At 41.9% G+C, this 144,179-nt stretch overlaps 4 protein-coding genes and 1 pseudogene across 5 annotated transcripts in view; 1 reads left to right on the plus strand and 4 right to left on the minus strand.

Annotated features, from left to right (window-relative positions):
* Positions 1 to 35,915: 35,915 nt before the first annotated feature.
* Positions 35,916 to 79,169, minus strand: foxo6b (forkhead box O6 b). Of its 2 annotated transcripts, XR_011603243.1 has the most exons (3): positions 77,871 to 79,169; positions 36,278 to 40,182; positions 36,224 to 36,241 (listed from the first exon to the last, which is right to left on the minus strand). XR_011603243.1 is itself a non-coding variant. In XM_070985318.1 (2 exons), the coding sequence occupies exons 1-2, from the start codon at positions 78,366 to 78,368 to the stop codon at positions 38,473 to 38,475; spliced, it is 2,208 nt and encodes a 735-aa protein (XP_070841419.1). In that variant the 5' UTR covers positions 78,369 to 79,169; the 3' UTR covers positions 35,916 to 38,472. The 2 variants fall into 2 exon arrangements, 1 of the variants encoding a protein (XP_070841419.1); XM_070985318.1 differs by having other exon boundaries at positions 35,916 to 40,182.
* Positions 79,170 to 95,033: 15,864 nt separating this feature from the next.
* On the minus strand, positions 95,034 to 101,957 carry LOC139346173 (replication protein A 32 kDa subunit-A-like; annotated as a pseudogene).
* A 3,926-nt stretch (positions 101,958 to 105,883) lies between these two features.
* Positions 105,884 to 117,966, minus strand: pdik1l (PDLIM1 interacting kinase 1 like). Its single transcript, XM_070985189.1, has 3 exons — positions 117,796 to 117,966; positions 114,504 to 114,799; positions 105,884 to 107,379 (listed from the first exon to the last, which is right to left on the minus strand). The coding sequence occupies exons 2-3, from the start codon at positions 114,786 to 114,788 to the stop codon at positions 106,639 to 106,641; spliced, it is 1,026 nt and encodes a 341-aa protein (XP_070841290.1). The 5' UTR covers positions 114,789 to 114,799; positions 117,796 to 117,966; the 3' UTR covers positions 105,884 to 106,638.
* Positions 117,967 to 123,279: 5,313 nt separating this feature from the next.
* On the minus strand, positions 123,280 to 134,293 carry LOC139346174 (protein lin-28 homolog A-like). The gene is made up of 4 exons (XM_070985120.1): positions 134,263 to 134,293; positions 133,163 to 133,317; positions 129,390 to 129,568; positions 123,280 to 123,490 (listed from the first exon to the last, which is right to left on the minus strand). The coding sequence occupies exons 1-4, from the start codon at positions 134,291 to 134,293 to the stop codon at positions 123,280 to 123,282; spliced, it is 576 nt and encodes a 191-aa protein (XP_070841221.1).
* A 7,566-nt stretch (positions 134,294 to 141,859) lies between these two features.
* maneal (mannosidase endo-alpha like) overlaps positions 141,860 to 144,179 on the plus strand; it is a 10,665-nt gene continuing 8,345 nt past the window's right edge. The window contains exons 1-2 of the mRNA XM_070984600.1: positions 141,860 to 142,701; positions 143,807 to 143,916. Coding sequence (XP_070840701.1) covers positions 142,197 to 142,701; positions 143,807 to 143,916 — 615 coding nt within the window. The 5' untranslated portion in view covers positions 141,860 to 142,196. The remainder of the gene's footprint in view (positions 142,702 to 143,806; positions 143,917 to 144,179) is intronic.

The raw sequence follows: 144,179 nt of genomic DNA on the forward strand, positions 1-144,179 counted from the left end.
GACAAGCTCACACTCTTCCTCATCATTCCTGCTGCTGCTCATGCTGCTTGTTCCCACCTGCTACATGCTGCTGTTACTAGTTTCCTGTCTTTTGTTTCTTATTACTTATACTCACAGTGACATCTAGCCTTGTGGATTACAGTGTAGTTTATGGGTTATGTTTGATGGGGTCTGTTCTTTGTACAACAAAGAAAACAAAGTTAGCATGATTGATTGTTTGGAAGTCTGGATTTTTACTTCTTCAAAGCTGTCTTGATATTTATCTGGAGTTACTGTAAGAGCACAAAGTCCTGAAGTATAATCCTGCAAAAATGCTGATTCCTGCATACATGACTGTGATGTGGCAGACAGCTCTGGAAAACGCTTTTTTAGTCAAATGTTAACTTAGGCTGTCTCAAGGGCACATTTATTTTTTTAATCATGTTGCATAGCAACACATTGCTTTATAACATAAAAAACAAGTATAATAAGGGATTGCAATTTGAAATTGCAATATTTGAAATATTTGTAAAGATTAATTAATAAATCATCCCACAAGTGTTTAAAGTATACCTCAGAGCATGCTGCTTTCATGGGGAGAGCCTTTTCTGCCAAATACTGCATAAAGCTGTTGTGCTTCATGTGTATCAGTCTTTATATGCTGACTTGCTCTGTTGCAGCTTTGCTTTCCTCACCCTTGCTGAGGAGACAGCAGGTGTGTTTTATTTATCATGTTATAGTCCTCTATATGTTGTCTCAAGACTCACACTGTCACCGCAGCTGTCTGATACTCCTCCAGAGGACTGAATTCCTCTCTGCACTTCTGTACTGTCATGGCTGTCCCACTGAGGGTGGGAACTCTCCATCATACAGCTGGAATGGTGTGTGGTGCATGTGGATGTGCTGCATGAAAACACGCATGTGGGTAGGAATGTTGGTACGCTGTGTTTATTGTGAGTGTACATAGAGACGAAGCGGCCTAACGAGCGATGAGCACACAGCCATCTCACACTATCGGAATCTTTAACCGCAGCCTTAAAATACTGTCCTGACAGTCACCGCTGAGGGGAAAAGGAAGTTGTTGCCCACAGAAACCTGCGATCTTATGTGATTCATCCAATGGTCATCCAACTCATCAAACCCCAGCCCATACCAGGGCTCTTGATAATGCAGCCTCCTTTCCAGGCGGCTACCGGTAAGCTGACCCGAGAAGCTGTGCGATGAGTCTCGAGTCTGGCCAAGCACATTCCTCCACAGCCACCAGACTCTCCACCCTGTGGGCTGAAGGCTCTTCCTCTTTCGTTCTGGTAACTGACTGTGCATGTGCTCAACGGGCAGCATTTGTATCATCAGACAACATTAACCTACGCTGGTACAGGTGTGGAAATTTGGATAGTGTGGCTGCAAAGAGTAATAGGATACAGCAATAGAGAAATATGATAACTCATAAAAGTTTGAGATGCATGAAAAACAACTTCGGCAAACCAACCTGATTGAGGGCCCTGGGCCAGGAATTGGTTGTTGGTTTCTGATTTATGGAAAATGGAAAAGTGATTGTTGAGGCTGCACAGTGGCACAGCAGGTAGTGCGCCTGCCTCACAGCAAGAAGGTCGCAGGTTCAATTCCCGGGTTGGGCCTTTCTGTGTGAAGTTTGCATGTTCTTCCTGTGCATGCGTGGGTTCTCTCCAAGCACTCCGGCTTCCTCCCACAGACCAAATTATTACTCATTAGATTGATTGGTGACTCTAAATTGCCCCTAGGTGTGAGTGTGAGTGTGAATGGTGTGTGTATGTGCCCTGCGATCGGCTGGCGACCGGTCCAGGGTGTACCCCGCCTCTCGCCCATTGACAGCCGAGATAGGCTCCGGCCCCCCGCGACCCGGAAAGGGATAAGCGGCATAGAAAATGGATGGATGGATGGATGGATGGAAAAGCGATTGTTACAAACATCTTTGATACCTTTAAGGTAAGTTAGGTTGTGTATTTAAGAGGCATTTTTTTGCCCTGGCACTCATGACTATAGCTAGTCGCAAAGCCAAAATTTCCAGCTACGTGTACCTACAACAGCTTGCACTGCTTAACAAAGCAAAACAAGAAAAACAACGTAGAAAAGGCCGCTACCCAAAGCAGGTTGGATAAAGCTGGAGGACAAAGTCAACACTGGCATGGCTTTTCAGCGATGGGGAGAACTGAGGGAGTTGAGGGGCCTGGAAAGTGACACCACGGTCGCTGGTGGACAAGTAGTCATCTGGTTTGTTTTGTTTTGGGGGAATTTGCAATGTTCATTGATTACTTTCTTGATGATGATGTTAGGCGTTAGGTTAGGTCTTACTTGTGAATAAGACGTGAGGTAGTTGGATCAGGTTAGGGTGACAACAACAGGCTGTGCTCCTCTCCCCAAAATACTATGTAACTATATAGTATCCTGCTTGGACCCAATGTTTCTGTCAGTCAGCTAGTTGGAGACAAGTTTAAATTCAAAATTATGTATTAAACATAATATGAACACAGTATTCAGGAAAACACAGTCTTAAAAGCAGACTTTGACACACAGCTCATCTGAAAGACACGATTAGAAGGTTAGGTCATAAAAGGTCACAGTTCATATTTTATTTCAATACAAATTCCTAAACAGATTTTCCGTTTCATACAAAGCAGTAATCACACAGTAAACCTGGGCCCTTCGGAGTCTGCAGTAGCGTCCTGATGCAGTAACCTTCTTTGCCTGGTTGGCGATCTAGCCTTGAACAGCAGGCATACAGAGTATTGCAAATTGAGCAGGTACAAAGAAGTGGTAGTCTCCACATCTAACTGCATGTTGTCTGTCTCTGATAACTTAAGTTAAGTTAAGAGAAAGGTTTTAAACAAACAGTGGAAAAATATGGAATGTTGAAATGAAATGCTTTATCTGATATTGCCGTGTTGGTGTTGTTCCCACAACATTATAATTAATGTTCCTGCAAGACCAATATCGACCAAAACGCGACAAAGTCCACGATTCAAGCCCAAGACTTTCACGTGGGAGACTGGGGTTCATGTCCTGTGTTGAACTGATTATTATATTACTATTTTCAGTTTCTTTTTTCATATTTTCAGTTTTCTGCTGCAGGTTGCATCGAAGCAACAAAATTACTTGGTTAGGTTTAGGAAAGGATCATGGTTTGGGTTAAAATAGACCCTTTCACAACATTAACCACGTGTTAAAAGGCTAGCTTCTCCCATGTGCATAGTTTCCCGGTCTTTTTCCCAGAGTCTCAAAGCCTTACCATTAAAACAGCGCGACTGGTCAGTTGCAATGATGGTCCTGGAGCCGCATAATTATGATGTTGTCAGAACAACACCAAGACAGCAATATCAGATTGTGCCTGCAGCCTCATCTTCTCTTCCACTGTCCGATTCCCTTTTCAACTGCACCCCTTTAATGTTCCCTACATTGGAGGAAAAAATAGTGTTTCTTTAATATCATTTAGTTTGGGGAAATGCACACTTACAATATGAATATACTGCATCTGTAAGTATGACATCCGAGCTATTGATTGAAATAAGTAAAAAGAAAAAGAAAAAACAATGAGCTAGAAGTAAGACACCATATTATGTTTTACCAGTTGTAATTAAGTTGAGATATCCCTAATCATGCAGATGGAGGGTCTTTCTCACTGAAGACACTTGAGTTGTGCAGGTTATGTATAAAAATGATAAAAGTTTGATTTAAGGCTGCTGAAATTGTTACTTCTGACAGAATCATCACTGTTGCACAGCTGCATTTTCCTCTTGCTATGAGTGTGAGGACATCGGTTTCTGCAGGAGCAGCATGTCTTCTCCTCTGCGCCGGTCAAAAATCATTTTTCTTGTCAAAACAATATTTCAACAAGCTTATTCTTAGTATTCCCAAAATATGCCTCCTCTCATGGAATCTCTCTGCCAGCACCATCTCCTGGTGACTCCCAGAGTCCAGAGGTCAGAGGTCAGGACTCCTCTGTAGCTCTGCCAAATATCAGCACAGAAAGTGGTGTCTAATTTAAGAAAGTTGATTAAATGCTTTTAATCCAAATTCTAAAGCCAGGACAAAAATAGCATCAGTCAGAGAATTTTTTGGCAATTTTTAATTAATACAGGCACAGATCTTTCCTGTTCCTGCTAAGAGAAACACAGAAAAAAAGCTTCTGTCCTTCTGTTTGAATTGTAAAATGCAGCTACTAATACTAACATGAACTCTAATGGCATTAAGTTTCTCTTATTAAATTGTAATTAAAATTTCATGGTCAACTGCTGCAAAAATCGTCATAGGAAAAGTAAAGCAAGTGAATAAGAGATAAGAACAGAAAGTGTTTGTATTTGCTGATGGTTTTCTGTCTGACAGCACAGGCCTCCTGACCCCACCCAGCTCAGCCATATTAAACATTTAGCTGACCAAAAGCTAAGTTTATGGATGAGTAGCCTGTGGAGAAGTATTTATTTCACTGTGATGCTAACTTTTTTGCTTGTCTTCCTGAAAACAGGTGCCATCAGCAAGGAAAGGTAGAATCTTCAGAGGGAAGAGAGACTGAGTGGAGATGAAGAGAATGAAGAGGCCTTTGAGTAACAGCTCATCTTTTATTTGGCAACACTTCAAATGTAGCCCGTTTACCACGTCTAGACAAGACAGTTTTCACAGCCAGGGTAGGGAACTGTTGTTCTTTTTTTTTTTTTTTTTTTTTTTTTGCCCAAGTATATAAAAGCTATTTACTGTAACAGCAGAAGACAGACATCTCTTTTAGTTTTCCTACCACAGACGCTCTACTTCTCCTCTACGTTGCAGATGAGTTTGTCAGATGCCTGCGTCCACCTCTCTTTCTCTCAGTCTAACATTCCTCCTCTCTCTTCTAGCAGTCTGTTTGAAGCTGTGAAAGAAGTGAGACAATCTGATCCTGTTTGATGGATAATTTGAAAAACTCAGCGTGCAGGATCAGGGCTGAGACGATGTTCGTTTCTCGTGGCTGGGCTTCAGAAAACCGGTCGAACAAAGGGACTTGTTCTTTTTCTGCGGCCCTTTAAATTTAACAGTCAGTCACTTATGTACTCTAACTAACGCCACAAGCTTTTCATGTGGCGCTTCATGCTGTTTTGCTGTTGGAAGCCCTGTATTAAGAGACACAGTGTGCAGAGAGGACTTTCTGCTCCAAATATTTGCAGTTTTACACCAGGTGTATCTAAACAGACCTGGAGACAATCCCAGCATCCCTCTATTTTCCTGCTGGATTACTGCAATTGAAATATAATTTGATCAAACACTCTTAAATTATTAATAACAGAAAGTCATTATCTGCCCTTGATATGATGATTATGATTGAGTTTTGTACAGTGCTGTACTGCAGTTTTCTCTTGTAATTTACCCAGATCTGATTCAAGTGAGGCATTTGATCAGACTCAGTGAATGCATGCATCAAGAAATGTTAGTATTTTAATGCTGGTTCTCAGTAGAGCGATGCAGTGTGCCATGATGGTGAAAATGCAGTTTTAAAGGCTTGCATCTTATAATTTCATCTGGAGTAAATATATATATATATATTTTCAGGATAATTAAAATAAAAATGCTGCATTAGTGTTATTATTCAAAAGCTTAAATATGGAAAAATGGAAACATTTGATGTCAGCTTCATTCCAACATAGTGACATACAGTTGGTCTCAGCAACAGTTCAGATGGAGACTCAGGTGTGTGGTGCTACTAGCAGCCTCGAGCCTCTTGCCTTGAGCAAAGATGAGGAGCAGTGACTGAGGCCTGGTAAGATCACTTCTTACTGACTCCCCACCTCCAGATGTTTTTGGGAAAGAATTTCTGCAACAAAAAAACACAATAAACTTTGATGCCCCCTAGTGGTAGTATGTAAAACACAGGTGGACAGATGTATGCACTGCTACCCACCACTCAATGATCTGACCACAGAGGGCTGAGAAGCATAGGCTGAAAGCAACACACAGCCTGGACCAACTTTGACCATTTTTGTCTAATTTCAACAAAAACATGAAGTCTGTAAAGTTTATTGGTGGAAATCGCCAGGTCTCTTTCAGCAGGCCATTCCAGAGTTTGAAAGCTCTTTTCAGTGAAGACATGATTGCTTTGAGTTTTCAGATTCAACCCCTAAACTGCTCAGTGTACTGCCCTAGAATCACAGTCAGCCTAGTCAAGTGCACACTTAAAGTCCACCGCCATTAAAGGGCATTTGAGAGATTTAGTATTCTACTTCCATGAAGTGAGTGATAGATGCTACCTCATGCAGCTTGATAGCATCTTTGGTTAGAGACCGTCCACATGTTTCAAACTCCACACTTGTTGTTTGTAATGCAGGCTTCCTCTGAAATACTCTGATGCCTTTTTGTTGCATTAATGCACCTGGCGGGACGGGACGTGCACAGAACTGCCTTTCTGTCTGATCATCAGGGTTATTTTCAGAGACTTTAGTAAGCTGCTCCAGAGCACAGAAAACATTATACATTATACCCTCAACATTTAACAACCTTATGTTCTTTAGCAACACACTGAGCAGATTGGCAGCAGTGTACAGCAGGTATGATGATCACCTGCTCACTCTCTCTGAAGATACGAGCGTGAGCTACAGTGCTCCAAGGCTAAATTGCAAATGGTAAAATATTGCCACACTGAGTGGTGGAGTGGAACTATGTTTCCAAGCCGCAGGGTGTCCTTCTCCTCCTTCTCCGCCTCGCCGGTGGGATCCTGGGCTTCTCTGATGACGGGGTGCGACTGTGGCTTCTGGGGAGTGTCTGGAATGGGTGCCATCTCCCTGCGGTGCTCCACAGTGGCCTGATGACGGGAAGAGAAGGGACATGTCACCCTCTTCAATCGGCCATTGGTTGACATGGGACGATGAGGAGGAGAAAGAAGGAGGAGGAGAATGGGAGGTGGGTGAAAACGGAGGGTGCATGGGAATGGCTTATTCTCTCCTCCACCACCCCGCAGCTCTGGCATATCACCAACGTTATGGCGGTAATTGATTCTCTCTGTGCCATTAGTCTCTGAGACAAAGATGCGCCAACAAGAGGGGGTGCTGTCACTTAGAGGCTGGCATGGCGCCCAGCCACACACTCTCACCAACACACAAATAGATACATGCAAAGATATACTCCTTTTACAGACACACACACATTTAGATTTCATGCAGAAGTAGCATTGGTATAATGTCAGCCATCAAGGTCTGTTGTGGCAAGAGGATTGCTCATTTGCAAATAAGACAAACACCAACAGTAGCGCAAATATGGTTGATGCAGAAGTCTAGACGCATAAAAATGAAAGGGAATACAAATGACCGGTGATCAGACTTGACATTCTCCTTTTATACATGACAGTATTCTGTTTGTGTTATATTTTTGAGGTTACTGTGGTCGCAACAGAACAGCATTCCTCCAAGAGACACACGCACATTTCCACACACTTGAATATAAAAAGAGAACTCCCCAGACAAAGAGCAGGGCATGTCTTTATCTCATTAAAGTTAACGAGAGGCTGCTGTCTTCTGCCTGCAGACCAGCTGTAATCTGATACAGAAGCGCTCGCTGTGGGCATCAGACCTCAGTGCAATCACTACGAGCACCGTGATGCTCATCATCGCCACAACACTCATCACCAACCTCAGCACTGCTGCCGTTACTGGCACCTTAACTCTCATTGTTGTCATCACCGTAACACTCATCGTAACAGCCATTACAGAAATCTTCACCGTTGCCACGTCACCATAACATCTTTACCGTCGACACATGAATGCCAAACATTGTACACCGTCACCATGGCAATTGTCTTTTGTCATCCTCTCTCCGATGCTGCTTCTCATCACCATGGCCACAGCAGCAGTACCTGCTTTACACTGAGGAGAAGAGGTGGAACAAAAGCAGGTAAAACCTCATACGCACACCCACACAAAAACACACACGTACCAAAAGGAGTGCATGCACTGAATGCCAATTAACCAAATGAAGGATAAGCCAGGCGAGACAATAGCTCCTCAAAGTCAGTTACGAGCTAATTAAAGAACATATAGCATACAATCTAAGATCACTCGGATCAGTTTGCCCTCAGGCAGTGCGAGCTGCTTGATAAGCGCTCTTCCGCTCTAAAGTGAGCTCTGCATGTAGGGACTGATGTAAAAGAAAGAGTGCTAACTGGTGGCAGCGCTCCATCACTCTGGTAGTAGTTTAACTGGCCTGCCTGACTTTATTCCTCTCGCCTCTCAAGGCCTGCTACTACTGTGATGCTCATTTGGAGTCTGTAATTAATTGGAGCTTCTATTTTTTCATCTATTTTTGTTTGGCTGTTGACCGACGTGTGGTCCTCTCACGCGCTCGTCTTCAGGTCGACGTGGCTCCCTAATTAAGACTCCAGAGGACGGCTAATTGCTGTTGCGTGCCTCTCGGCGGAGCAAGGGAGCCTTCTCCCGGCGCTGCCCGGAAAGAGCGCCCGAGTGCTGAATTAAAGGGGCTTATGTAAGCTTGCGGTGAAACTATTAAACACCAACCAACTTTTCCTTGTAAGGAACTGCCACTTGATTTAATGGGCCTCATTAAAAGTGCACATCACAGAGATCCAAACCGCTCTCTCCAGCTTCACACGACAATGGGATAATAGTTCCTCCTCCATGCTGTCAAAGCCTAATCCTAAATATTGAACAGTGCTATTGCTCCCACAGAACAATCCAAAATGGGCTGCAGCATTCTTAAAAGGAAGGACTCACATCATTTGTCTTTTTTGACAAGGGGCAGAGAGGAGCAAGTGACGGAATAGATGGCGCTGAGCAGCTCGGTGTTGTTTATTGGGAGAGGTAAATGGAGAAATCTGGAGCTTGAATGAAAATAGATCCTGTATCTGAAGCTGAAATATTGTTTTCACTGCACACATTTTTAAATAAGCTTCTTCTAACAGGGCAATATCAAATGTGGCATAGTTTATTAGGAGACTGGTGTGGTTGAGATCTGATTAAATGTCACAAAGTAAATCCTCACATCTATCAATAGATACACATCAGTCCATTTTAATACTGCTGCACTTTACACCTATTCTAAAAGCAGCAAATGTGAAGGTAAAGACAGTGAAAAAAAAACTTAATTTCCTTGTTCTTTCTTTCTTCTATCTCTTGGCATTTGTCAAACGTATAGAATTTTGCAATCTTATATATGTTTGTTGACTCATTCTGCACATGACTTGCATGACTTTAAAGCTGCCATGATCAATATTTGGATATTAACAATGGATCACATGTGTAATGTGAATGGTGTCACTCGTAAGATGAGATGCAAATTTCCTGTTTTGGTTCAGTCTCACTGCTTTTAACGCGCTTGTTTCTAACAGCAGGCAGCTGTTTTCAGTGAAGAAGCTCTGATAAACTCACTGAACACTATGTGCCCAGCACCAACCTGAACATGGTGGAGCACTTAGCAGCTGGCAAGCCCACAGAAGCTGGTGAGGGACTGTTCTGCTGGATGTGTGCATAGGCACCTGCTAACAAGTTTGCCACAACAACTACATGGTGTGGTAAAATGTCTGCTGCTCACTTTAACCTGGAACCTTGACCTTAATACAAAAGAACATAAGCTCCCACCACTTCTTTCATATATTCTCCTGTAAAAATCTGTGAACAGGGTCCAAAGAGAGACAAGACTGCTTGGAGGGAAAGAACAGATTCTATAGGAGAGGAGAGGAAATGAGGAAACATAGCAGCAACAATTACTTAAGAGACACAATTAAGGCTTGAGCACAGCAAAGACCACTACCACAATGGGCGCTTCGGCAGATACCCTTGAAACATTCCTTCACTTCAAACACATAACTTGTGCCTCTCATAGAAAAAAAGCTCTAAGAGAAGAAAGAGATGGTAAAAAAAACAAAAACAAATCAGGAAGAAGCTGGAAATGAGTCCAACTCATGCATAACTTCAAACACTCCATCTTCAAAGTTGCATAACATTAAAAACCAAGCCCACTCCGAGTTCTCAACATCAAAAACCAGTCAGCATCGAGGGGACACTGCCGAGCCTGCTGAGCCATGCCCTCACTCTGAGGCACAACATGCACCCACCCTCCTCTTCATCTTCATCCTTTATCGTCCCTTGCTGTTGTCCTTGGGGTATTTGTTACCACAGAGCAACACAGCATTATGGGTAAGAGGAGGGCCAGGTGGTAACACACATAATGACTTCCCGCCCCAAAAGCAAGCAGACAGAACACAGAAATCCTCTGAATTCTCTCCACCAGAGTGCCCTTTAGAACACTTGCATACAGTTTTCTGTTTGTGTGTGAAAGCCTGTGTAAAGCAGCCTCTACTGTCTGATGCAGTGACACCTTGCATCATGTGTTCATTTGAACTGATTTTTAACTAGATGTTATTTTACACTATCGATTTAGCCAGCAGTTTAGAGTCCTCTGCTCACTTACTGACGAGTCTTCTTGCACTGCAACATCCAGTGTTCAGGTGTTACAGCTGGCCCGATAGGTGTTTATTTTTTTTTCCATCAATAATTTAAAATTTGTTAAATTGTTTTAGCTTCTCTTCAATCTTTCCAACTACCCTGCAGTAGTACCTCTTAAGAAACACCAGCCACCATATCATAAGTATGGGTGCTGTCATTTCTAACAGATATGAGCCGAAAACTGCAATTCTGAGCAACAAAGTTTCACTGTGCAGCTCTGAACAGGAAAAAGAAGCTGCAGTCTACAGCACTGCGAAGCGGTAGGTGTGGGGTGACAACAAGCAGATTGCAATCAGCAGGTGCAAAGTGTGATCACGTTGTCATAGAGAAAAGACAAATGTATGGGAGGCATTGTGGATAAAGGTGTAAAAGCACACTGGTGACTTTAAGTCTTCACTTGGCTTTTCCCCTTCTTTGTCACTCTCAAATGCTCCTGACAAATTCTCCAATATACTGATAAACACATACAAAATCCCGCCCACACATTTAAACAGAAAAAGCTCTTCAGAAGCGCACCTTTCCACCCACATATGTTGACATACGCACATGAACAAACTGGTAATGTTCCATCAAAGCTTATAGCGCCCATTAAAACGCAGAGACAAACATGGAGCCACGCTCGTAGTTAACACCCACGCACTCTTGAATGGCGTGGCTTTCCATCACTGCAATTGCCAGTGACAGTGACAATCATGTACCCCACTCAATTACACCTGGCTAATTGTTGAGATGCCACATTACCATAGACAGACACACATGGACAAGTCACACACTTTATATAAAGTCTACATACACGCAATGTATATATGTGTGTATGTATGATATATATTTATATATATATATGGGGGGTATGTATAGTAGCTTTGCATAAGCATGCAACACCCTCACGCAATCAGATAATGGATTATTTAAGCATCTGCTCTCACTGTGCCATATAAACCGATGGAGATACAGTACATTTCCTCTCTCAGACAAACACAAACCACACATATTCTTTGCACAGTACACCGCACACACTTTGCCTGAAGGATTTTAATTTGAGATGCAGAATCCAGTGTCATAGTGAATGATATTAAAAGTCGTATCATGAATAAATCAGGAGACAGAGGACTCACCTCAGCAATGTGACAGATAAGCAAAGAGAAACAGCACACAGGAGGAGGCAGAGAGAGAGAGAGAGAGAGAGAGAGAGAGAGAGAGAGAGAGAGAGAGAGAGAGAGAGAGAGAGGCTCAGGACTAACAGAGGAGAGACCGATAAATAAAGCCACTCACAGTTTAACAATACAGACAGCAGCACTGGTTGATGTCGGCCATTAGTTTATGGCATGTCCTAACACGGCTGTAACTGCTTTACTGCTAAATTCACAACATACCTTCATCTTTCATCTGATCACTCAAGAATGCTTTTTTTATGACTGTTTCCAAACAGGAGACATGTTCATAATGAAACCCTTCATTTGTAACAAATCACTCAGCCGCAGCATCAATAGAAATTGACAATTTGTCCATTTGTCATGTAGTTTCTGAACAAGACGGGATGTCACAGCAGGGGAGTGGTGCATCCACAGTTTTTGAAAGGGCAAGATTTCATTCAAACCTGTCAACAATTCAAATCAGGAGGGAACACAGATAATGTTGTGATGTGTTGCTTTAGATGCTGCAAACATGTGAGACCTTGAAGGCTCTATCTCACACCAGACATTATTATATACATATATTTTAAATATATATATATATATTCTATACTATTGTTTCAAACTCTTACTTTCCATTTGCACTGTAAGACCTGTAATTGCTTACTTTTTTGTGCCATAAAACAATATTTTTGTGTTGTAAAGGAAGAGAACACACAGTGTAAATGCAATGCAGAGGTTGACAGATGCTATTAACATTCTTGGTGATTCTTGTCTTCTATGTTATAGTAATGCTTGACAGTTGCTGGGATTATAAATAAATCTGTCTCCTACAATGCGAGAGGTGTGTTGTGACTGAGCACATTTTTTTGCCTTGCATTATTCAGCAGAAATGTGACCACTGAACTGCTGCAGTCTGTGTTTAGTGGCCACATACAGGCAATGAACACACCATACACATTTTAGCTGTGGCTGGTTAGCAATGTATATATCAAATGTTTGTGGGTGGAGTGTGTCTGGTGAATTCCTGGTGGGTTTTCAGCTCAGAACTTACCAAAGAAACCAGTTCTTTCTGTACTTTCATTACGATCCCTCTCCATTTTCCCCTTATCCATACAGTCAAGCACTTCAGTCACAGTGCTAATTCAACTTGGGTGGTTACACCCTTACTTTAATTCTGGCCACCCAGGACAAAATCATGTCAACTTGTGTCTTTGCATTGACTTTAGATACAACTGTGCTACTTCTAAACTACTGGTGTCTGATCCAGTCCAGTAAACATAGGAATTACATCCCTATTGGATAATTGTGAACTTAAGCATTTATGTCCAATTCCAACATTCAGTGCCAATGCAGGAAGTGCATGTCCCTATGTGGTGAGAAGAGGTGAAAAGTAAGACTTGTCCAGACACAACATTGATGTCTGGGGATAGGGCTGGTCTGACGTTTTCTCTTGAAGGAGCTTAAGAGGGACACACAGTGTCACAGATGTGAAGCACCACTAATACATTAAATTCCTGAGGTCAGATGTTCTGTATAAATGATGCATGCACCACTTTCCACACAGACACTGATATTTATGAAAAAAGTACTGTGAAACTGGTCATACCCACACACAGGCATACAGTGTGAGAAATGAAACAAAAAGGAGGAGAACATCGAGGAGGAAAGCATATAATTTAACATTCATTTTTGATTTTATTTCAGGTAACTATATTTACATATTTTCCCCCAGATTGCATCAAATCTAAGTGCAACAGGGAGCAGTGCTAGCAGGGCTTTATTCAAAGACTGTGACGGCACATTCCTGCTTTTGGACACGTGCTGAACCTACTGATACCAGAAAAAAACAAAAGGGTTGATAGTTTGTTCAAATGCTGAAAACAACTCAGATTTTGAAAAACTTCATGGTCAAATCAAACTAAAATAGCTCAATATATTTGCCCAGCAACATTTTTCCATCTCAAGCATCCAGACCAGCTAAACTGAAGAAGAAAGAAATGAGTCTGGCTAGCCTGGCATCACTGATATACAGTATCAGCTCCTACTTTGAAGTGCCAAAAGTGACAAAAGAGAACTATTGGAGCTGCTGAAAATGCTGAATTTTGACATGTTTCTTAGAGTCAAAGGATTACTGTATAATAGTCATTTAACAAATATTTGTCAGCACATACGTAATATTGGATGCAGCCACTCACAAACGGGTTAAGAGGCGTCAGTGTGAGTGAGTTCATGAGGTGCTCCACATCAAAAAGCACAAGAAATTACAAAGATAAATCCTGTTTCTGTTCCCAACATTGAAACCATAACCAACAAAATCAAAAGCATGAGAGCATTCTTTTGATGAGAAAATCGACACCCTACTCACATCTGTGGGTTAAGAACAGAGCTGGGTGGTGATTAGCCTAGCTTAGCATAACAGCTGAATGCAGGGGGAATAGCTAGCTAGTTTTGTTCAAGTTTGGAGCTTTAATGCTGATCGAGGGCAAACACCTCCTGACCTCAGCTTTATGCTTAACAGGCAGACATGAGATCAATTTCAAGTAGAAAACAATATTTCCCAAATATTTCAACTATTTCTTTACAGCAGCATTACAGTGACATTTTTTCACCACTATGGGACACAGAAATGAAGTCACAACATTAGATTCAGAATCAGAACTGGCTTGAATGGCTAAGTATGTGTGCACACACATGGAATTTTACTGCAGTTTAAACATTGCACTCAGTGTACTTGCACAGGAAAAAACACATACAGCTCAACAAGGACAAAAAGGCAAACATACAGCAGATATATTTGGACATTCATGTTTCTGTCCACCTGATGAATTGATGTGAAAGTGCAGGCTTGAGTTTGTGCAACACTGTGTCTATCTACACCCAGGTGGAGGTTCCTTCCCGAATCAGAATCAGAATCAGAATCAGAATCAGAATCAGAAAAGCTTTATTGCCAAGTCTGATTTTACACATACAAGGAATTTGTTTTTGGTGATGTTGGTGCATGACAAATCTTCTAAAAAGAACAATATAAATATATATACAAAACAACGTGCACCAACACACCGAGGCAGCCATCCATGGCGCCATCTTGAAACCAGACCACACAGACCAGACTTCCTGACCACAGCTTCACAAAAAAAGTCTGTAAAAATGCTATTAGCTGAATGTCTTTACTATTCTTCTATAAAGTTTTATTCCAACTAAATTCTCCATTTGAAGAAAATTTGTAGAGCCTCTGAAAAGGTGAGCTGGCTCACACTGCCTTAGGGAGTTACAACCTCAGGAATAGTTTTATTCATATGCAGAGTTTTTGTCTCAAATGATGCTCTGAACATCCCCCACACATGAGACCCACCCACCCAGAGTCATTCATGGGGGTCAGGAGGACAAATGAACAGCTTGCTTATATCTGTAGAGGCTGCATCATGCAATCTGCAGCTCTGTCTAACTAGCCAAGAGTAGAGTCCGCCACGTCAACTAGTGTCTGGTGTGTGTATGTGCACATACGTGTCCATGAATATGCATGTGTATTTGTGTGTCTGTGCTGTGGTTACCTCTGAGGGGAGACGGCAGTGCTGTCGGCAGGTTAATCCAACCCTCAGGCTAAGCATCCAACTTTCAGATCAGAGAATCAATAATTCAGACAGCAGCTTGTCAGGATCCATCACAGAACACAGACTGAGCGGCAGGCAGCGGCACAACAAAGGCACAGAGGTGATTTACAGCCTCATACAATCCACACACATACAAATAAAGGTGGACGCAGACTCCCTGCGCAATTGCGCGCCAATACATTCGCTCAAATCACAACCATGGATACACAGACGTAATGCTCAAAAGAAAGGAAACATGCACATACATAAATTCTCTCACACACAGAGCCACACCTTGCCGTCAGTCCAGAGAGATATGACAATATGTGTTGGAAAAAAAAATGATTGATGGTTAGAATCACTTTCTGATTCCCAAACCTCAGAAACTAAATTCATCCCTGACTACAGTGCGTTACAGATCTACTGCTGTGCTTAAGATCCACCAGCTAGTCCTTGAAGTATATACCACCGTATTAATATGGCTGTGGCACTGTTGTAAATCCCCTGCAAATCAGAGAAACATAGCAACAAACCATGTCTGTTTAGTGTGCGTTGTGGGGGAGTGAGCTGGTAGGGGGTAAGAGAAATTGAGGGATATTTCAGCGCGTGGGTGTATAATGGCTATCAGAGGTGACTTTCAGTGGGATCAACTCAAAACACTCGTGCACAAACACACAAACAAGCTTTTTTTCCTTTTCCTCGTCACAGACACAGAACATTAGCTTATACAGATACCCATATCAAATGATCATGCAGCAGCAACTAGCAAGCTCTGTGTGTGTGTGTGTGTGTGTGTGTGTGTGTGTGTGTGTGTGTGTGTGTGTGTGTGTGTGTGTGTGTGTGTGTGTGTGTGTGTGTGCATGAGGCAGTCATAAAGTGAAAGTGCTGACGCTCAGAGACATTTTCTTGGAGCTGAGTGAGCCCCTGCAGGCCTGGTAACCTTGAGTTCCATGCCATGTGTGAACTAGAGTCAACATAGTGTGTGTGTTTGTGCATATAAGGTTGCAAACAATCACAGCTCCCCTTACACCCACAGGTTGCGTCTATATTGTAACCCTTCACTATAGGCGACCCACCTTGTGATGCTCATGCCAAATTAATTGTAATTCCCCTTTTTTCAATATCCTATTTATGTCTCATCTGGCTCACCCTCTGTTCCATGCACCCACAGAGAGTAGCAAGTGCTTTGAGGACTGCTTAGCCCAGAGTTCCACCACACAGGCTATATACAGGCTGCTCAAAACCTCTGTCTGGTTTGTTGGGTCCCATGCAGTGGGCCAGGAAAATGTAAAGATATACACATATCAGAGCTGAAAAAAGTGTTGTCACCTCGTGTGCACATATTTTCGGTGGAAAAAGATTTCATCTATATTTTGTATATGTACCAGTGTGTAATTTTAACATTAAACAGTTGTCTCCAACAAATACTGTTGTAAGAGAAAAAAGAAAAAGTAAATTCTGCTATAAAATTATTTTTATATTATTGTTCTATCTCTATTATATTCTTTCTTTTTGATACTTATAGCTTTACCTCTCTCAGGCACAAAATAAAGTACACAAATCACTCTCTGATTGAACTGCTCATAACTTACAGCCATGTAACATGCAACAAGGGGTCACAAGGAAAGCATTGGTTTGTACTGAAAGACAGCAAATATGAACATGAAGAAGAAGTTAACATAAAAAAAACCCATTAAAAACAATGTGGTTTTAATTTGATTTGGTGCATTAATAACATCAATTTGTTTTGATTCCTTATCTTTTTTTTAGATAAGTGTTTTAATGGGAAAAGACAAAACCCAATTTCATCATAATTGCAGATGATGTAAATAAATGCAGGAAATACATATGTTTGGGTAATTCTGGTCTGGGCTTTTGTCTATGGATTGGGCTTGGCCTTCAGGATCTTGGACCTTCACTAAATTGTTATATGAAACTGCCTAATGAAGATCACTGTCTAACCAAATCAAGTCGAGCAACATATGGACAGCCTCTCTCCTGCAACACTAGTTGCTTTTTTTTTTTTTTTTCACTTTTTTGTTACTGTTTAAACAATTCTTGTATACATTTTGTGTTGTGTCTGTATGTTTGCTATTGCAACAAAACAATTTCCCAAATTGGGATCAATAAAGAAGCAGTCTAAAGTCTAAAATCTTGCAGGGTCCCATCCTGTGCAGATGCAGCTCTATCAGAATGAACCAAATTGTAGAGTTTCTAGAACTGGCTGGAGGTTTTGTGAAGTGGTGCACTGTGTTGATCGACGACTTTGTTCTTAGTGCTGGAGTTTGACGCATCACTTGATGCATCACTAATGTTAGCATCACAGCTAACATTAGTCTCTGGCCGATGGTTTTCGACAGTTCTCCAAAATACTTCACCTTTGCCTTGCAATGTGTGTTATCAAGTCATTACATCTAGCAATGCTTCCAAACGTTTGCCTTTATTAAAGATGAACTCTGGATGACTCCAGTGTGTTCATGCAGTACATCGTCCAGGTGCTGCACTATGCCCTGGCAGTTGCACCTTTTCAGTCAACATTGCAATGAGAAGCCATAACATAACGAAAATCAACAGGGAAAAATGCATAAAAATAGCATTAAAAAAGTTTTTTGAATCTGTTATTTGATTCACAATTGTCAAAGGATAGAATTGCAAATATCATGTGAATCAAATTTTCCCCAATCTTAATAGGCTCCTCAGTTTTAACGGAGGGAATCATAATGCTACAGTACACAGTGACGGTTTAGACCACAGGTCTCAAATTCATTCCACAAAGGGCCGAGTGGCTGAAGGTTTTCTTTCCAACCAAGCAGCAGCACTCCAGACTTGATTCATTTCATTAGCTGATCTCAGTCTTCAGACAGCTGATTGGTCAGAGTGCATGCTCTTGATTGGTTGGAGGAAAAACCTGCAGCCATACAGCCCTTTGTGTTTGAGACGCCTGGTTTAGACAGTGGTGGTCTTTCAACCTGTCCTGTGTCACTGTGACAGGACATGGACAGGAGCTCCATACAGAAATGGTTTTCCCAGTCTGATGTGAAAAAACTTGTGTCGTCTGCATAGCGCCCTGACCTCAACCGCATCCAACACCTTTGGAATGAACTGGAACACCGACTGTAAGCCAGATCTCATTCCCAACATCCAACATCAGCGTTGAACCTCAATAATGCACTTGTGGCCAAATGGGATGCCACCAGTTCTGCTGGAAAGCCTGAAACAAGAAAAGTGAGGTTTGTTATAGCAGTAGATTAATGGCCATGATTTCAGAATGGGATATTCAACAATCACAAAAGATGTAAAATTTTAACATCTGAATAGTTTGTTTGGGTGTCCATATATATTAGGCATGTATAGTTTTCCCATATCTTTGTTTTGTAAGAATTTTGACTTCACTGTGTCCCCTCACTTTTTATACCTAACCTCATGATGAAAAGAGTTAGCAAGAGAGTGGCGAGAGAGAGAGAGAGAGAGAGAGAGAGAGAGAGAGAGAGAGAGAGAGAGAAAGAGAGAGAGAGAGAGATGGCAAGAGAGAGAAGAGATAGAGAGAGAGCAATCTGACCTCAAGAGGAGATGCAGATAAAGAGATAAAAGGATAAAGAGGGATGAGAGACGAGATGGAGGATGCAAGAGAGGAAAAGGAAGGAACAGCCTGCTTGCTTCCTGTGTTCATCTATATTTCACAGCACTTTCAATTAGTACCAGTATGGCTGCAGAGCAGCTGAGAAAGATAAAGAGAGAAGGAGAGAGAGGTTTGCTCCCGGTCACTGTGGCCTGGTAATGGCCTCTCTCTCTCGCTCTTTAAAGGTGTTTGCAAATACAAGTGTGTTTGCTTTGGCCTGAAGCAGGGCACGAGCCCTTGGTTTGTTACATCTACATATTTCTAAGGTTATTTTTAATGTTGTAAAACTTCAAGCAGGCTGTAATTTATCAAGAGAATCCACATGGAAGAAGCCTTTCCAGTCATTGGTTTGAAAGAATTTCGGAGGGGGGGGGCTCAATCTACAACTTTTTCAGCCTAGCCGGTGGAAGTTGAAAGTACAAACAAACACATTTCTCTGAATATGATATTGAGCCATGGTAGAAATTCATTTTGAATAAGTCTGAAAACTGTTTTGGGCTGATAGTAGAAAGACTTCATGCCCTGAGCTGACCTGATGCAGGTGAAGTTCTTGACAACTGAGGACTTCAACTTTAACTTTGATAGATTTTAAAAGATGTGCATGTTGTTGATATTCACTCAGTATTGAGCTGCGAATATAGCCTGCTGACAAGATCAATAACTTTCATGTCTGTGTATTAAGTATAGAGCTGGAGCCAGGAGGAGATTAGCCGAGCCTAGCTTAACATAAAAAAAAAAATGGAAGTCGGGAGAAAGCGCTATCTTAACTCTCTCCAAACTTCAGAAATACACATACCAATACCTTTAAAGCACACTAACATGATCTATCACATTTCTTTATTTCTTTCCACTTAGAATCATTTCTCTATGACCAGCAGTTAGATGTAGTATATAACATGTTGTGCATGGTTGAATTAAAAAGATACAGTGTGTTAATTTGTGAGCTTTAGAGGTAGGCAGACTTTGGACAGAACTAGTCTAGACAAGACTTCCCCTGCTTTGTAGGGCTAAGCCTCAGCTAGACTTATCACCTCCTGGCTCTAGCCTCATACTGTCACAGACATGCTAGTGGTATAAATCTGACTATCTACTCCTTGTCACGAAAGTGAATAAACATACTTTCTTAGAAGTCCAACCATGGATCATATGTGGGTTGAGATATTACACAGTGCTCCCTGTAGCTAGTCAGGTCACACACAAACAACACAAGAAAACCTCCACCTCACCAAGGCCTGTTGTGTGATCACTGTATGTTTATGGCCATTTGAACCCCTCTTGAGACCAAAACAACTGGTCTCAACCAACTAAATACAGAAGAGCCTGTCAGCAAATTGACTGGCTTGTTGTCAGAGCAGATCAGAGGTAGTGAGGCAGCACTGCCTCTAACCTGTCTGAGGTTGCAGCTACTGGATGTGAGTACTCAGCTGGGTACCACTAAGATCCAAGTATCAGAGTTTTGCTGTAATCAATCACTATAGTGACAGAATTCACAGTCAACCACAGATGAGAAAGTCATCACTGAAATGAACTCATGTTAGAATACAACTTGAATGTGACCTCAAAGCGAAGAATGTCAAATTGAAACACTCAACACTCTGCTGAGATGGCTCCCTTGAGGAGAACAAACTGGTAATAACCCTAAGACCAGGAGACATCTTTACAGTTTCAGATGGACTACATGCAAGATATTGCACAATCAATTGGAACATTTTTGAGCTGGTTGGATGCAAGACTTTAGTTTTACAATCAATCGGTCAGTACGTGCTTGTAGACCAAGCCTCTTCAGTTCAAATTCAACAGCTAATGTTTCATCCAACCTTCATCCTCTGCTTTCTTCTCCATTGGAGTTGGAATTAGAGCTCAATTCAGTGATAACTTTTCAAAATAAAATATATAAGACAAAAGTAGTATCTACTAGCACACTGACAGTGAAGTATTATTTATGTCTAGTGTACAAGTAGGGACACTCATGAGAACAATGTTGCTAGATGGCTGATGAAAAAAAAAGTCATATTGTTGTTCTTCTTCTTCTATTCTTTTTTTCTACCAGCGTCTACAACCATGCTAGCAGCAGAGTATTGTACAAATTGAGACTTTCACCTGATGGAGGTAGATGAAAGGCCAGTGGATCATCTGAGTCAATGCGATTCAACCTCTGGGGACCATGAATATATACACCACATTCCATGTCAGTCCGTTTAATAGCTGTCAAGACATTTCACTAAAAAACTTAAGGGTCGCTATAGGAAAACTTGAAAGGTCCAACAATCAATGGGATACGCCCTCTGTGGAGCATGATGGGCTGCTCAAAGTTTCATTATAGTCTATCCAGTAATAGCAGTTGAGATGTTTCAGTCTGAACCAAAATGTTGGACCCAGTGACTTACATTGCCTGCCACAGAACCACAGCTATGATTTTATGTTTTCAGCATTTTAATGCCACATGAAAAGTCAAGATGACAAAGACTGCACTGGGTTCTGCCACTTTAAAAACATCAGTGTGTGTCACAATACAAGAACTATCAGAACAAGGCCTGAACAGTGGGACATTCATATGAAACTATGACCGTGACCTCATTTGATGGCACCAGACGAACATCAAGCATGTGACTGAAGACATGTGAATGAACAAGATGCACATTGAGAAAGAACTTTGAGTACTTCTGGGCCTCCTTGGCACACTGTTGGAAACCACTGGATTGCTCAGTGTGCTAGTCGGACTGGGGAGAAGGGGAATTTAGGGCACATGTGTGGAAAGACCATTCCTGCTGGAACCAGCAGCTGTTATCTGGCGCCACCTGCTTCTCCAGGGAGTCGAGGCCTACAGAGAAGGGATGCCAGGCCCCAGGCATAACCCTGGGCGATGTATGTCAGCCATATGCCTGGCCTGCTGCAGGGACCAGTGCAGCAGGGAAAGAATGACTCCAGTGTTGGGGTTTAGACAGAGAGACACTGTCATATCAGGCTGCACTCTGGCTGACAGCTCAGCTGACGCCAGGCCAGGTCAAATCCTGGTCACAGAGGAGTAGGGGTTCAGGCTCACCCCTCTCAGCATCGCAACAGACCATTTTGATGTCAAACATCTCAACCGTTTGATAAAAGTAAAGCCACAGGACACAGAGCAGAAAATGTGACTGCAGGGAAAGACGAGGAGTGACACGTCAGGAAATTAATTAACGTGGGGAAAGTAGTGAAGCACCTGCCTCTGGGCGTGCAGAACAGAGCAGCCGTCTGAATCAATGAGGCTGTGTTCAGCTCTCTTTGACCAGCCGGCCAACCCGCGGCGGTTAGCAGCATATGAAAGTGTAATGAGATGTCTATCGCCTGGCTCAGCGTCACCCCCTCTGTTTCAAGCCAGCCAGAGCTGGATGGCAAGACTGTGATATGATAGTGCCGACTGACACCTTGGGAATTGCAGAGAATTGCCCCCCTTACAGAAAAATAAGAGAGCAGAGTCTGGAGGCGGACTGTGTTTTTTGGGGGAGATGATTCCTCTGATAGATGCAATCTACCTGCCATCCAATCTAACACTCCTCATGCTCTCTCCTCCTGCCTCTCAGGCTCAGTTTGATACTGCAGGTTTCCTCACACATCTAGTTTTAATCATGGTAGGACGGAAAGGAATCAGCATTCTTCACAGCATTTTTGTGGCATGTTCGACTTATGTCTTATGCAAACGCCAGTTTGCTTAACACATGCGCTGTCACACACATTGTAAATTATGTCTTGTTCTTTTTAGCTTGTCTTCATCTTTGGTGCTTGTTGATGGGTTTTTCCACTGTCATTTCCAGAGATTATCATTCAATTAAACAGTATGAGTGTTACTGCTAAAGTGTTGGAGGCACTCTTTGTTTTTTAAGCACATGCCGAATACTTCTACTTATTCTAAAGAAATGGACAAATGAATAGACTTCAAACTGCATTAATCCATAGTTTTATATGAACAATGGGTGAACTTTGTGCCATGTTAAAAGGGCCACTTGAAGTGAGGAAGCCACTGAGAATTATGACTGACCCTGCAGCTCTTCTCAGTTCTAAAGAGAGTTTTAGCATCTTTTAGCTCCTATGGTTGGTAAGGTAAAGTTTTACTGCTCCCATCAACCTAGATTCCAGCAGCAGCAGGCAGCTGTTTCCAGCAAAATCTCTAATAAACCCACTGTAGCCTACCTGCTCAGCACCAAACAGACACAGTTACAGACTAGCTGGTGAACATAGTGGAGCATTTAGCAGCTATAGAATATTTTTCTCAAGAGTTGGAAACCAAAACAGAGCTAAAAGAAGAGTAAATCTTGGACTAACATAAATGGCAAAGGGCTGCATTTGTATAATGCACGTTACCATTTGGCTCATTCATTAGCCCACACACACACACACACACACACACACACACACACACACACACACTGTTGCGGCAAGCTGTCATGCAAAGTGCTGGCCCAACCCTCAGGAGCAATTTTGATTGGGCTTTGGAATGGCAAGGAATTCACAGGAAACATTTCAAATCAAATCAAATCAAATCAAATCAACTTTATTTATATGGCACTTTTCATACATTATAGTAACACAAAGTGCCTCACAGAGGGTAAAAACAAAAACAAAACAATACAAAACACTGTGAGAACCCGAACCCCCCCCCCCCCCCCCCCCCCCCCAAATATACACACAGATACACAATTACATACACACTCACGCACATACATAGACATACGGACAGACATACATACCCACACACACAAACATACACACACCCACATACATCCACTATCTGTCGCTGAGGAGACATGGCTGGGCACCGAAATCCAAGGTGAGGAAGAAGCTACCTTTGGGGGCCATGCACACCGAGAGGAATCATGGTCCATGACTGCGGGGACGCTGACACAGGGACCACCCCAGCCCAGGCAGACAGGAGGCTCCACACCAAGGTGTAAAGCTCTCTAGCTACCCAGGCCAGGGCCATCCATGGAACAGCACCCCCATCGGTGAACCAGAATCAATTCCCGGTGTGGTAGGCCCCCAGGAGGAAACACTGGAAAATCGAGGGGCTAGAACAGTAAAATAAGATAAAAGGTATAGAAAATAAAAAATGAGGATAAAACAATAGAATGTATAAAATAGACCATAAATAATGACTAAAACAATTGAAATAAAACATTGAAATAACACAATAAAAAATAAAAATAAAAAATAAAAATTTATATAAAATAATAATAAAAAATGTAAGAATAGAAGTCAGCTTAAGAAATTATAAATAGTTAAAGGAGTCAGTTAAAAGCCTGATTAAAAAGATGGGTCTTGAGCCTCTTTTTAAAAACATCAACATTCTCTGCAGCCCTGAGGCTCTCTGGGAGACTGTTCCACAATCGGTGGCCATAATAACTGAATGCCGCCTCCCTGTGTGTTCGAGTTCTAACTTGTGGTATTGTTAAAAGGCCAGCACCGGAGGACCTCAGGGTCCGCGAGTGTTGATAGGGTAAGAGTAATGCAGATAAATAAGAAGGTCCAAGATCGTTAAGACACTTAAAAACTAGTAAAAGAACCTTAAAATCGATCCTGAAGCGCACGGGGAGCCAATGCAGCGATTTTAAAACAGGTGTATTATGCTCCCGCCCTCTGGTCCTCGTCAGCACTCGTCCGGCTGAGTTTTGTAATAATTGTAAGTTATGCATGCTCTTTTTGGGAAGACCAGAGAGCAGGGCATTACAGTAATCTAAACGACAAGAGATAAAAGCATGCATCAGCACCTCCGTACTGGCCTGAGAGAGGAACGGGCGGACTCTGGCTATATTCTTGAGATGGTAAAAACCTATCTTTGTTATGTTTTTTGTGTGGAATAAAAGTGAGCTCAGAGTCAAAAATCACGCCCAGATTTTTTACTGATTTTGAGGGTTTAAAATCCTATAACTTTGGTAAAAGTTTCTCTCTCTGGCCTTCAGGACCAATGACTAAAACCTCTGTTTTGTCCCAGTTGAGCTGTAGGAAGTTTGCTGCCATCCATGACTTGATGTCTAAAATACAGTTAAAATGGGCATCAATTGGCCCTGGGTCATCAGGAGACACGGCAATGTACAGTTGCGTATCATCAGCATAACTATGGAAGCTGATGCCGTGCCTCCTGATGACATCCCCAAGGAGCAGCATGTAAAGATTAAAAAGAGTTGGACCTAAAATTGACCCTTGGGGAACCCCACACTTTATCTTATTTTTATATTGCCAGTGCATGTGCACATTTAACAAAACACAACATTCAGTCACAAGGATGAGAGTGTGTTCAGAGAATGCTAAGTAAATTTCTGGTTTCACATTATTACCAACTGCACAGATGTTAGCTTTAGCTAGCTAGCAGTGGCACCAATGTGTCTTCAGAACTCAGCAGAAAATTTGGATCTTTCTGTTAGTTTCCTGCAGTCTCTTTCCTTCTTCCTTTTGTCTGTGTGTGTGTATAATGAAGCTTCATAATGGCTTTGGAGAAAGACAATTCACAGAAAGGTTATGAATTTTATAGTGCATACATGATTTTTTTGTTATTTAGTCTTCTATATGATGATGCAGTTAATCATCTTAACACAGTTTGCCTGGATGCGCTGTATACAGATACACAAGTTACTTTGATGTTCTTCTTAAGCTGCTCAGGATGCGATGATTTCAGTGTCATTTTGAACAAAACGCTGTACCTGTAAAAAATGCATCGTTGTTATACAACTTCAACTGGCTAAAAGTTAAATTTCAGTTCCATTATAAATTAGTGACAGAGAGTAGTGCTTTCAGAAGACATTCTATATGTGCCACAAAATGGACTTATACCAGCAAATATCAGGATCATCAATCACAAAGATCTGAGGCTTATAGTCACTTTAAAGTCAGATCATGAGCGAACAACCATCAAAATCTGTGCTGTGATGGTAGCTGCAAGAGGTGATGATGTCACTCTTGTTTGCCCAGTTTGATCTTCACTCCTCTCCACTAACACTCCTCTCTCGCAGCTTTTCCATCATCTGATATGGTGTTTCATTGATCTGTTTTCTCTCCTGCTTGTTTTGGCATCTCAACATGGAGTCAACAAGAAAAAGTCCCAGGGGCAGCAGCGAATGGCTAGAGGTAGGATTGCAGAGTTTAGTGTGTGTTACGGTCCAAGAAATTATATAGATGCAATGGCCCACACATTCACACCACTGCAGTGACTTCCAGCTGTCAGTGGTGAATGTCAGGAAAATTCTTGAATAGTTTCAGAAAAGTACTAATTTATGCTAACAGTTTTGCTTTCACTCATCAATTGCACTGATGTTAATGACAGATAGATAGGATGTAGGATTAAAATGTTTTTAAAGTAATTTCAAATTGCAGATTTAACTGAGTTTGGGCTGACCATTCAGATAATGATCTGAATGCAAAGTGATTTCACACACAGAATATTCTTTAACGTCACAGTGTTGAAATGATAATCATGTGCTATTTGCAGTCATGTGTTGAAATTGTTTTGGGTTAAAGACATCTTTTTCACAGACTTTTCACTTAAAGGTGTAGTTTAATGTTTTATAAAACCAGAAACCTAAAGCTGTGATGACAGGTGTATGCTTACTATTCACTTAAGTAAAAGTAAGAAAAAGTAAGAGCAGATACCACTAAGCATCAGAAACAATCTGGCAACAAGTCTTCAGCAGTCCACAGTCTTTATGCTGTACTGATTGTGATGAGTCCCAGCTGTGTAGGCACCAGCTCCCAGCCACCTGAACAACCACACCCAGCCTCTGCCAAAAAAGGAAACACAGGAAACCCAACCCACATCTCTCCACAGCATGTTAAGAAAGCCCAAGTTTTCCAAACCACCATATTAGTGCAAGTATTAATAACAGCAAAAAATGGAAATACTCAAGTTAAGTACAATATTTTACTTAATTATAGTACTTTTATGAATATTATTAAATTATTATTTTTCACCACTGACTTAGACTAACTTGGCATTATTATTAAACATGGTTATTTCTATTTGTTTCATGTTTTACTTACCATTTGTATAAGATATTCAGCAAGTCTGCTTATGTGGTCTGGTCTTCATGAATGCCAGTAAAAGCCCTCACGTCCTCTCCTGTCATATTCTAAATTGCTCTGACCTGCCAAGCTCTCCATCAAAATCCACATACTTTACAAAGATAGACGATCTCTACTAGTGTGCTAGGATTTTGACAATCATCACATGTAAGGCAACAAAGCCTGCATACCAATGAGCAGCTGCAGACAGCAGACAGGCCAGAAGTTAATAACTGGACAAATGGATTTTTTTCTTCCAGCAGACTACTGTCAATAGTGTTTAAATAAGGAAGAGCCTAATAAATTTCATTAAGCAAAATTGGGACACCAGTTGTTTAGCACACCCTTGGCTTTGTTTCTTCAGTGAATTAATAAAATGAATTTTAAAAAAATCCAAATTAGAAAAAATGAAAATATTTTTTTCAGAAACACACAAATTAAATACATTTTGAAATTTCAAATATCAACAGTGAGCTGTGAGGAAATTTGGGGATTTGGAGGCATTATGAGTCACTATAACAGATTCAGCAATTTTTAAACTGTATTCATAAATGAGGTCCTTATGAAGCTTAACAAAAGTTCAGTTGGAGAATTTCATGCTTAGTCTCACTTTATATCTTCCTTTGTCACTTCCAACTCAATCAGTTGACTGATGGAGTTCCCTCTGCAGTTCAACCAACCAGATTTTATCATGACCTTTGTGAGCTTATCATCTCGTCACTGTTCAAGTCTGTTCCTCTTGTGTATTGCCTAGTTTTCTCGAGTACACTGATTGAATGCACACACCATGCTTTATATTGCTTCTAAACCATTTCCTTTTCTATTCATGTGTGTGTGTGTGTGTGTGTGTGTGTGTGTGTGTGTGTGTTTTGTATGTCTCTACCTCAGTGTTGGTGTTTTGTTTTTTTTTTTAAATTCCTTTTCTCTGCAGCTGCCAGCTGTCATTTCAGTGTCTGATTGACACAAACCACCCACCTCCACTCCATTCACCTACATCAGAACCAGCTGTCCAGTGGGTCCTTCCAGTACACTTATCAGGAATAACACTCCAAGATGGATTTGGATCAGTTATTTGTGAAAAAATAAATAAATAAAAGTCAAAGATTTGTGTAAAATCTTCCATGAATTCTGAGTAACTGCAGGAAATCACTGTAACATCACCAGATATAGCATAACAAGTTTTACGAATACAACACTACAAAGAATAAATTAAATTCTTGTAAATCAGTCATAGTAAATGTAGGTATGACTTAAAATATATGACAATATCCTTATCTAAGAGTTCGTAGTGTTCATGCAGCTTAGAATGACTAATAACTGAATGTGCTAATCTAGCTTACACTGGCATCACGTTTTGCAATTTGAGGTATATTGTGTTGTGTTGGGAAGATCTTCCCAGTTTACATCATTATTCAACAGAAATTCAAGTGACAGGTCAGATATGTTCACTATATCTCTTTATCTCATTCAGTTTTCAGTAAAAGGGAGACTCAGTGGGCCACTTAAATCTGCAAGACAAAAGTCACATGACTTACTGGCACAGCTGGAGGCAGTGGCTACTTTCCATTATCCATAGCAATTTCAGTGTAGTAGCCACAAGGGTTATTTAACTTTGGATTCTACATTCTCTCATTATCATTTTTCTGAGTTTACCAAACCCTCCAAAATGACCGGTTATCTTCAAAATTTTATCCATTTGGAAAGTCTGGAAGAGTTGCACTATTAAATTATTTTATGCCATGCACGTGTGCAAGGAGCCAACAGGAACTCAGCTGGTTCAGTCAGCCAAAGTCTCAGACGTGTAGCACCAGCTTGACTGCACAAAGACCCTGGTGCACATGATGGGTGTTATATTATGGCCACATTGCACTGAGACAGATGATGTGCAAGCAGGGTAACAAGAATACGGAGAAAGGACCCAAAAGCACTCAACTGTAGCAGATCTGGAGCTTCACAAGCAAGTGGCCCGGGAGCTGAGGAATGGGCTGAAAAGGGGTGAAGCAGGAGACATCAGGCAGGTTGTGTACAGGAAGACAGGGCAGACAAGGAGAACTCAGGCAGTTAGCCAGGGGGCAGAACCAAAGAGTGGTGCAGGTTTGGAGGGCAACCAGAAGATAGGGCCAAGGGGCAGAGCCACTGCAAGAGGATGGACATGCAAGAGGGTGACCAAAAGGTCGGTGTCACTCTCGAGGATGGCCCAAAAGCTGAGTAGATAGGTGGTGGTAGACTGGTGGTGAAGGCAGTATCTCTAGCAAGGCGGCATGGAGACAGCAGTATTTGGGGCCAGTGATGAGGCAGCAGGACTTTTTCTGACTAAGGTGTCAGACAGGCCACTACCTGGAAACCAGGAGCACATATGGATCAGAGAGCCATCAGGAAACTAGGCACACGTGTCGGCCGAACTGCCAAATGAGGCCCAGGAGCATGTATCAGCTGCACCACCGATAGGAAACCAGGAACTGATGTGGCAGGGGCCAATTCAGGGGCTGAAGAGGCATCAGACTCAAGAATTGGGGAGATGTCAGCCAACTGAGACTCAGGAATGGGAGAGATGTCAGCCAATGCACTGGGGATAGGAATGTCCACAGCACTTGGTAGTGGTGAGAATAAGGAACTGGTCAGCGAGGAGGAGTAGCTGGGCAGTTGAGAGGCATAATGTTAGCAGAGCCATGCTTACTTCTGGAGGGCTTCCCAGTAGGTGGCTCCAGGGCAGGATCAGGCAGGGAACTGACTGACTTCATGCTAGCCAACTGGTTAACTGGCATGTGGCTAGCAGTCTGGGGCTTGTCTGGCTCCAGAGCAAAGTCCAACAGAAAACAGACTTTGGTGCTGGGCTACAGGGAGCCAGACAGCAGGAAGCCGCAATATCACTGGGAGCCTCGCTTTTATATGGGATCCTTCTTGATAACTAGTTGGGTCCTCCAGAAAAAAGACATTTGAGGATTGCAGGAGTTCAAATTTAACAGGAAACAAGCTGACTTATGAACAGGAATTTGCTGGAGGCCTGCAGGCCAGTGGCTTGCTGACTCAGGAGCTGGGTCGGCTGTCAGCAGTCAGGAGGTTGCTAAGTTGCTAAAAACACACTGCTAAGTTCACAGCCATGAATGTAAAGTCTGGGCCTGGACAAAACTGTTTTCTCCATTAGCTCATATACAAATAGCCTGCACCTGTACATGGAACCTTTGATGCACAAGCACAATCTCTCAAGAATGGAGAAAATTTCCTTCAACTGCTCCAAGAAAGATCTTGTGTCTGATGGGTGTTATATTATGGCCATGTTGCACTGAGACAGATGATGTGCAAGCAGGGTAACAAGAATACAGAGAAAGGACGCAAATGCAAATGACTGTAGCAGATCTGGAAAAGTTCAATGATTTGATCCTACAAACTGAGGAACATAGGCATATGAAGTAAGTGAGACAGATGAGGGTCAACACCAGAAAGCAGTCCAATACAAGCAAACAAATTCAATAAGGAACAGGCAAGAATCCATAGTCAATTAAATAGGCAAATGGTCGAACACTGAAGACAGGAAGGCAAAACAAATGCAAGTCACCAGGAGCACATGAAGCTGAGGAGGGAACAAAGGAAGTTGACCACTACATATGGTGAGTGGCTGATAATGTTGCAGGTGAGGAAGTGAGAACAGGTCTGTGGTTGGGTGGGCCAGTCAGGTCAAAGGGAAAGGAGAGAAAGTCTGAGGGCACCTAGTGGATAAGTGGAGAATAGCTCTGAAGGACCTGGGAAAACAGTAACGTGTCTGAAGAGGAACAGGGAGACAGACTGTTGTTAATCAAATTCCTGCGTTTCTGCATTTATTTCTACTCAGTTTTGACAAATTGTGATTTGAAATGCACAAATAATTTCAAAGTAAAAACTATGATCATGAAAGGAAAAGACTTGTGATATGGCATTGTATCAATTTTGCCAAATCAAAATCCAATTTAATCAGATTTTGAAAATCAATATTCTGATCTGTCGCCCAGCTTGAACCTTCAAGCAGCGCTGTTTACAATGTCTAGATAAATATCAGATAATGAAGGGGACACACCTTAATGACATTGTAATTATTAGACAGCAAAACATAAATTTCAATCATCAATTATAACTGGTGTGTACTCACAAAGAGCTCGGGCACCACAGCTGCTGATCACATCCAACCAGATCACAGACCATGTCATGAATAACCCCATAAAACGACAATGTTGCAATGGGGTCGAATTGCCAAAGACTTGTCACCCATCTCTTCAACTTTTCCTTGTTACATTTAATTCATCTTTGCTAGCTCTTTAAGCAGCAGTTAGTCTCTGCTCGTTTGAATTCTTGTATTTTACTATTACTGTATTTTTAATATTGAGATCAAGTTGAGTGCAGGAAGGAATAATGAGGCCAGTGCAATAAAAAAATGATATCCCTGTGCTGATAAAAGACACTTTAAGACCTCTTTACCTTCATGTATTTTATGCTACTTTCCTTTGTCTTTGGTTTCCCGTAGATAAGACCAATAATGTTAATAAAATATGATATATTCTCATACTGACTGAGCAAAGACACATTTCTATGCAAGAAAAATCTGTTTTCAAGTCTTCACCCTCCCCCACAAATGTAACAATCAACTTCCAGATCAATTAGCATTCAGTATCAAATCTTACACAGTATGTACTAAGCCCGAGCTGCGTATTATTGAGGGGATAATTGTTGCCTTGCGGTGGTTTGAAGTTGCTTGCTGACTGACTGACTGACACTGATACATACACATACATGAACAGTAATTACTAACAAGCACATAAAGACACATAAAGAGTGAGTGACACCGATAATTAACACTCATGCAACACATGCACTCCTCTTTCTTGTGCTTTTCAGAGGGGCCTGTGTACACCCCAGTCAGAATAATCCATCTCCATCATGTCGACACAGCGCTCTGTCTCTGAGATTGTCACACTCACTAATTACTCTTTAAGATAATCAGCCTGTGTGGCTGGAGATGCAGCTCCCCTCCATGGCTCTGTCTTCTCGGGGAATGAGAGGTTTAATCTGTGGCGAGATCAGAGCTACTGGGAGCAGGAGGAGGAGGGATGGGAGGCGGATGGAGGGAGGTGGGTGGAAATGAGAAGGAATTTGGGCATCTTAACAAACTCTTAATTACGTTCTCTATCCTCTGCTGGTGGCAGGCGTAAATGGCGGTCCCCAGGGAGCCTCTGATCCACTTTCTGATCTGCAGAATTCACAGCCGAGCTGCTGATCAAAAAGATTGAGCGGCCTAGATGCTTCAAACACATGGGACCTTTTTCCAGCATGGGACTCGTAGCTTGTCATTGAGCGGAAGTTTGAATTGTCGAAATTCATGCTCAGAAAAGAAAAAAAAAGCTCATCTCCCTTTAAAGACAAGAAAAAAAGAGAATTTGAAGAGAAACAGGGAGTGTTCATTGGCTGCATGAATTGATAATGAGCATTCCTGCAACGTGCTGAAGGCATTTGTCCCATATAGGAGGCAGAATTCATTGGAGATGACCTCCACCCACATTCTTGCTGTTCTAATATGCCAGGCACAGCTTTGATGTTGGCCATCAACTGAATCCCTGGGGAGCTTCTGCTGTAATAAACCACAGCAGTGAACGCACTGCAATGCACTCGCCAGCAGGAAGTCCCATTGGCCTGTCCCAGTGGCTCTCTGGGAGATGCATGAGGTCAGGAGGCCACTGAGACTGGATCACGACACATAACTGTACAGTATGTCTGCTAGGCACCAGTGTCACACTCTACTTCCTGTGGATAAGTATAAAATTTACGTACAGAAAGAATAATGTCACTCAAAACATTTTTAGCTCAGAATTGTATGTTTTTTTCAAGTTTTCCTGCTACATCATGGGTTGAGATGATTATCTGTGTATTTAGGCTTATAGAATCTTTCATGAAATGGTCATGACTGAAACTAGTTTCTGATTGGCTGGCAGGTGTTCATTAAGATTACAGAACGCAACACATTAAAGAAAACCCTGGAGCGCAGTTTGACCACCATTATAAATAAATGCACGAGATACATTAAACTGCAAGTAACCATAGTAACAATACTTCCTTTTGATGACTGTCTGAAAAGGACCTACAGTAACTGTCAGTTAAATTAACCACAGGCACACTTTGAAAATGATTTGAAGCCAGCTTATCTCGTTTTACTTTTCTTAGTGGTCAAGCCAGGTACTAGACCATTATTATTATTATTATTATTATTGTTATTATTATTAGGCTCCCCCCCCCCCCCCCCCCCCCCCCCGTGACCCCGAAAGGGATAAGCGGCGTAGAAAATGGATGGATGGATGGATTATTATTATTATTATTATTATTATTATTATTATTATTATTATTATTATTATTATTATTATTGGCTGACAGGGAAAAATTCCCAACTGTCTGATTTGTGGAGCTTGTTGGAGCCATACAGACCTAAAGGTAATACTGAGGGCCAAGAAATTGTCTCTTTCACTTTGTGTCTTCAGAGAAAAAAATGATCACTTGGAGATGTGTAATTACAATCTTCCCACTAGAACTTAGGATAGGTCAAAGATCAGGCAGTAAAGTTCAGCACTCTTTTATTGTTTAAGTAAAGGTGCAATTAAAACATTATCTTATCATTAGATATCAGGTCTTTCTTGATGAGACCAAATGGGATTTTAGTTCATTCATGATGCAATTTATGTTTTGGGTTTTTTTTTTGTTGCAAAGCTCAAACACATTTTATTAAAATGATTTGATATATATTTACAAAACTACACATTTGGATTAAATGATTAATCAGAAAAAATGTATTGATAAGATGTCAGAATAGTTTCCTGGGATTTGGTGATGAATTTGAGTGAGTCTCGCTAATGTTTACTGACAGACCATACACATTATAGCACTGTATAGTTTATGCAGATATCATACAACAGTGCAGAGCTCGCATATCAGCCGACAGCCTTTGTCAGATCACAAAATTCTGTATCCTGTGAAATGTGGGGATGTCTCTGAACTAGCTGCAGAAGAACATGGGAGATTAGGGAGGAAAAGTGCATTAAGATGCTTCGGTTGTAAATATATACGAGGAGGGAGAGAGTGAGAGGGAGAAGGAGTGTAGGTTTTTAAGTTGCTGTCACCAGGCTGTCACCGTGTCTGTCAGAACAGATCCATCACGGTTCTGACACATCAGGCTTCACATTTGCATGGAGTGCAGCAGGAGCCGGTCCTTATTATGCATTCTGTCTCACACTAACCTTCCTGTCTCTACCAGATGAACTAACTAGCATCCAAGAGGCATATTTTATTGAACGGCATGAGCTGGGGATGATGGAGAGCTGTTATTGGCTTCTGACAGTGTGTATGTGTGTTGTGTGTGTGTAGCACTGAGTGCCGCCATCTTCCCAGGTGTACAGGGATCAGCCATCTTGTCAGGTGAGCTGCTGCTAACTAACTATGTATTACTTTGACTTTATCCTGCAGGCTCACGCCACACACACACACACACACATACACAGCAACAGAGGTGAGGGGGCGATGAGGACACAGCCATGTGTGTTTCTGCGTGTGGCCATGTAATACAACAGTGTGTGCGTGTGTGTGTGTGAGTGCAGCACAGTATGGCAGTGCAGATGCAGTCAGTCCCTCAGTGAGGAAGCCTCCGCTGGGACAGACACAGCTGTGGCATGGCATCGGGTTGCTAACGAGCCTTATCACACAGGCGCTAGACAAGACACACACAACACAACACAACACAACACACACACACACACACACACACACACACACACACACACACACACACATGCAGGGAGTCGCTCACATATACACACTCAGATAGTCCCAAAACTGAGGTATGAGGTAACACACTTGTCTATGTTATACTCCCCAGCGTACACACTCTAATGCACACATGAAGACACACACAAACACATAGGCACATGTAAACACAAACAGACACACAGATACACATACATGCACATACACACATATGTACGTACATGTTCTCTAGACACATTCATGCAGCTATAGTATACATAGACACAAAGGCCTCACATACACTTTTATGTACACACACATACAGATGCAAACACCCCCACACACAAAGATAATGTTGTATCGTGTTGTATACTACCATACTGAGGTTAACTGTATGGCATATTAGCTCCCATGACTGCTGTTCATGTATGATTCCAAATATATACAGTAACACAGATAGTTGTCCTATGCCATGAGGAGTTATTTCAGTTTGCTTCAATTTCAGTTTCATCTCCAAATAAAGTGTTTTAATAATCTGACTCAACTGCTGGTTTGTTGAAAATCTCTTTCATTGAATGAGTGCTTGTTTTTCTTGCCACATCATTGTAATGGTGTTGCTGTATTTCCAGATTTTCACAATTACTTTTCTGAATATAATGTTATTACCTGCTAAAAAATATGAGAAAAAGCACAAAAATAGCACTAAAGTTGTATCAAACCAGTTTTCCACATTTTTTAATGTTCATTTCCAATGTTCATACTTAAACCTAGAGTACATAGTTTATTTTTGAAGCATTTTTGTTACATTTGCTGAATTTCTCTTTACATCCCGACAGCAATCAGTAAATCAAATGCTGAGACAAAAAAAGAAAAAAAAAAAAGAAAAAATCTGGTATCTGTCGCTGCCACAGGCCTGTCTGTCTACCTGGGTACCTGCTTACCTGCATGCATGACTGGAGACGTCTACAGTTTTAGGCATATATATTGCGAAAGCTGTAGTTGTATACTTTCAAAATCTAGTTTACTCTTGTCAGTGTCTCCAGTGCTACCAACTCCAGCTTTAATTTAGCTGACGCTGTAATTCGGATTCTTCATTTTGTGATTTTACTGTTGCTATATTCAGCATCTATGTCTGTCTGTCCTAACGTCTGTCTTGCCCTGAGAGGCAATTTTGTCATTTATGATATTGGACCATGTCAGTAAAACTGACTTGATTTGTGTAAGATTAAGAACTACATGCTTTTTATAGTTCTCTAAGAATTCATACGCAGGAGATGAAAGGTTTTCACCTGACAGCACCAGTGCACATGTGATTGAGTATGCAAATAACAGAGACACACAAAAAAACATCTATGTTCTTATTTGTTTTTATTTTACAGTCACCAGATGAGCAGATACATCATTTTAGAAAAGAAATTGATATTTGCAAAAAAAAAATTATAATACAATTTTCTCAATATAGATTATGTACAGAATGAAATGTAGTCAAACTGAAATAGCATTCTGCCTCTTTGTCATCAAGAAGACAAAGCTGTGAGGGGTCTGAGTGGTCCTCCATAGACCCATCTCCCGAACCAATAAATATAAACTGTATATATTATGTATGCTGCACTCATCCAGGCATGGACAATGCCAGGGAAAGTTAGTTCTCAACAATATTCCCTTAATCAGTTCTTGTACATCACTGTGCTACACAGACACACACACGCACACACACACACACACACACACACACACACACACACGCACACACACACACGCACACACAGACACACACACACGCACACACACACTCGCATACCCACGAGAAGCTTGACACACAAGTTCACACAGGCCAAAGAACAAATTACAGTTGGGTTACAACAATGGGCCATCTTAACTCATGAAAAGGAAAGAAGAAAGCAAGAGAAATGTGTATGGAAATACCCGTCATTGTCCTTGATCAGGAGGGAGAAGTGGCTTTCTGGTCAAAGCTCATCGGAGCTGGCTGAGAAGCACTTGACATTTGGCCTAATTCAAACAGCCAATTCTACAGAAAGCTACCGAGCTGGAAAATCTCTCCCAGTCTCACAGATCCTGCCTACTCATTTAGCTGCCCTTCCATTCAGTCGCTCACTGTATCTATCTACCTCTCTTCTCTCTCTTGTTTCTATTCTCTCTATCTTGAGTGGGACAGGTGCCAGGACAGGGGTTGGTGAATGCCCCCTTTTGCTGTTTTCCCTCTGGGAATGAAGGAAATAAAATGCACACCAAAGCTCCTATTCAAGCTGTGTTGAAACAGGACAGACAACTGCACAATCACAGAACGAGCACAAGAAAAGACAACAGCAAAGTAAAGCTATGGCCAGGATGGGGCGGGGAACGCTTGTAAAGGGGATGCTTGAAGGACTTGAAGGACACTATAAGTACACCACTTGCCAGCCGCTTTACCTTGTCGCTGGGCATCACCTCAAAAATTGCCCTCCTTGTGCTTGTGGGGGGAAGAATTATGACTTTGTACCGATGAGCGAATCCACACACTTGCATAAATCATCCATCTTGTTTGGCGATTAATTACTCTTGTTTACCCTCCGAGTAACCTCGGGATGGGGCGGCCCGATAGGAGGGAGCCTGGGAAGAAGAGATAGCACCAAATAGTAATCTGCTGACGCTGTTCATCAGTGTGCAATTCGCAGGAGTAAAAGCACATAGTGGGCTTGAACCTGGGTGTTAGTGAATTAGACAAGGTTGCCTGGGGTCTGAGGACGGCAGCTCCATCAACATCCTGGCCTGACCACAGCTGCTCACTAAGCTGTTCTGGGGTCAGCCAGTGAAGGAGCCATGCTGAGGCAGCCCAGCTCAGGCCAATCACAGAGCTTGTCAGGATGTACAGCAGGCTCTGATCGTTGCTTATTTCATTACAGGGAAAGCTACATAAATCCACAAAATGGAGAGGAAGAGGCACAGAGGGAATATTTGCATTTCTCCTCTCCTATCATCTCTCCTCAATACCCCCTCCCCAACACCACCCATTTCAATCCCTCCCCCATTTAGTGCAGAGTGACTTTAATCATCACTTTCGCCAAAACACATTAAGCCAGTGTGTCCGGAGTTGAGGAGAGAGGGGGGGGTTGAAAAAACACAGAGTGGCGCATTAGATTTGCAATAGTGATGCATCACTCTGGCATTACTTTGGAGATTAAAGAAGGGACGTTGCATTTCAATGGAGTGGTGCTGATGGTTGCCTGATGGATGACTGTCCTCCTGGACTCAAACGAACAGGAAACACCACTGACCCTGGAGTTCCCTTCCATCCTATCCTCAATACCTGCAGTTCTTATTCCCTATTCTTCTGAAAACTTCCTTTTTTATTCATCCTTAAACCTCAAAGACTTCCTGCCTTTACCACCCAATCTGAGAGCACCTCTACATTGAAAAATATTTATGCAGCTGTTTGATCATGTTCTCAAGTCAAAAACAACGCCTCCTTTCTAGGATGAGATAATACTGTAAAGTGGATTGCATACATTAAACTTAAGCCAACACACAACATGACTTTGCCTGGTCTTTGTATTACTGCATCTGTATGGAAAGGATGGATGTAAAGTGCTTGAGAGCTTAGAACAGGCAGGACGAGATTGGGAGGAGACCATAAAAACACGAAACAAAACAAAAACTGAAGGGCATGAACAAGGGGGGCTGTAGGCCTGGGCTCATTGGGGGCAGGTTCAATATGAAGACAGAAGGCTTTATAAACAGGGCAGGGGATGGAGGGGGGCTGTAGGGAGTCCCCAGGAAACAAAATGACAATCCGTATTTCGCTCTACAGTCTCAGAGAAACAAAATCACAGTCAGTCAGTCCAAGGGTACAGCCCACCAGCAGCCTGGCCCAGTGGGTGAGCTTTCCGGTCATGTGTCTATCCAACACCTTGGGCCTGTGTTCACCCTGGCACCCAGCTCTGGTTGCTGTGTGCCGGTGGAGGGCAAGCAAATGCCCCCAAGCTCATGCCCATTCCCATACCCACGCCTTGGGACAAAGAGCCATCAAAGTTGAAGTCCATGCTCTCTGTGTCCATAAAGTCACTGAGCAGGATGGAGTCTACATCACAGTCCAGACTATTTGGGACACCCTCCATCTCCAGGTTGGCAGCCATTCTAATGTGGGAGTTGTGCTGTTGCCCCTGGTAACCAGTGTTCCCTGGCTGGTGATTGTTGTGGTAGTAACCATGCCAGGAATCAGTCATACCCTGATGGTGAGCTCCAGGGTAAGGCTGGTGACGAGGGTGAGGTGCAGATGCCAACCGGCAGGGGTCCTGTGGAACGTCCATGACGCCGGCAGGGTTGGGTGGCAGGGAAGGCGATGTCGGGAGGTGAGGACGGGGCCCATAGTGGTTAGAGGTCTTGAGACTGTAGGGCTGCAGGATGTCAGTGCTAACCCGTGGGGAGAGGGCCTGGGGGTGAGGCCCACTGTGCATAGGGTTATGAGAGTTGTGAGGGTTGTGATTGTGCATGTGACTCTGGTTGGAGCGAGGGTTGTGATCATGGCTGGTGTTTACTTTGTTATTGTGACCATGCTCGTGACTTGAACCATAGTCATGGGCCGGGTGGGGTTTGTGGCTGTGGCTGTAGTTGAGGCTGGCTTGGTGTTTGTGACCCTGATTGTGGTTCTGGTGGTGGGTTGTGTTCTGGTCATGAACTGAGCCATGGCCATTGTGTAGGCTGGCATTGTGAGCGTGCTCTTGGCTGTGACTGTGGTTATGATTGTGGCTGTGTGGGCTGTGAACGCCATTCGTTCCCTGTGCCATTAGTGTGTGTGTTTCCCGTCCCTGCCCCAGCACTGTGTCTTTGTTGCAGTAGGGAGGTCCTCCAGTAAGGAGACTCTGCAGAGCGTTGTTCTCTGAGTAGCCCCTCATTGGGCGCTGGAAGCTGACTGGCTTATTCTCCTGGATGGTCTCCATGGGAGTGTGGTGCCGGAGCATGACCATGGAAGGCTGTGCGTACATAGGTCCACAGTAGGAGCCCTCTGCCTTGGGCCCAGGGACGTATGGGTAACCATTGCATTTGATTTGTGGTGGCTGGGGGTAGCTGCTCTCATCTAGACTGATAGCCCCAGTCAGGTCAGTCAGCTGGGGCAGCTCCACAGTGGGGCAGTGGCCCCCAGTGCCTAGAGCAGGGGAGCGGGTGCTGGTGGGGCTGGGGTATAATCGAGGGGAGGCTGAACAGGACAGCCCACCCTCCTCTGGTTCGTCAGCCTCCGCTTCAGCCAGGATTGGAGACAGGCAGCCACTCAGTGTGGAGGCAGAGGAGGAGGTGCGGGAATGGAGATCTGTCCAGGTGTCATACTCCTCACCCCCCATGCCCACACCTCCTTTCCCTGCTGGACTTCCATGCTCTGGGGAGCTTTGCATTGTGGGTCCGGCCCCCTGACCTTGTCCCCGTCCGAGGCCTATGGCTCCTGCCCTCTTACGACTAATGCGACCCTTGGTCTTCAGGTAACGGGTGCCGTTGTCTATAGAGGCCGCACGTCGTCTGGGTCCCTTCCCCATCTTCCCTCCTTCTGGGTTCAGCATCCACCAGGAACTCTTTCCCGTCCCCTCATTTTGTACCCGGATGAAGCGACTGTGCAGAGACAGATTGTGTCTGATTGAATTCTGGAACAAGAGAGAAAGATGGGAAGAGCATAGTGGGAGAGAGGGAGGAAAAGGCAGAAAAGGGAGAGAGAAGGAAAGAGATAAACATTAACACCCAGGGGAACATTTAGGGTTAAATAATCATTTCTTGAGAACACAAAGTCATTTCAAATTATGGCCAAACTATCAAGGCTGCATGGCAAGCGAGAAAAAAGATGGATAAAGAAAGAGAGGGAGATGGAGGGGAGTGCAAAAAGGGCAGGGAGAGTGAAGGACCAATCGATACCTCCCCTGACCAGCCTCTCCTCTCCACACGCGCTCACTGAGTCATAATATGGACATGGGTGCAGCCTCCACATCAAACCATCACCAAGGTTACAGAAATGAATCACGCGAGGCAACCCAATCACAGACAGCCCATATCGATTGCAAGGCCTCCAAATATGAGAGCCTGAGATCCAGCCAGAGACAGTGAGGGCGGGAAGGAGAGGGAAGGAGGGAGGGGGAGGCGTGATTTGGCAGGAGAAGATCTGGAAGAGCACCAGAATGAAACAAGAAACACTCATACACAGGCCTGGAATAAGATAGAGGGGAAGTAAATGAGGAGAGGGAGGAGGAGAGGGACATGCTCATTTAACCTCTTTTAAAATTATGGCACAATTAACATGACTGTAGGCAACGACGGCAGATATCCTTATGTTGAAGTCTTGATGCAAGTAGAGTTGATGGGGGACGGATGTGGCAGTTGTGGGTGGGTGTGGAATTGGGGGTTTGGTGGGGGGGGGGGGGGGGGGGGGGGGGGGGACAGGATAAGCCTCTCCAGACCCCTGTTTAAGTGCCTGAGTGACAGCTGTATAGTTAATCCAGGGCTCCGCACCAGCATTTGAAGCCGGTGCCAACCTGGAGTGAGTTGATGAGATCTAAGCCTGCCTAAAGGAGAGCTTAGCAGGGATACACATCATTTCAGCTGGCCAAGTTAGTCTAAGTACAGCATGTTCATCCAAATCTTTCCTGCTTGTGTCATTTTTCACACTCTCTCCAGCTTTCCTCCCTTTGCCTTTCTGCATTCTCTTTCTTTCCCACTCTTTTGCCTTTTCCTTTTTTGATCTTTTGGGAGGAATAATGACCCCCCCCCCTACCCCCACCCCCCAACCTGAGCGCTTTACCCCATGCGCACAATCACACACTTTTCTTTTTCCTCTCTGGAGATATCTATCTATTTCTGCCTTGTTTATTACCTGCACATAGCTCACAATCTCTGTCTCCTGATATCTCGAGCCATTCTCTATCTTCATTCACTCCCCGCCTCCTGTCCAATTTTCCTGCTCTCAGCCCCATTCATCTCCCTCTCTGTGTCCCAGCGTCTCTTGATCACGACATTGCTCATTCTCTTCTTCTCTCCACATCCATCCTCTCATCACCTTACACAACTTCCATCCTTCCCCTCTCCCCTCTTTCCTCCATCCATTCACAGTGAAAGGCGAGCAAATATTGGAAACAAACAGTATGAGATGCAAATCTGTGCTCAATGGGGGGGCCTTACAATTCACCCCTCAGTGCAGTCCATACAGTCAACATATGCACGCTCTCATACTCTGGCAGCATACAGACCCACATGGCTGTGTACTGGACAAGCAGCTAAAAGAGGTGACTGCTCTTTGTTGTTGGAGGGTATTATGAAAAGCACAGCACCCACAACAGCAGGTAATGTGTTTCTCGCAAAATGTTTACACAGGGAATTCAGCTCTAATTGGGTTTCAGATCAGTCTTGTCTCCTACTACTATTCTCATTCATGTAGAAAAGCCCCCTCCATGTACACCCATCCCCTCAGCATGACTCTTCACAGGTAATTTCGCCCCATCCTCCACTCAAATCATGCTGCTTTGACTAGACTCTCTTCACAGACATGGAAATTGGATAGGAGAGATGTATTTATGTTTTTTTCTTTTCTGCTGTTCAGAGGGGTCCTCTCAAAAACACCAGGTCGGTAAAATTGCACAAGCTCAACGTTTGGCGACAAAATGGGCCGACTACACTTCTCAGCCGCAGCGTGCTGCGGAGCGCAGACTTTATCAAAGCCAAATTGAACGATGATGCCGTGTGAAAGAGGCCGCCAGTGGAGGCGACCCGCATCAGGTGATCTGAGAGCGGCACTCTGACAGGTTCCTCCACAACATGACGGCTCCGGCTGGGCGTAGCCATGGCAACAGAGTAAACCAAAAGAGGGAGAAATGAAGAGAGGGGAGGTGATGGTGGGAAGGAGAGGGGGGAGAGAGGAGGGGAGGTGGCTGATGCTGTTTGATGCTGCAGGCAACTCCAAACAGCCTTTTATCTGAGTCTGTCAGATTCCTGCTTCCAATCCACCAGGGAGGCTCAATCACCAGTAGTCCCAACGTCTCACTACCTGTACCAAGCTGTGATTAGCAGTCGTGTATGAGGGTGTGTGTGTGTGTGTGTGTGTATGTGTGTGTGTGTGTGTGCGTGCGTGTGTGCGTGCGTGCATGCATGCATGCGTGCGTGTGTGTGAGGGTAGAGAGAGCTTCTGTCCAACTACTAGAGAAACAATTATACCACAATAGTAGCTTTTCTATCACCTGCTGATGTATTGTACAGTACTGTAGTGTGGCAGCTCTTTGCATTGTCGTCTGTGTACATTAAGATTCAACTGATATCGTTTGTAGGCTCAGTGTGTTGAAATTGCTAATAGTGAAAATTTAGTACTCAACGCTATCAGTAACCAATGTTACAGCTTTTATGCCCAATTATGATGATTTCTGATTGTCATTATTTGAGCAGGGCGGCACGGTAATGCAGCACATTGTGTGCGTGCCTCACAGCAAGAGGATCGCCAGTTCGATCCCCGGTTGGGCGGGGCCTGTCTGTGTTTGCATGTTCTTCCCGTGCATGCGTGGGTTCTCTCCGGGCACTCCGGCTTCCTCCCACAGACCAAAAACATGCTCATTAGGTTAATTGGTGACTTAAACTTGTCCTTAGGTGTGAGTGTGAGTGTGAGTGTTTGTTCGTCTGTATATGTGGCCCTGCAATCGGCTGGCGACTGGCTCAGCGTGTACCCCGCCTCTCACCCATTGACAGCTGGGATAGGCTCCAGCCCCCCCGCCCCCAACCCTGAAAGGGATAGTAAGGGATGGATGGATGGATGGATGGATGGATGGATGGATGGATGGATGGATGGATGGATGGATGGATGGATGGATGGATGGATGGATTATTTGAGCACAGGAGAGCAAGAATCCAATTAATCATTAACAAATTAGAAAAAGACGCATTAAGATAAGGGCTAGAGGCCTGATTGATAGACTGTCATTTTCAAACAAAACATACACAAAATAATGTCGGTGGAATCTGATCAACATATAATAATAACTAGTGCATTTAATCAAGAAAATAATGTAAGCTTTTATATTTGCTATTTTGTTCATGTATGTGCACGTTGCTAAAACTAATGCTGTTGAATGCAACAGTCTTGAATAAATCCTGAATGAAAGATATCATGTTCAGGCTGTAGTTTGTGTTGCAGTCGATTAGTACTGTCCATCCATCCATTGTCTATACCCGAATATCCCTTTTTGGGGTTGCGGGGTGGCTGGAGCCTATCCCAGCTGTCCACGGGCGAGAGGCGGGGTACACCCTGAGCAAGTCGCCAGCCAATCGCAGGGCAACATATAGAGATGAACAACCGCTCACGCTCACACTCACACCTGAGGACAATTTCAGACACATTTTTCAGTCACCAATTAACCTAATGAGCATGTTTTTGGTCTGTGGGAGGAAGCTGGAGTGCCCGGAGAGACCCCACGCATGCACCGGAAGAACATGCAAACTTCGCACAGAAAGGCCTGTCGGACCCAGATCAAACCGGCGACCTTCTTGCTGTGAGGCACGCGCACTACCTGCTGCACCACCGTGCCGCCCTTGATTGGTACTGTGTCCACCCCATTGATATAAATGAGGGTAGGCTAATTGACAGAAGCACATCTCTCACCTCACTCTACCAATAGTATTTGTCAGGCATATATACACAGCAAAGTTTGTGACACTTTCACTTACTCGTAGCCAAACTATCTCCCATTGTTACTAAGTCATTCTTGTTTATTTATGATATTATGTGTGTTTTTAAATATGTCTATTGGCTTCACTGGTATGCTGAATATAGTCTGTTTAACACATTCTCACTCTCACCTCCACATACAGACACTTGGTCAGGACCCCTTGGAGTCAGTTTTTAAGGAACTGGGTAACACTTTAGCATCATTTTTTAACATGCAGTGCTCCAAGGGCAAAGTATGCAACATCCAGTTAGCGACTTATGGTTAAGGTACAGACTTTCAAATTAAGCTTGTTGAAGGCAACAATAAACATCTGGTTAACACTGTGAAACAGCTGCACTTTGGTTAGGTTTAGGCTCCTGGTTAGGATTAGGAAAAGATTAGAACAAAAATAAGTTTGTTAGTTTTGTCAAATACATTAATACAATTAAAATACATACATTAATTTACTCATGTTATTTTACTAAACTTACAGCAGAAATCAACCTCCACTTTTGGTTTCACACGGGACATGAACCACAGTCTGCTGGTTGAAGGTCCCGTGCTTGACCCATCCAACAACCAAGCCCCAACCCCAACCCCCACCCCCACCCCAACCCAACCCCCTGCATGTTGACTTTTATTGATCTTTATACCACATCATTTGATGCATTCGGACTGTCTACAGAAGTCTATTGGACTACACTTCACTTTGAAAAATGACAGAAGTGATGCACCCAGTGCTTTAAAAAGTGACGCCATGGGTTCCTGTCCAAACATACAAATGTGACAAGTTGGGAATGAGAACTGGTTGTACCGGTTGCACTCTTCACAATATGAACTCAATCAACTGAGTTCTGAACAGCTTTTGTTTTAATGTTTACATTCAAGTGACAAAGAGCGGCCATCATAATTGTGGATGGGTCTAGTGGGTCCAACTAATCATCAGACTTTGACACAAGAGACGACCATGCTATTCTCATTTCCTACAGACAATCAACATTGGTTTCTTTTAAGCATGACCGCGACCGTTCCTGAACCTTATCCAAATGGTTGTTGTTTTAACCATGACAACCAAGGTCCTGTAACCTTAACAAAGTAATGATTTTACCCAGCTAGGATTTTTCCTTAACTCAAATCAAGCAGTTTTTTTGGGCCTAAACTTAACCAAACCTTAATCATAATGTTGTCGGATCAGTATTTTTGCAACTATGATTTGTAGCAGTTTTTAAAGACACATACAAACAATGTCATCTTGCCAACAGGGCGCTGGATCAGAAAACACAAATGTTTTTCAACTGTGCTGGAGGGCAATTCAAACAATGTATTTTGCTGTGTAATTTGGAGGAATCTTTGGTAAAAAACAAAAAACAAAAAAGATGCTGTGGCAACTGTGCCTAGAGACGCATGCAATGGGAACAAAACTGAAGCAAAACATAGACTACCAAAAAAGTGTGTGACAGTGTTAGAAATTCCCATCTCATTAAGAAACAACCAATAATACGTCATTCCCACTGCTTAAACATGAATTTTGCCCCTGAGGAAGATAAAATGATCCAAATAGATTTCAATATAACTAAACTCAATAACTAAAATAAAATAATACTGTCATCCTTTAAAGTGTTCCACTTCAAACACCATCACAGTAGCATTGGAAATGTTTGCTGGTTCAGTGCAACAATACAGACTGCACCACACCAACATGACTGAAGGAAAAGTGAAGGAACCTCCTGATTATCAATTTAATGATTTAGAGTTCAAAAGGAGTCTAGTATATCAAGGTGAATCTGGAGCAGGATTGGACCATCACTTTCACGAGGAAGGTGGAGACTATCCAGGTTATCACTGCAATCAAAGGCGATATAACAAAAGATGCCACTGATTAGCGGACTGTCAGCCACAGAGAGGGAGCTGATCAGTGAAATTCTCCAGCCTAGTCTTTGGTTGGAATGAAACCTGCAGGCTCTTGGCCCTTCATGGCATATAGCTGCCCATCCCTGCCACAGTGTATATATTAACTTGTCAGAGAGACTGATTCTGAAGTGTGGAAGGCTGTTCCCTCTGCTCCCAGCCTTTGCCTTTCTACTAATGGAAGAGGAGATGGACTGTTGCACACAGAACGGTGACTGAATCTGTCCTCACATCCACCCTCCTTCTCTACAGGGAACATGCTGCACTGCATCCAGCTCCACTACTGTATATTATGCATAAATAGTGACTGAGTTTGACCCTGATACACTGCTGCTTTCACTGAGTCAGGGGATAGTCAGTCCAGTGGTTAGCTAATGGCCCGTGGGCACAGAGATCTGTTTAAACACAGAATTCTCACACTTTTCCCTTTTTCAAAATGCCAAACCAGGCAACAATTCATGACCGGGTTCAGGAACGACATCATTCTACATCACTCTATATGCTGTGCAATTGCAGCTCACAACGTAACCCAATTTGGATACTGAGCATGACAGTTCACTCTTGACCTTGGAAATACTTCCACTGTACAATCCCAAGAGTGTGCTCAATAGCTTTTGCCAGAGCTATTAACCATATCAGTCGGTCTTCAGGTGAAGTTTACCCAGTTGTCACAGAGGTGGATCTATTGACACACAAGCTCAGGAACTGGTGTGATTTAACCCACAGGATTTTTACTCTAGATAGATATATAGATAGATATAAAATGAACCATGTAAGGGCCATGTAATATGATAGATATGGAGCCCCTAAAGTGCCACGAAGAAAAAAAAAACAAACTATATTGTGCACAATATACTAAATCGAGCACATTTTAGTCTGTAGTCAAGCAACAGCAAGACTATATGTTCCATAATGAAACTCAGTAGTATCTTCCATTAGACCTTGATGACATTGTCAGGGGTATTTTGCAGACTGAGTAGTATTCTTTGTGAGAAGCAATGAAACTTCATGTGTAAGATCAGTGGAGTGTCCCTTCAACATCCTCCTCTTGGCATTCCAAACTGAAAGTGGGGGGATGGACAGAATAACAGGATCATATGTGTAGTATATAATTCTATTCTAGTATAATTCCATCCAGTACAACAGACCTTCGAGAAATGCATCTTCTGTTTCAGATCGTTAAAACTGTGCCAGACTGAGAAAGGTTAATGGTTGTAAGTTACATTACACTGTGAGTTGCGGTTATTTTGTCCACCCTCCGTACCTGCATTTTATTGAGGCCCTGTCTTCAAACAGCCTTTTCAATGGTCAGAGAAAGTGTTGTCTTCAGCACAATGCCATGTGCCCACATCCCCCATTGGAGAATAGCAATAACAGAGCAATGGCTAATTTTCTTGATTATTATTATTTTCAACCCCCTTGTCCCTTTTTATTCTGGGTTAGGTAGCTAACGCTAATTACATCTATTGCAAATTATCCAGTTTGTGTTGCATAGCAACGAGAATGATGTAACTCTTTGCTTCCCTTTTTCCTCTTGTTGTCTCTCCGTTACCAGCGATTCTCTCAGCAGAGCTTTGTGTCTAAGCAGAGAAAAGCCTCCTATATTAATTCTACACAACAACTAATATCAAAATATATCTGTGTACTTGACCTTGTCATAACATAGAGGGAAAATTGTTTCCAGACATTTCCACACTTCTTCTTTGCAGACTGTTGAAGATGTGGATGTCAAATCATATTCAATGTTTTCTTGAATTTTCCGTCTACGCAGCCTTGTACACATGCTGCACATGTAAACAAACATCAACATATATATTTCACAACTTGACACATGTTCACTTTAGTGTGCACACGCACACAGACTAACACACACAGAGTCACCCCCCCACCCCAAACTGGCAATCATACTTAATCCCTCTCCAGCCTGAGTAATCCCCAACAATCCAAGGCTAATCCTGGTTAATTCTGGGCACTCCTCAGCTGGGTTTCACCCTGAAACCACAGAGACAGGGTGGGGATTGGTTGGATCATGGCGATTGAGGCTGGGCACAGCGTTGATGGACATAATTGGTCGGGCAGTTATTGGGAGCCAAGAAAAACAAGCACAGGTTTTCACGGGTCTTCAAAATACATCCGGATTGACCCCCACTACGTCACACAACAGCCTTACTGTTGTCACTTCTCCTGCTAGAAAACATGTTTTTCACAGTGTGTTAGCATGGAAACACTAATACAAGACTCTTACTTTGGCTGCTTGCTGTGACAACTGGAGCTAGTGGATAGAATAACATATATATATATATATATATATAAATGTTTAAAAAAAATCTAAAGGACTGGAAAATAAATTGCTACAATAAAAACACAGGCAGGATATATGGTGTGAGCCATTCCTCTGGTGTAAGGGGCTTCTGAGAAGTCATTAGCCTCTATTCAATCAGCTCTACCTACCGAAGCTCCTAGCTCAATTCTTCTTAGTGACTATTGATCCTGATTCCAAAATGAAGCACTTAAGACGCCTTGATCAAGCTGCTCCTTAATCTAGCGTTAAGGAGATTGAGACCTTTTCACCCCGTGTCTCAGACAGACTTATTACTTTGGCACAAGGGTACAGTGGCAGTCAGAACACACTTCACTATCATAGACTCAGTTTGGGTTTTATAGTCTGTTTAAGCCCCTTTGGTGCAGAGCAAGCGGCAGGAACACTTTTACTCTCTGTCATTTTGAAAAAGCTGTCAATATACACAAAGCCGAGAGTGTTAATGAAGCAGTATGTCACTGACAGGGGATGGATGGGGATGTTTTGTTAAAAACAAGAAGGCCTCTGGTGTTTGTGGGCTCGACTGTGTGCCTGTTCGATTGAGTTTGCACATGGAAACTGCAGGATATGTGTGTTTGAACCGTTGGTATACTCATGAGAGCGTGAAAGCAGAAGCAAAAAGGAAACTGATTTACCTTCTGCTGCAGCTCTGTCAGCAGTGAGACGGGGAACAGGTTGCAGAGGAGTTCTGCTCCTGGACATTTTTATAGGCTGCTTTTACCTCTCTATCCTCACAGGAGAGAAGTCTCTTGGAGAGGATTCTTTAGAGGATTCAGTAGAACATCATGTAGTGGATTTTATAGTGCTTTCTGCTTCACATTTTAAGGAGCCCACCTCTAATTTATGACGCATTGCACGGCACATTCAAGACGAGGGTTGTGTTTTAAATTCCATGCGGCACTCCATTAGATGTGGTCCGGCACAATCCAGCCGAGTGTTGTGGGGATTGTTGTACGCCGCCTTGTTGGGAAGTATTGGGACTAGGCAAAGCCGTTTTCTCCCCTTGCTCAACCATTATTTATTAATCCATTTCACACAGCCAGGAGTCATTATGCACGGTCCTGTCAATGGGTATCTCTCTATGCCGCGCATTTATTTGATAATAAGCAGGAGTGGGGGAGAAGATAAAAGCGCTGACTGCGTTCATTGTGGAGCGTTTTCTGCAGGCGGGGAGACTTAAATGAGAGCAGCCAGGCTCTGTGTGGGAATGGGTCTCGTCTGCTAAGCCTGTCTGGAGGCAATCGATGGAAATTAGTCAACGCTAAAGATTCACTTCCTGTGACTGATGTCACGGGCAACGCTTGTCTCTTTGAAGGGAAATAAAGAAGTGGGAGGCTGAGGGATTAATGGGGTTGGAGAAGGTGTGAGCATGCGGAGTTGGAGTGGGGGCTAAGCTGGGAAATAAGATGCTATTCTTTCGGTGGATTGTGGGAAAATAATAGGTCAGAGCATCCAGAGGAATGCAGTGTAGCTAGGAACACTCAAGAAACACAATAACTCCGTTGTGTATAAGACCAGCAACAGCACAGACCAATCAGTTACAATACAGATGTGCCGTCACACTTTTACACAAACAGCACTGCTGCTACTGATGACACATCCTGGCCAACACGGCGGCAAATACTGAAATATCATTCAACAGTCATAATAGTAAGTGAAATACTTCTTATAAACATGTTTTCTTTACTGTAGCACCAGAAACTATAGCAACAGTAGCATGAAATACCACTGTATAAAGGTTCCATGTTATGCCATAGTGAATGTTAAGAACATTTTGAGGTTCTATAGAACTCTTAAAAAAAGGAATGTTCTAATTCAGCAGGTTAAAACAAAGAACCATTTCATTGTTAATGGTCTTTGTAATTGCCATGTTTGTTGAGACATGATGACCCTCCAGAATTTGTCCAATAACAAGGATTTTTCTTTTGTCTCTGTGGAGGATGAATAATAGTGTTCACAGGAGTAGCAGCAGTTTGGGTTGTACACCAGCAGTAGCTGTGACAATAGGATCAGAGTTAGTGTCTCCAGCAGTTGTACTGAGGCCGCCTCCTGAAAGGTGCACCAGTTAGCTTCTCCTCAAAGTGCAGCCAAGGGACTAGAGCCAGCCCTCCGGCGACAGAAGGCCTTTCACTCCCCCTTACTCCCTGCGGAGCTCCACAAGCTTGGGGGGAAAGACGGAGAAACAAGGCAGACAGGGAGGGAAAGAGTGGAGAGAGGCATCGTCTGGGGCTAACCTGAGAAAGGTAGACGGGAAGAGAGCCTGAGGGGCCAGAGGCGGACAGCAAGCCCAATCCCCAGCAGAGAGGCCTCTAATTGGAGCTGCCGGCCTGCCGAGGCAGCCTCTCCCTCGGCGGATGGACATAAGGAGTCGAGTGAAGGCGGAGAGCCCGGGGGCGGGAGGAGAGGGCAGATAAAAATAGAGCCGGCAGATTAACGAGCATCTGAAAGCGGGGCAGGGAATCGGAAAATCCTCCCTGCGTGCCAGAGATGCCCGGTCCTTTGGCCACAGCCAGCTCTGTAAAAAGTGATGGACCCAGAGTGGCCACGAGTGGTGCTTCCTTCCTGTTGGCCTTTCTTACATCATAAACACCAGGGGGGTACTTTGCTTAAATTTAATAAAGTACTGTAGCATTCAACTTCCTGGAATAAAAATACCATAAAATATGCTATTTTGTTTCATTTGCTTAATAAAAATAAGCATCTTTAAAAAACATTTTCATTTGTGTCATATGCTCACGTCATGATTTTGTAGCAAGTAGCCTATTTATACAGTGAACGAATTCTTTTGTAGTGGTTTTTATGAATAAAAACTATAAAAGGGATATGTGCCTTTATTGTATTTGTATCTGTCTTTTTGATTTTCATTTAAGTGAAGCCTCTCTGCATTGTATTTTCAGCCCTTTTCAGCCCTTGTAAAATCTACAGGCCACTGCCAAATGAAGTGCAAGATTAGGAGGTTTCCTCCCTGTGCGATGTAAAAAATGTTACAGCCTACTCTAGTATGATATCAACCGTGTTAAGAGTTCTAAGAACAATATTTCTATTACACCTTTTAGAAACAGAAAATGTTTATCTTCCTTCTTTAACTAACTTAATTTGTTTTGGTTTTAGCAAACTGTTTCACAAGACAAAAGGCTCCCAAACAAGCAAGACTAGCTTGTTGTCTGTCTAGTTTGCTAACCTTTACCTTTGTGAAGTAGCTTGACAGCTAAAGACAAAGCAATCTGAGGGAAGATGTACTCTTTATCTGAACGATGACTTTTTGGCTACTCATAAACTGAGATGATTTAACATTATAACTAACTATATTCTCTACATGATAGCGCAGATTTGATGCAGCAAGGTTCCGATAGCTTTATTAAGCCAAACTGCCAAATAAACCTTCAAAAAACTGTGCAAATGCCAAAAAAAGCCCTTCAATTACAGTAAAAACAGTTAATTTGTCACCTCCACCTTTGACTCACAATGATAAAAGGAATCCACCTCAACGGCTGTGATTTCTATCCCTCCCCTGGGAGCTTTCACACACCAGGTGGAGCATCGTGACACCTATGGGAGCCAAAGGAGAAGCTGAGAAACAGGCCTGATCACACCTGCCATCAGGTCTCAGGAGAGCACCACCCACCTCAACACTCAGCTGTCACATCCATCCACACACCGAGGCTGTGTGACACCTCCAACAAATGCACTGATCCACAGTCAAAAGCTGATACACTGGCAGAAACACGAGCTGTTTCTTTTTATTAATGTCACATTAATTAAACGAAACAAAAGCTAGATTGACTTGAGGAATTGGAAAGATGGGAACATAGCCTACTCACAACTTGTAAAAAGAATAACAACTATCTCTTATGTTCACATAATAAGTTCAACCTTTGCTTTTCATCCATAACTTAGAGAGTTTACCAGCACAACACTGTAGCCTTGAATGGATAACAGACCCCTGAAAAAGGTGATCAACTTTTCAGAAAGTCTCTGTACCTCAAGCACAGGGAGCTTGATTTAATCCAAAGTAGCACTGAAAAGCTACAATCATGACAGTGAGTATTCAACACTTTGTACTGAATATTCATTAGAGTTTGGAAAAAGGTGGTATTGTTGAATATTCAAAGCTTGAGTATCTTTGCTCCCAAACTGCTGCTTGATTGAAGTATCAAACTACCAACTTGAATTCACTGCAGGGAACATCACTGAGTTGTAAGTCAGATTCACTTCATTCGTTCAGTCTGACATTGTGGTCACATTAGCTGATTTCTGTTTGGGAGGAGGTGGTATTTTATTCTTTTTAGCACTAACCTACAGTGATATATCCATCCTGCTAATGTAACGTTAAATCTCAACAGAAACTGAGGTTGTGGGGCTACATGCCATGTAAAGACTCATTCTATTAGCTGTGATACAATGACTGAGCGACAACACTAATTAGGTACAATGGCTCCTGTTCATGTTCAAAAACACATTTTAAAGGCTCATGTGCAGCTTTCATAGTCTGCATTAGAACTGAGACGGCGCTCACCAGAGTTACAGCCTTCAGCATCCTTGCCAAGTTGCTGCCGAGGGATGCATCCTGGTACTGGAAATAAACCTACATGTGATTGCTAAGACTTTTTGAATTTGTGTAAGTTAGACTCCTGAAGCCTCATGAACATTGGCATGCATTTTTACACTGCATGGGGACAGTGAATTTTGTCAACCATCTTTTACAGTATAGTCACTCTACAGAGTATTGCTTTACATATAGTATAGAGAGGACGAATGATTCCAGCAACCGGTACTCTTTCAACATATATTTGACACGTGAGTGTAGTATTAAGAACGTCTTTTCAACTTAACAGTAACCACATTATATTTTAATAGTGTGGATGAATTTGTGATTCTAGAACCAAGAACATCACATCAATGTACTGAAAACTGTTACAGTTCAGTTAATCACTAGCATCTTCACAATGGGCTCTGATAGCAAAACTAAACAAATACACAGATCTGTTTGGATCATGTTTCACTGCAACTTGGTGGTATGCCTCTGTTCATAATGGATCATCATTAGCTTCATCTTTAATTGCTTCTCTGTAATCTAATACCTGCTTTGGGGCCCACACTCAAATACCAAAGCTCGATAGGAATGGTAATTATGGCAAATTTAAAAGATGAATGCATGCTCATTGCCTACAATAAATACTTCACAGTATCTTTTGAATCAATTAGTCCTACTTTATTCAAAAATTCATGTGAATGTGACATGAGATTGATTATTTTTTTCCCCAGTATATAATTTTGCAAATTTACACTGTCACTTTTTAAGAACTCAAATTTCTTTTAAGAGGAGCACATCTCTCATTAGATGTGCTCTTTCAAAGTGAGCCGATTTTAAAGGAAAAAAGTCAGATGCTCTTCTCTGTGATGGGTGCTGCCTGTCATTCTTCCAGGATGAGACTATAGATATCCATTTAGTGGATGCAATCTGGGAAAATGACAAGAAACTGATAAGAGGCAGGTGGAAAAGGTTATTTTTGTTCACAGAACATCAATTTTACAGAACTTCTAATCCTGTATTATTAATTGACATCACAACAGAAGTGAAACCCTACTTTGACAGTGTGCATATCACCCTTGCAAAGACAAAGCCACACACACACACACACACACACACACATCTCGTGCCTCGCTAGCATGGCATGCTGGGCCGGCTCATTACTACAATGCCAAGCTACTAGTTGCTAAGGAGACCTTAGGGAGAGGGAGGGTTCCTGTTGCCATGGCAGCAAGCCTGCATCCTGCCAACTGTCTTCCCCCATGAGACATGACCATCGTAGACAGAGAGAGAAAAAGAGATGGGGAGGAAAAGTGAGGGCAGAATGAAGTGAGGAGAGAAAGGCTGGAGGGGGTTATGGTTAAGACGTTGAAAGAGGAGGACTTGTAAAGATGCCTGCGAGGCAGCGGGCTTGCTGGAGAGCCACAGAGACTGTAGAAATAATGCACAGAGAAAATTGATGGGGTGAGAGCAGGGAAAGAGGGAGACCTTGAAAAAAAGCCCCCCCCCCCTTTGAAAGCGGCGATGTGCATGCAGCAGCTTTCCCATGCTAACATGGTCGCTGCCTCGCCGACCACAACTAGATCCAGGCGTTGACAAAGACGCCAAAATGACGCTAAGTACCCCAAAACCAAAACCCCCTTGACTCCCTCAATCCCTGCCCCATAATGCCACGCATGTCCCTGACTGAACCGCCTGCCTCTCAGCTTTTACTACACCAGCAGAAGATCTGACAGAGCTTTTGGACGTGCGTTCACAGAGCCCATCCGTCATGGAAAGAAATCTGCTTTGGTGAGAGTGAGCGGTAATGAACGACGGATGGGAGGCAGAGAAAAGAGAAAGAGAGAGAGAGAGAGAGGAAGAGCATCTGGGAGGGATGAGCAAAGAGAGATTAAACTGATTGGGGAGCGCAGAAGAAGGGCGAGGAGGAGGTCATACGAGGCAAACGAAGAGAGAAGAAGTCCTCAGTCTCAAATTCAAATTAGCCTTATGGGTTTCCAAGGACACTGAATTGTTTCCATCCTCCATTTCTTTCTCTGTGTCACTGTCTCACCCCCCTCCCTCCTCCCCACGTCTCTTTTCTTTTCCTCTGGTTCTTTTTTCCCTCCCTGACTTCATTGGATCTTATTAAATCATTCTTCTCGTTGCCTTGGACTGCTTTGTCACATTGAGGAGTACACATTTTGTCAAGGGAGCTATACTTGCAGAACACCTAAAGATCTTACCTCTCTCCACCCTCTACCCCCTCTAGAGCTCTGCAACTGAATCGGACATAGAAATAGATTTGGGATCAGGTCCAGGTTGGGTTGTGGAACAGGTTTTGTTGCATATCCAGATTAGGGGCAGGATCTGCTTTATTTTCAAATGTTTTTTATGAAGGAATTTCTCTCCCTGTACTAAATCATCCGTGTCCATGAGTGTCCGACCCTATTGTTGGACAGAATGTTTACATTGGGCGATTATGCAAAACTGTGCTGATTATGCTCATTGGTATCATTTTAGTAAGTCCAAGACCAAAGTGAACATCTTAGTTCAAATTAAGAGAAATGATACAATGAGATTTTAGACAATAGTTTGAACTTGACCTGCACAGAAGCTTGACCTCAACCCCATCCAACACCTTTGGGATGAACTGAAACGCTGACTATAAGCCAGATCTCATCATCCAACATCACTGTTGGACCCCTCTACTACTATTGCTGCTCAATGGGAGCAAATCCCACCAGCCAGGCTCCGCCAATATCTAGTAGGAGATTAATGGGCATGGTTTTGGAACGACGTGTTCAACTATCACATCTGGCTGTGATGTATGGCTGTCCACATACTTTTGGCGGTGTTTTTTGCCTTTCATCAGTGTGAACTAAGCATATCTCTTTGTCTTTGAGAAAGGAATGACAAAAACGTGGCATTGGGTTGGACTGCCACAATCGGCAGCACTAGTCGGGCTCAGCTGGGTTCATCCGGGTTCGAGTCTCAGTCTGAGGCCTGATCTCAACCCTAACACGCACACAAACACACACACACACACACACACACACACACACACACGCATATGTAGCACAGAGCATATTCCCACATACTTTTGCTTCCAACCAATTTCGTGCAATGTGCAAACATGCTGTAACTGTCCCAACCAATTCAAAGCGCTCCTTTCTCCCTCTCTCTCTCTGGTTTTGATCACTCTTCCTCTCCCTCGCTCGCTCTCTGTCTGTTTCTCATTGCGAGGGAATGTGGCGTCTGTCTCATTGTCACAGACGCTGGGAAACAAGAAGCCTCATCACCCTCATCCTCATCTGATGCTCTCTTCCCTCCCTTCTCTCTGTCTCTCTCTCTCACACACACACACACACACACACACACACACACACACACAAAAACCACTAACACACACTCACACACACTGCACAGACATGGCTTTATTGACTTATTCATGCATGGGTTTGTTTCGGGGGCAGAGCTCCTGTCTGCCAGTCTGACAGACACCCCGTGAACCCTGGAGACTCCCCTCCCCATCTTTCTCTCCGCACACACACACACACACACACACACACACACACACACACACACATTCACATTATCCCATCCCACCCCCACCTCCTGCCCCTGAGCCCCTCTAACCCGAGCATGGCACAGGGAGTACTCGCAGAGCAATTGGGGTTCACTCAGGTTTCTCCTCCATCGTTTCCCTCCTCCTCTGTCATTTCCCTCCCCTCTTCACTTTCTACTTCTCTTTTCTCTTTCTGCTGGGGAGAAGGGGAAGGTATGCCCACATTTCCCAGAACAAAGACAGCCCAATTAAGTCAGTTTGAGTTAAGGTCTGTGTGGCAGAGAAGGATCGGAAGCGAGGAAGCTGAAGAGAGAAAGCGGCGGCGGAGGAGCGAACGGCAAGGAGAGGGGAAGAGAGAGACAGTCTAACGAACAGGGAAAAGAGGGGGTAAAAAGAAGTAGAAAACGAGAAAAAAAAGAGGAGCGCGAGTCACTTTGTAGCGGAAGCGGGTCGACTTCGTTTTTAGCTCCTCAATGGGAGACTATGAAATATTAATAACTGCTCCAGCCATATACTTCAGAGGCCTATGGTAAAACTTAAAGTCTAATGAGACGCTGCTCATGAATTGCTAATGGGGATGCGGGAATGTGTGTTTTTTGTGTGTGTTTGGGCGTCTGCACATGTGTGTATGTGTGTGAGTGAAGGGGGGTCAAGCTGGTAGCTGAGGGGTGGAGTACAGCAGAGCGTTCAGTCTTTCAAAGAGTCGACGAGAAACTTCATTAGAGGCTTGAAGTTCTTCCAGCTGCACATCTAAGCCGTCGCGTTTTCTTGAACTGAGGAGTAACTTCACTGTTCTCGGCAGTCCGACCGTAGCTAACAAAGTTTGAATCCATCCTGTTAATTGAAACAAAATGGAAATGGATTTTGTTTTTGTTTTTTTGTTTTGTTTTTGTGCATGTCAATCTTTCATAACAGCTCCATTCTTTTATGCATGGATAGACTTGCATGTATGTTCGAAGGGCAGAACGTGCTACGAGAAGTCAGCCTTTTCTTCTTTTCAACTGCTCATTCCCTCCATTCTGCCCTTCGCCACCTGTGATTTCAGCATGCTGCTTACACGTGCTAACTACCTTCAGACTGTTTGAGCAACTGTGAGAGGCCTGAAATGGCAACATGACACAGTATTTCATGAGAAATAAAGCCAGGACCATGACACAAGACCAATAGTCCACAGCCATGCTAGCAACTCTGTGAGGCTGTAGGAAAAGTCAGAGGATCACAGAAGTCTTTAGGATTCATCATGCAGGTGTCCGACACTCTGTACAAAGAGAGAACAGTTTCATGGAAATCTATTCAGTAGTTGTTGAGATATTTCAGTGTGGGCCAAACTGCTGGACCAACCAACACACCGAAATCATCATTTTTCTACTTTCACATCCCATTAAGCAGCATGTAAAACCTTAGCTTTATCTTTCAATCCTTCAGAGAGGTCATGACCCCTGGAGCTGACAACCACAGTTATTATCTGTTTTATTGTATTATTTGTTGATAATAGCCTGAAAAGTATTTTATACTTTATAAATTTAGGAATAGCCAGTTAGAGGATATTTTACATAGGCTTTTCCACTGTGTTGTAGATCACATATTAACTGTTTCTACAGATTTACACAGAAGAAAAAGCTAATAAGTTGACCTTGAATTACTTTTTTTTTTTTTGCAACTATGTGTTATCAGGCATTCATCAACTGTTTACGCCCCATAGCTCAGTCAGTTGTAGTTACTAAGAAATATCTTGAAACATTTACATGGCCTTATATGCACATATAAGATATATCATACATTATAGAGTGTTATACAGCTTTTAATAGCTGTTTCTATCGGGGTTATGTGTTACAGACAAACAGCCAATATTCATCATACAATATTCAGTACCACTGTCTAAAAAGCCATCTATTTTAAAGGGTTTCTAAGTTATAGCTAAAGGTGTATCATGGTTAATAAATCATTACATATGCTTTATGGATATGCTATAAGCCATCCCTGGGAACAGCTTTTTGGTTGCCAGGTTGTGAAAAATCTCTCTGACTAGTGTTTACTGTCCTCCAGCAACACTCCTGTTTTGTCTTTTTAGCAGCAATAACTTGTGTGTGACTTACTGACTTTTGTTGAGGGTCAGTTACAATGTGTGAAACTCACAATACTTAGATAATTATGTCTATGGAACTCACGTCAACTCACGTAATTGCAGAACGGATGGTTTACTACACTTTATGTGTGACATAAGCAGACTTAATGGCCTATTAGAAAATAAAAAGTCATGAGCATTTATTAATGATTTCCCTATTAATTACTCACCAGCAAGAGAGATTTTTCAGTCTGACAATTTAAGCGTTGCTGTTATTAATGGCTTGTAACTGATTTGAAAAGAATTAGTAAATGATTTATTAATAAGTTAATTAAGTGTGCCATATGAGAAAGGTGGCCCACATATTCTACTGGAAACACCACGTACTGAAAGAAAATAACAATTTCCATTACATATGCTCCACAACAGCATGCTCTGTATCTATCCGGAACTGTCTCATATTAGTCTCCAGCCGATATGTTCCATACAGCAGTGAAGCACCTGGCCGAGTCTTCCAGCCTAATCTGTGCCAGAGCCAGAAGGCCTTGCAGAGCCTTGCGTAACCCCGGCTGAGTGTAATGGCAGGGCTGAGCCATCAGCTGGGGGATTGTGGGCCGTGTGCAGGCTGGGACTGAGGGGAGCCCAGGGGTGTCACCCTGCATCGCCACATTGCTTACTGACCTCATTTCTCTCCTCCCTTAAACTCCCCTGGCAGGGCGCTGATGTTGAGATGCTGAGGCAGGACTGAGCCGAGCACGCTTAGATAAATTGGCCTTTTATTAAAAATCAGATATGAAGAAGCCAGTGTCTTCCAGTGATACATAATGGATTGATTGCCAAGTTGATCAATACCACACTGAATGTCTATGGGAATAAATTACCCTGAATTGATTCAAATAAGCTATTTTGATCAGATTTCCATATGCATGACTGTTTATTATTAGTGAGAGCCAATTACTAATTAGGAGCAAGAGCAGCAGGAGAATACTGAGTTAGTGCTTGAGCACACTCTAATGAAAGAATAGAGAGATTTTCAGTTATTATTTTATTGTGAAAGTAGGCTACATCCAGAAGCTGCAATTTGGAGGTGTTGCTAAATATGTGAAGTGGCGACGATTTATTTCTGAGCACCACTGGAGTGTTTTCTACCTCATCTCAGATTAGCTAATGTGTGCATAAATACATTTAATATTGGGAGAAAATCTCATCTACCAGCTGGTTTGAAAAATGTTTGGATTAGTGTTGGCAATCACAACCAATATTAATCAAACCTAAATCCCTGCATCCAGGTGTTAAATGAATTCAAAGCAACATTTGAAAAGACGCAACAATAAAATGAATTGGCTGTGTTCCTATGAGACAGGCTGAAGTGAATAAATAGTTTTTGTGAATGCAGAAATATGTGGTGTCAGATTAGATTTGCAACAAATGCAAAGTGATGGGATGCTACATTATTGATCCTCGGAAAGGAATTCACATGCTGCAGCCACAAGGAGACATACAGGTGGTTCTGTTTATCCTGCACTGGGTGTCCACATATGAAGACACTAAAGTTACTCTTGCAGAACTTTGAGGCCAAACAGATGTGGACACAAACATTCATCCTGAGACATATGAAAACAAAAACGACATAATTTGAAGGAAATTAATAAACATTACAAAATGAATGAAAGAAACTATAGAGATTACGTGAAGATGCAATATATATAACAGCATCTTACACTATATATATGCCTGTGAAAGAATTGTGCATTTATTTCTGCAAAATCCATTGGTGTACGTCTGAATTGTTGTTAAGGTAACATACAGTACAAACTCGGGCTGCAGCTAACAGTTCTTTTCAGTATAAATGAATGACATTATACCATCTATTAACTGTGTATGTACTGCTCATGGATGCTAAACAGGAGGACCTGAAGTAAAGTGTTACCATTAAAATGTCACAAAGTAGTGACAAATGTTCCCCACAAGTTCTTAGAACGTCTTCAAATTGCTTGTTTTGCTCAACCAACGGCCCTAAAACCAAACATGTTCAATTTACAGTGTATTCAAGTGGAGGAAAGCAGTAAATCGTCACATTTCAGACGCTGGAGCCAGCTGATGTTTGGCATTTCAGCTTGATAAATGACCTATGATCAATGACCAAAGATCAAAACTGTTGAAGGTTAACTTTCAACTCATCAATGTGTTTCAGCACTAACATACGCACTTATATACACTTGGAGAAATGTAATGTGCAAACTAAATGTAGCACAGTACAACTATCTGCAGGAAAGCTAGGTTAAAAAAACATTTTCCAAACAACACATCATGCCCTCAACTCCAAGTGCTGAGATTGAGGCACTTACCAAGCTTATCATGTCAAACCCACATCATTCATATGACTAATACATTCCCATCTCTATTTATTACATTATTTCTTTATCAAGAAAAAAGTTTTCTGCCTCAGGCAAGCGAAAAACTATTTTGTGACAATGCAGGAATTTCACTGAAATGTGCCACTTTCCATTCAGCCTATTTAATTCAATAAGTTGTCATTTGCATAAAAATGCATGGATGGTAAGTCAGCTGCTCCATAGGGATGCTGTAGAGCATATAGGATGAGTACTGTGTGGTCCATGTGTGTGTTTGTCCTCTGCTCTACATATATGTCTGTTGACATGTGAGTGAACAAATGGGCGTGATTTGTTAATGCAGATCTATCTATCTCACTGTGAGTGCTTACGCAAGTTGGCGTGCATGGTGCATGTGTGTCACACATGCATAGTAAATATGTAGCGTTGGGATGTGTAGGAGTTCATTACTGTGTGTGTGTGTGTGTGTGTGTGTGTGTGTGTGTGTGTGTGTGTGTGTGTGTGTGTGTGTGTGTGTGTGTGTGTGTGTGTCTGTGTGAAGGGGAGGAGGGGAGCAGCCTTTCCGCATGAGTGGGGCTGTCAGTGGGCATCAGTCAGCCAGGCAGCGACAGGCGGAGCAGATCATTAGCAGAGACGGAGAGGGAAAGGGAAAGAGAGGGAAAGGGAGAATGGCGAAGGCGAGGGAGAGAGGGAGTGCAGGGACAGAGCGGAGGGAAGGCCTTAGTGCTGCGTCTTTAATATCCGTCTAACGAGAATTACACAAACAGGCCTGTGCACTGCTCAGTCACGCAACCGCTACGATCATCCCGTCCCCCTCTGTCCTCCCATCAGCTTCATTACTGTAGGCTTCAACTGCCATCACATCTGTCAATAACTCAAAGCAGGCAAACTGACAGTATTTTATGATGATAATATTGCTCAAGTAAGCCTCTGATACAGCATTTAGACCATAATGGGACATTAATACTGAACTCCACTGAAACAGTTAATGCTGTAATTAACTAATTAATTTTCAACATTATTATTAAAAGTCATGCTTTAACAGTATCTGGTGAAAATAATTCATTAGATTCAGATCAGGTTGATGCCTTACTATCAACTGTAATGTTGATCAAATGTTCAGTCAACACATCACAATCAGTGATGGCAGACTTAATCTGATTATTGTGGTGTTACTAAAAGTAGCAAAACTACAATGAAAAAATACAAAAGTCCTGCATTTATTCAACGAGGTCCTTAAGCAATTTTGTGAACTTCAAAGAATTCTCTAAATCAGAGCAGCAGAGGCAGAGATATCCTGACTTTTAGTCCCTCATATGTGTGAAGCACCAAAAACCCTGGATCCATGCAACTTGATAGCATATTTTGTTATACTGTCCTGATGATGACATCATCATGGTAATTTTTTCAGACTTCACAGAGCTCCCCAGAGCCACGAAGGACGTCGTACAACTTTTTTCACTGGCTGAGTACAACTGTCCATGACTGCGTGTGCAAAACAGTGCAAAATCCACAATATTTTTCTATGAACTATACTGAAGTAGAAGAAGAATGCAGCAAGGTTAGGTACAAGTACATCACAAGCACTGGTGGAAGAAGAATGCACATCTTTAACTTTAGTGAAATGAGCAGTACCACAGTGTCTAATACTTTAATACATGCATCGCAAATCTGTATTAAGTAGAAGTTCATTAGTATCAGCAGCAAACTGCACTGAAAGCATCAAAAGTAAAAGTACTCATCCTGTCAGAGTGTTGCATTGAATTACTGGATTATTATTACTGCATCAATGTGGAAATAGCATTTTAATGTTTTAGCTGGTGGACACGGAGCTAATTCTAACTTTATATACTGTTGGGTATCCTATTCATAAAAATGAATCAGATTTTACATCTCGTATGTTTTGAATGTAAAGTCTTGAGTATAGTAAATACACAGTATAAAGTAGCATTAAATCCTGAAATAAAATACAAGTACTTAGAATCAAGTAGTTACATTCTACCACTGCTCACAAGTACATGGTACATGTGAGTAAATGTTCTTAGTAAGATTCCTCCACTGAGCTTCATCCGTTCAGAGCTTGACCACACTGTAGGCACAGAATCCATAATAAAGCCTGCTCTGATCTCAGTATATTGGTGCAGCCTTATTCTTAACCACAGCCAATTAAACATGGCACATAGTCCTCACTGGGCCTCATTACAAAAAACAACCTGCCACAAGGTTGACTGTTTTGAAAAACACCTGAAAAAAGGTGTACGATGGTTGGGTCTAGATATGTTTTAGCAGCCTCATTAGCTCAACGGGGTTATGAGGAGATGAGAAGAGAATATACTTGCACAAGCCCATAAAATGTCACATGAGAATCAATTATCACGTGTTCTCTGTAAATTAGCAGAAACGCAAAGCATGGACACAAATATCTACTACTTCTGGCATGCGTTTAGCAACACCTAGCGACTGATGACAACGCGCTGCAAGTTTGACAGCCCTGTCTGAAATGTTTTTATTTCACACCATGTTCTGTAACTAGCTCCACTCTATCCATCTTCTCTTACCCACAGTGTAGAGGAAGACCTTGTTTAATTCCGCCACTCTCCTCCACATCTCAGCTGTTTTGCATTTTGCCCTTTCATCGTTCACCGGCTGGGCCTATAACTCATCTTTTAGTGCTGCATCTTGTGGTGACCACCTTCCACTCAACAACACCATTAAACAGGCAGATTAATGCTGCTATTAAATCCGCACATCGACTTTGGTGGCTCTCATCAAAGACAGTATATATGACTAGGGGTATCAAGGATTTGATGAAGTCAGACTTTCAGAGGGCCAATAAATCAGTTAGGGAGCTGCAATCTAACACTTCACAAGGTAGAGGCTGACACAGGAGGAAGTAGCTACTGGTCAAATAAGACTTTGCAGAGAATGAACACAGAACAGAACAGACAGCTGTGCAAACACTTAACTTCAGTAACGGTAACAGCGACTTTGACTGGCTAGTTGTGTATCACTCTTTGCAGGAATAAACAGACATGATTACTTTCATTGTCTGTTGTTCACGTGGCCGAGCTGTGACTTTGAAAGCCCCTGGGGGTCTCGGTCATTAGAAGTTATTTTTTCACAGCTAATTCGTGTGGTTACCCAACAACTAATACTGTAGCTCTATCTGTATTTAGTCTTGTTGAAATTTGATTTTTCTCGTTTATTGATGGATCTGTTAACAAGACATCAGAGACACTAAAAGGCCATGCTAGTGGCCCTTAGAGAGCAAAGTGGTCATTAAAGCTAACAATATGAAAATGGTGTAGAGCAGCAACAACATTTTTATGATTTGCCGATTCTTAGAGCCTTATCTAAAGAGCCTCTAAAGTCCAGTCAGGTGATCATTTTCATCTTGTGATGATAACTGGTATCAATGACCTTTTTTTCATCTCTCTCCTTATTTTCTGTCTTTCTGTCTTTAGATAATAAAAGCATCAAATATCCAAAATATCCAACTATTACTATAATCATCCCATGATATATGAATTAACAATTTGATGATTATCTTGTGTGCACAACATAAGAAAATACTAAATAAGTGCTACATTTTAAAACAATTAAGCTAGCACTCGAGCATATCTTGTTGTAGTGTTGAGTGACGAGTCTGATAACCTCTCAAAGATGTCCATCCTTAAGCTCTGGTGTTAGCAGAGCAAAAACTAATATTGGCTAGACAGCTACAAGTCACATGTTCACAATTAGATTCATTCTAAATTAGCTGCTGGCTAATAGCCAGGTAAGACAGCCAACTCTTCTCACGCAACAGTGTTTTGAGGGCTATGAAACAACCTTTTTCTGTCTCAGTAATCTAATTGGACAAAAATCAGCCTTATCAGTAAATTCACTTAACAGAATTGACCTTGCAGCAGTCTTTTCACTTATCTCCTCCAGTTGTTAGCTTTATATTTACCCATTATATGTGTAAAGCCAATTCTCCACATGCCAGAGGTGGTTATTGTGACTCAGTTGCCTCAGATGTAGCTAAACATTGAACTGCCTCGACTATAAGTGAATTCACCTTTTAGAGAGTCATTTTCAAAGCACAGCAGTCATGAGAGATGAGGGCCTGCTCTGTAGGAGAATAATAAATCAAGCCCTTCTACTGGTGACCAAACATAGTGTAGACCTTATGCTAAGCTAGGTCACTGCTGGCCCGGTTGAAATATTATCCTCATAAAACTTTGCAGCACGTCTATTTTCTCCTTCAAATGCAGGACTACAATACTCAAAAGCACATCTAAATCAAATAAATTCTACCAGACGTAGACTATTGTGGATTTAACTGCAATTTCTGAGGAGGAGCAGGCTTAATCTACGGCCGCAGATTTGAATTTCTTTACGTGAGCTTGAAGCAATGGAAGGCACAGGAGAGAGACAGAGGATGACAGGACAGACTTTAGATTACAGAGGAATGGGGAGGGGGGGAGGGGGGGAGGGAGCGAGGGAGAAACAGAGACAGAAAAAGTCTGGAGTTCATTCGAGGCTAGCCGTCGTCAGGCTCGGCGTCAGCCATCACATGGGCAGAATGCTAAACGCCGAGCTCTGAATCCTGACCTATTTTCATCAAACTGACACAGAAATCCACTGAGAGGCCGTCTTACACTGCTAACCTCTGTCTGCCTCCTCGACCGCCCTCAGCAAGCCATCACACACTCACATACACACACAAGTTGTACAATCTGTACATTCCGTAGTGTACATCTGTTTAGCCATGATTTACAGCAGTATAAGGATGTTTGATTAATAATCTCCAAAATGGCTAGATTGTAAATTTTGCCACTCAGCTCCAGCTTGAAAGGCTTTTATTGTAATTTGTCCAAATATGCCGTTGGACTGATGAATATTCATTAAGTGAAAATACTCTTCCCTGACCCTTCTTTGTGCTGACAATAGACAATAGGCATGGTCTTTTTCTGTGTCTGCACTCAAATTGACATCGTTAGCAGACACCTTCCCCAGCGTACCAACTGCTTTAACAGACTTTTGTTAACAAAGACAATGAGCAAATAACTCTGCTTGAAACACAGCAAATGATCCTGCTCTTAAGGCACTAATGGCTTTCATTTTCAACTGGCTTTTATCAACTATGATCAAAGTGCAATTATAGACATCTTTAATGAAAATGGATTCAATTGCCAGCAAATGAATGTGACTTGATTGATGCTGAACAACACCTGAACATGACTGAACTACACTGAGAACAATACGCATTAAGGGTGATTGATTGTACTGTAAAATGATGGAGAGTGGCTTTTTACGAATATGCCCCGTAAACAGTGCAGCCATTCATTTGAACATTTTCAGCATATTCCTGTGTGCAAATCTATTTTTGAAAGTCTACCGCTGTCCAATACGTTGTCCTCCATGTCATATCCCACATGTTAGTTTGTAGAGACTTTTTTTACTTTTCTCAGTTGACTCCATCATTGAGCTTCATGCAATGCTTTTGGGTTCTTATCCTGAACCTTTTTCTTTCTACAATGAGATTCGTTCACTCAAACGTTGGAACACAAAGTCAGATTCAACAAACTCTGTTGAATGACAAATTTGTCATACATTGCCAACTGTTTGTGAATAGTTGCACATTTGTGATATTTGATCTACAGCCCTAAGAAATCCTTTTTCAATTTCTCCAGATTCCATTTTATTTTTCCCAGATCTCATGTTCCCTGTTTTTGAGTTTTATGATTTAAGCACATGTTGTCCTCAGAAAGTGTGTAATCATGTGGTGGATAAATAAAATTTCAACAGTTGCAGAAGAAAAAATTCAAGATTAGATAAATATCAATGAATCTGATGGAACACAACATGGACTGCACGGTGGCGCAGCAGGTAGTGCACGTGCCTCACAGCAAGAATGTTGCCGGTTCGATCCCCTGGTCGGGTGGGGCCTTTCTGTGTGAAGTTTGCATGTTCTTCCCCGGACACTCCGGCTTCCTCCCACAGACCAAAAACATGCTCATTAGGTTGATTGGTGACTCTAAATTGCACCTAGGTGTGAGTGTGAGCGTGTCTGGTTCTCATTGTATGTTGCCCTGCAATTGACTGGCGACCGGTTCAGGGTGTACCCCACCTTCTGCCCAATGACAGCTGGGTTAGGCTCCAGCCCCCCAACAACCCCCAAAAGGGATGGTTGGGTATAGACAATGGATGGATGGAACACAACATTGCACTTCTCTATGCAGCTCAAACACTCGGGGTAAGTGGGTCTGAGACTAAGCTTCTTACAATGCTTGACCAACAGAATACCTGACTTCATGCTTACAGATACAAAGTCAACAAACTTACATCTACTGATGTGGTTGCACTTCTGAGGGTCACACATCCATCATTCCGTCCGTGTTTTCACAGAAATCATAGGGCCCTAATTGACACAGCCAAATTGCAAGGCTACCTGTTCTGCTCCATTTCAGGGCAAGTTTAATTCATAAAAATATCACCCAAAAGTAAAAAGAACAGAAGAACTGAACTACAGCTGTCAACACTGCATCATCTCAGAGCTGTATCATGACAGAAATAAGGAACGGTTTGACATCAAGTTCAAGGCAAAATGAAAGTTTTTGAACACAAAGTGGCACATAACTAAAATGGGAGTTGGTCAAGGGAACATGACAGTCACAGAGATGAAGAGAAAACATCACATTGTGTGTGGTGCAGTGATGTGTGATGCAGTGGAGACTGTCGGAGGTCATAAACTTGCATAAAGACCCTGAGGCGGCTGTTTGAGTGTCAAAATTTTCCAACAACTGAATTGTACTAGTTGTCTTGCATAAATGCTCACATCATATTGATTTCACACTAAATTAATTAGATTTTTATTTTTAGCCATGTAAGCAGAATAGCTCAGTGGATGTCTGCAGGGTCACTGCTTTGATCCAGTCTAAAATATCTCTACAGTTATTGGATAGATGGGCATGAAATTCTGTACAGGCATTCATTGTCCTCATAGGATAAGCATACTGATTTTGGTTTTCCCCCGAAAATTATATTTATGGCTTTGAGTGAAATGTCTCACGAACTATTGGATGAGTTGACATTCAAGAATGAATTTAATAATACTAATTTATGACCAAATACCTTATGTTGTTCACAGTTCAAAGCACTGTTGTGTGAAAGTACAGCATCACAGACCTGGCTAGCATTCATTTAGGCAACTCATATGTCACACTAGCAAACACATTCTCCTCTTTGTAATAAGACAATCTGTTTGTACTTGACTTGTATGACAGGCCTGGACCATTCAAGATTTTGTCTGTGATCCAGTTTGTATCTTGAAAATTCTCACAGTGAGAAAATGCGAATGCTACAACTCTCTCTTTTCTCACTTCCACATAGCACCTAAAAAGGAATTCTTTCGTTTGAGTGGTTCCTGGATGGTGAGTGCATACTGTACATTTTTCAGCATGAAAGCCGTCGCCCTGGCAGTGTTGGCGCCTTCCTCAGCTCATCGGTTCGCAGGGCCATCAACTTTCTTCATTCAAACTAAGTTCGTCCAGTGAGCTGCATTTCCAAATTGTCTAGTGTCCTTTAGTCCAGTAAATCTCTCCAAGAATCACAGCCCTACTTTGAAGCTTCCCAATGAAAAAAGATGTCATGACTGGATCAATTCCAGACAGATATTTGTTTTTGACTTCAAAATTGCAGGTTACAGCTAATTGTTGCTAATGCCTCTAAAAACGATGTTCAGCATCAGGATCGGTGCATGAAACATTTGTTGTTCACAGAAGAATCTTTAGGCATTGGTAAGTTGTGGTGGGTTAGTTCATACTTTAGGCAATGCAGATTTGTTCTGTGGGATTGATTTTACTCTTGATTGTCTGGTACAAACATCTGTGGGTATAGGACCTTCACTGTGAAATCGCGGGCCATTATTTAAATAAAACACAAGTCTGATGATACTTGTCAAGCAGCAGCAGTTCTCTTGTTTTTACCTGCCTTCCTCATGTCAATGCTACAGAAAATTTGGGGTTGAAAAGCCATGATCTAGGTCATCCAGCGTGGCGGGGAGAGGTTCACTCTCCAGCAGCATTAATCACAGAGCTGCTGTTGTCTGACTGATTACTTCCCATCCATCTTATTTTGCTGAGCCTTCCAATAGGAGAAAGCCCTCATGAAGATCTGATTAAAAATGTAAGTGACTCATAATAGGCGCACATGCCAGGCCTTGGAGTCGATACTCTGTGCTAGTCATAAGCTCTGAGTGGGATTTATCTCTACTCATCTCCAAATGTCCATTCACCTGCTGGTGCAAAGATACTGGCCTGATCTCAGCAAGGTGACCCACAGCTAAGAGGTGAGGTCTGGAGGAGAACTCGTGGATCTGTGTGTGGCAGTCATTTGCAGCTGCAGACAGAAGGGGGAGTGACTTTGAGAGTGTCTGAGAGGCACATCCTGCCTGCAATTAAGGTGGAATCAGAGAGAGATCTGCGCTGCCTTGATAATGAGCCTCATCTGAATTATTAACTAGAGCTGTACCCCCCGGACCTGGACTCCCATCAGGCCTAGCTATACAACAAGAGCAGATGCACACACACACACACACACACACACGCACACATACGAGAATCTCTAGATTCATACAAACCTCTATCAAACACATTTTAGCGTGTGTAGGAACTCAAAAACTAATCCCATTTGCAGTAAAAATCAGGGCAACACATTACTTGAAGTGGTGCTCATAAGGCATTATAAGGCATCAAAAGCCCATTATAAATAAACACACTGTGAGTGCATGATGATTTATTAAAATTGGTGCATAGTATAATGAGTACAATATGCAGAAAGTTAGGGGGCTGAATACTTTATGAAGCAACTGTGCCATTAATCACATTAAAATTTAGTTCAACTTCAGATGCATAATTACATTATGACATTTTTCTCTGATTCCAGTGGGATTCTAATCAGTTTGGTGCTGCTGTGACTTGATGGACTGAGATTGTTAGGATGACTGTATTTTCAAAAGTAACTCCTCATCAGAATTTCAAGGTCATCTGACTATGTGAAGTCACAGCAAGTAGCCATTTTGCAAACCACACTGTTAAGTTTCAGAAAGTGTGGATGTTGCTGTGGATGCATGTTGTCTTTGCTCAAGGCAGCCATTGATTTCTACACAATTTACATACGGTATGGTAATCAATCAATCACTTGTATTTAACATCACAAATAATGATTTTGCAAAGCGTGCTGTTGTGTTTCAGAAATTTGGATGACTATTGTCAAGTGCTCGGAGCATCCATTGTTTTCATTTCTATCCAATTGGAAACAAACTCACATTACACACTTGTAGAATTTGCTTATGTTGCCTAATTAATCACCTTCAGATCTGCAATACTTCAATAACATTTATTCATAATAGTTCAGGATTAGGCTACGTCAGTTGAGTTTGAGCTCAATCAAACAAATTGCATATCAATTATCATTTGTTCAAATTCAAGCAATAAAACTGTAACAGCCTTAGTGTCATTATTATTGAGTGGTAATGCAATTTAAAGACAGATTGATTTGAGACCTCCACAATAACAATGTAACTTGAAAAATTAATGCAGACTTTAAGATCATTGTGATGGATTGCATAACTAAAGCAGTTTTCAAGAGGCTGGTAAGAGAGTTTCATATTATATAGAAGTTAATGGGAAACAATCACTGCCTGGAAAATACAAAACAAAATACAACCAAATTTTGCCAAAATAAGAGCATGATTTTGAAAATGCCTACTCTTGATGTAAAGTAAATGTGACTGGCCAATGGTTTTCTTACTGTATGAAAATGGAGACCAATGGCAGTAGGAAAAACACATCAAAACAATAAAAAAAATGTACAGCACGCATTTAAAAGCGCAAATGATAATTGCACATGATCCGTTGTTAGGAAGCTGAAAAAACAAAAATGCTGCCTTTCCTGCTTCACAAACTGAGAGCAAAGAAATCTGATTTCACGCCTCAAGATGACCCTCAAAGTTAAATATTACCAAAGGAGTAACGGTAATAGATTACATAACTCAACTCGGTTTCAGCTAAAAGGTTTTCATACCGTATGGGACTGAACTGAAGCCAATGCGCAGCCTGGAGCAGCAGACAAAATGCAAGCGCGGCTTTCATGTGACTTGTGAAAACTTTGCAAAAAAAATTGGGAATTATTTGCAGAACAGGAGCAAAGATGATAGAAAGCCTCTGATATGGTCACTTAAGGTCATGTTAGCAGTGCAACAGTATCACGTGCTGACCTGTTCCTGAGTCACAGTCTGGCAGTGAGGACAGAGGACTGAATGTTTTTTGAATTGCGCTCCACTCATCGTCCGAGCCAGACACTAGTAGATTTTGAAGCCCTGAGGTCTGGTAGACAACGCGGAGAGAATGTGTGCTGGGCCGACATTTTACGACACACCACCAGGCACAATTCCCAAGATCCGCCTGCCTGTGACTGTTGTGTGTCTGGACTCGGTTTTCTCTCTGGAATTTCCGTCTGTAGAGTGTTTCTCAACATTTTATTCCAGCTGATTTATTCCAACTGATTGAAGTGTGAGGGCTGAGGGCGAGAATATTATGTTCTATTCCAACCACTATGACTCATTTAAGCAGTGAACACCCCGCCTCCACTGCCGGTGCATCCCTTGTTTACATCCCAGCCCTTCTCCAGATTGAAGTGATATGTGCCGACGTTCTATTCTAATGCCTTTTGTAGCTCGGCATCAACTGACAAGGCAACTGATCCTCTCGGATCAAAATCTGTCCATCTCTGCGTGGCCTCCTTTCCATTCAAGCCCTCAACGACTCTGCCCAACTGTTTTCTCTCCATTCACAGGACTGATCAGATGAGTTTTATCATAGTCTCAGATTCAACAACCAACCCCCTTCGCCTTCCAAATTCCTCTTCCCATTCTCCGCCCCCGGTTAACCCAGCGCCAAGCCCGCCAACTCGAGAGCTGCCTCTCCTTCTGCTGGGCCTTTGTGATAATAACAATAACTGTGTAGCAGTGCAGAGGGCTTTCTGTTGAGCCAGCGCCAGGCCGGCTGGCACAGGGAACCCTCTAAGCCTGTTCTACCATCTCCAACCAATTCCCCTCTGTCTCGGCTGGCGCTGGAGCATCACAGGCATTAAGGCTGCTATCAATGTGCTCAGCAGCAGGGGCCACCGCCACCACTCTCACACTCGCTCTATCTTTTCTCTTTCCGCCTCTCTCCCTCTCCCACTCAATTCTGAATCCAATTCAAAAAAGGTTTTATTGGCAGGACAAATAATACCTTGTTCTTCAAAATGTCTCCTTGCCTCTTCTTTTCTCTCTCTGTCTCTCTCTGTGCTGTGCACCTTATTCTCTGTCTCCTTAAAGTGGAATCTCAGCAGAACAAGGTGATGGCCATCAGCGTGGGCGGTAATACTTTGCATGAAGTGCATTGTGATGCATTATAAGGAGATTAGAATCATATTAGAGGTAAAGATCCACTTTTACTCTCAATAATCCAGGATCTAAAGTCAGTCGGACTATTTTTAGGGCTGACATTCATATTGTAATTTAAAGTGCTTGTCTACATCTATATCTTATTTACTTTCTAACATGGATTTTCACACAAAATCTTATTTTTTTCTTCTTTTGTATTCATTATGTCATCTTTTCAGAAATGTGTGTAAGTAAAACTTACCAAAAATAAGGTCCAGCACCTGCAGTTATGTTTTGGTGCATTGCTGATAGATCGTTTTAAAACTTGGATTGAGTGTGTTGGTGGAGGCTTACCTGCTGGGCCTTAAAGCTTCTGAAAGCTTGGTTTTGAATCATATGTTTTTCGAGATAACATTAAATATTCACACAGCCAAATAAGCAGTGATGAAAGTTAACATTTTGAAAATATAACCTCGATGTTATTTGATATCATCTCTTTCCAGCCAAGCCCTGCCCACTTCAAAACAGTGAGAAGAACACAAACACAGACAACTCTCATGTAAAAGTACCAAAAGTGTTTGAACTCTGGCAGATTATTTTGGGTTCATGTTGGCCTTACAGCAAATTGCCTTTTAAATTCTTGCTCTTCTGCCACTCCTGACCAGGCGTCTGTGTTCTATATTCTCTTGGATAACTAACTGTGTTGTATCACACACATATAAATAAATTATAAATAAATAAATATAATAAATTTGTCTTGTGCAAGTATTGTCAGTGTATGGGAGCTTATTTTCCATGTGTATGTACTTAAGCTCTGCACAGACCTACAGCAGAGATCCTGATCAGTACCTGAAGTTATAGTTCTTCTTTATTTAATTTATTACGGTTTACCAGGCTGATGAAACACATTGTCTCACCCATTTAAACATTGTGCACAATATTTACTCTCCACCTTTGGAGTGTGAATGTATGAAATTTATGTTCCATATTAAGTCCTTAGGGCTGCACGGTGGCGCAGCAGGTAGTGCGCGTGCCTCACAGCAAGAAGGTTGCCGGTTCGATCCCCGGGTCAGGCGGGGCCTTTCTGTGTGAAGTTTGCATGTTCTTCCCGTGCATGCGTGGGTTCTCTCCGGGCACTCCGGCTTCCTCCCACAGACCAAAAACATGCTCATTAGGTTAATTGATGACTCTAAATTGTCCATAGGTGTGAGTGTGAATGTTTGTTTGTCCTTTCATGTGGCCCTGCAATCGGCTGGCGACCGGTTCAGGGTGTACCCCGCCTCTCGCCCATTGTAGCTGGGATAGGCTCCAGCCCCCCGCAACCCCGAAAGGGATAGGCGGTATAGATAATGGATGGATGGATGGATTAAGTCCTTAAAAAATGAAAATGTAGTGTGTATGTTACTTTCTGCTTACAGTCCCACAATGCACTGAGGTTGACTTAACAGAAGCAAAAATAATAGTCAGGTGACTCTGCAGCTGTCAGTTAGGATGAAAAATGATGATTCATGAGTCTCAAAAATCTCAATTTACTGCTCACTATACAGTTAACTATTGAGAGCCTATTACATGGGGAGTAGTGAATGAGTGAATTCGGACATGTTAGCAGAATTTTCCTCATAAATTACATTTGAAATGACCCAAAACCCACAAAGTCAGACCTAAAAGCTCACACTTTGTCAAGACCTGGAGAGTCTGGGTCAGGTTGCAGAACTCGACTATATACTGTAAGGGTGTGCAGGGATTATGTATCATTTTGACAGATGTCAAATTGATCCAAACACAGAATGGTGCATTCATGAGTAATTACATAAAAATCACTTCCTTTATACAAATTTAGATACTGAACTTAATGTTCATAAATGTCTGTGGCTGTCTCTCAGGTGTTGGATGCAAAATGTAACAAATTCTTCTAAGTTAAAAAAAGTAACTAAATACTAAATCTGCTTTTATTGAGTTAGTAAATGAATGTACAGGCACTATATTACACACTGAATTTGTGAAGGGGGTGTTTTCAAGCTACAACACGGTGTTAAGTTGGACGCAGGAATGAATGCTTTTCTGAAATTCTAATTGATCCTCTTGTGTATTACTGCTTGTTTGCTGTGTGCTCATTATATCACAGTCTGATTACAACAGTCATACACCCACAACGTGCCCTTAACGTGCTGCTTTATAAATCCTTCAGGTAGAGCCAGTGCGCTCCTACCTGCCTGCATGGTGTCGAATCAGCCTGCAGACAGGCCACAGCTCCGCACATCCATTCCCACGCAGAGCCACTTGTGAAATGAACATAACAGTGTGTGTGTGAGCGCGGACCCCCGCATCACCACCACCATGACCACCTACAGAACTGAACTCACTTCATATGACCAAACACAGCCTCCCACCTCAGATGCAATAACAAACATGGCCCAAACACTTGACCGCAATTACTGAACCCCAGTCAGAGAAATCCATACATAGTCATCATGGTAACTCTGCTGCCAGATGCTTAAGCAACAATGTGTGTATATGTATGTATATGTGTGTGTGTGTGTGTGTGTGTGTGTGTGTGTGTGTGTGTGTGTGTGTGTGTGATCACAATCAAAGAAATCTATACACTACCGCTGGACACAAGAAGTGTGTGAACATGTGAAAGAAATCCAATACACTGCTGTAGCCTTAGGACTTGACACTTAAACAAATGAGTGACACCTCAACCGTGTGTGTGTGTGTGTGTGTGTGTGTGTGTGTGTGTGTGTGTGTGTGTGTGTGTGTGTGTGTGTGTGTGTGGTATTAAGAGGCAGGAGAAGCTGCCGGCCCAGATGAAGACAAAGAGCCCAGCGGCTGAATTGAGCAGCAGCTCTCAGACAGGATTACACAACAGCTCTTAAAGACTGCTTTTAATAGCAAGACTCTGGATCTTATTTTCCTCCCACTCACCCCATCCAACCATCCATCCATATACTGTACATCCCCACCCACCCACCACCCCTTCCCAAGTGCTGCCCAATCCAAGCAGAAACATACAGGAATGTGTATGTGTATATATTGCACCAAGTGTGTGTGCATTTGTGCTTGTTTCAAATCTCATTAAAATTGCTGCCAACTGTTACAGTCCAACATGTGCGTGCATGTGTGTGTGCCTCTCTTCCCTCTCTCTCTTTTTGTTTTGTTGAGCAGTGTTATTATGATTGAATCAAGTTGTTTTTCACCTCAACTTGGAGCCTCTCTCCACCAATCAGCTCCCTTGCCAGACCAAGCCAATCAAAACCTCCATGCAAAGCTGGAACAGGAGCAGGTATCAAGCTGGGCATCCCTGGGCAGCACAAACAAGGCCCTGGGAATTAAGGCCCGCTTTAAATCCAATTTTAAAACCCCCATACCATAAAGATTGGACAGTGGTTATTGCGGCTCTGCTCAGACCTAAATCAAATGGTGATTTTATTGAGATTAATCTGCGTCTTAATACTGCTCAATTGGAGTCTGGTATGGAGCCAAATGAGATGTCGCAGCAGGGGAAAGCATTGAAAAACCTTGTCTGTGAGAGGGACGAGAAGAAAGGAGACAATGGCACTTATCAGAAAATGCTGTAAGGATATGATAACATGACAGGAGAAGCAGATAGAGGATTTTGAATCACCTCAATGTCAAACACACAGATGGTGTGAAATGCCTCTTAATCCCACTCCAACTTGCGCTTCCCCTTTCTCTGTATTCCTTCTATTGCCAGGCTGTGTCAGAGAAGCAAAACACACAGGAAGGCAAACCGCAACCTCAGAAGCATTGAAAGAATCTTAAAGGGACACTCCACCAATTTCACACTTGATGCTCAGTTTGCTTGTCACGGTGAGTACTGCTCAGCCTGGGAAAACAACTATTTAATGTCTTCTCTGGCCCCTGGGGGAGCTTTAAAGTTTGGGGAAAAAAAAAAAAAAAACAACCCTGATGATGTCACAATGATGTCATCAGAGTTATCTCAACTTGGACTCAAAACTTCAAATAATTAACAGAAAGTCTGTTGCAAGTTGGAGGTGTGGGGTTTGAAGGAATGGAGCAAAGAGGATCTAATAAAAGATGTTATTGAGTTGCATTTTGGGAATTGTAGGACAAAGTGTTTTTGGAGGTCAATCCATCCTAAGGACTAAAAGTCAGGATATCTCGGCCTCTGCTCTTTGATTTTCTTTCCTCAATATGTCTGTTGTGGGTTTACCAACTTCATTGAAGTAAAATACTTAATCACTGGAGTGACCCTTTAAACAGCCAGCTTTAAGATTGTCATTATGTTGAGTGATGTATCTGTTTTTTCATGCTCCTGAATAGAACAATGCCAGTCAGGCAGTAAAAGCAAGTTGAACAAGAAGGGAGTTATTGAGGCCACTCCCCTGTTCGGTTAGAGTTAATAGTGTGTATCCAGCATTTTAGAAATTCCCAGTGTTGACCCTTGTAGCCCTTTGATGAAACTCCCACCATTGACAAAACACTATAAAACATAAATGGAGAAACAGCGCATCAGATTTTCAGACATTTTTTTTTCTTTTCCTTCTTTCCTACAAAAAAATCTGATTCAAATATTTTTTAATTCTTTCTGTGTTCAGATATGACTTACCTATTAGTGCATAATTTACCAGATAAAGGAACACAGTGTACATTTGTTAAGAATTTATTAAACTGCATTTTCAAGTATCATATCTGATTTAGAAATTATTCATCTTTCTCTAAATGGCTAACATTTAAAAAACAACTGGCATGCAGAAGCAAAACTTTGCCAAACACAAAGGATGTATGAGGGGATGCTACAGTACAGGGCTTGGAAACAAAGACCATTAATCCTCACACAGAATGGGTGGTAAATTTAAGTAGATTACAGCAACCAATCTATTAGATTAACCTCATATTAATTTGAATTTAAGGGATAATCTGTAGTTACATCTGTTTGCTGTGACACCATGTCATCATCTCTTGTTATTGTCCTTTTAAGCCCCTCGCCTTGTGCCATGCTTTCGCGCATCCTGTGCGTAATTCAACGTGCGCGCACTGGGTAGCAGGGGGGCGGGGTGGCTCCAAACGGTTTATCCAAAGCACCCAACCGGCAGCATGGGTGACGCTCCAAATCGGACTGGAGGCACACTTTGTCCCCCGTGTGACCCGATAACGCAGAGAAATATAGGCTTGGAACCGGACACTACACCAATGCGTCACAGCGCGTAATTGTTGCCTATCCAAAGGGAACCGTGAAGAGGGGGAGTTCGGCTCCGTGTGGCTACTCCTATGCACAGGCTGCAAACCCTAAATACGATGAACCCAGTGAACCCTTATCCAACCATGCTCACCGCCCCTTTCCACACACTGTAGCGTGGAGTGACACGGGGACACGCCACTGACATAAATTGCTGAGACCAGGGGTCAATTATGTGGCTTTCAAATATGTAGAAAAGGAGTTATGCCGCAGACACAGACTAAGCCTAAATATAGTGCAGCTTCTCCACTAAAACCTTCACCATGTGGTGTCAGAAAATTCTTTCATGTGGCCTACCTTCCATCCGGCTGAACTGTTGCTGTCGCCCTTATCCTTGAAATAAGGAACAAAGCGAACCATCCAGTCATAAATTTGGGACAGGGTGAGTCTCTTCTCCGGGGCGCTCTCGATGGCACGGGTAATGAGGTCTGCATAAGACAGGTTTCCCCACGCGTTCCGCCGGGAGGACTTGGCTTTGCGCAGCTGGCCGGCCACGTCGAGCGCAGCCCCGGACATGCAGGCAGGAGCGGCCACGACCGGGGCCGGGGCGCCGGCTGGATGCTTGATCTCCGCCGGTGCGCCGCCTTTTCTCTCGGCCCGGCATGCGGGCACGTTGTACTGCTCCACTTTGACCGATGCCAGGGCCAGACCTCGGCTCGCCTCTTCTCCCCCCGGGAAATCCTCCGGACACGGCAGCGGCCAGGTGCACGACCGCGACCGACTGTGTGGCTCAAATTCCGAATCGATATCAACCTGATGCGCATCCATGCCGCTGTTCTTCATCATCATCAGCATGATGATCTCCCGCTGAATAGATGTCAAAACCGGGCAAGGTCACTATAACAAAAAGCCTGTCAATTTTGACGTCTGCCAGTGAGTTAAAACACCCAAACTGGTCCCTTTTACAAAGAAAAAAATGTATTGTTTCACACACAGAGATGATGAACCAGTATGAAAAAGCCGGCAGCGGTATGGGATATTATCATTCTCCTCAGTGCAACAATGTGGCATCACATCAGGACAGATGAAGGTGTATCCGAGGCATCAACAACAGTATCAGTCTCTCTTCCATGTTAATTAAACACCGGCTGTGTGGCTGCATGCAGGACCAAGTGACGGTCAAACATCCATTCTGAGAGCACACACACTTCGAGAATGTCTCTGTGCTCGCTCCGGCTGCAGCAACAGTTGATCCCTTTGACAGATGAGGTCCAGTGCAGGTTAAAAGGAACGCTTATCAAACTCCCCAAATTAATTGACTTTGGAATGTTCTCCACACTCACATCTCAGCTTTACTACCGTCTTTCTGCGGATTGGTCTGTGACCGGCTTCAGCTGAAACTCACTGCGAGCGCAATTACTCCCTTAGAAATAGAAACAGGCTCTCATGAATCATTTATGTGAAGCCGTGAATTTCCAGACGAGAAAAAAAGAAGCCCTCGTGGATTTGATTTGGAGCATCCTCTGTCTCCGCTGCACGCCGCCAGACGCCTCACTTGCTGTTGGTATCACTTGGTATTGGTGTGATATTTCTACCTTTGTCTTTAGCTTTCCGTTCACATGTCACATGGGTACCGTCTCTCTGCCTCTTGCTCTGCCTTTATACTACAAGCCTGTGTCTCTGAAGGCTTCAAGCCACTTAACTGTAGCTTGGAATAAAGTGGAATAAGTGCTGCTTCCATATAATTGGACGCCGCCTGGATCAAGTCACTCCCTCCAGAACAGGTTTCCAGAAGAGGAGGAGTGTGTGTGTGTGTGTGTGTGTGTGTGTGTGTGTGTGTGTGTGTGTGTGTGTGTGTGTGTGTGTGTGTGTGTGTGCGCGCGCGCGCGCGCGCATTTTCGAGAGGCAGTGCTTTATATACGCAATATACAGACAAATTCAACCACATACTTAGTTTATCATGTTTACAGCCCATTTTTTCACAAGTGCCAATCACCCAGAGTTTTAATGCAGTTATTGCTAATGTAAGACATTTACTTTATTTTGTAATTGATATGTTTTAATGTGTGAAATTCTGCCTGTCTGACTGTGGTTTTTAAGAAACCCCATAGGCGATAATCTATAATTTACATCTGTAGATCCCTATGAAGGTTACACATATAATTCATAATGGCCTTTGGTCAACATTTATGTCGTTTCTAATGCAGTAATCCATCAGTAAGACATCTGTACAGCTGCAAATAACTGAGTAAGTTCATGTATAAGTCATTAATAGGCTGCTGTGTCCCAGAGCCAAAATTTTCCCAATACAGAGGTCATGAGCATCCCCACTAACAAAAGGAAGAGACTTTTTTTATGTTTGCTTTTTTTGATTGTTTTCCTTTTTTATATGTATAATTTAATTTGATTTATTTAATTTAAACTTTCCATAGCGTGTAAATGCTGTTCTGAAGCCTTCCCCACACTCACAGTTCTGGGGTAGAAATGCTGAATTTCATATTTTTTATCATTTTGTTGGTCAAATATAAATAAATCCAGACAAGAAATACAGGATACATAAAATATTGCTGATGTGTATGTTTTTACTAACAAGAAAATAGCTATTGGACCATTCTTCAAAACCTGCACATGGTAACTTTGGCATGCCAAAGGTTCGTGAAAGTCTGTGGTTATGGTTATAAACTATAGTTTAAGTATGAGAGATGTTGGGATGTTAGAATTGAGAAAATAAAACATTTGGTTAAGGTTAGGGACAGACTGAGGTGATGTTTAGTAAAATACATGTTAATCGCAGGTCTGTGAAGGGATTCTGGCCCTCTGCATGAACATTACATATGACAACCCTATATGCAATCCGTTATGTAAAGACCACACTACTTCCTGCATTGGCACTGAGCTGAGTTTCTGGCACCAGGATCTGTGGTTGAAACACTAAATTTAGACCTGGGTTCCTACTGTCAAAAGACAAGGAAGGTTCCTGAGTTCCTGAAAAGGTTCCAATGGTCTCTGGAAAAGTTCTTGGGAGAAAGCTTTTATTACACTATTTATAAGAAGTCAAATTCAGTCGTTTTCAGTTATAAATGAAATAAGAATAGCAGCTTAATCAGCTTATGAATTCTACAATAGGCATGTTTTTAAATGTAGAGGTAAAGTCCTATAGGTTGCTAAAACATCCAGATCTCTCTCTCTCTCTCTCTCTCTCTCTCTCTCTGGCACACATGTGCTAAACTAATAATAATAATCTAAGAACATGACCTCATTGTCCTCAATTGCTCCTTTATGAGCAAATAGCTCTTGGAACTATGGAGGCACTTGGACTAAATGGAGAGACTAAGAGTCCCCCTGAATGTTTCCACTCTCAGTTGTCGGGTCTGGGGTTGGCCAGTGACAGACATCACGCATTGCAGACAACACCCCAATAGTTCCTTGGTTATCAAAAAGTTTTACCCCCAGAGCAGGTACTATTTTGGTACCAGGAACTATGACTGACATTTAGCTGTGGCTCCTCTGGTCAGAACATGAGTGGATATGGGCTGAATGGTAGCTGCTAATGGTGCTGGGTTTTTTTTCCCAGTTGGCATGTTGTGTTCACATTTTCAACATTGTCAACAATCTACTTTTTACTTTTTCTAATTTAACTACCTAACCTCTCTCAGCATATTAACTAACAAATTCATGCATTGTAATAAAATCAAATACATTAAGGCCAATTATCACATAGGGAGATTCTTCACATTTGTGGGGTCAAAGAATAAAACTACCAGCTCCCCTCGCTGTCTTTGTCACACAGCATCGCCTTTGGTGGGTCTGAGTTCATGAAACAGGCTCCATCAATAGCTGCTCTGTGAATTGTAAGCTCCTCTGGAAACCTCCAACACTGATAGAGGCTGCCACTCTCTGACAGCCGGTTGTCAGTGACAACCATAACCTCAAATGCACCTAAATGGAATGCTTTCATGAGGACTAAATAGGCCTATCAACATGAAGAGAGCGAGCGATCGGTGTTTGTGTGTGTGTGAGTGTGCGTGAGAGAGAGAGAGAGAGCAAAACAAAAAGTAGAGAGAGATGCTGTAAATGGGAACAAACAGAGGGAAAATTCAAAACACATGGCTCTGCGGTTTCAAGAGGAGATTTTTATGCACCGCAGAGAAGTTGTAACAGGAATGTGGTGTGACTCCTATCATATGGAATGAAAACACTGAAACTGTGCCAGCAGGGTGGATATAGGGTGTTCAGCTGTGGCTTAGAGCAAAGTCCTCGTCATCATAGCTAGGTGATGTACCGCTGCAGCATAAACATGAGAAACATGAGTCACATGGCTGGACGCGACATGAGGCAGACAGAGAATTGCATGGTTTCAAGCAGGGGGAGTGGATTTGTCAAAGATACTGTGGCTGTTTGTGCAGAATATGAAGAAGAAGAAGAAGAAGAAGAAGAAGAAGAAGAAGAAGAAGAAGAAGAAGAAGAGCCTGAACATTCAGCTCTTACAAGAAACATTTGTGTACGTCGCTGTTTCATTTCCAGCAATTATTTGTCAGATTAAGTGATCCTCTCAAATGGATTTATGTTTATCCATTGTACCTCTATTTTCTCAGCATCAAATATTAATGATATGCACATTGACTGTCATTGCCACCTCCCTCAAGCTGTCTCTTCTTATTTATCCGAAAATTCACTACTGCCCAAAAGAAGGGATGTAGTTAAAGGTAAATAACTAACAACACCAAAAATGTGTTTACAAATGCTTTTATATCCGATATTTGGGGAAATATGCTTACCATTGAACCTAAAGTCACATGAAAGGAATAATATTAATTTAATCTCTGGGTGTCTCGTCAGTTCTCGGACATATTAGCCGAGTTTAGCACAAACACTGAAAGTAGGTAAACCTGTTATATCTCAGATAAAATAAAATAAAATTCCTTTCAGCATCTCCAAAACTGCCTTATTTACATGTTGGGAGCTTTTCACCAGAAACATGACATCCTGTGCTTAAGTTGTCCCTGACAAGCAACTTCTTGTGATCACACAAATAATGACTGCCTGTAACATGATGTCATAAAATCTCTCAGAGAGGCATTTGGTGTGGATGGTTGGACGACCAAAGTATTTTTACTTTAAACAATTGGTTTCTTTTGACTATGACCACAATCTTTCCTGAAGCTCAAATAAGTTTTAGTTGCCTACACCTAAGCAAACCGTAAAGATGTACTGCTTAATATTTCTTAGATTAACAATGGATCAAATGACTATGTTTAATGTGAGAGATTACGCATAGTGACAAACCCACAGAGCCCTCAGCTGCACAAAGGGTTCTACCATCTTTCAGCTCATTGGTTTGTTTTTTTGTTTTGTTTTTTTTGTTTTGATCCAGTCTCACTGCTCTCATTAAGCTCATTTCCAGCTGCAGGCAGCTGTTTTCAGCAGAAAAGCTCTGAAAAACTCTCTGCACAGCACCTGACCAGCATCAAACAGTAAGCTGGTTGGCGGCTAGCCAGAAACTCTACTCCAAATGAATACTAATGTCGCTCCGTGTCTGCGAGCCTAGGCAAGGATTTGCTAACACACTCACCACAACAGTTTTATAAGGTGATAATATGTCATTATCGTGTTTATAGGCAACACAACCATGTTCGACTGTCCCCATGTGGCCAAAAGATGATTCAATGCAGCTTGACCCATAAAGGTGGCAAATCAGTTTCATCAACACTTATGTGGTTGTTTTGTAAGGCTACGACATGACCTACTTTGTCATTTAGGTATGGAGACTTGTTGTGAAATGCATAAACCGCAGTGTCTTGTTTTTGCATTTTTGTTTCTACATCGCATGAGAAGGGAAGCTTTGGAGTTGGAAGACATATTTTTATATCGTTGACAGAGTAAGGCTAGCGGTGTCCCCCTGTTTATTGTTTTTGTGCTAGACTAAACACATCCCAGACCATCCTGGTTCTGCAAACAAAGAGATGAGGTTTATTCTGATCTTTACGATGATAAATAGGCTTTTTCTTCAAATGTCTGATTGCTCCTTAAAATTTGTGGAAGCAACATGGTAAGTGGTGTCCACTTTATGAAGGTTTCTGTACATGAAAAGAGGTTCATAAATGTGATATGTTCACCTTCTTTTCTGAGAAACTAATTGATTTTTCTTTTCTCTTGGCAGTTGTTTGCATTAGGCTGATCACCAAATGGGACTCAGGGTTTACCCTCTTTTTAACACTACACCACTAACTATTCCAGAGCTCCGCACACCTTGGAGAGAACACTAATTGCCTCTTCTCCACGGGTCTTCCACCTTCATTTTCATGCCTTAACCAGTGAGCCAGTCAGTCAACCTGCAGGATTATTGATGTGTTTACTGGTGTAGGGGGATGCCACTCCCTGCCTTGGGAAACCCTGAGGCTTTCAACTGTTGAGCAATACTGACTGCTGCCACCAACGCCTCCAATCAGGAAAGTTGGGATGTGCTCTTCTGTGCTCATAATGAGGCAAAACAGAAAGAAAGAGATGGTTGCACCATAAGTTTTTGACTCACCTGTTTCACTTCATTTAATCATCAAGCTGAGTCTCAACCATTGCCCACGGATGTCTTCATGCCAACCCCACACAAAGGAAATAAATCTGTTAAGACCTTGCAGCTTCTTCAATGTGCTTGAACCAGAAGCTTCTCAAGGAGAAAAGTTGTTTAATGAAACTTAGCAACTTAAAATAAAACTATGAATATCAGATATAAGATTTAAAGCTATACTGTGCAGGGTTTTCCCAAAAAACAATGTATTGACTCATACAAAAGTAATCCCTCTCAATCATCATGACCCATTAGAGGTGTGTACCCCCAACAGCAGAAAGATGAGCTTGAGATTTATGAAAACATTGCAACTAGGTGCCAGACCATGAGCGGCAAACATCTAAAAATGGCAGACACAACACTGCAAAAATGCAAATGTAACAAGGCGAAACACCAAGCAAGCAAAGCTCTTTGATCCAAGAGTGAATCTGGTGTTGGTTTTCACCAGCTGGCGAGCACTGAAGGAGAGGATGAAGAGTGACGTGGAATTGGCCTGTTTTCTGTTGGACAGGTAGGTGCTGGCTGTTAGCTTAACTTGCTAAATCAGCTTTTCCATTAAAACAAATCTAACATTCCGACAAAAGCAGCTTAGACTGTACGTTTGAGTGCTAACACTAAGTCCTACCATCAACCAATGCAAATAACTTTAGGTTTTGGAAAATAATCCTTAAGCTTTGTATCATTCTGGCTAACAAACAAGCTACACCAGTTACTGCAGCAGGCCCAAATCAACATAGTAAACTGATCATCATAGACTTAATGATCATTTTGTAAACTTATAGATTTATGTTAGTAACTGCAGGTGTGTGAGGCTGCAGGCGGCACACTGGGCCGTGTGCCTCTGGTGGCATTGAACCAAAAAGGAGAGGCCAAGTTTGAATGTTGTTTTTGCAAACAGTACCCAACAATTCCTGCACAGCATACCTTTAATAAACCAGAATTATACTTTAAAGCAGTATTTGGCCAGAGGGGAGCAGGGAAAAAGTTGTAAACACAACACTGACCTATAATCACTGTAAAGTTGATATGCTGAACGTGTTAATACACATCCATGAGACACAGAACAACATTAGCGTTCATTTTGTGTTGTTTTCCTGCACAAAATCCCAACATGAACTCTCCTTTTAGTTCTGTTTTGGTCTCCACAAAGTCCTGAGTAAAACACCTGGCTCTTTAGCTCCTACATGAATGCTCCACTATGTTCTGTCGCTGACCTTGTGGTGTGGTGGTGGTGTTAAAGCACTTTTTGCTGACAACTCCTGCTGCTGCTGGAAACAAGGTTAATGGGAGCACAAGACCAAACCAAAACAGTAAAGTTGTGAGCCATAAAACCAAAACCCTGAGCTAAAAGATGCTAAAAAGCTAAAGAGCTTCTGTGGGTTTATTGCTGTAACATCATCGTTTCATCCATTGTTAACATAAAACCTTAAGAATGAATACAAGTATTAATGAGCCTTGGCAAAGGCTAATACAGCTAAAACATGTTGCTTTTTTAAATCCAAAGCTTACAGCAGCTCAAATCATTAATTAGGACATATTCAACAAAAAGCTCTTATGGCTGAAATGTTTGCATTTTTTTTTTAATTGAGACCTGCATAGTGTTTGGCGTCTGTCTAGTTAGCAATCTCTGGGTTAGGCTATACACTTGCTTTGGGCAGGTCAATTACTGTACTCAACTTAGTTTCAATGTTCAGCCTTAAACAACCTCCCTCTTTTTTTCTCTCCGTCAGTCCATAATCCTTCCCCCCAGCCCTCCCTTTTCTTTACAACCAACCCCAGTTACATAAGAGTGCCGAAACTGTTGTTTTCAAGCGGGACTCACTGCTGTGTGCGGAAACTGTGGGAGTAGAGGGTTGGGCATCTCAGCCCGTACTCTGCCAATGGCCATCCCAGGAATGCATCCTCTCTGTGGGTCTGGGCCACAGCCAACCATGTGGCCTCCCAATGTCACAGAGGCGCTGAGACAGAAAAAAGACAGAATACTTTTTTGAGGGTTTTTTTCCGAAAAACAAAAAGCTCCATTTTGCTCCCATATTGGCTGTACATGTTGAGGGTGTCTAATACTGTGCGCGTGTACACTTTCTTCTGCTTTTTATAGGTAAAAACCACAACATTGTGTTGCGCCTGCCTGCCTCACAGCCCTTTGATGAATACAAATACAGTTTTTGTAATATTTAAAGAATCCCCCTCAAGCAATGTTCAATGGTGAAAGGGTTCAAGCAGACGCAGTGACAGACTTCTCTCTGCCGTACCTGACATAAAGAGGTTTAGCTAACACAACCTGACACCTACTGTTAATCCTATTTCAAATTGCACTCTCAACCATGAAATCCACTCACAAGAGAGAAAAATACACAGTGTTGCAGTGCAGAGGTGTTACAAAGATAATCTTTCCCCTGCCACTTTTCCCCACTGGCTTTAAAGCAACAAAAGCAGGTAGGTACAATTAAAGCACGGGTAGGTCTTCTGAGCAAAAAAAAAAAAAAAAAAAAAGCTAAGGAGGGTTAGGATTTTGTGAAATTAGGTTATGTGGGGAATAAAAAGGGGAATGGTATCACACTGTGTCAGCGGGCGGTGCCAGACATATGGCAGACATTGGTGGTAACCACGCTGTAAGGTTTTTTGCCAAAGCTTGATTTGACCCAGTCCTAGAAAGCTTCCTGATGGTGGTTGCAGAAAGCTAATCACATGAACTCTTCCAGGCCTTGCGGTCTGGTAACCCAGCACTGATCCCAGAACACAGGCATGGGTCTGGACAGGCGTTTTTCAGTACAGCACGGCCTCTGCACAACCGTCACAACTGAGGGTTCACACAGAGGAGCAACAAGAACAAAACTGGGCTTCTACGAACAGTCCTCCTATTTAAACAGCACATTAGGCTGAGGTTCAAAGGTCATTCTTGACCTTGGACATGGGGTTAAGGAAACACCCTCACCGTTTAGTAGCTGCTCTGGAGCTATTGATCATATTACATGATCTTCATCAGCAGTTTTTATGAATTGTCCAAATTCACATTTCTTTGATTTCTTGAATAACTTCCTGTCCATGTTGGCTTTAAAGCTGAGAATTGAAGAATTCCTCGACTCTGATGGTGTCATAGTGATCAGGGTTATCACCGCTTAGGTCCTTGTTACAAACTCAAGTGTGGAGTATGAAAGATGTGGGCATTTATCAGGCAGGGAGGGCCTAATGACCAATGCTCTTAGTGTTGCATTATGGGAAAGGCAGAATCCAGAATTTTTGGGGTGGGTGCCACTCAAACTAAGGAGTAGAAGTCAAGATAGCTCTCTGTTGCTTTCATTTTGACAATTCTTTTGAGCATGTCTCTTCTGAGACCACCATTTTTATGGAAGTGTAATACTAAATAGCTACCAAGTACTCCCTTAAAGGTTTGCCGAAATTCATGCAACTGAAAATACTTCATTAAGGTTATGGAACGATTGTGGCCACGGTTAAAAGAAAGTTTACTTTTGGTAGTAGACTGGATACAGGCTGTGGCCTCCTTCTCTGACAGTCTCCACTCCACAAATGAGCGGTTTAAGATACCAAACTTTGGTCTGATACTCATGATCTAGGATCTTTTTCAGCTGAAGAAACTGCAGAATTTAGTGTTTCTTCTTGTTTATTCATGACAAGGTTGTACAAGCTTCTGAATATACATAACAGCATAAAAAGTTAAGAGCTAGGCAATGCTTAACTATTTAGTAAAAAAAACAGCATAGACCCAGTACAGTTGCTTCTCATGCACAACTTCTAAACTTCTGACTAAAGATATAAAAAACTAACTGAGAACAACATTTGGTGTGGATTGCAGCCAGTGAGGGGGCTGCAGGCTGACAGGAGACTATAAAGAAAGGCAGTAGACAGTACAGGAGGCCGGCTGTGACAGCGGATGGCAGGGTGGGTGTCACCAGGTACGATTCCCCCTGTCTCGGCGTATCTCAAGAGTTTCGCCTGGCTGATCAGGGACGACAGGACCGCTGCTCCCAACCTTCAGTCAGCTGTCACACGAGGTCACTGCAGAAGACAAAGTATGCAAGTCACACACTGTACAGGCCAGACACAAGTCGGCTACATGCGTCGGCATTCAGTGGTGTTCACTTGTGCTGCATGTGAAGTTTGACACCACCCGTTGCTTTCAGCCCGGGAACAGGCTGGCGTGGGCCGACAGGAAATGATGTTGTGCTGAATTTAATTTCTCTATAATTTCTATTATCTTGGCGGTCACGGGTTAACACTGGGGAGTGAAAATGGAGGAATAAAAACACAACAACTTGGATTAGAGAGAAAAAAATGAGGGAGTTCAGAGGGTCGTATATCATTAAGCAATTGAGAAAGTTAATTAGGCAGCTCTGATAATTATTGCCATGGCAACCTGAGCGCACTCATGCAGATTTGATTAACGAGGTGCCATTTATCTGTACTGGCTAGACAGCAGGGCCTGCACAGAGCTTGAGAGACCCCTAAAGGTGGAAGCTGTGTATGCTTAATTCACAGCCACGATGTACTCTTATATTTTATTCAGTGCATACAGAATATAAATTGCAACTACTGTAGAAGAAAAAGCTGATAATGTAACACAGCTCATTGCATCACTCAAGAGATAAATCTGAAGTGAACAAAGCTTTAGTTTTCTATTTTCCCCTCATTGTCTCATGCTACTGACACATAGTCTGAAAAGTGAGGCTGCTGAGAGGGTTTACCATTAAAATAAATTGTCAATGGCATATGGTATTGCAAAACAAATTTGAGTGTTAAAAAAAAGAATGAGATTTACATCTAGAGGAGTGTGCAGTGAAGGAGACGTTGGGGGTGTTTCTGGATTACAGTACCCATGTTGCCCTCTGGTGGAAAAACAACATCATTTTAAGCTTGCGTGCCTTGCTGCTGAATGGTGTCTGGAGTCTTGTTTAGCAGCAGGCAGCATATTGTCAGGCACAGAGACACTTCATTATGTGGTGGGGACAATTATTAATGGCCGTAAAGAGAGCACAGTACAGCAGTAATGTGAAAAATAAAGCAAAAAAAAAAAAAGAAAAAAAAAGAAAAACACTGCCTGGGAAAAGATGAGCCAAGTCATTTCAAAAGCAATACCTGTCACCAATCAGGACACAATTCAAAAAGAAAGAACAGATAGGTGCTCAAAATCTTCAGAGAATATTTTCATCAACATGGGGAGAAAATGACACATTTAGCATGTGCTAGAGACATGCTATCAAAATCAGTTTGCTGGAGAAAAAATCACTTAATTAGCACTCTCAAGGGTTTTTTTTTTTTTTTTTTTTGGGCCATAGATGGGACCATTAGCAGCATGCAGACAAAAGTGAATACATGAAAGTAAAGTAAGCTCAATGGGAGATTTCTCCAGGGACCTGCTAATCCTCCTCCACATCATTTCACACACAGCCAAGTGAGAGGTATGGATTATAGTGTATTATACAAATATCAAGCATAGATAAATTCTAATAACAGTCATATCAATTAAAGTCCTCTCACTCAAGTGTTGCATAAATATCTAACAATGGCACTTGCTTAGAAAGCCACTGGTATAAAAATAGAAAAAAGAGAGAAAAAAATAACATTGATTTTACTGTCACAAATACCGTTTCTTTATTGAGTGTCTTTGAAGTCAGTCTTCACCTGCAGTTCATAGCCTTGTCACAGTCTATTACAGGTATGTCTACTATTCCTTTCCTGGCTTGTGACATTTTCTTCCTATTTTTATGAGTAAATCAGCTACTGACCAAATATAATTCACACAAAGAAGAATTTATATAGAAGGTATTCAGGAAAACATATATGAGACAGAAAGGAACATGAGAACTTTTAAAGCAACACTTAAAGCTGATGGTATAGTCGTTAGTACAGGGTGTAATAGTGTAAAGCCAGTGTATCAGTTAAAGCCACAAATGTCAGTTTAAATAAGTGTTTCAAAAGTAAGAGTAAACTTAAAAACAATAATGTACAAATTCAAAGCAAATTATTTTCCTGCTATCGAGGTCACAGCTTACAGTAGCAGTATTTGTATGCGCCGTTCAGAAGAGGTTCATTATAATTCTCAATGTAGGGTCCACTGTTATCTCAATTTTATTACCAGTCATATGAGAAAAAGACAGAGCTGTAGTGTAAGTAGATATTAAAGCTGCAACATTCATTATTTTTATATAAACAATGGCATTTATGGCTATGTGTAATGTGAAATGGGTTTCCTATATTTGCTAAATGAGACATTATTACCAAACACTGCAGTTCCCATTGTCTGTACAAAGTCTTTCAGTGCCTTTTAGCTCATATTTTGTTTGTTTTGTGTTTTTAACCCACAAACTCTGCTCTCATCAATCTAAGCATTCAGCATCCAACAGTGACCGAGCAGAACTAAAAGGAGAGGGACCACTGGACCACTTGAATTTGATGGCCAGAAACATCACCAAATGAAGATGAGCATCTGTCTGCTAACAAATCCAGCACATCTTTAAGTTCCATTTGATTTGGTGACAACCATGGTTATGTTCTTGGCTTAATTATAGACTGTTACATTAAGTTTCATTAAATTAATAACATTGTTTAACAATATAAAGTCATTGTGCTGTATTTCTCTACAGCAACTACCAGCTCCAACAAGCTATTTGCCAGCTAATTAACATTAGCTACAGGGTAAATCAGATTGTCGATCTTATCAAATGAAGAGTGTAGAAACTTTGGCTCAAAAAATCAAGACTCTGAGTGTACAAACACTTCTAAAGCAGACAAGAATGAGACAGCATTGTTTAACTCCTCAGGCAGCATAGTTAGCACGCTAGTTATCAAAGATAACTGAAAACAAAATTGATCACATGTGAAACTAAAAATTGGACTGTTGCAAGATGAAATCAACATAAAATATATCAGCAGTGATTGGTTATGTGATACAATCAACATGATAAAATAGCCATTATAATGTAATAAACACAAAAAATATTTTACACTGTTTAGAACAAGAGTCCCTGTGCATCACCTGCGAGTCCTCTACATGAGCAAGGAAGGTGTAGGCTCCTTCCCAGGCCAGGCCTCAGGTCCTGATGCAGGAGTGGTGTTCAGGGTGAAAGGGGGCTCTGCTCAGGTAGGTGTCATATCCAGTGGGATAGTCGCTCCCATGTGGCTGCTGGGAGGAAGGTCCCCATACAGACCTTCATTTACTGGCAAACGCTGAATCCTACACACAGCTCCCTCCAGGCCCAATGAGCCTCTTTTTCAAAGTAATTTCAACGGTTACACAGACAACAAGCTAGAACAAATTGGTTCATTTTGTCCACAAAGACACAAATCAAACAGCAAATATCCAATTTGTTCAAAAAGGAAAATAAAATATGTCCGCCACATGGACATGAGATGGATGTAATGACCCAAATGTGCAAACTAAAAAAGGGCTTCAGGTGGCATTCAGGCTGCTAACAGTTTCCCAAGGGCATTAACTAATTCAGTAATTCACTAGATAATGCCCCAATGATTGAATGACACTGAGTGACATGAAATGACAGTCAAGTCAGTTGCCTGCAAAAGTAATGTTGCAGGCAATTTAGATCAGCACTAAAAGCCAGAATGAACCCTGCGCTAGCGTCACTTATCAAAAGCAATACAAGAAACAAAGAAATACGTACGCCATCAGAGTTATTTGAAAGATGTCATAATCACAATCTACAATCTACACATAATGGCTTAAAACCATACAAAAGGCCAGATGAACATAGAGATTATGATTTGTCCATAAAAGTTAATCTCATGCTGCTTTAGGTTTTGGCAAAATGCTGCAAACATTGTTGTAAGTGGCCATTCCTGCAGCTTTTTAAGATAAATTTGAGAACATAATCCAGGCAATCTTATCATCCTTTTGAACATTTCTTCACTATATATGAGCAAGCAAAGAGGTTTGCGTTGTCTTCACACAGGCGTGGGCCAAACTATGTCATTCATGATAAGAGCAGAATAAATCTGATGACAAAAGTTGTCAAATCAAATACATGTCAAATAAATTGATGACATATTCATGTAATAATTCTTTACAGCAGCATGGTGACATTAAGGTTTCTGCTGACATCATCGCTGTGGAGTTCAAAAACGCACATATGTATATGAAAAATACAATGGCTCATACGCCATCATCAAGAAACTACACTGACCAGGAGACAAGACAAGTGATTGATCACTACATTGTTTGCTTGCTTTGCAGTAATTAATCAGAGCAGCACATCAAAATGTCAGGAAAAAACCCAGAGTTCTTAAAGTTGGGGAAAACGGAGTCAAATGGCTTAATCAGTCATATTCAGCAGGGGCTGTGTGAGGAAAGTTCACTACACAGGCAATCAAAGATAATCAGCTGCTGGAACCCTAAAACATTTAGAGACACCTGTAGTAAAAGCACAGCCTCATACAAACCTTTTAGTGTTAGCCTCATACTTCAATTTATTGGGAGAAATCAAAGAGCAACCACTGGGACTGAAAAATTAAGCCAACACAGACATGCCAAAAACTGTAGTTCCTCAAATGGCCACTTGAAGCTTGTTCCAAAAGTGTCAATTCCCAAATACCCCGATACTAAAAAGGCCAACTTTACAGTAGAAATAAAAATGTTTACGGCCTGGTACAAAGAACAGTTTTGCTCTCTGCAGCTAATTTCTTGACAACTGTACAGGCTTAAAGTTATGCATAGTTAGGGTATGGCTGCTCAGAGTGACAGCTAGCCATGCTCCACCCACGCTCCAACTCTTCACCCATTTTTGGATTAGCTGGGAGTTTAGCGGAGTCAGGCACTGCCAAGATGGTGACAGCCAGAGCCATCGTCACTGAGCCTCACAATGTCTCTTCAGAAGTCTGTGGGTGATGTCACATGGACCATGTTTATGTTTAAACAGTCTATAGGACAAATGCTGCCTGAATCAGGTTGCTGAGACGTTCAGCAGCGGGGTCAGGTTCTGTTGTCTGTGACAACAGGAAAGAAAGGTGAGCTGAATTTCCTGCTACGATCTGTTCAATTAAACCCTTTTTTTTTTTTGGAAGGAATAGCACATTCAGTGTTATTTTTGTGTCTCTGGTGGTGACCCTGATGACTTCATCTTCATCCCTGAAGGACACACAGGTACTCCTCCTCCCTCATTGGGCCACTGGATGTCCAAGTTGCCCTCGTCGATGGTCAGAGTGGAGATGTGTGTGTTGTGGGCGGTGTTGGTTTTGCACTCATATCAGTTCAAGAGTGTCAAACAATTTTGTCCCAGGTGTTTTGGAGGAATATACAGTATGAACCAGAGAGGAATAAATTCATATTCAGGTTGTCCAAAAGCCTGGACTCATATTTGGATTCAACAAAGGCAAAAAAGGTGGCATTGGAAGACACCGTATAAAACAGAATACCATCCTTTTTGGCCTTTAGTATATTCAACAGAATACAGTACAAAGGCATACATATACAAACATGTTCATGTCCAAACTGATAAACTCTCTTCATGAGTGTAAATATACACTCATTCTGCAACATGTTCCAAAGGTGGGACTGGGCCATGTTACTCACTGTGTGACATCACCTTTTCTTTTAGCACTCGGTGTTTGAACTGCAGATGCTGATTTTGCTTTTGAAAGCTAAAGTCTTTCCCATTCTTTCTGAAATATGACTTCAGTTGCTCAACAGTCTGAGATGTGTGTTGTCATACTTTGCACTTCTTAATGCACCACACACTCACAATGGGAGACAGGTCTGGACTGCAGACAGGCCAGCCTGCTAGTTGCTGTAATATGCAGAGTGTGGTTTGGTATTGTCTTGCTGAAATAAGCAGGAAAAGATGTCGTCTGGATGGCAGCAAAGCCTGTATGTACCTTTCAGCATTAATGGTGCCTTCACAGATGTGCAGGTTATGCCATGGGCTCTAACACACCACCGTACCGTCAAAGAGCTGGATCTTCACCGAACGCTGCTAAAAATCTGGATGGACCATGATTTCCAAAACCAGTGTGAAATGCTGACTCGTCAGACCACAGCAGAGCGTGGCTCAGGCCACATATTTCTGTCTGCACCCAACCTGAGCCAGAGAGAATAGTTACTGAGCCCACCTTGATGTTCTGTTTTTTATGTCCAGACCCGCCTGAGCCTGATGTAGTTCATGAAATATGAAGCTCTGAGGCTGTATATCCCCATCACACAACTGTTGGTACAATTTGTTGGATACAATGTGCCGGTTCACCCTGATTACATTTGTAGGCACCTTGTAAACGACTATCAAAAGGTATTGTTTTTACTTAAAAATCTAATCAAATTTGATGATTGCACCATGCCAAGTAGACTAGAGAAGTCAGTAGTGATTGTTGATGTTGTTCATATGTGGCTTTTAATTTGTATGCTAGTGTTATAATGTGTGGTCCAGGGAAAAAAAAAACAAAAACAGGAAGCGAACCCAATATGCAGACCAAACAAAAAGACATGGCGGAAGCAGTTCAAATAACTTATTTTACAAAATAAGACAACAAAGGACATATAGGTCGGTGAAGCTGGTGAGAAACAAAACCAAAATGTCCATACAACCAGCAAAATCTCCAATGAAGAAAAGGTGACCAGTGTCCAAAAGTCCAGCAAAACAAAAGTAAGGTGCAGATCTACAATCTAGGAAATCTCTTACAGGAAATAGTCTACAAACTGACAAGGAACAGGTTCGCCACATACAAAGGATGAACCGACAAGGACAAAGGGAACACACTCACTGAAATAGACAGGGGAGGAGAACTAATCAGACGCAGCAGACATGAATCACATCAATCACAAGGGTGGGAAAACACAGAAAGTAAAGTCAAATCTGACATGAGGGAAGCCTTCAAAATAAAACAGGAAGTGGCAAAACGGAACAGACCAGATCATGACAGCTGGTTTTAATTTGCATCTGTATATTTAGCAACAATATGTGTTTACTGACAATGGCTTTCCCAAATCCATGCAGTCATATCCTGTGGCCAATCATGTTGGCTTTTAATGCTGCCTGAGGGATCAAAGATCACGAGAATTCAGTTTTGATTTCTGGCATCACCCCTTACATGCAGAGATTTCTCCAGATTTTCTGAATAATATTATGGATTGTAAATGAAATCCCAAAAATTTCTCTCTCCATCCTTGCTTGTGAACGACTGAGCCTTTCCAGGATGCACCTTTCATACCCAATCATGATCCTATCACCTGTTACCAGTGAGCCTGTTTACCTGTGGAATGTTCCAAACAGGTGTTTTTGGAGCATTCCGAACTTTCCCAGTCTTAAGTTGCTCTTGTCCCAAGTTGTTTGAAACGTTTTGCTGCATCACATTCAGAATAAGCAGATATTTACTAAAATCAATGAAGTTGAAAAATGTTGGAAAACATTACATTCACTGTCTTTGTGCTGTTTTCAGTTTAGTATATGTCAGAAAGAATTCGCAAATGATCACATTCTGTTTAATCTATGTTTCACACAGAAGCCCAACTTTTTGGAATCGGGGGTTGTAAAACCAAACTCTTTGTTCTCAGCTGTTGGACTTTAGATTTGCTTTGTGGGGCTACCTCCTTTTGTCTAAAATGAAAACCAGCACCAACCTGCAGCTATGAATTATTCATATCTGTACAGCTGTCAATCATCGGCGTTGTCAGATCTCAAGAAATGCAGTTTTTCTTTCGCAAATGCATTTCAAGTTTGGAGCTGCTCACATTCAGGAGTTTTGCAAAAAAAAAGGATTCCTCTTTGAATCCAGACTTTTTTTAACACCCTGCTGAGAACCAACAGTAGCAAACAAAGATTGAATCTGCACACGTCTATCTCCATCTCGTCTTCAGGCAATCCCAGCAGGGCTTTCAGTTCTTCATCCTCCCCTGCCTTCAGCTCCCCTGGTGCGGCTCTGCCTTGGGTCTGGGTTTTCTTCCTGAGAATGTGGACTCGTGCAGATGCCCCGAACGACACAGTGGAGGCTAATGGAACCTGCTGGGACTTGTGTGGTTCCAGGCGTATTCATCCCAGGAAAGTCCCATGTGCTGAACAAAAAACAGCACAGCCAAGGACTGTTTTCATTCATATGGAAGGAAAATAGTGAGGCATTGAAAAGAGACAAATAGCAGAGATGACATCAGAAAACTGGCCGATGTGACTTTTTTCTACCTCTTTTTATACTATGACCAGAGAAACTAATGCATATCAACAGAAGTTCAGAAACTGGCATTTTAGACGATGGATCTCAAGTCATATATTTTCAATATATATTTTCAATTCTCAAGGAATATGTAATGTAAAATGATTTACACATAGTGATAAACCCACAGAATTACAAAATAACTCTGCAGTTCCTCAGCTGTGCAGAGCGCTTTAGTATCTCTCAGCTCATTATTTGGATTTTATAGCACACAACTTTGCTAAAGCTCTGATAAACCCACTGAACACTGCCTGCCCAGCTCCAAACGACAAGCAGACAAATTTACAGGCTAACAGTGAACTTAATGGAACATTCAGCAGCTAAAGAGCCAGGTCATTTTCTCAGGAGTTGTTGGAAAGTAGATGAAAGGTGATTTCGAATGAATGCTAATGTTGCTCTGTGTTAGCTGGATATGTGAACAGGCCATGTAATGATAGAAGACAAAAATGGCAACATACCACATTAAAACATGTGCCACAATTACATAAATGAAGTGACATATATTTCATGAAAGGACAACACTTTCTCGTTCCAGGTCATCAAACGCTCACAGTTTGGTTAGGTCTGGGCACCAAATCTACTTGGTTAGGTTTAGGAAAAGATCGTTTTCGCACACAGAGCACAAACCGTGGTCCCCTGAGCGAAAGCCATCTCATACAGACACTAAAGGGAGCTTTATGTCTGTGAGACGCTGAGGGCCGTGACAGAACATTGGTATTTGACGCCCTAACCCTGACCCTGGGAATCAGACCAGGCTAGAAAGGATGGTCCTTGATGCTCTTCACAAAAACAGTCTTACTGGGTTGACTCTTAATGGGCTTTATTGCCAAACTTGTTGAATATGAGGGGATGAACAATATCTGTAAAAAATAAATAAATAAATAAAAATAAAGGTGGAGAAATATAGTGCAAAGGGGTACCAATGTCACAGTCCAACACATTCTGCTAAATCACTGGCAGAAAAACAGGCATTGAAAATATGACTTTGGTTTCCTGTGTTAGTAAAGGGACTCTGATTCGGATTATTTCATGTAGAAACTGTAAATGAAGCATTTCTTAGACTCTTGGTGGTTTACTTTGGCCCCAGATTGCACCCAGCACACGTCCTACCTCTGTGGTCAGGTTGCTCAGTTCAGGTCTGAGGTCAGTTAGGCCACAACACAGTTTGATGAACAGGAGTTAATTGAGCTCACCTCCACTGGCATGTCTCCTTTCATCACATCCAGGTGAAGGCCTGCGGGAGATTTCCTGCTCTGGTAACAAAAACAAGCTTTCCTTTGGAATCACAGCTTATTAGCATATACATCTGGAATAAAGGCAAGATATGATTTTTTTCCGGCAATTTTGGTTTGTTGGCTGATGAATTACAAAAGGGTTATCCACAAACTCTGCAGATATTGACGCTGTATTATTCCCTTTAAATACAGCATCTTTACTAACTGAAAGGCTCCTGGAAGACATTCAATGTTGCAGTCATTGTACACATGGAAAGTGACAGAAGTAGTTGTGTGAGGAATAAAAATGGAAAGTTTTATGTAATCTGCTTTCATGTTAATGTGAGGATGCTGGCCCGATGAGGATGATGGGTGAAGAGGTAATGCCATAACCACAGATTAGGTTGCTTAATTAAAAGCTCTAGTTTTTGATTCCTGGAACTTCATTCCCTCTGCAGACTGCACACTGTTCCTGTGAACTGCCCGGACTAGTTCAGCACAGACAGCCAGACATTGCTGTGATGATACGTAATAGTCAGTTTCACTTGCATAATATCATTTCACACACACACACACAACGAGCCGCACCCATGAACACACGCTGTAAGTGGGAGTGCTGTGTGGTGTTAGGTGTCCTCAGGCCATGAAGCAGCTTTGCTTCCAACATTTAAATTAATATAGCAAAATATATTTCTACAGTCCATTACCTGCAGAGTAACTCCCATTGGACAATTATAGCTCAGAGCACAGACAGCAAAAAGCATGTCATGTATGATAGAGGTCCCTGGACCAATCAGTAACAAATGTTTTGCAATGTTTTGACCTCTGATGTCATCAGTGACAGAAATGTAATGGAGATTGATCCATAGCTGACAATATGACTCACTGAGATCATTATTAAGGAAGGCTTAGCATGTCTACAATGCCAACTAAGATCTGTAGACACAAACCAGCTCTAGATCAGATACCCCTACAAGACTCTTTATCTCCTTAAACCTGACTCTCACAACTGGCATGATGGGCTACTGTTGGGATTCTAAGACTTGCATGAGCCTTATTCTGTTTACAGCACATTTTCATGGCCTATATAAGATCAGTTTGTTCACTTGGGGTCTCCAGAGATACTCCTGTGAGTTACGTAAAAAGCTCATCTAAACATATTCAGAAAATGAGCTATTATTAGGAAAAGTACACGTAGGCACACTTTTGAAACCATTGTCTGTGTGGTTCTTGACAACTGCAACACCACTGAAAGGGCAGTAAGCCATGCGATGGAGAAAAAAAAATAATAAATGAGCTTTTTGTTATGGGATTTCATTTGCTCTTCATTAGCAAATTATCCCATAGACAATGTATTTTAAAATGTGGCAGTTCTTGCAACAAACCCTGGAAATTGTCTCAATTTCATATCAAGCATTTTGACTGTCATAACTGTGTTTGAACTCAAGTTACAGGAACTGCTACAGTCTACCCAACATGCAAACTTCATGCAGTGTTGACCAGGATGAACATTCAACAGTAAGTGTTGTTGAACAGTAAATGTTGCTGCCACCTTCACTCCTGTTTTCCGTCTTCAATTTGGGAAACTGAGGACTGTAGTAGTTCTAAATGAAGGGTCTTAAACAGAGGGCAGGAGATGCATTTTAAACTTCCAGTAATTCTTTATCTACAACAATCATGACATCATTTGCATGGTACCCACAAACTAAAACAAATGATATATACACATTAAAATTAAAAAAAAAGCCTGAGCAATGCATCAGTGCAGTAACTCTTCACAGGAAATGATACACTATAAACCCTTTAACAGTTTCAGCATCTTCAGGCCAAGACAGATAAACCAATCAGCTACGGTACATCATAAAGCTATAACTACATTTAACTGAAACAACTAAGATTTATGTGGGTAAGAATGTGGGTAGCATGCACATCTGGATCAGACGTAATCCAGGACAGTGATGTCTTGATGCTTCATTGGTCTCTGGGCAGCCTTCTGCAGTTCTGTCCACTTGAAATGGTGCTCATCACTGCTCAAGAAGACATGATCTTAATTTACCAGGAGCCAGGGAAGTTCTGTAGGGGAAAAAAAAGACAAAATAATAACCAGGTCTGCAGCATGTGGAGAGATAAGACTCACATGGGATATTGCTGTATTACTGTTTTTACTCATCGTTGTTGCTTTTGTTTATCTTATTTATTTTAAATGGGTCCTTCTTCTATGGCTTTTATTGCTCTTTCCTCTTACTCATTTTTATGTAAGTTTTATGTCATTGGCTTTTTCCATGTCTAAGTGCTTTTGTTTTTATTGTTTTACTTGGCTACATTGTAAATGAGGTCTCTACCTCAATGTATTTTCGGAGTTAAAATAAAGGTTGAATGAATGAATGCTAGTCACTTATCATCCCCCAGCTAATGCTAAAAGGACTAGTATGGACTGGGGCTTTAATGCACATAGTGCATACATCCAACGTCACATGGCATCTCATCTGGGGCAATCTGGGGATTCCTTTTTCCAGCGTGGTCAACAGCAATGTGCCGTTCCAGAGAAAACATCATGGTAACTGAGGCTAACCTCACCATAGACTGTCTCATGAACTATTCAGTGAGGACAGCTCCTGGAAGTGTGCTGCTGTTGTGCAATTAAAAAAAAATACTTTGTGTAGCATTGCATTTCTTTGTAAATATTGTAATTATGTAATCTGATTCAGTAAACTCCACCAAAAGGAAAATCCATTCGCCTCACTGAGCATTATTTTCTGTCATAGCGACACCCTGCTGTCATTCATTGCCATTGCTGCCATTATCAAAACAAGTTATGTTTTCACATGATGTGAAATTTTCACAAACACACAAAATTTCCTCAATTTTTACAAGAAACTTGTTTAAACAAAAGTCACATCACTTAACTTTCCTGTTATTCACACCAAAGCACTCGTCTCAAACGTCTTGCTATAAGAGCATATGGATCCTTCATCAAAAAGGAAAGTTCCAGTTCCATTTCCACCTTTTGTCACTCTATGGGTCATGCCAATTTTGCACTCGACACCTCTGTTGTAGAGATCCAGCAAAGACAGAAGATATGAAAATATGATTTGGCTGAAGTGACCCTTTAAATCGACTAACCTGACCCTGGATGGTGGACGTCCAGTTTGGTACGATGCCTTTGGGATGACCACCATATCTACGCCCGAGGACTCTTGCAGACTGTGAGGCAGCAGTGGTATTCATATTCATATCAAATCCCTGGATAAACAACAACACACCATTTAAGTTGAACATTTCTGCACCCGAAGTGATTCAAACTCAAGTACGATATCCATGAAAATGTTCAATTCTGGGTTTCAGTGGAAAATTTTCATATCTCAGTCTGAATTCTGCCCAATAAATAATGTCAGCAGTTAAGACACTGAATACCTTCCAAATGTGGGATATAAATGGTCAAAGAAAGGTTTTAAATAAGATTAGAGTTTCAGGTCGAAACTGTACCTTTCCAAAAAGCTGCACATGGGCTTGTACCACTTCCAACATGTGGGATGTGATCTCATTCAGGTCACTGATACAACAGATATTCATTGCCAGCAATGACCTTTGACCCTGATGCAACATACAAAAAGAATGGCTCATACATATTGTCACAAAATCAAAAGATGTCGACTTCCCTTTAAAGCCCATCATCTCTAAACTCTGTGTTACTTACACTGAAACTGTGCAGACTTCCAATAACCTTCACATATGTTCCCACTGAAGCAAATGACATCAGAGCACAGTCCTGAAAGGAACAGAAACTGATCATTTACCAAAACAGTGCACATTTGTTTTCCAGTTGCAGTTGGAGAGAGCATGTTGATGCTACTGGCCTCTGTGTTCACCCACTGCTTCACATTTAAAGGTGGGCCTGTCATGTCATCCACAGAGTACTGGATGTTTGTCACGAAGGGAGCATATCCTCTGATGATGCCCACTACAGACACCTGCAGCGAGAGGAAACACAAGCAAATAAGACTCAGGACACCAAGTTATCCTCAGACCAATGTCCATTCAGTGCTGTCCATTCAGTGCTAATAAAATTTAGCCCAAGCCACAGTGAACCTTTCAGAGTCACACATATATGACTGTACTCTTTGTCTTTGGTCTTCAAGAGAATACCTTTAAATCAAAATGCTAAAATACATAAGAGAAGACAGAAGTCATTGGTGTTCATGTTTAAGTCAACTTTCGGACCTGTGACTGACTGAACACTGTCATACCTTCACCTAGAATGCTGCTCATACCTGGTTCAGCTCCCAGTCACAGATGGCAAAGGTACCATTGCTGACTTCAGAAGCAAACAGCAGCTGAGACACAGTGCAGGGCAAAATCTGTACAGGTGCCCTCTGTGGAAACACCAGGGAGAAGAGGAATCCATTCCAGTTACATGAACACATTTTCGTTACATCCCTATGTTGTACTTCTGCTATCGACACAACACACCTTTGATATCCTTTTTTTGTGGCTGGTCATTCCACCAGGGGACTGACTAAACTGTGTAGAAGCAGAAGATGCAAACCAAAGTAAGAAATAAATGATTGTTCAAAGCTGTATTTATTTTTTTTAGGCTGACTTACATAGTTGCTGACAGGCTGGAAGCACTAAGGGAGTAAGCTAACTGTTGGTAGCTTCTTTATGTCCAGGCCATCAGGTGAATTGAATTACAGCAATTACCTGTGATGCAGTGCAGGACTGAAGTCAATGAGCTGAGGAGGAAATGGCAATGCTTCATTTCTTTCAAGCAATTCACTTATTATTTCAATTCATTTTATTAAAAATCCATCAATTCAACAGTGATTGACAGGTGTTCACACCACTTTTGATAAACTTCATTTAATCTCTTCAAAATATCTTACAATGACATGAGAGCAAAAATTGTTCATACAAAAGTGTGAGAGCAGAAGTCTGCCTGGCTGTGAGTGCAGAGCTTATTTGACACGATTCCAAGTGTGTTCTTCATCTGCCACAGTACATTTTCTATGGCAAGTGTGGCCCTGATCCAGGACTCGTATTAGGAGTCACAGCCCTGATGGGTAGCTCCTCAGGATGTTTCAGTCACTGTGAGGCTCATAACATTTGTTTCAGGAAGAATGTAAACAATGTGATCTCAAAGAATGGTAGGCAATCGTCTTACTGACGTATAAGGTGGGGAAATGAGCTTAGGCAGGTGTAAAGCCACAAAGAAAAGAAAATATTGCTGCCAATAGTGGCCAGAAGCTAGCAGTAGCATTAACATTCTTCCCATAAACAAATTCAATGAGCCACTCAGTGAGTGAAATGTCCGAGGGGGAGGTGGTACATTGTATGGTGGTCCTGGATCAGGGCGAGTAAAGTGGTGACGTCTGACTGATGTCCCAGAGTTCCACAGAAGAGTTTCCAAACAGCCCGGTGCCAGACAGGAAAGATGATTGGAGTTGACCCATGTAGTACATCAGCTTTGCTTACACAAAATCACAAACAGGCCAATGAAAAATATACAATTATCACTAGCACACCGACAGTATTGACCTGTAAATATATCACATCTTTTCCATGATTGAAGTAAACTGAAGCTTAATTAAGAGCTGAAGTAAAACTGAATCCATCACAGCAATTTACATGTCAAACAAGTCAGGCTCTTGAAAACAGAGCACATCCACTCAAATATACATCAACCTTGTTCATCCCCTGTTGATCCTATACAGTATTTACACATGTGCAAAGGAATTTAATACAACAAATCAAAGGATGAAACCTCTTAATACCCCAGGACCTAGCATTTGTTTGGCAAACATCTCAAACCTCACAGGAAGCCATGTCTTCTTCCTCCCCCTCTTGTCTAGAAGGGTTGAAGGAAGAAATCTGGCCGGAAATGACTCTACCCATCATCCTCTGCTTGGAGCTCTGAGGATATGGGTGACCTACTTTGAGTCCAAACTTTGTTGCTCATGAACAGAAAGCCACAAATACCACATTCTTGAAGCAAAGCAACATTGTCCAAAGCAGCGTAGAGGTCCTGTAGTACAGACAGGCATTTTAATACTGATTTGTGGTATTGCTATTCATACCAAAGCACGACAATGAGGGTTGGTGAAACGCCGTACATCTCAAGCACAACTTCTGCCAATTCTGTTTGAGTGCAATATGACTGAGAAAATGGTGAATTTCAGAAATAAGGCAAATCTCAATTGCATCAAGACAGGAAGCTAAGGGGAGAACTAAAGGCCGTGTAGTAGGTAAATATTGGCAACAAGTCAATGGAAATTTTCAGTCAGGGTTGGAGAGCAATGAAGAAACCGAGACTGTTTGGTTTTATAGGTTCCTGTAAAAGTGCACGAATTATGTATGACCTGAAAGGCAAAAGGGGTCCCGAGCATGATCCTCTGCCAAGTGCTGCAACAACTTAATAGGCTTAGAATTAGCCTGTCGGAAGCATGAAGAAAGGGATTACTGTAAGATCCAGAGCCAAAGGAAACGAGCAGCAGTGACACAGTGAGAGGAGATCAAGTTAAACACAACAGTATTATGTATAAAAAAAAAAAAGGCAAGAGATCCTCTGGCTCATGGAGGATTGTGTGTGCTGGTGTCTTCTCTCGCGTCTTCCCTGAAGGTGAGAGGCACTGCATGCATAACTAGACTGTTGGCTGACATTGTATTCGCCTGGTAAACAAATACCGATGCAGTTATCACACTGAATCCAGCCTCACAGAGCTCCTCCATGTAATGCAGTAGATAGTTATGAGGAATAAATATAAACATAATAAAGGTGTTTTCAGTGAGAGTCACACAATCCCTCACCCCTTTTACTCATTCAGGTCTCTCTAAATGGACTCAGATTTGAATATTCATGTCACTGCTCTTGTAGTACAAGCAGCCCTCCTTCAGATAATTAAATCTATGTTTGGGCAACATACGGATTTCTCTCAAGAGTAGATTTGTTTGCCATGTGTGGGGGAGTCACTCCACAAAGTCTTCTGAATGTAGGCCAGCCTGCCTTATTGTAGTGTGCTCAGTTATTTGGAGTTTGTTGTTCAAGGATAATTCTGGTGTATTACAACTTGGCTTTTATTTTCAGAGTTTTGGACATTATTCTATTGGTGATGATAACATTGTACTTGCCAAACTCATAGCTGAGATGAACACGGCGACACTGCCACAATGAAGGTTGTACACACGTTGTAAACAAGCCAAACGTTTATCCAGATTACCTAAACCACTATGTTTGGAAGTGAAACTGAAAGTGAGGGCATTTGAAATATTGGTACGATAATTTCTCATTACACAGAAAAACAGAGTGAGTCCAATGACTAACGCTGGCAGTTCAAACCAGTCTGTAAACTGTGATTAACAGTTACTAAAGACAGTTACTGGACACCATTGTTTTGTCTTCCACATACAACATACTGTAGTACCCAAGCATTATTTTACTTCTAAGGCCAAGAGTTAGCTTATCATTGCTTTTAATAAATGTTTATTCTCATAGGGACAAGAATATAGCATGGGCAAATGCTGCACAGCATTTATAGCCTGAGCTAGTTTGAAATTGTGAGCTAAGTGCATTATTATGTGGGTTTACAGACAGATCCACACATCCACTGTGTGGCAGCCTGTGTGGCACAGATGCTACAGTATCACAGTACAGCCATGTTTCCACCAAGTCCAGTTCAACAACCCTGGCTACATTAAAAAGTATCTATCTGTAGTGCAAATGCAAAACAGATCTAGTGTATTTTTAGGTACTTTCAAGTACATGTTAAGTATAGGTTTTCAAGGGTACTATATCAAAACTGTTTGGTGGAAACACAAGACCATGTTGCAATAAATGGTGTGTCATGCTATTTATTGGATTTGGGGAAAACACGGCAAACTCAGTGGCTCATACCAGTTTTCCAGACTCAAAGTTTTCATAAATTACCCCAAATTTTAAGTGGTGAATCAACGTAAACTGCATATGAGCCATGCTCGAAACCTTGACAGGCACAGCAACATCAAGTAAGGTGAGCACGGTTTAGCTAACGGTCAATTAACTGGGTGAGCACTGTTATCATCAACGACAGGAATGATGGGCAACACAATGAAAATAAGACCCAAGTAGCAATATAGTAAACCAGAATTACTGTACCCTTTAGGCTCTCTTACTCATCAACTGTGTGAGGTGCTTTGTCATTAAACTTGTGTCTCTGCGTTTAAGGCTTTATATACACAAAGGTGACCTGTTTTGATCATTATACATTCTGTTATACTGGTACAGGGTGTGTCTGGCACCAACTTATCTTGAAGTCTGTAATGGGCAGAAAGGGGAAAACACCAACCCCAAGCACCTGCTAGCTGGACACTTACTGATAAATTATCCCCCACCCACACAACCAACGAAGCAGACTTCAGAAAAAAATGTTATCTTCAAGCACCAAAGTTTGGTATTTTTCCCCTCCAAGACTACTGAGCAAAACTGACCTTGACAGTCGATAGTTTGTCTCCAAATAGCATCATGCTGTATGTTTTTATTACCTGAGCATTCAGGGCATATCTGCATTTGATGCCAAAACAGAATCAAATCTTGACATAAATATCAATGCTGGTGATCACATACCAGGCTGAAGTCAGTTTGTGAGTCAGCTTCTGTCAAAGCCGTAAATGGCTTCACAAAAACTTTCCACATATTGAGGTGATTGTGTTTCAATATTGGCCCTTTGGATAAATGTACGCTGTAATTATCACAGGATAATGTCTCATATTGCATTTAGTTAAAATTAGCACCAAGTCCAAGATGGCATTTGTAGACAAACTGTTTGACTGTCACTTTGACTTTCAATTTTAACTGAGTCCAGGACCTTTGGGGTCATTTTGTTCTTCCATCATGCTTGAGTGATTCTGTAAGGAGAAAGTGGAAGCTGTGATGTGATTAGCCTGAGACTAAGCTGCAGTTTTGAGCAGCAGCAGCGGTGGGTGTTGCACCTCTCCCCTTCAATATAAAGACACAGCTAGTAGAGGCCTGTATGTGCTTGGACAGTGGATGAAGTGTAAGCCATGATACAAACAATAACTATTCTAATTATTGTTCCCTAGTTAAAAAACAATAATCCCCTGTTATGTGACCACATAATTTAACAGTAGCTGATGAGATGTGCACATGTGCTTGATCAGCTGAGTCTGTGGGTGCCAGTTTGCTCGTCCATCACGTGTCCCAGTCCAGCTCTCTGCAGGCGATGCGAACCAGTCTGAGCTCCAGTTCAAAGGCGTCGGGCCGTTCCTGAGGGTTGGCCGACAGCATCTCCCTGATCAGCTGCTTCATGTGGCTGTTCATGCTCTTTTTCCTGGCAGGGATCAGCAGCTCCATCTTTGGGTTCTCTAACAGGGCCTCCCCTAAGGGTACAATCTCTGAGCCCTGCTGCACATAGCTTCCCAGCAGCTCCTTCTGAGTCTCCACGTCCACAAACGTGATGCGCTCCACCATGGCCCATATAATCACCCCCAGGGCGAAGATATCTGCTTTGGCCGTGTAGTGACCCTCCCAGACCTCTGGGGCCATGTAGAAGTCTGTTCCGCAAGCTGTGGACAGGAAGCACTTGTTGACGCTGGCCGGCTCCTCTGGGTTGAGCCCAGAGGTGGAGCAGACCTTGCTAAGGCCAAAGTCGGCCACTTTGAGGGTGGGCTCAGACGAACCGGTCGGTGTGCAAGCCTGGGAGATGAGGATGTTGTCCGGTTTGAGGTCACGGTGTATGATCTGGTTGCGGTGCAGGAAGGCCAGGGCACTGCCCAGCTGCAGCATAAAGCTGGTGTTGGTCTTGCGGCTAGGCTTGCGGGACAGCAGGTAAGCGTTCATGTCACCCCCGTCGCAGAAGTCCGTGACGAACCACAAGTAGTAGGCACAGCACGGGTCAAATGTGATCTCGCCTTTTAGAGATGTCTCCACCAGCTATAGCAGAAACACAGAAAAAGAAAACCATCATGAAGACAAAATAAAGTCAACATGAGACCGTCGGTGATGGCTGAGGGACAGTCAGCCTCTGCACACTGCACAAGTTGGGATGTGTATCAGATACTTTCTGCTGAGATTACTGTGGCTAAAAATATCAGGGTAAACAGTCTCATCATGATATTTGTTAAACTTTACTGAGATAAAGTAAATGTATTCGCTTGCTTTAGAATTTATCAAACCTAACAACACTGAATCCATGTATACTGCAACTCTGAAACCTTTGGAAGAACGTGATGTGTGTGATTGAGGCAGCAAGTTTGCTCTTTCACAGTCATGTAAAACGCGAGGTTGTTGTGCTAAAGTAGGCTAAAAAACTAACGTTAACAAGGCAAGCTATTAAGCTATGGCCATAGTAGCCAGAGCAAGACCAACGAGGAGCAAGATTTACTTGCTTTTCTGTGTCTCTGCCTCTGAATGACCAGGAGAAAGATGCTCCCTTGTAGCAAAAAATTAAATAAGTAAATAAATAAATAACTGCAGGTAAAGACAGTAGTGCTGTGCTGTGCTGTGCTGTGCTGTGCTGTGCTGTGCTGTGCTGTGCTGTGCTGTGCTGTGCTGTGCTGTCTGAAAACGGGTACACTCTGAAAAAGGCAGAAATCAGGGAAGAAAAACTTGACTCTAGTGTCACTGGCAATATCAAATGATAAGATGTACTTACAGGAAATAAAGACAAAGCATTACCTGAGACCCCAACAGACAAATAAGCAGAACCAAAACGATTATATCACTTAGGTCTGGTCTAGCTTACATGTTTACTGATACAGTGGGTAACAGCTTTGCAGTGTGAGGAGAAGAAAATGTCACTCATAACTAAACAAGCAAGGTTGCTCTGGCTTTATATTCATAACATGTTGTCTCCCGCCTTCCTTTGTGGGCCATTTTTTACATCAAAGCAGCGTGAGAGGCCTCTCATCTTTTATGCCTACTGCAGGAACTGAGTTCATTTAATCTCCCTTTTTGACAGCAGACCACAAACCTGTGAGGTTTCATCCATCGCACATTAAATTAAGATTAAATAGGATGTGCTTCTGGAATTTGATAGATGGTGTTTTGTATTAAACACATAAAAGCTACAGGTTTGTTAAAGAATAACAGCTAAATTTAATGAAGAAAGTTTCAGTGTGCTTACAGCAGAACGTTGTCCTTTGGGAAATCTGAAATAACTAAAAAAAATGCCAGAAGTGGAAGAAGCTTTCAAAGTGGTGAAAGAAGCTGAAGTGTTAGTTTATGTGTAAGCACTGAATGAAGTCGAATGATCAATTTAAAGTACTTAAAGTAGTTGGAGATTCAGATGGAGTTCAAGCCATGACAGGAACTGGAATCATCCAGGTTTAGATGATACATTGAGCTGAACATGTCAGCTGAAGTGTAATCAGTCCAAAACAATGGAAGATGAAAGCAGTGGATCTGTCAATTCTGTGTTCTGAATCTGCTGGAGCACGGTGCAACATCAACACGTTCCAGGCTCCGCTCCGCCTGCACACCACAGGCTGCTGACATGTCTTCACACTGCAGAGCTGTACAATAATCTCATCACGCAGCTAAATACAGCGGCTTGTGTCTGAAAATACAGGAGATGGGTTTCAATGTGATAATATGATATGAACCCAGAGTTGGTGCTGGTTGTTGGAACAGTGGAAAGACGAACCACAAGTGTTTTGTTGAGTTCTATTTTGTTCCTGTCAAGTTTGAATGGAGTGTGTTTTCAGATGATATAATTACTGCTTCTGTACATTGGGTCTGGCAGCTTTGACGTACCTTGACAGTGCACAAACCACCGGAGGGATTACATTGCAGCCTGTTTCACTGTTGCTGCTGCTGCTGCTGCACTCTCACTCAATGATGGACCAATTTCACAAACTGTTGTCTCCAACTTGGGTCCATAAAATCAGCTCCTGTTACTGTATGTTTCCCTTCATATAGCTCCTGTGCTTACCATGGTCTCATGTGTTTTTGTTGCTTACGTTAAAAACAATGGAAGCAGCAGTAACCACTTGCTGTCTGAACACACCTGTAGAGATGAACGCAGTTGAAATACCAGTTTAAGAGAAAGAGATGAAGACAATTGAAAGGAGTTGATGTGCAATAAGACTATACCAATGTTGTTTATTTCTTCACATTCAAAGCTTCTATTGAGGTTTTCCAACGAAAATCATCACACTAAAAAAATCTTCAACTTGAATGAAGTGATTCATTGGATTAAATGAGCTGGTCTTATATTAATGTAATTCATGGGGCAGTTAGATTGCTGCTCACAGGTGTGTGAGCGAAAATACTTTGACTGCAGTGAAAATGTTTTTGAGAGGCTAAATGCCCACAAATATGATGTGAAACACAATATTTTGTTCTATCAAGACATGTTTTGAATTTTGGAAATCATTACATCTATCGTTTTTCAATAAATATTGACTTTTGAATGTATTGCTCTTGAGTTATTGGAAATCGGATCACACGAGTCAGAAACAATCCTACACAGCCACCACTGGAATCTAATTCCAAATAACATCATAGTAGTAATAGCAGTAATATTTATTTGCAACTGTGCCTCTGAAATGTCAGTTTCAGATGAAGTGCGAGGGAACGTTGTGTCAGATATGTACCTGCTGACAGCAGCTAAAACATCAGCTGAAGATGAACTGTTAACTGATGAGTACAATTTTGTTCAAATGTCAGTTGAGGCTGGCTAAACCACAAATTAAAGCTTTTGACATAAACTTCTTTACAGGCAACACAGATGCTCTGAATATGTGTAGTAGGCAATTCCTGGTGGAAACCCTGCTGTAAACAAATGGCTGCAAATTGCCTGACATGCCACTACCCAAAGAATCCACTACCCAAGAAGAATAGATGCACATTGTCCCACAGTTGGTGCGGTCAGATAATTCTGCCCTATTATCATTTGTTCTTCTGTAAGCACGTACTGGAACATTACAGAGCAATAAAAAAAGAGCTGGAATAAAGGGATTCTGGGAAAGTGTCCAATGCAAGCGCTGCAGAAAATGGAATGGATGGTCTGACAATAGCCTGCGTGCCGCTGACAGACTATAATCAGGCACCGGCAGACTGCCTGTGTGCCCGCCGTCAGACAGCGGGGAGGCACTGCGACATGACAGGCTGCAGACAGGTTGACTGGGGAGGGGAGTCCCCCCCCCCCAGCACATACAGAGGAATATAAAGTGGGGTTCAACTGCTTATTTTTTATTGCACATGCATATATTTGTGCTGATATTCTCTGTCTCCATAACTGTAATCTCCAACCCCAATAACCATGAGTGTGCACAACCTATAACTGGCTTGCTGCCAAAGGCTAACTGCAGTAGAGGAACAATCATTGACCTTTATGTTAAACTTACCAGGTCTACATTGTCACAGAAAAATCTGACAAGTCATCTTTGCCAGAAGCAATGTGTCACCAGTGGTCGGGAGTGGATGGAAAAAAAAACATTCCCCTTGTAATCTAGGATGTGTCAGGGGATAACATGATACACTCTGCAAATCAAAACAGGCTTCCAATTCATTACACAAATTATAGTGTGAGTCTATTTTAAGACACAGCAACATGTGGCCAACCAACAAGTGTTTTTCAAACGCCTGCTAAAATATCAATCACAGAGGGTCGAGCTGGATTGCATTCCTGGCTGTTGTCTCCTTCCTATGAAATGTGCCACTATCTCTGTAAGTTGTGGACAGAATGTCTGGCCCTATGTTTTGCCAGCAAAGAGTCAGTCTACAGACATTAACAAGATCTGCTTTTGGCGGGGATGTAAAGCCAACCGCAGTCTTGAATAAGGCAAGCGTTTGGGGCAGATCACGATTATATATAGTCACTTTATAATTGAGGTTAATGGTTATATATGGCCAATCAGGCAAGCTTAAGAGATTTCTGTTAACTTTTGAATTTGGTCATTCTTGTTAATGTCCAAAAGTTGAGAAAAAAAAAATCTATCTATACTGCCAAGTCTGAACTCCAGTTATTGTGTCTGTGATGCAGCATATAGTAATGGTGAGACAGCAAACTGTCTGGTCAGAGTTAACCCAAAGCATATATTGGTAGCCTGGAGGGCAGCGGGAGCGAGGTTTCTGTTTAGTTTCATTTTGGGATGGTGTAACATACTTATCTGGTATCCACACCTGACAATTCTGCTCACTTTAATTCTCCACTAGTTGACAGTGTGGTTGTTCCTCCCTGACTATTACTGAGCCACAGCAGCTCTGCATCTATGCAAGTGTATCAAAAAGGAAAGAAAACCTGCAGGATACAGACCTTTCCAAGTCTGGGAATGAAACCAATGATGAATTCATAACTATGTGTAATTACAGCAAATCAGATTAAACGAGACAACTAATGTTCCAGTGACTGGTTGGCGCTGCCGGCTTACACAATCAGTAGGCTGATCAAATGAGCGATGTAGGATTTATCAAATGAATTATCAAAATGATTATAGCACACTAATTTGTAAAATGTGTTTCAAATATAAAACTGAACAAAGTTGTTTTTCCCAAACTGAAATAAATCACAATATGAACCTATGTGAAAAAAACACACACACACACACACACACACACACACACACACACACACACACACACACACACACACACACACAGGCTTGAACCATCTGAATACCTATGATTTTTGTGCGTTATGTCCATAAGAGCCTAAATCAATAAAACAGGAGACAACTAACATATTATTTCAACGTAAATGTCTTGAAAAGATCTACATACCTACACATTACAAAATACACAAATAAAATAATGCCCCACACCGTGTTCACTCGCATCAGCTTGACCTGTTACATTTTCAATCAATGAAAGTGAGATTGTGTGCACAGTTTCCAATTGGTGCAGGTCCACATGTCCTGGAAGATTTCAATGTCAGAAATATCCCATGTTTTTGTGTCTAAGTGGCTGATGGAGGCAAGAATTTAACCAGTTTAACCAGAAACAGCCGCTACATCGCTCTTGCCAAAGCCACCAGATTCCATTTACAGAAATGGAAATTTCATCACTGTAAAACACCCTTCACTCAAACTCGACAAAAAACATCATCTTTCACTGTTCCAACTATCACCACCAACTCCAGTTTGGTCAGAATAAACGCCTAATTCCTAACAATTTGATTACATATTTGAATTTAAAATATTCACTGACAGCCCTAATTCCTAGAGCCTCATAAGGACAACACAGCATAGATGAAATCAATATCATGATATATAACAGTAGGTTTTACATCAGTAAAAACATATGATCTGTAGATCAGGATTAATGTTTTCTAGTCGTTGACACTGAACTAACAATCCTGCGGTGTCCTCCTGTCTATCTGCACACAGCATGGGGGGATTATATTGCGCATTTCAGCCATGCTTCTAGACTTAGTGTAAGCTACTTGTTGCGTTGCTCCTTCTGAGTTCTTTGTACTGTTCTGTTGATTGAACAAATTAAGAAAAAACATGTTTTTACAGAATTGTGATTGTGGCAAAACTTAAATGATTTTTTTCATTTTGAAATCATTAAGTAGGGCAGAATCAAATCTTAATGTGACAAATCCAACCACAATTTTCTCCAATATGTCTGTCTGCTTTATGTCTCCACTCCGTCTTAACTAGCCCAGAGGCTGCATTGTTAAATGGTTTCAAACCAAATAAAAAGACACTCCTTACAACAAGACAACTTGCATGAGAATCATCATCATCATCATTTTCAAGTTTTCTTCACTACCAAAGTAACCCAATGACAGTTGGTACATTCAGGGGTGGGCTACATACAAAACACTGTTAATAGCTAATTCAGCATACTTTTAATGATGCCAATTTGCCAAAATGGAAACAAATGTACACTAAAAAAGTTATAGCCCACCGCTATGTCACTGACTCCATGACAACACTGCACTTCCTGTTTAGATCCCACAAAAGCTCCCACATTATGGGAATTGTAGTTTCAAAACTTACAGCACCATAACCCTATGCCCCAATCATATTATGACAAACAATAATAATGACTGACAACATCCATGAATATTAACTTTTTTCCATGTTGCTCTTTCAATATTTTTTATAAGACTCACAATGTAGGCACTTGTAGGCAATGTAGGACTAATTACAACAGCCGGCACGATAACCAACACTTTCACAAATGTTTCAGATATTGTTTGCTTGGATCTGACCTGATATGGAAAGCAATGTGTTTCAAGTTTTTCGTTCATCAGTGGCTAGAAATGCTGTGTGACTTCACAGTGTGAAATAAATCACCACAAAAAGGTCAATCAATTTCTTACTCTGTAAACAACATGCTTTTAGTCCATTCAATCAACAGAGCAGTATACAGAACTCCCAAGGAGCAATGCAGCAAGAAGCCTATAGTAAGTCTGGAAGGACAACTGAAACACTTATCTCTCCCCCTTCACAACACCACTCGGAGAATAAGTGGGAGTTCAGTTGTCGTGAGGTATTACAAAACTAAACTAAAACTACAAAACTAAAAATGGATTCAAACCAGTCGAACGCTAAGTAGTCATTGATTCACTAGTCACTGATAGTGCCACCGCCACAATCAATGATTAGAAATCATTAAATCTGATCTCCCACTCACATATTTTTACTGATTATTAGCTGAAAAGGATCAGTAACCAATTGATCAGGGATCAATCCCAATAAAATATATGCAGCATCTGCAGCATCCTTGCACCCCACCGTCACTTGAAGTGGGGGTGTGGCAGCCATGGTATGCATGAAGGTGTCTTTATTAGGCCACAACCCACCCTTCACCTAACTTCACTTCAACTCAGAATTCATTCTCTTCCATGGAAGGCTTTTACTCTGTTGAGTATGCATTAACAGCAAGGTCACTTTGCAAAAACTTGTCTGTCCTGTTGTGTACCACTCAGAGGAAAGTAAACCAATGAAACATTCAGCTAGTACTTGTCCAACATGATAAATAAAGTAATCAGGATCCACTAGAGTTTGATTACTGTTTGACATGAATGCAGCGTCAGTGCAGGATTACTGTTAAACTACATTGTACTACCCCCAACCCTGTTCCAGTGAATCCTGTGTGCTCACCTCCAGGTAGAGCGGGGAGCTGGAGCCGTGGTTCATCCTCTGGGCCAGCTGGTCCCGCTGCAGGATACACTCCTCCAGGTGGATGACGTTTGGGTGCTGGCTTTGGATGCTGCTGAGGGCCCAGAACTCGCGCAGGGCCAGCTCCACATTCTCTGGAGAGTGGCAGCGGATCTTCTTCACCGCCACCCGTGCTCCAGTGCGTTTCACTACTGCCTCATAGACCACGCCGTAACTGCCACGCCCCACCTCCTGGATCAGCTCGTACTTCGGCTGGCTGCTTACCATCCTAGTCCTCACTGGGGACAAAGAACATGGGGTTAGTTTCTATTGATTCCATTTCTGTTTAGTTTACATGACACCTGTGTCATTTGCTTACGTGCAGCCTGGAGAAGAGAAACTCCAGCTTTAAGCCGTGCAAAACAAATTCATTCTGAAGTTCAGCAAAAGCTAGCATGCGGTCTAAGCAGCCCAAGTTGACCTGATCAAAGTGTGTATATTGCAGTGATTAAAGCTCAAAGTTTCCTCTATGTGTTTCCACAGACAGTGTTTCCTTGCTAAATCGTGGTACATATTACTAACTGCATTACCGCAGGTTTGATGCCTGAACAATACACCAGCACTAAACCTACAAGTGAAAGCCAGCACAAAGACACAAAGTAACTCTGTCAAAGCAACATATTAGCTTCAGCCAAACTTTAAAAATACTTTGGATTTTACCATCCATCTCTTACAGTGTGATTAGGAGGAATTATTACAAATATGACAGCCGACATTAGACAGACTTGAAATGCAAACCTATAGTTTAACATTAAAAAAAATCTCAAAGTTCCTTGTTCCCTGATCCTTCAGTTGAATGTTTGGGCTTTGCTGTGCAGAATGACGTCTGTGCAGAGTTTGAAACTAGAAGGCTGTTTTCATATTCATCTGCTGAAAGTGGGAGGATTCCCTGTGCTTACAGAAAATCGAAATCACAGAGAATGGACTTAACAGTGAAAGAGGGCACATCTTGTGTCCAACAGTTAAACCTTGTGAAATGAAAAATTATTGCACATCTTAGATTCTGGAATTTCAAATGAAGGATTAGATGAATTTTAAGGATTTTAACAAGATAATTGAGCTTTTTGTGGAAAGACAAGATCAGATAAATTATTATTCAAAGTACAGTACTTTATACACCTTAAAACATGTGTGGCGGGGGTCTTTAAAGCACAGGTTTAGTATTTGCTGCTGTTATTTGGACATCATTTATTAGCAAGCAGCCGCATAACTTTTCTTTTAATACATCATTCAGAATATTAGGTATTTCCCCCACGTCTACAATCCCCAAATATTTTCCTTTTGCTCTCTCTTGTTTACCAGTAAACCTGACATCTTGCCAATCACAAAAGGAATATCTTTTTATTCTCAGTTTCTAGTTTTTTCTTAAAATTCTTCTATAAGTTTCCTGCCCCATTAAAAAAACTCCCCAACAAAGCTACATAATCTCTAAAGTTAAAGTTTTCACGTGGGTGTTACTAGACTAAACAGATCGAGCTGCTCCCCAACACTGGCCAGTTGATTGGTATGCTGGGGCGAGAAGGTGGGTGGCATTCCGATAGATAATTGATGTGTGTTCTTGTTCCCTGAAGCATAAACAATTTTTTTTTTCCCTAATAGACACAACTGAAATCCTTCCTGCTCCTCTTATTATTACCTAATATGATGGCAGAGCACATTATATAAGAACAGCAGCTATAGGAATCTGAACACTACACGCAATACCCCTCAAAAAAACAAAAAGAAAATCTCACACTTCAACCACACCACATATCGGAGCCACAAAAACTACCACTGCGTTAAAGTGACAACACGCTTCACGAACTGTATCTGTTACAGGCTTATTATTTCCCATATTGAGGTAATGGCTTATGCACATCACACCAACATGTGATGCATCCCAGAGATTGATATTTCACTGAAAGCATGCGCTGCAAGCAGTGTACATTGAAAAAGGGAATGTCAAATCTTGCCATCAGGCTCACTCTTCCTTATTATGAAGTTGCATAACCCTGATAGACCTGCCAGACCAGAAAACAGCTCTAAGGGCTGCAGCTACTGATTATTTTTAACAATCCAGAAAGTTTTCGAACAAAGAATTCAGTAACCAGAAAAAGATACTGAAGAACTTTGTCAAGTTCATATGTGAAAGAAATTAAGGCTCAGCATGTTTAAATTATCTTTAAATCTTAAAACTGCAACAACTTCTCATCATTCTCATAGTCATTTAATATGTCAGTCATTTTAATGATTGATCAATTCATCATTTAGTGCACAGTGATTTTGTCAAAAGATATCAAATTTTAATTATTTTAAAATTTAATTAAATTAAAAAATTTTCATATTTGAAAAGCAGGAAAGACAATGTGTATGGTTGTCAGAAGTATGCTTGATAAATGCCTTAATTTGCTGTAGATTCATTTTCTGTTGATTGACTAACTGATTAATAGACTGACCGTTTCACCATTACATCTTAAGTCACATTCCTTAAACTGTTCTGTTTTCAATAAGAAACTATAAGCATAAGCACAACATAAGTTTAGCTCTTTACCAAACCTACATCAAGTTAGCACAGCAAGAAAACTAATGATGCTAGTCTACCACACTTGAAACAACTGGACGATCAGCCACTGACAGCGTGCAGACCAACTCCAACACCTGCCTGTACTTGGCTATTCAGTAGACAAATCATAAAACTTAAACTTAATGTCAAGATGCTTGACACTGTTAGACGTGGACGTGATGGACATCTCCAATAAGTCAGAAGAGAAAGTCTCCTTGTCACAAAGAATGAGAGCCAGCAGGCTAACGGGCTAATTAGACATCCACTTGCCTGATTGGCTAACAGGCTAACAGCTATGTGGCCTGGCCACTGTCAGCTAACGATGTTGTTGGTTAGCTAACGTTAGCTTAATCACGTTAACACCAGCTAACAAAGAGTCCAGCTCTCGCCAGCACAGTCGACATGTATGTCTGCATCTAGCTTATATAATTCAAACCTTAAACGAGTCTTTCGCTCTTAAAATGTACTAACATTGGGGCATGGAGGAGGCGTGCATGGTAGGCACTGGGTATTGACAGTTTATTGTCCTGTACGTGTATGTGCGTGTGCCATGCAGAAATTCAACCACATTCCTCACAATACAAACACACCTGCGAGCCAAGTAGACAAGTAGCCACAGCAGACAAAACAACAGTCTGAATGTAGAAAAGGCTACAGTTGTTATGCTGCAAGTTGTCATCTTTTCAGTCTCACCTTTAAATCGTTTCTCAGGGGTTCATTTGTTGTCTTCCTCACTCTCCCTGGCAGCCATTACCGCCGCACACGCTCTGCTCGCACAGTCAAACCAAGGAGGTTTTGTCAAACACTGGACGTGAGAGCGTGCAGCTGCTGTGCAGTACAGCGCAGCGGGAGCCAAAATGAGACGACTTCCGGCTGCATATTTCAAAATAAACTCCCGTTTGCAAAGAACAATAGAACAGCCGGTACAGACACACTTACACACACACACACACACACACACACACACACACACACACACACACATACAATTTTCCGATATATGAATAATATCAAAATCCAATGTTGTCAATCAGAAACTTCCATTCCTTTAAAACAGTCTTTAAAACAGCATTTCGCTAATCGTTTTGTAGTTACTGTATACTCATGATGAATAAATTAAGGCACAGCGACCATTAGCAATTTTAAAATAATAAATGAACCACATTACTTCCTTTACAGGATATTTTCACAAACATTATTGAGTTATACAATAAATGTACGGAAATAATTGGTGCTGTATGTGTTAAATATGACCGTGTCCCGGTAGTGTAATTGTAGAAGTCTCATTACACCAAACTGAATCCCATTATAGTATATATATATATATATATATATGTGTGTGTGTGTGTGTGTGTGTGTGTGTGTGTGTGTGTGTGTGTGTGTGTGTGTGTGTGTGTATATATATATATATATATATATACTAACCCTAACCCCCTACTAAGCATGTGTGCATAGTAAGTACAGTTTAATGCCAGGCCCATGTTGCAGAATGGCAAACTCCATTAACGCCATTATCTGTTATATAGCAAATTCAGCCTATTTTTCCCGAAGGTGACAAATTCAAACGATATAGTTTGATATGAAATCAAAGCACTTCCGGTCTTATGGTCGACCAAATCTGGCTAGCTTTACGTGGTTCCCCAAAAAAAAATTTCAGTGAAACGCGGTCACACACTGTCCTCCCCCTGAAACCTAACTGTCATCTACATAGGGTGGACACAATAACATGAACACCTGCACAGATTTATGCACTCTATTGTGCTGGTCCTGCCATCCTGCCTAAAGCCTATAATTTGACATTTCTATTGAGATAATGACACAGAGGGTGGCGGGCCAAGTTACACAGCCAGATTTCTTCTTTGTGGAATTTTTTTTTGAATAACATTCAAAATGTGAAATTTGCATCCATGTCCAGCAAAAGTTTAACAATTGGTACAAGAAACAGATTAATGAAACACAAATCTTCTCTGTGTTACATCTTTAATTTTCCATGAAATTGCAGCACACATTATATCAGTTGCAGGGTGAACAGTCAAATAAGGTGGGGAGACAATCTGTACTCAAAGACTCAAAAACTTTATCATTCAGTTAAATAAGGCTACAGCGTGTGTTCTGCACAATGACGAGTACAGACTCGTACAGACTAAAATTATACCCAATGTTTAATCCAAACATTCCTTGTCAGCACAGTCACAATGAGGGTGGACTTGGTATTAGAGTCCCCAGAAAGACAAAAACTGTGAGCCTGTCTACTCTGGAAGGTGAAGATATGGATTCTCATTTAAAGAATCTAAGTAAACATCTTATTTGTGTATTTATCAGTTCTTGTGTGTCTCGTACGTCATTCAGAAGCATCACTTTGGTCTTTAGCATAGGGTCTCTTGTTATACTGGCAGCAACAACAGGCATAAAGATAAAGAATGCATCACATCAAAAAGGAGATGTAAAAAAAACAAAGTAATAAATACTTGAAGAGACAACTTCATACACAAAAAATACAATATATACAGTATACAATACTGTTTTTTGGACATCCTGTTCTCAAGCTGTCCAAAATCACACCTGAGGTAGACTTGTATAGATTCTTGACAAGACAATTTCTGTCTTGGTCACACATAAGAAGCAAAGCACAAGAAACAAGACACAACACTGGGACTTGGGCTAGATTAGAGTATTATACATGATAGATTAGACCCCACTGTACTGCAGCTATAATGATCATTATGGTGAACTCAAGCACATGATATAGGTGTAATGATCCTCAATGATGATCAATACTGATACTTTCGAGCATCCTTTGAGCTGTGCAATCTGTGGGCCCAGTCCAGTCCCCTTTTAACATGAAAAAGCTAATCTATTATTCTACTCGCGATCATGCAGACACACCATTGACATTATTCCACAACACATGAAAAACCCACACTGATATGTACAATAAACACAACATCATGGTGACTTTGAAATATGGTGTCATGCTTGCTTTGACTGAAGGAAATGAAAAAGTGGATATCTGCTGTGTCATCTCTGAATACCAGTTTTGGTATCCATCAGAGCAGGATCATCAATCAGTGCTAATGGTTTAAAAAAAAATCTTTTGGATGACTTCAGTAGCTTGGCCATTTGTCGACTTTTATGTATCTGTCTGATTTTGAGTTCATTCTCGGTCTTATTTAGTGATTCACTGTTTTAATTGCCTTTTTTGATTCTTTCCCTCAACCTGCTTTGCTGACTTAGTGATTTCATACATGTCCCCTAATGTCTGTGGGTTATGGAACCACTAGCCTTGTTAAATGAGAAAAAAATACACCTACCAAACTCTATAAAGCTCATTAATTAACAAAATTTGATCTTGTTTGTTTAATCCATAACAGGAATGCAAAAATAACAACTGCTGGTCTTTAACATCACTTTTCTGTTTTAGTGCAAATTAAACAAACACGATATATGGTGATAATTCATGAGTGCTGGTGGCCATTTTTTTCCAGGCTAGAAAGTTCCACCAGTATCCAAACTTTATGTTTAGCTAGGCTGAACACGTCCTGAGTCCAGCCACATAGTTGATTCATGAGGTTGCTATCAATCTTCTCATCTCACTGTCATAAAGAATGAAAATCAATTTGTTTCCCAAAATGTCAAACTATTTCCTCAATGTTATAAATGGAGTGAATGTAAAAACTCTCCCTGAATAGAGACAGACTCCAAAGCCTGAGTGCTAAACAATGCTGTAGCTTGTTAGTGAGCTAACTGGCTAATCTTGGGAGCTAGCTCAGTTGCTAAAACCATTTGGATGTCACAGCATAGGCCAGGTGAAGACATGTTAGGCGACATAATAACAACTCAAGTCTTTTGAAATACTTAAACTATCACAAACAACAATAAAGCCTGCTACGTTCTCTGCGGCTGGTGTTTTCTCGAGTGGAGAAATGTCTCTGCTGCTAAATATCTCATAAAGACACCACATTGTCCATATTGACGACTGATCCAAATGTCAAACACACTAGCAAATCCCTGGTCAGAAATGCAATGATACACAACGTTAAAGGTGTTTAGAGCGGATGGTTTCTTTAACTCACACAAGATTGCCACAGTGCTTGCTGCTCTGTTTCGTGTGGCAGAAAATGACATACAGATAGTGCACGGCTCATCTGGCAGATGATGCTCTGGGTCAGTGAATAACTTAGACATCTATACACATCCTAAAAGAAACTAGGTCAAAAAAGTTCAAATGAAGATGCTAAATACAGTAAACTCCACGCAGCTCCATAATAGACACTGAAATGCTGTGTTGTTTCTGTGCAGTGAGAATATAGTCAAGTTGAAGATTTGCAAAATTACATTGTCATAAAATTACACTGTCATAATTAGAGTGTCAGTAAGCAATGAAACGGTAAAGAATTTACAGACAGACATACAGCAAGTGGGTTGAGTATTGAGTTGGTATTGAAAAGGTACAGATATCTTTCTGAGTCACAGCACAGGTCAAAGTGTTCAGTCTGCCCCACAGGGAGAACGACTCTGAATAAATAGCTAATATAAAAAGATAATATCTACAAACATTTAGCCCCTCACAGAATTGAGTGAAGGCATCTCAACTCCTTCCTCCTGCTCCATCTACAACTTCCAAATACAACTGAGTAAATACTGTTGATGTGAAAAAATCCCTGATTCATATGTGTGAACATTCCCTTTGAATTATTACTGTTTGCAGACAAAGTCTGCCATACAATCAATACCGGTCTTGCATATAAGTTCAAGTAACGAAATGGTGACTTGGTCATTAAGACATACACGTCCCCACTAACGGACAAAGGTAGACTTATTGTTCACAGATACATGTGTGGTGAAGTCGTGTTGTTTTTAGTGGGATGTGACATGTGACAGCAGCTCTCATCAACCCTTTGGACAGTGGAGGCTATGGCACTTACGTTGTAACATTCACTTTTCACGATGAGAACTTAATGTTAATGTCATGTTTTTTCTCTTACATTCACACATTGGATTGTTTACCTCATCTTTCAAGTTCAGTTGTAAAAAAAAAAAAACTTGAAAGATGTTGCCCTGTGATCGACTGGCGACCAGTTCAGGGTGTACCCCGCCTCTCGCCCATTGACAGCTGGGATAGGCTCCAGCACCCCCGCAACCCCGGAAGGGGATAGTCAGGTATAGACAATGGATGGATGGATGGACTTGAAATATGTGACACTATGAAAAAGTTTTGACTTCCCAAAATGTTTTGTTGAGTCACCTCCTCACAGTGAACCTCATACTCTGATCTGACTATAAAGCCCATGTGGGATTCGAGATTTCATGAATGGAGATTTTCTTACAGCTCTGAGGTCATGACATGAGATATACACTCAGTGGCCACTTTATTAGGTACACCTGTAGAAACGCAACCCAGTACAACTGCTCTGAAGTCTACTCTATGATGCCTAATGCTCAGTTAGTGTTTTGACATTTCAGATTTTTATTTGTCATAGCAGGAAAGACAGGTGTAACTAATATCATTAATAGCAGCTCCTATAAAGTGTGCCAGATAGGTGTTCCAGGAAGCAAGCAGGCACAACACCTGAGCCTAAGCAGCCAACACCTAAATGAAATGCAGTTATTAATTGCATCTGATTTTCCTCTTGTGACATGTCAAAACATCTACTGTAAATAAAAAGAGCTCTATCGTGACCATCACACAGGTTTTATACACCAAACTGACATAGACTGACAGCAGCACTATCAAATATCTGCAAACCCATATATCAGTCCACTCTGGCCACTCTGAACAACTTGTCACACACCCAGCATGTGTACAGTGTTCTGGAGAGTTGTAAAGCAGCAAGATTTTTGTTTCATTTATGTAAAAAGGCTCAGGTAACAGGGACACACGTCATGTCAGATCAGTCCAAACAAGGACTTGATATCTGTGGCTACTACATGGCTGTACAAACAGGACATCTGATTGTTTCGATCCAAAGCTAAGACACTTATTCAAGGCAGGAAAACCAGACAGAAGGAAAGATAAAAGTTTTCAAAGTGGACATGTCTGTCAGCGCTCTATTGAACAACACATCACGTCAGGACCACGGAGATGAATCCTGTTTTGCCGCTCAATAAATAAAACCTGAGGTAGCTCCTTCTGTCAGCAGTGTTCCAGTGAAAAACCTCACAGTTTCCCTCAATCATTCATAGGTTTTCAGAGAGGGCGGCCTGGGTTTGCTGCTCCTCCTCGTCCCTCTGTGAGGTGGCTGGAGACGAATGCTGCTGATGGTGCTGTGCTTTGACCGGACAGTTGGCGACCATGTGGGAAACACTCTGACAAAAATGGCACTTTTTTGGCTGAGGGGGCAGCTGACACTCTTTGGCATGATGGCCAGGTCCTCCACAGTTGTAGCATCTGAAATGAACAGAAGAGAGAGTATTACATCAGAGGGGCTATTACAGTCAGTCATTAGTCTGCAAACACTGTGTGCAATCTCAAATTCATAGTTAATGCTTCCTTCTTGACCTAGTGATGCACTGACTTTGCTTTGGTGACCAAAGTGGATTACACTGCTTCTCTAATGGCTGTATTGCTCTCAAGCACATCCATTTACATGCTCTTTGTGTAAATCCTCAAATGCAAAATATTGCAGGCAGCCTTAATGAAACTTATCATATGCTCTCAGATATGTTTGGCTGGGGCAGCAATCATTTCTCAAACACATAAGAGAGGGAAAATTGACACATCACAGCAGCGGCGTGTAGGGGAGAGTTGCACCATGGCGAAAATAAATAAATAAATACTGAGTATTTTATTATAAGGAAAAATATCAAATACATAAAAATGCAGTGAGCACACAGGCTAGGTGAAGAAACAATAAAGGGACACGTTATTTTGGTGGCAGAGATGCACACGGTCACTGTTGATGATTACATTCTACCAGCAGGGGGCAGCACACTCCAGCTTGAGTTTCAGATCCTTTGTGACTTGACATATCTGTCACATGAAGTCCCAGTGGTGGACAGCTGTTAAGGGATTTGCCAAAATTGATGTCTGTCCCTCAAGGGATGGTATCAGGGGCAATTTGTCAGCCACACTGAAAGCTGGCTTTGTTGTCATACCAATCAAGATAAAAGATTGGATCTTGGCTTTGCAGAGTGTTTAAAGTCTCCTTGCACTCAAAAAAATGTTTTTCTTCTTGTTCCTTCACTGTGATGTTTGACCTTCAGTGTGCAGAATGATGTCTGTGCAGTTTGTTTTTATCTGAAAGTTTCTCTGTGCAAAAAAAACCCCCTCAGTTTTACACCTGGACACACCAGAAGGAGTTTATGACATCAGAGTTTGAAAGCCAATCATGATCCAGTCCAGTCTAACTTACACAGGAGTTTAATATGATGACCTAAAACTTCCAGGGCACATACACTGAGACTGTTCAGTGAAGTAGGAGACATCTGTAGTAGTTCCTAGTAGTACTTTAACTTCTGAAATAAAGAACATTTTCATTTTCAGAGATCCTGGATTTAAGATATGTCTGTTTGTGACTGATCTGTCATGTTTCTCTTTGTAAATTGTGCTGATGTCAGGTATGATGGCATTTGCCTAATGTTTTTCATGCAGTGTTACCTTGTGTTATTCCATTATGAACACAAGGCAAGAAAAAAAAGTTAAATATGGAGGCAGATATATGATTATTATATACACATAATACGGTCTGCCTGTTTTCCAGCAAAATTCTGTTTTCTATCACAGCATTCAGACTACAGCTAACCACAACATGTAAAAAAACCCAAAACAATATTATAACTGGCTCACCAGAGTTTATAATCCAGCCAAAAAGCCCTTGGATCATCTTTAAGTCAGACCATTGATCGTTCAGGCAGTTAATCAGGCACCATGACAGCCCCTTAAACTGCACGTCAAACGACAACTGATGTGGCAGAAATGGTCCGTTTCTCAGATTAGTGGAGGGCAACCAATTCAGGGCGAAAATCAAGTGCATCTGTAGAGTATCTGCCTGGCTTCACTGAGACACTTAATGGAACCCAATCACCAATAACATGATTAATTACACCTGTGCTATTTCTGCTATGGTGAGTAAACATGTCTGCTGTGACAAATTCTTCACATCTATAAATGTTTAGAGTTCCAGTTCACAGGGAATCTGTTACTTAAACTTGAATGTATATTAAACATTAACAGCACACAATGGTATTTACCCCCACCAAGAAGTCTGTTTGTCAGGAGGAATACAGGGAAACAAGGCTCCTGGCTTGATTTTCACAAAATTTGGTAAAGAAAGGAGCATGAGCCAAGGAAGAACCCATTACATTTTGGAGCAGGTAGAAATCATGGAGCAGATACACAAATTATTGTTCGTTTCCATTAACACTGAGAGACAGGGCATACATTTTAAAATCCAGTACACAGTAAAGATCTCAACACAGAACAGTTGCTGCTCAACAAGCTGCTATGATCTTGTAGACGTGTGTGTATTGTTATCAGTATATCTGAGAAAGTTAATGATTAGTCGCTAAGTAAAATCCTCTTGGTCAATACATTAGCGCAAGATAAATAAGGCAAGTCAGGCTCAAGCACAAAGACACACTGCACAGTTAAACAGGCAGGAAAAAGAGCATTGATTTTTTTTGTATATAGACAGCCTGGTTTTCTATGGGCCCTGGCTTTTCCCATTTGCTCTCCATCTGCAGTCAGACAAGCAGGGATCACTGAAGGCAACACGGAATTATTATTCTATGTTTCAAGAATTCTTATAAATTATGTATAAACACTTTTTTAAGACTTCTGAAACATTATGCCTATGCTTCAACACTAAGAAATGCAATGGTGTGCAAAGTGTTTGCAAGAAAACCAATACCAAAAAACAAACTCTAATGTAATAAAGACTTTCACGTTTTGATTTTAGTTGAAGGCTGCATGCTTGTGTTTAGGATCAGTGTGCCTCATAATCTAAAATCATTAAAGGATACCTTAATTTTCACCTTTCTTTAGTTTGAGCCTCAGGGCTTCTTGTGTAGTCACCCTGTAGCTCAAAATACCTCCATAATGTTTTAAGTAAACGTTTTAATTTTCACTTTGATGAATTACACATCTCAAGCAACTTTCCTGTCTTTTCATGAATTGCTTTAATACAGAAATAAATGTAAACCAATGACTGCCTGCAAGGATCACCTGACAGAAGTGTAAAAATATAAACTGACATTGTAGACTGTTGAGGAAGATAACTGGTCTACTGTAAAGGCAACATCAGTCTCATCCTACAGTGCGCTGAATGTACTCTGATATCAAGTTTCATTTATTGTTAACAAAACCCATTCAGGACCAAAACCAACAACTTTCCGGCGGCCCTGCCCTGCCTGCAGCCTGTTGGTTCCTGCTGAGGACATAAACCTTTTAAAAACAAGCTCTGCATCAAGCTATCACATCGAATCACACACGCTGGACATACTGTATCTCGGCCTTGCAGCTAACATGTTAGCTAATCAGTGCCTTTAGGCTCTTTAGCTGCTGAATAGTCCACTATGTTCACCAGCTAGCTGCTAACTGTGTCTGTCTGCTGTTTGGTTCTTTTTCCAGCAGCTGCCTGCTGCTGCTGCTGCTGCTGCTGCTGCTGCTGCTGCTGCTGCTGGAAACCAGGTTGATGAGAACACCAAAATTGCTGAACCAAAATTGTCGAGTTGCAGGTCATAAAACCCAAACACATAAAGATGCTGAAACACTAAAGATCTAAAGGGAGATGTAGAGGTCATCATATTAAACGGCTCACTAGTGTCATTTTGAAAAAAGGCTCAGGAATTCCCCTAATCAGCTGATCATTGTAGTTTTTAACAAACATGCCTCAAACAGGAGAAAACAGTCCATTTGTTGGGGACTATTTTTAGAGGTGGATTAATCCACATTTGGTGATCTGGGCTGTTTTTCATAGTTTTTGGACAACAATGAGCTCCACGGCACAGAGGGAGGAGATTCGTCAGGCTTTCATACACACACAGTACATGTTGGTAGGATTCATTGTTGGTTTGAGTCACATCATGACGTTTGTTGATGATCAAATAATACTGAATACATGTCTCTTAAAGCAGAAAAAGGTCTGTGAGATACAGAGTGATGAAGCTCAGGCTGAGCCCTGGATCACCTCACAGCTAACCACCACTTCCTTCCTCTCTTCCTCCCTCCTCCCAGCCCCCCATCAGGCTCAGTATTGATCAGCGTGGCCACAGGAGTGGGAGAGGGAGCTCCTTTGTTTCAATACTACCGTGACCTCTGAACCCTGACCCCTGCTCACCAACCCTCCTACCTCCCTCCCCTCCACCTCATTTGCACACGACCTCCCATTGTTGCTATGGCAATGGTGACCTCCGACCTCTCTCGGGCACCTACATCTGTTATCAATTAAATGGATAGGATCCTTTCCTCTTGTGAATACTGCATTTATGTTTGGGAGAAACGAGGGAACATGTGAATGCAATCAAACCGACATAGCGGATACTTAAGGACAGGAAGTTGTGGGATTATTTCTATCATTGCCCACCATGATTAATGAAGTTCAACTTAATAAGATGCTATCACATGAATAACTTTGTCAGATCTTAATGGCCTATGGTCTGCAAATCAAACTTTTTAATTGCAACTTTCAAGTTTTGGGAGCAGTAAGAAGGAGAAAAGAAGGAACATCTGAATGTAATCAAATCCAGCAGGTATTTAAAGACAGGAAGATGATCACTGCCAGGCATAATGAAATGAAATGAGTGTTGGGGGTTGAAGAGTCCTGAAGATATCAAACAATCTATTGATCGAGCTCAGCCTGCTGCTCCACAAAGAGCCAACATCTAGTCAGCAAAATGCTGAGAAAGTTCTTCTTCACTCCAGACAGAACTTTCATTAACAAGAGATAAACTGGCATCACTAGTAAAAGAGCAAAAATCTCCCTCTTATCCAGTCATTTTTTGTCTATATTTTCAGTTCAAATACATCTGCCATAGCACAAGATGCATGGCAGCTTCTTTCTGATGCAAATCTACTAGCTTTAATTATTGCCTAAAAGTTACATTTTCACCTTGTTGCTTCTTGTTCCAAATTACAAACACTGAAAGCTGATATCAATTAGAAACATGCCTTCTTAAGGTAAGTAGGTTTTTCGGACTCACTCATAGACAGAATGATCATTGCTGCATATTTCAAGTTACTGCGTCCTTTTAAAGTCGCAATGAAATTAATATCTAACAGATTCACCATTTCAGTTGCTAGCCATTCATCATTCAATCATACAAACCAAATCATTTACAACATTTTTCCTCTAGCCTCAAGAAAGCCACTTAATGTTGTCTTCTTCATGCATAATAATTATAACAACATAACAAAATTCCAATACAACAGCAACAACAATACCATTCAAGAGAACCATCAAAGTACGACGTTGTGTGAAACCTGCACTTTGTAAAGAACTTGAGTCAGGTCCTAGCTTTAGCATAAAGGCTGGAAGCAGAGGGAAACAGCTAGCCTGACTCCTCCCAAAGTGAAACAAACATGTCTCTAACAGCTCTTAAGATAAAACATGAACATGTTGGATCTCATTTATTTTATCTTGACATGACAAATATAAAAATGATCATTTGTGGCCTAACTGGGCACCAAGCACAATTTCCCTGAGTGCAGTCATCACAGTAAGGTTTCCAGGTTTGATGCCATCTTGCCTTCAAAGTGTCAAAAAGCAGAACCTGTGTTTACCGACTGTATCTGGCATACAGCAACAGCTGGAGACTGCAGCATCAGTGTGCTGGGCCAATATCTGAACTGATGGTGATCAAGAAATAGTTGCAGAATGTAACTCCCCTGAAGTGACAAACTGTGAATTTCAAATTTCAATTTATGTACAGATTAAATAAACAAGATATGACATGTTAATTACTGCGCTTTAGAGGTGCTAGCAGCATATTAATTCACTCTGGACAGAGCAAGGTTAACCTCTGTAGTAGCCAGAGTTGTTTCACAGACTTGTGAGGTGGATAGATGAACTGTTTGTCATCAAGAAACTGTTCCATCACATTCGTAATAATTCACATAAATCATAAATTGTAATATTTCCGATTCTACTTGCATGTGAATCAAAAACAAGCAAGATGCAACATGTTCATTAGTCAGCTGCAGATGTGATGGACAGTACCAGGCTAGCTTTTAGTTTAGCTAGCTTGTAGTCTTTAGCAAGGCTTCCTACGTCCTGACTCCAGGTCTGCATTGTACACAGACAAAATGTTGAACTGTTCAGAGCATGTGGATGTCCTCAGGCTGGACTGACCTGTCACCCTTGGAGCGTCGTTTCTGGGCGCTCTTCGGTCTTCTCTCACTGCCCAGACATGGGGCTCCATTGGGCCCAGTAACCCGGACAGACTCCAGCCCTTTAGATGATTTCTTGAAGGTGAACTCCACGGCCTCACCTTCTCTGAGGCTGCGGAAGCCCTCCATGTGCAGTTTGCTCTGTCAGTGAGAAAGAATGAGGTTCATTGAGTTTAAGCAGTTGCCACAGAATGCTTCAGATAGTGGTATGAATAAGCTGAATGTGGGATTCTTGAGACCTTTATGAGAGCTAAAACTTTTCAGGCCCATAAAGTTACACTTTGGTTCATTCTCACCAGTCCTATAGGGTTATTTTCATCCACAGCAGGCAGAAAAAAAGATCTAAAACACCACTTTAAACTACCTGCTCAGCACCACACAGCAGAGAGACAATGTTCAAGACCGGCTGATAAACATAGTGGAGCACTTAGCAGCTTTAGAGCCAGATATTTCCCTCTGGAGTTGGTAGAGACCAAAAAGGTGCTAAAAGAGAGTGAATATTGACTGTTTGCCAACAAGTTCACCATATCAGCTTGAAAGGTGATGATATGTGAAGCTGTCAAACATGTCTTTTATTGCAGTTTTAAAACAAGTGTTATTTTGGCAGTTTCTGACGCCTGACAATACAGGTGTTCAGATCGAAGTCTAAGCTTTAAATGCACCATTTCCAGTTTGGTCCTCACAAGACAAAGGGGCAGTTTACTTGAAAAATGACAGCAAACTTGAGATAATCTCTGTAAGTGTTGCAAAAAAGAAAAGGTGTAGCCGCTCTGTCAGAGAATCCTCAGCGCTCTCATAAAAATCCAATCCTGTTGACAGCCCTGTTAAAACATCAATGCTTTCAAACACCCCTCCTCCCCTCCTGTGTCTCCAACCAAACCTCTAAAGCATTCCTCACCCCACCGCCCCCCCCCACCCCCTGCCCCCTCTGCTTCCTCAGCACCACCACCTACATGCAGCCACAAACTCTAAACTGAGTCCATCTGGTCAAATCTCCAGATGACCATTGCACTGGAGGATGCTGGGAAATGACACACAGGAGTAGTGCATTCCTGGGATAGCATACAGAAGTGGCAAGACTGTATGCATCCACCATCACCATTGATCTTTCACTGATTAGATTTCCAATTGTAGTGATAAGTAAAAAGAGGGATGACCTACCACACAGTCAACACAGCAAAAAACACCTGCACTTCAGGGAAAGCAGTATTAAAATGACATTTTGTCTTGAAAAAGCCAAACATTATCAAAGTGACAGAATAGAACAATAAAATTTACTGTCCCTTGAAATTCAGCAAAACAACGTACATCTTAAAAAAACAGACGTTCATTTGGGAGAGTTAGATAATCCAGTCAGCTCAGAGGACAATTGATGGGGTTTTTTTTCTTTTTAACAAACAAAAAAAAGCGACATCACAGAAGAAATTAAGTTTTACTGGTGAGTTTGAAATAAACAGAAGAACTAGATAATTAACATGAATGGTGTTAAAGAGGGAATTAAATCACTTTTTTTTGTACACATAATCCAGCCTGGTCTCACCAAATGGCGTATGAATAACTGTCCAATGTCTTATGACATTTCCAGTGTTGTCATTTAACTCCATGTAACATATGTAACTTCAATTGCATCATGTACGTAACTTAAGGGAATTTATTATTGTTTACCATGACAACAAAGGTCACCTGACTTTGTCCTTTTCTTCCTGTCCAAAACTAGTAAAATGTGGACGATGTTAAATGACACCAGAAAAGTTTAAAATGCGTCACACGATGCACAAAATGTTCTTAAAAGTGACCTGTTACTTATCTGTCATCCCAGGAGATCACACTGCTTAATCCTATATTCTCGTTGACTGGAAGGGATCAGGTGGACTTCAAGGAGTCAGTATGCTTCAAACAAAGCACTTGCTGGATTGTCACACTTCCTGAAACCCCACTTTTCATGTGTTTTATGTGTGAAGGTTTTGAACTCTCTCAAGCTCTTTTTTTATTCTTCACACAGCTACTGGCCATCACTTTTTAATGTCACCAACTGAATGGAACACCTTGTGCTTAGAGAGGAGGCAGTTTGAAAGTGTGCAGCCTTACTACCATTTGTACTAATCATCACAGTGAGATTCCAAACAGGCAAAAGACACAGATTTCTTCAAGAGAGAGACTGGTACGCCAGTTTGAAGCAGTCAGGAGGAGATTATGATGGCAGGCTTTTTGGCTTTCCGAACAGGCATCAACATTACTGCCTTTAAACGTGGTCAAACAACACACTGTGAGACCTGTTTCAAAGCATACTGAGACCTTAAGCTCCACCAAATCCTTCAAATCTGCTGCATTTCACATTTGTCCCTCAAATTCATTTCTAACAACATTTAATTAGTCATTATAACAATACACACTACAATCTCCCATCTGATCAAACCTCTGCACACCAAAACAAGCCTGGGCAGGGCCTTGATCCCCTCTCTTTCATCAGACGATTTACAGCATCACAGGGGCAGGTAACCTGAGACAAGGTCTGCGCCAAAAGGCTCCACATGGGAGGTGGGACGGAGACTCAGGGTTGGGTGGGCTCCCTGATGCTTTAATGACTTTATAACAGGAAGCAGGTCTGGATGGGGAGAGGAATGAGCCTTGTTTTCTCTGCTTTAGCCTCTAACCCCTTTTAAATAGAACTGTTTGAGCTCTAAACCCCCCTCTACACCTTTGAGGCTCCACAGCAAATATCTGTGAGGTGGGGGAGTGGCAGAACGGACTCAGGCATGGTTGACTTTAAGATGTGTTAATCTTCAGGTAATTTTACACAAAAACACATCAGTCACATCACATGTCTTAAATTCTTCTTTTGAGGGCTAATGACTGACTTTACTCCAGAAAGCTCTGCCTGGTCTACAAACTGAAAGACATAGAAATGCTCAACACAGTTGGCAAAAAAAAAAAAAATTGTTTAGTTCATCTTGGCATCTGAGAGGCTGTAACCACAAATGTCATTTAAACATGTGAACTATCTTGAAAGGGTTCTGTAAATGTGCACTTTTGCTTTGGAGTATCTGCTGCATCACTTTTACAGGGACGCCGATTAGAAGCCAAGTTTTTCTGACATTTTCAAGAGAACCCGATGAATGCACGGGAAGGTGTGTTAACTGTAATCTAATGAAGCTGACATTTGTGTAAATGTAGCTTGATTACCAGAAAATATGAGAACCGCCAGCATTCATTTTTGTCATTTTTGTACCTGTAATGGTCCTCTGAAGGTTAAAGTGGTATAAGAAAAGCTTCTCTGTTGGACTGACCAATCTAAGGATATCATCAGTGCATTTCTCTTTGTCAAAGTCACACCAGGGAGCTCAGAAACTTTAATAACACATCATTAGTATGATGACACACTGCTATTTGTCATCATTTACACGTAAGAGCTTATGGGTAATTTGTCAGTAATCAGCCACTTCATCAGATATGAAATCTGCTTTGCCTACAGTCAGTTCAGAGAGTAATATCTGACCAGTTGCACATTTTCAGTGTTGGAGGGTATTCACATCCAGTGTATGTATTTTCATCGCGGTATATGTATGAACAGCTAACACAGCTGTACACATGACTGTGTTGCACATTGTTAGTAACATATATTCACATCCACTATATGATCAGTAACTCCTTCCGATCTCTCATCCCCAGTTCTGGAGGACAGTTCAGTGATGAAATCAGCCCTGAACACCCCCAAAGGAAGCAGCAGCGTCTCACCTGGTGGACGAACACGTCGAGCGGCTCCTGCAGAGGAGCTCCGTCCCTGCTGCTCATGGACAGGAAGCCGAAGCCCATCCGCATGTTGAACCACTTGCAGACTCCGCTGCCCCGGGACAGATCCGCGGCCTCCTCCTCGCTCTGCGCACGGCCTCCTGCAAACAGACGGAGACACGGTGACACGATGGACGAAAGGCCCGACGATCAGAGCAGGGTGAAGCCCAGAGGGACCGACGGGGCTCCCGCATGCGTCCCACGAGCTGCGTCATGGCCAGAGCATGAGATGTCCACATTTAAATAGCATTCATTCGTTTTCATTATCAAATAATCTGCCGATTATTTTCAAGATTATCAGTTCATTGTTCAGTCGAGAAAATGTAAGAAAATAGAGAAAACTGTCCATTACAATGTCCCAAAGCCCGAGATGCTTAATTCAGATGTCTTGTTTTGTCCGACCAACAGTCCACAATAGAAAGATATTCAATTTACTCACAGCGAAGACTGAAAACAACAGAAAATGTTCACATTTGGAAGCAGAAACAAGTCATCTTTTAGGATTTTTCTGACAAATTGACTTCATCGATTCTTTTTTCAGATGATTTAGAGGGTTTACTGGTTTTGTTGTATTCTATGAGCCTTTATTTTTCTTTATTAATGATTAGAAGTGATATAACTAACTGCTAAAACATGAGAAATATTGAAATGGCTACTGACATGATTCATGAAGTCAGTTAATGACAGTTAAGTTTTAAAAAACAAACCTGACCATCCACTAATAATTAATCAACTATTTTTAATGACAATTCCAATAAATTTTGTTTTGTTCACTGTTTATGACCTAATACGATATTTGATTCATTTATATAAATTAACGAATCTATTATTATAAATGCATATATTTTCACATTTTTCTACACATTTCTTTTAATACGCTGAAGTGCATGTCCTAACATGCTGGACTCCAGACGGCCCTCACAATCGAATGTATCTTTCCTCTGTCAACACCGAAATCGATTAAAAGCTGTATCTTCATGAAACCTTCATCTGTTACTCCAGAGGACTCTCCGGGTCAGATTCCTCAGTGGATGGCTGTGGTCTACCTGTGAGGCTCTGAGTGGAGGCTGAGCCCATCCCGCCGCTCTCTGCTGCTGCAGCCCCTCACACCTCCATTCAGCGTCCACATCAACAAAGACATGCCTTCCCCCAGACACCAAGAGACAACCACCCAGGCCCACAGAGAGGAAAGAAAGCACAATACAAGAAGAAGAAAAACCTATTCTATTCAGAGCGCAGAGGCTCCTCATACCTTCTGCCATGGTGGGAGGTTTCCACGGCCTCCTGCAGAAACGGCTCCGGCCCACAAACTATCAGATGGAGGGAGGTGGATGCATGCTGGTCATCCGTGCACCTTCTCTCCGCGCGCGCGTGTGTGTGTGAGCCAGGAGAAAGAGTGTCTTCTCCCTGCAGAACCCCATTGACCCTCCTACCTCTGGTAACCCCCACCACGCACACACATACACACCAGCACCCTTTCGGTCAAGTCCACGTGATTTCCAATAGCAGATAAATCACACATGTCCAATCAGACATGGAGCCAAAACAACTGACACAGTGACCAATCAGGGCTTTGAACGATACAGCATTAGCGTCGCACCCATGGGCCCCAGAAAAATATCGCCCCGCCCACTGCCGCCTTCTACACACACACACACACACACACACACACACACACACACACACACACACACACACACACATTAAAGCCCCATCTGCAAGACATTTTGCAGCCACAGTTCAAATCAGTCTTTGCATTTTCATAAATCCAATCCACATTTGCAACTATTTACAATATATGTGTGAACATAAGCAAAAGTATCTACTGTTGAAAAACAATAAATAAAAAAATCAATCACTGAATTTGTTTGAGATGATTCCAAAATGAATTTCCTTTGGCATGTTTTGCAATGAAATGTGCACATTCTCACAAATTTGAACCTTAACAATATATTATGGTGTTTTCACTGAATTGTCTGCACAGTTAAAGACTTTTTACTGACCAAATAACATAAACCATCCCTCATAGCCTAAAAAGATTTATGGTACCTTTAAAATGACAATTCAGGGATGACTTTTGTGCTATTTGGTACATTTGAATGTGTTTTTAGCAGCTACAAAACTCTTAAACCATGCAGCATTAAAATTTCCTTAAAATGTTTGAATCCATTCATTTATCCATTAATCTGCTCTGACTGCGGGTTGAACCTCTGAATTTGGACAATAATCACACGAATTCTCATAATTTTGCATTGGTAATTGAATTTTTGACACAAGTTTGAAATCTGCCTTTACATGCAACCCTGGTGATTGCAGGTGATTGTCCTGTATTTCTCATTTGTCTTCCTCCCCTTGTTTTTTCCATCTTCCTCCTCTTCATCCTTCTTCCTGATCAAGATGACCTGCCCTGACTCACTGCTGTGCAGCAGTTGTTACTGGAAATTTAAGACTCTTTAAATGGACAAATTAGAGGAGTTTCTGATGTTATTTCTGTAAATCTCAGGGGGGTTAACCTTTCAAATTAATCCTCAGGTAAAAGTCTATTAAAAAAAAACCCTTATTATTGTTATTACTGTACCTTATCAATCAGGAATTATTTAAAATATCATGCACATCTTAAAACTCAATCTATGTTAGTTTTTCATCCTCTTAATCATTTAATAACACCTTAAACTGATAATAAAAAGTATAAATATATTTCAAATTAATGTGTGCATTTAGGGGAAAGTCATGCACCAAATGAAGTCTGTGCTATTTAAGGGCTTTTGAAGTTAAGGAGTTTTAAGAGTTTTAGTTTTGCCCTTTTAAGAAGCCAGTATATATCCTAATAACACCTTAAATTGATAATTAATGAATATTTCAACTGTTTAAACTGATGGATGATGTTCCACTTCAAATCTGGTGGTTGTTGGCTGATATCTAACAAACTCCCCTTGTAATAAAGTATAAGACATTCTGTAGTTGACCAAGCTGTCCTCTCACAGAAACACTGGCCCTGAATGTCCTCTGTTTGAACAGTATATGGACATTAGTGGGGACTGGTGCTGCCTTGATGTTGTTCTTGATAATTCCACAAAAATACTAGATGTAACTTAGACACCAGATGGTGTCTCGCTCTTCTTTATTCTCTCAGGATGAGTCATCTTTGGTGCAGATGAAACTAGGCTTCTTGCTTTGTCTCTGCTGACGTGATTCACGTCCACCTGTTATAGTTTGTAAAAAGACATACGGTGGCCTGTTGGAGTCATTTACTCACACTCATTAATAGGTAATTAGTAGCTTTCAAGCTGCTCTATAGGACCACAAACCTGCTCCCATCACTGCTGAATCATGGAACTTCCTGTAATGACTCAACACACACACACACACACACACACACACACACACACACACACACACACACACACACACACACACACACACACACACACACACACATCCAGGCATTGCATATGTGCAGAGATAATTAGCAAAGGCAGCAAGTTTTCTGACTTCCTGTGAACAAATGCAGCTTAATGTGTCCACATTGTGTGTGTGTGTGTGTGTGTGTGTGTGTGTGTGTGTGTGTGTGTGTGTGTGTGTGTGTGATGCCTGATGAAAACCAAATGACTGCCTCCATTCATGCGTTTAATAGTCCAGCTAGAGGCCCTCTGAAAGTCACCAAGGAAATGTAAAGGCCCACCGGCTGCTGCACAACAAAACAGGCCACCCTAAGGTGACCCGGGTCACTCAGAGGGGCTTGTGGGAACAAAGCCTCGGCACGTGCTTCAGCAGCCATTACTGAATCAACACAAACACACGCAGGCTGTTATGTCACTTAGAGAGTAAGTTCTGAGCACTGGGATGTGTGTATGAATCGCACATATTAAAGTACCGTCAATACTCTCCAGTACAGTACGGTATTTATGTTTGTATGTAATGATGTATGGTTTAAAAACCACTTTGGGAATGACTGCCTGGGCTCTGGTGTATTACAGAGGGGGAAAATAAGCAGCAGCCCCTTGGGAAGCCTGTCAGCTCACCTTTCACCCCTCCTCCAGAGGGAAATCGATCAATAAACCTGATCAATAACAAATCTATAAAGCCCTGCCATGTTGTGACAGATATCCCGACCACAACAAGCCTCTGGGTAGGAAAGGCTGCTGCGGCCCACCTCAGGGCCATGCAGGCCACAATGACATGCTGAAGCCTTCTTTACCAAAGACACCAGTCTGTTAAAAGAACATGACAAGATTTTTAGGCCTTGTTATTTTGACTCACTTTGTTATCAAGTAAATCAGAAAACAGATTCATCTCATTTCCAATGTCGTTGACATTGTAGATCTTAAAATCTACATTGAGTGTGATTTTTATGTGTTTATAACATCTGTCAAATGACTCTGATGGCATAAAATTATCAATTCAGATGGTGCACTGTTCCCTGATGTTGTCTATCACGGGGTCACTCTTGACCACCAGATGGCAGCAATTTGAAAAAGTGCTAATCCCAGGTTTCATGATTTGAAAGGATAAGGGTGGTGTTAAAATCCCTGAAATAACCCAAAGCAACAATGTGTTTTAACCCAAACAGCAGGAAACATTTCTATGGAACTATTTTTAGTGATGGATTAATTCATGCTTGGTGTTCTTGTGAGAAATTGGAGCAACAGGACAGTATATGTGGGACTGAGCCAAAATAAACTACAGTGTGTGTGTTCATGGTAATGAAGGAACATGTCAGCCAGTGGAACAGTGTGGCTCACTGATGTGTTTTTAATGAACAACCATGGAGCTCTATGGCACAGAGGAAGAAGATATACCAGGCTTTGATACACACACAACAAATTGTTGGTTCACATCTTTTTGTGACCTTTTTAATGACAGTTAGATAAATATAGAATTTTTCCAGCCTCCAGCAGGAAGTTCCCTCCAGCAGCTTCCCCTCTGTAATCACTGACCTCACTTGTAGCCTCACAGTGCACGTTGATAAAGTTTTCACATGCTATTGTTTTGCAACATTGACTCAAAGTAGATTATATGTGACTTTCAGGAGAGGAGGGAAAAAGAATCCACTTTTGCTGTTCTATGTGTGTTATATGGTTAGTAGAAGCATCTGGTGACAGGGCCGTGTATAAAACAACAAGCTGGGTGTTGGAATCCTGAGCTCAGATTGCTGTTGGCTTTTGCTGCCTAATTAGCAGATATAATAAACTACAGGTGCACAGAACAGAGGCAAACAGCAGACAATGCTCTATTCATGTATGAACTCACCCATAGCCTCCGCCGCACAAACAATGGACCATGCATGAGAGGACAGTTTCAGCACCAGGGACAGCTCCACGGACAAAGCCAAGGTTTCATTCTGCGACGTCTCTCAAATCTCATGCCAAATGAGAAAGTGTTACAGCATAAACCGTGTTTTCAGAAGATACTGTTGATAAATGTCCACGGACGCTGAATGGTTTGGCATGAAGGTGATGACTGATCCATGGCCAGTTAGCCATGCAGACTGACAGCAAACCATCATAGAGTAAACAGGTGTGTGTGTGTGTGTGTGTGTGTGTGTGTGTGTGTGTGTGTGTGTGTGTGTGTGTGTGTGTGTGCGTGTGTGTGCGTGTGTGCCTGCATGCGTGTGTGTGTGTGTGTTGTTTTGTTTTTTTATTTATTTTTATTTCTTTATGAAAACACAGACGTAAGTAAGACAGGCTCACTACTCCAAACACGGCCAGCCTAAGTGCACAAGTGAGACTAATGACTACACCCACATGCCTGCAGGTAATGAATGCACTGTTTTATCTTTCCCACTAGATGTCACCTCAAGCATGTGTTCCCTGAGATCACCCAAGACTATAATATTTCACAATAACAAAGCAATAATATTATTCACATTCATGCATAATCCAAAAGAAGATGTGTGCATCATATACGATAGCAAATACAGCAGAACATGGAAACAGTGCTCTCAGGTTAGCACACAAACAGCACTTTCACATAAAATGATTCATTCCTTTGTTATGCTGATGGTTGTGCAAGGCAGAAACTCAGCTCTCACCGGAGCCATCCAGGCTAAGAATGCTTGCAGCCATAATGTGCTTTAAATATTTCTTTGTGGGCTTTTGCTCAAGGGTTTCTACTTCTGTTCCATTAGATAAAAACGTAATACGTAATGTTATTCCTGTTTTTGTTCAATATTCACTGTGTCTACATGATTAAATAAAGAATGGTTTAAGCTGAGTGGTGACTGTAAGCAGCTTTTGAGGATATGATAAAAAAAATGGAGTTTCTTGATGTCAGAGTTAAAGAGAAGTTTCATAGCATCAGCAGAGACTGAGCTCCACTGTGGCAAGCATGTGTATCATTCTTTTCATAGTACATGTGTCTTTGTTATACGACAGACAGGCACATGTTGGGTGGTCTTGTGTTGTGGGCAATCCTTAAAATTCATGACACTTTCTATTACTTCATGAAACATGGGCTTAAAGGAAGGAAACTAAGGTTTTGAGTCCTGCAGGTTACAGGAAATTGCTGTAGTTCAGTCAAAGTCACTGGAGGACCTGTGAGACTCAAGGTATTACCTTTTCAACAAAACAGAACAAGCTATATGAGGGGTGATTAGTGCCACAGTGAAAGGAAAGAAAAGCAAAGAAATACTGAAAGAAAAAGCTGCACTGACACAAAGTCACAGGTTTTTACTCGCTGAGGCCTTGTCCTCCCATGTCTTACTAAGTGTATCAAGGATCCTTTCAAGTGATGAAGAAGCATTTTGAAATGTTTCCACTGTGAAGTCAAACCTGTTCTCTATCTCCACAGATAAAACATATTACAAAGAAATGCATCATGTCAACTTTGTTTCACTATTACAAACGTGTTTAGGCCTCAAGGGTAAAATGACAAACTCTGTGTCTCTGCGTCTAAAGATGGCTGGGCGGTGCAGCTGTCCTGATAGGCCTGGGCTCCTGGTCTCCCAGGGGAGCCAAGGTCATAGCAGATGGGCTGTACTCCCCCCCGACACAACGGACTCACTGCTGTCTGTCCTTGAAAGCTTAAATGTGAGCTGAGTGTACCATCCACTGTGACTTAGGTATGCATTTTGTCCCGTTTAGGATCCAGCCCCCAATAGAATCTACACCTATGTATCGATGAGTGATGAATAATCTTACTTGGATATGCAGTAAATCTCTAAGAAAAGTAGCTATTTTAAGCTAAACAGTGATCTTTTCCTAAACCTAACCAAGTAGTTTTGGTGCTTTGACCTAATCTAACCCAGCTGCAGCTAAATACAACCATATTTTGGCATTATTCTGATACTTATGGAAATATATCCAAACATACAGCATAGTGGTTGCTCTCCATGTGTCCCTCTACTTTACAGTGTGTTTTAGGTGGAGCTGACACTTGATTTCAGGGTAAAATGTTGAGAAATATAACCTAACAAAACAAAGAAACCAGGCTATAATAACTTACCTTACTTACCAAAAAAAAACAAGATCAACAGAGCCCACCAAAACAAACTCCTGGAGCACCAAAGCCACCAGCATGGCAGAGATCTTACACCCTAAGTGTGGCCAGTTCAGAGTGTGTCATTGTAGAACTGTGTCTCCGAGAATTAAAGTCATGCAATTATTTTACACGATCAACAGGATTACACTTCCACATACCTCACACAATGCTGATGTAGTATATAGTACACCTGGTTAAGGTAAGGAAAGACTGATTATGGTTAAAAATTAAAATGTGGAGGCTACTGGAATGAGGCAGGATGGGAACCTGGACTTTCCACCTAGCTCTGCAACGCGCACACTACTTCTTGCACGTGTACTGACCCACGTTATCTGGCCAGGATTTATTCTCAGACGTGCTTTTTTTAATGCCTCTCTGTAGACACATTTTTAAGCTAACATGCTAACTTGCTGTGCTGTGAGACAAAGGTATGCCACCAATTAGTTTGGAATTAATTAACTGAAAGTGAACAAATTAAACACACTGTTGTCTATAATTAGTCAAAAAAAAAACCCTCTTGCCCACTGTCAGCACTTCTGATAAATGTATTGAATAGCTACACCTGAGTTGCTGCTGCAGCACTAAAACAGTGTATTGTTTAGATTCACTCAGCCGATCATCTTTCCTCTGTACAACTACCTACAAACAGTTACATAATAATTCCTGGAAACTTCCAAAAAAAAATCGTGAAAAATGAAAAATACCATGAAGCAAGGGTATGATTTAGCCATCTTCATGTGTAAATGGTTAATACCAGCAGCTATGCTGAAGCTCCACCTCCTGCTTCTCCCGTGGCACTAATCGCTCCTCATACACTTCATTTTTTCCGGTTGGCGTTAATCCCACCTCCCTCCTGCCTCCTCAGGAACAAAATTGTCATTCTATCGTCTGGCATTAACATTCAGTAAAAACAGTGATTCTCTCATGTGGGGCTGGCTCTGGAAACGGAGCAGAAACCTCTCTCCTTGAAGAGAGCCGTGGTCTCTTGTGATCAGGATGGGATGAGAGCAGGTGCAGCTCGATGGAGGCATGAGAAGCGGACGGACCGTGCGGACAGACCGCTGGAAGGAATACAAAGGAACCAACACTTGCTGAATTAGAGCTCCACTGAAGCGTCGGCCGTGACCTGACTGGCTTCTGCTTCCTGAGGACATGTGAGGAAACTGCCGATCTCCCAAAGAGAAAAGGATGGAGAAAAACTAAACGCCGACGCGATCATCATGGCTGTGCCAGGGCGAGCGGGAGGCGATGCGCTGAGGCGCTGTAGCGCAGGAATTCCTCAGGAAGTGGTGATGGAAGGGAAATGAGATCGTTTTGGTTACGGTGCGTTTAACAGGCTCGATCATGCGCCAGCCGCTGCAGTGACTGAACGCGCTTCCTTCTACCTGCCCGACGCCAATTCACGCTGAAAGACGATGCCTGCATTCATGAGCTGTGGTTGGCACTGAGAGGAAGCAGCGTTTCTCCCCCGGACTGTTCTGCAGCACCACGGACAGTGACCATGACGCGGCTCCGCAGGAAAGCTCTTGTGGCGCTCTTCCTCTTCACGCTCTTCATTTTCGGGGCCATGATGGGGCTCAGGACGCTGAAACCCAGCGACGGCTTCTCGGACCTGGCCCCCGGCATGGACTTCATCGCGGAGAGATCCGACAGGAGGCGGCTGGATGTCAAAGACGTGGTGGTGTCGCCCGGCCAGTTCCATATGGGCAGCAGCGACACCAAGGTGGTTTTCACCAAATCGGACCGAGAATACAGCATCTTCTATGATGTCCACATCTTCTACTACCTGTGGTACGGCTCTCCCAGCATAGACAACAAGTACATTCACTGGGATCATGTGCTGGTGCCACACTGGGACCCCAAGATTGCAGTCAGCCATGCCCAGGGAAGGCACACACCTCCAGAAGATATTGCCTCAAGCTTTTACCCTGAGCTGGGACCCTACAGCTCCAGGGACCCAAAGGTGCTGGAGTCTCACATGGCCCAGATAGAAGCGGCTGCAGCAGGTAATAATTGACACGTTTCCCATGTGAAGGTTTAATGTTGACTTTCCTCCAGGGCTGTAACCAGTCTCCACATCGCCCCCACCCCAGACATCAAAAATACACTCACTACTCTTTTGAATCATTTGCATTTTAAAAAATTTATTCAGTTAACTTTGAAAACATATGTTTAAATTTCATCTGAAAATACTGGAAAACATCCCATAATAGTTTAATAGTGGAATGTAAACACCGTCCAGGTTGCTAAAACCACAGATTTCAGTGTTGGACCTCAAAGGCATCAACTCTCCATCCACACCTACGGTCTTAGTCAGATGACTGTAGTGTTTGTGTCTGGACAGTTAAAGCAACACTATGGCCAGATGAGAACATCAATTATGCAACTATTATGCAATACCCTGGATAACATCAAATTCTTGCCATTGTCTTTTTTATGGAACTCTTTGAAACAAATGGTTTGTGCCATTATAATCATCATAACAGTATAACCCGTAGATAAACTTTGTGCTGTGAAAAAAAGCACAGTTAAGTTTCATTAAATTGTTTTCTTCTGTGTTAAAAAAGTCAAAACATCTTTTCACTGCTGGCTTGTCGTCCGTGTAGAGCTGGTACAGAGTCTTTATCTCCAGAGACCCTACAATCCCACCATGAGCAGGCACAGAGCACAGTGCCTTGCTACATGCCCTCCCACAAGTGCGACCTGGTCACGCTTCGTTTCCACCACGCTGCGTAAAGGGCAGGCTACTTCCTGTACTGGCACTGAATGTTGGCATTGGACTTAAATCGTGATGTGTGGAATCATCCAATGTGGACGTAGTTGCTAGGATACGGGGCTGAGTAAAAGAGATTAAGTGAAAGTCACCAGAAATCCAAGGACTTTGCCATAGCTTAATGTTCTCAAACAAAAGCAGAACTATAATGGAGGGAAAATCTCCATCGTAACGATGAACATACATTCGTAGAATTATCATCTTTGAAAACAGACAAAATAGTGAGTTTCTGAAGACATCATTTCTTGCATGTACCCCAGTCCTCCAACAAAACAGTTGCTTCACCTCAAACATCATTCATCACATTCAAACTTCATCCCCATGCTGTGCTGTTGTAGGGGTGCTGGTGTTGTCCTGGTATCCTCCCGGGGTGGCGGACGACCACGGGGAGCCCACCGAGGACCTGGTTCCTGCTGTCATGGACGCAGCCCACCGGCACAGCATCAAGGTAACTGGTGAGACAACCGGTATGTTTTTCCTTTCTGATCATTTACTGAATGAATGACATGCCAGTGCCAGTTAAATGTTAAAGCTGAGAACATCACATAGTTTAGTCTTGTATCACCAGGTATGCATCCACACTGCATCTGAAATGCAAATGTTCCTGTTTGATTTCTCTGAAGCAGAAAGCTGCATGGAGTCCATTCATGTCAACTCTGACCTGGACAGCATAGATATGTGGTACAAAAATCCTATTCTGATATTTGGAAC

The sequence above is a fragment of the Chaetodon trifascialis genome, chromosome 17 (assembly GCF_039877785.1).
Source record: "Chaetodon trifascialis isolate fChaTrf1 chromosome 17, fChaTrf1.hap1, whole genome shotgun sequence".
Taxonomy (NCBI): domain Eukaryota; kingdom Metazoa; phylum Chordata; class Actinopteri; order Chaetodontiformes; family Chaetodontidae; genus Chaetodon; species Chaetodon trifascialis.

What these genes read in the sequence shown, in the direction of transcription:
- foxo6b (XM_070985318.1), bottom strand. Translation starts at nt 78,368, where the DNA reads ATGCTGATGATGATGAAGAACAGCGGCATGGATGCGCATCAGGTTGAT. An exon ending in ACAGTTCAGCCGGATGGAAG is followed by an intron (nt 40,183 to 77,870) that starts GTAGGCCACATG and finishes CTCTTGTTCCAG; the next exon opens with AATTCAATCAGACACAATCT.
- pdik1l (XM_070985189.1), bottom strand. Translation starts at nt 114,788, where the DNA reads ATGGTAAGCAGCCAGCCGAAGTACGAGCTGATCCAGGAGGTGGGGCGT. An exon ending in GCTCCCCGCTCTACCTGGAG is followed by an intron (nt 107,380 to 114,503) that starts GTGAGCACACAG and finishes TTTCTGCTATAG; the next exon opens with CTGGTGGAGACATCTCTAAA.
- LOC139346174 (XM_070985120.1), bottom strand. Translation starts at nt 134,293, where the DNA reads ATGGGCTCAGCCTCCACTCAGAGCCTCACAG. An exon ending in CTCCACTCAGAGCCTCACAG is followed by an intron (nt 133,318 to 134,262) that starts GTAGACCACAGC and finishes GTCTGTTTGCAG; the next exon opens with GAGGCCGTGCGCAGAGCGAG. An exon ending in TCGACGTGTTCGTCCACCAG is followed by an intron (nt 129,569 to 133,162) that starts GTGAGACGCTGC and finishes TCTCACTGACAG; the next exon opens with AGCAAACTGCACATGGAGGG.